The sequence below is a fragment of the Hippichthys cyanospilos genome, chromosome 9 (assembly GCF_059441005.1).
Source record: "Hippichthys cyanospilos isolate Australia breed blue-spotted pipefish chromosome 9, RoL_Hcya_1.0, whole genome shotgun sequence".
Classification (NCBI taxonomy): Eukaryota; Metazoa; Chordata; class Actinopteri; order Syngnathiformes; family Syngnathidae; genus Hippichthys; species Hippichthys cyanospilos.
Genome location: NC_142377.1, coordinates 15,207,592 through 15,351,770, shown reverse-complemented (window position 1 = coordinate 15,351,770; position 144,179 = coordinate 15,207,592). Strand labels below are relative to the sequence as shown.

The window sequence follows — 144,179 nt, the reverse complement described above, 5'->3', positions numbered from 1 at the left end:
TATTTTGTCCTTACAACACTCCGCACTTGCCAGCGCCACAAAGACTTGACCCTAATGAGATGTCTCCTGTTGTTTACATTCTTGTGCCACAAATGTTAAAGGGCCCTATCACGAAAAGTCAACTTTTTGGAACTTTTGGCCATGTTTCAATGTTGATTTCTCGCCGTAATACACCTAAAGTGTTATTTTTGTGGTCGGCCGGCATTGAACAACATCACGGAGGGGGTGAGGCAGCCACATAGTAAGAGGTGCAACCTCTGCAAGCAAGGTTTACTTCCTTCTATGTATATATTTAACTGTGAAAAGTGGAAAAATATCATGATCTTGGCCCTTAAAAAAAAAGAAATCGGTCTGCAATGTTCTTTCTACCCCCTCGCTTCCTCCTATATCCCCTTGCGTTCACTCTGTGTGGCAGCAGAAAGCTCTTTAAAGACGCCCAGGGGCTTAACCACTTTAACATTATTACACGAGCATGTCTCACTCAAAGCAATCCCCAGCCAATTGAGAGGCTTACGTCTTTGCCACGGTCGCTTTACGAAGACTAGGGAAGGGCCTGGCCTACTGACTTGACCATTACTTAATTGGTCAAGTCATGAAGTTATGCTGTATTATGAAACCGGTATGTGATTTTCATTTTGAGCATATTTTATCTAACCGACAGGTATTGCTTAAGGGCAAAAATTATGCCTATGATTAAAAATTCTGTTTGTGTTTCACATAAGCTATGCTTTCACGTCTCACTGTGATGTGTGCAACTAACATGCACAGTTTGCATTTTCATGCATTTCTTATACTTCATGAGGCTTCAATTTAAAGTGGATTTTGTGTGAATTGTGTCATGGTAGCTGGTTTGACTTACTGTGGACATTTTGAAGCTTTGTAAAATAAAGAAAAAGCATACGTTTTAACGTAGCCCTTTGGAATGTGTGATATTATGTATCAGTGAGGAAGGTTATTGTCTTATTAAAGGACGTAAAACTACCTAAAAAGCAGACTGCTGCAGAAATATTTTCTTGAGTCGCAGACTAATCATTTGTGTCCACTGTAGAGGATATATATATATATATATATATATATATATATATATATATATATATATATATATATATATATATATATATATATATATATATATAAATAAATAAATAAATAAATGCAACACATGTGTGAGAACTACATAACTACTTTTTTCATGAATATTTTATACGAAGTATACATTATTTGTGCTAATCAGTGCCGCAAGAGATTTAACAAGTAATTCTCCAAACTCAATTAAAGAGTTGTTGCACATTTTGCAACTTCAGTGGAGCATGCAAGCACGCTGCGAAATCATTGCTTTGAATTAATTGGCAACAGGAGCGAGCCGATTAGAATGCATTTTGCATGAACGTATGCATTCCGATTTCCAAGTTCAGGTTTAAACAGGCAGTTCCTTTAACGATAGTGACACTGATGTTGCAGTTAGGGACAACAACAATTAAGGCATGAAGTCATAGGTGTAAATAGTATCAATATGGAGATAATCCAATTGCAAATCAAGAGACTGGTAGGGCACTGAACTAACACGATATGTTTTATTCATTGAATGCGTTCACAAAATGACCCTTCAATTTTTGGCGCGGCTTTTACAGAGGGAAACCAATTGACGGCTCCAGTTTTGTCTCATAGCGATTTGAGTCCATTCGGAACTGTTATCATTTTTATCCTGGGCTCTGAAAATAGACTTACAGCTAGGTTATTACCTGAGCTTTGTACAGTAACAAGTACAGATATGACTCTTTGGATTTCCAGAATCGTGAGTGGCAGTCTTCTGTTGCTTTTCACGGGGTCCGCTTTTCTTTTAAGGCCACAGAAACAAGCTACGGTTTAAACCACGCATTGTTGACACATACTTGACTTGTGTACGCTATGCACTGCATGCAGGTTGATGCTCTCAGTCCATTAGCTTTGATTTTCCTTCATCAACAAATTACTTGTGCAGAGCCTGACAATTTAAAAGAACTCTGCGGAAAATGCCTGGATTTAATGTGTCATGTAGATGTTTTCATTTTTGTAAGAAAGATTGCGTATCTGGCACATTTTGTCATTTTTATGTTTTCGTCACTATTGTCCTATAGGGTCCTGTATTTAGTATTGTGACTTGTGGAAAATGAGTCCTTGATGTATCAGTTGCCAGGCAGTCACTAGGATTCATTAGTTTGTTTTAGTATGTCACACAGATAGATTTCTAACATCATTTTTTTCTAAGCACTTCATTCTCAGAGAACAACACATCAGAATGTCAAGTCAATCTCTCAAACTGCCATGTCAAGCGGGAATCCTAGTGCACCTCCAGGTATAGTTTGAACTCTAGTTTCCAAGTCTAATTTTGCAAGTCTGTATTTTATGCTTGCTGTGGTTATGCTGAATGTTTGTAAAGGAGGACTTTTCAACGTCCATGTCTTGTCTGCTTCTGGGTCCAAATGTAGATCCTTATATGATAGGAAGGACCTCAATCAGGTTTCTTGAAAGCAAATGCAAGTTTCGCTTCATTAATATCCAAGCTAAAGTAGTTAAGATGTGGGAGAAAAAAAAGACTGACTATAGTCAAGATAAAAATATATAGAAGGTGACCTTTGCAATAGCTTACTTTGGACAGAGAAATGATTTGAAAAACAACATTCAGCTAATAGTAATCAACATTTAAAAGGACACTTTCTAAGTCTAGTTTCCGAGTCCGTTTTCCAAGGCTAGCTAACTCGTTTAATTTCTGATCCTCCCTGTGTTTATATAGACTTTTTAGTTCTCTACCTCTGCCATTTCTGCTTCTTGGTCCAAATTCTGCTCCTCATGTCAAATTTATTCAGACAGCCCATAATCACAAAAGAGTCTCAAAAGGCTTCACACATGAAAGCTTCACAAATGCACAACGGCTTCTCTTGAACTAAGCCACCAGAAACCAAGGGGGAAAAAAAACATTTTGAAAAGGGGCTGCAGATGACATGACAAAAACATTAGAAAAAGTAAAATGAGGCCTTTGGATTGAGCATTGGTGGAGTTTTTGAACTTCCTCTGAGTTGCTTTGATTCAGCGTTCCTTTAAAAATACCAGCATGCTGTCAAAGTATTTCCTTGAGAATGTTTTGAGCTACTTGTAATTTGGACTGCGTTCAATGGCACCCACTAATGATGTACATGAACCTTGTCGGCGTGGGTGCACGGATGAGACAGTTTCCTGCATCCTACTGTTATTCCAGCTCTCCACCTCCACCCCCTCATATACAAACACACTACCTGAGAAGCATAGAAAGAAACACAAACACAAATGCAGCTGTATTATTCGTGAGTGAAGCTCCATATGTGGATTGAAAACACAAGGGAGTTTTAGTTATTAAAATGCTGCCAAAAATATTACCTCAAGCTTCAACAAGAAGTTTACATAGTTGTGCCTTTCTGATTTATTGAGTCTTTTTTTTTTTAACATGCCAGTCAAAAATCTAATATTTATTTTTAAATGGGTCACTCAAAGCTATTCTAAAGTATGCTTTGAAAGAATAAACGTTCATCCAGAGATTTCAAAATCAGTTCCCCTCATCTATATTATAGCGTGAGGATAACACTTATCAAAAGTCAATTGCACAAAAACACAAAAATGCGTTACACTGCAATGTGATTTTCAGTAAAGAAGAATACATTTTAAAAAACTGACTCATCCTGGGGCCTTGGAAAAACTTAAGTAAAATAAGCCCTGTGGGTGGCATGATAATAGCCAAAGTAAGCACAAATACAGTACTGTTTATATCTTTCAGATCTATACTGGAGTTTGCAGCTTCCGTGCCCATGTACAATAATCTCCGAAGAGCCATCAGAATCAAGAGCCCTGTTTTATGTCACATACATTGGGTGACAAAAAAAAACAAAACACCCTATCAGATTACAAATTCATGACAAAATACAAAACATCCCTATGTCTGGAAAATCTAAAACTCAATCTAAATATCAAACTTTTTTTTTCATTTTTCCCATTTACTTTGTTTGTAAACTTTAAAGCAATTTAGGATCCCTTATTGTGGGCAACATTTTCAAACACTAAAGATTTTCCTATTTATTTGTGCTGAAATGACTCCTTGAGTAAATTCCATCCATTTTCTAAAGCTGCTCATCCTCATAAGGGTCGCAGGAACTCTTCAAAAAAATCGATTGAAATGTGTAAATGTTTCTGTTTATACATTTTCTTACGAATCTGAAGACGAACGAATCCACGTTTCCGAAATGTGCCCGCAGCTCTGGCTAATTTAATTTTTTATTTATTATTCGCAAGGCCAGATGGGATACTCAACTGACACACAATCACGGCAGGCAGACACAAACATCCAAACACCAGATGTGCTACTTGGTTCCCTCGCTACAGGCTACTGGAATACACGGCTGCATTTCTAAAGTGGCACAATCGCAGACACGCAACGACGCCGTTTCGTTCAGTACGTCATAACTATCACTATCCACTCAACGCACAGATACGGAGCAGACGGCAGGTGGTTCAAAATCCTGAGCCAGACGCGGTCACCCATTACATTTCCAGAAAAGCTGAAGAGCACCATGACTATGGGTCCTTAACAGCTATTGCACTTCACAGAAGCGATGAAACGCGAGGTGATAAAGAAAAAAGCACAATCACAGATGGATGAGATGTGTACAGTATGTCGGACTGGGCAAGAGAGAGAAAGTGGAACAAGGTCAACTTGATGAGATGGCAACAGCAGGAGGATAGAGAAGCATCGGGATAAAACTGGGATGTGACCCAGTGACCTTAGGTGGGCTAGCGCGGATGTTTTGCCAGGACACGGATGAGTAACTTTGTGACATAAAAGCAAGCATAGCCAAAATTGGAGTGCTTTGATAAAGCTTTGCACATGGCTCGACATGCTGCGCTGACGTGTTGATGATGCCAAAGCTCCACTTGTGGCCAGATGACGTGGCCTTAATCTGCCCCTGCGGGTTTATTTACCATTTAAACACATTAGCCTTTTGCAAATCACAACCGCCACGCTAGCCCTTTGGACATCACAAGCAGGAGGTAGAAAAATAAAAACTCTCGTAACAAAAATGTCTCCATCTGAATTTTTCACTTATTGTACAGTTTAAATGAGCGTTTTTCAACCTTTTTTGAGTAGGCGTACTTTTTTCCTTTGAAAAAATCTCGGGGCGCACCACCATCCAAAAATGTAAAAATTTGAAACTCAGTATCTTAAGTAACGATACAAAATCAATCTCACAATCTCAATCAAATAATAACATTTAAAAACACTAAGAACTTGTCTCAAAGTACTGGCGAAGAATATGTATTACACGATCAGGCTGACAAACTCGCAGCCATGGCACGAGGGGGAAATAGCATGAGGATTTTTTTTCCCATTTCCGAACCTTTTTTTTTTTTATACTTTCAGTTAAGCTCCCTATTGGTGCATGTCTGATAAAAGCACTCACTCTTGTGTTTGAATATACATTGGGATACTTGATGATAAGATTTGGAGAGAAGTCATATTTATTGTACTACACTATTACTTTAGCCTCATCGGGCAGCAGTTGGGACTATCTAAATGCTTTAGTCCTTAAGGAGAATTTAATAGAGCACAAAGGCTTGAAAATGTATCTAGGCATAGATAGTCTTAATCTCAGAGGGATAAGTTATTTCTCGTCCTTAAAGTAATAACGGGAGAATAATATTGTCCGGGGCATCCATTGTCTATGCAGGTATGATAAGAAAATATACGGAAATTTAATTAGAACAGTTTCAGTAGCTGTGAATTACATGCGAAAGCTGTTGAAATGAGCAAATGAAACTAGATATGCAGACCAAATCTCACTTTGTCTTAAGGAGAGATAAATCCCATAAATACAGTATGCAGGTTTTCAGCAAGACGATACCCTGGCAGCAGTGTAAGCCTCTGCCACCGCGACAAGCATGCTGAGGTTATGTCGAAACGAGAGAGGATATTCATGGATTTATATTTGTCATTCATCTCTTTCTCATCTATTGTTACAAAGATATCTCAAATTCAGAGAAGCACTTTAATGTGCGATGCAGGTCATGAAACTGCAGAACATGGAATTTAGAAGGCTGGTGCACTATGAAAAGGCTTCAGCTTTCAGGACAAAGTACTGTACATTTTACAATGTTTTCTTCTTCTGAGATAGATACATGATGTGAAATGGGGAAAATGAGCCACAACATGACATGATTCTTAACTAAGAAATTCAGTTTGTTCAATTCCACTAAATATGTCTGTACTAAATATTTAAGTATTATAAGCCTTAGAAAGTAGCAGCAACCCCATAGCTTGTTCTTTACCGCCTCCCTTTTTTTTTTTAAGTAATAGGTCCTTATCGGAGGATGAAAAAGTGGTTGCAATTTGTCTCATTTTAGGTGTTCCACGCGGTCCAATTATGGCTATAATTGAGGCCAACCTTGTTAATTAGCACATATGATAAATTGGGTTCCTGGAAGAGCAGAACGCAAGATGAGGGTGAGAAGGTATATGTGTGAAGAAAAAAAAAGTGTCTGGAAGGGTCTAAAATTAAAAGAAGTCACATAAACCTCCCAAATGAGCAGTTCAGCGTTAAAAGTGCATTATGCAGGAAATTGAATTTGGAATCTCTACTGCTCTATGTGGCTGAAAAATGAAACTGCACACTGCCTTCTTCATGTGCACGCTCACATCTTTATTACAAAACACTCAAAGGCTGGAATCAGCCTAACCAAATAACTATGTTTACAAAGGTAAGATGTGTGTAGCTCTACAATACATTTGACATTAGGAAAAAGAAATATTCATGGCTCAGTGTGATATGTCCATGAATGGTGTCGTAGTCATATTCTGCTAGCGTTCTTTTACGTACGGTTAAGCCATAAAAAAACGCTATCTCCAAAGGAAAATAAGGCAACATTTGGCCAGAATGGAATGCCATGGAATAGAGCATCTTGTCATCATAACATCATACTTTTCATTTTTGAATTTGTATCTTTTATGAGGGGATTTATGTGAAAATGTAGAATTTCGGGTAAATGGATTTTTTTGTTATTATTGAGATAAACTGAACGGATGGTTGGAATGACTTAAATTGATCAAAATATGCAGAAATGAAGAAAATGAAAAAAAAATCATAATTTTCGTTTTTGTTTGTGTATTTTATTGTGTATTGTGTATTTTGTGTGAAAATTATTCACATTTGCTCAGTGTGATTTTTAATGTATCAGTAGTGGTACATCAAACAGCTAAAATTGGGAATGGATATTACTTCTCACTCATGTGCAGAAGGCACTTAGTTAGTCAACATCTTTGCAGTGTATTTCCGGCATTTTTCTAGCGTGACGTGCCAACAGTTGGTTCAGTGTACCTATGCCCTAAGACCTCAAACGACAAAACAAGGTTAACCAAGTTGGATTCTTACACACTGACATTCTAACCACAGCATATTCTATTAGCATAACGAACACAGGGAGAAATCAGTACGTCTTTTAACACAAGCAGTTCATAATTACAACTGACCCTTGGTGGCCCAATCATTGAGACTAACGTGAGTGCCTGTAAAACAATAAAAGAAAATTAAGATCTGTGCGACAACCATTTGGCATCAACCTTTAAGTCTACTCTTGTTAATTTGCAAAGGGCAGCGTGGTTCTTACATGCCGCAATCTAATATATTCGAGTAAAATGTTTCATTAATGGCTCATTATTGTTTGAACGGTTGCTTCATGCCACTACAAGTACATCTTACAAGCTTTTCCTCTCCACAAATGCTCAGTATGCGGTTTCCAAGAAAGGCTCCATAGAAAATTAACAGCAAGCAAATGCGTTTTACAACAAAATAGTCATCCAAGGACAACCACCCATGCTACGCAATTCGCCCTAAATAAAATAGCATTTACATCTTTGTAGTTCATTTATAAGTAAATATTCTGCCTCCGCACAAATGCTGAGTTTTGTCAACACAATTGCTTAATTATATACAAACACTATGGCTATTTGTAAATTGAGGCTGTAAAATGAGGTTGTTAACACAGTAAACAAAATTTGCTATATGCGTTAACACCTTCTCAGTGAATATATTGTAGATAATATAATTATCCAACAGATTACAATGGTATTGGGAAAAAATGCATATTATCAAAACAAAGGAATTGCAAGGACATTTTGTAGGTGTCCTCGTGAAAATTGTGACATCTAAGAGCATATCCTTTTTGGAGACCAAGTTTGACTCCTCACGAACCGTGACAAATGCAAAATTGGCTACGCTTGTTGACGTTTGCAACTCAGTGGGATGGGGGTTCAAGCTTCCATTGCTTTGTTCTTCCCAACAGGTGGGAAGAAAAAGATCAACATCAAACTCGGGGTATCATCGTAAGGACCAGATGCTTTTACAGACACAGACCTGGCTTCTGCCCTCGAGAAAAGAATGGATAGCAGATTCATTGATTTAAGCAGGACGAGAAAGTAAATGTGCAGAATTTGAAGGGAAAACTATTTGCGAGATTGGGACGTCATGCCGAGACATGATGAAAGCCAACGGCTCGTTGACGCATCCGCTTTGCACTTCCTCCCGCAACCCGCTGTCACTACATGCCGCACCCTGATGAATTATGTATTATGGTTATCAAAGTGATGGCAACAACAAATAGTAGACCTGAATGAAAAAAAGAACAGCATCGCCACTATGCATCAGTGTGATGCGATGCAGCAAATGCACTCATAAGATGCACTTCTCGGCTTTATCTTACTGACATATACACCTTGTCTCTCATCACTGAAACCTCAAGGGAGCTAAAAATATCAGGAAAAGATAATACAATGGGAATATCCATAAAGGTCTTGGGCAGTGGGAAATAGAAGACAGCTCATGAAAAAATTATTTGAGATACGAAAATTAGCTTCACACAAGATGTTCATCATTGGGATAATTAATTCGTGCAGAAAACCAGGTAGGAATATTCCTGGCCCTGCTCTGGTCATTTGGAATTAATTACAGCCACACATGGATGGCTGCTCAAAAATCTGAAGGTAACTGTGTGCAATATAAAAGTTCAGCTTGTAAATCCAAACAATCTCCATGTAAACATAATTAGTGCTTCTCTGTATGGAATGTGATCACACGCTAGTAATTTAATTTCAGCCCCTGTCACATTAATGAGACTCAATTATATGTTTGCCAAAAGCTGCACGAACACTGGTGCATTTCTTAAAACGGAAGTCATATTCGCCATCATTTTGTCCGAGAATTATGTCTGATTAGACTGAATGTCCAATCGGACATTTCTAATAATGACAACAAGTGAATGGGGAGGTCAAAATTAGATTTCTTCACAATTGCTTTCTCCGTTCAAATAATCGTGCATTGTAGGCGGCTTGTGTGAAGTGGGTCTTATTGCTAAACAGTTGCAGACACAATGTGCCTGGGAAAACGGACAGTTTGTCTATGAATAACCATCTCTGATGAGTACAATGTATTTTAAAAGTTTATATTTGTTTGATGACTTCTTAGCATTGTATACAGTATATATAAATACAGTAGCTGATTTGTAAATAAAGGAGACAAAATCTTGTGGTCACATTTAATAAAGATTTGCTTTAAGTTGGAATGCAAAGGTAACGACAGAAATGAAACAGCAGGAGCTTTAAAAGCTTTTGGTTGGGGCAGGATTTGTGTCCAATAAGCCATGCAGAGGATTAAAAGAAAGTTAATGCAATGCCAACACAAAGTGGACAGTGCACACACACAAGAGCACAAACTAAGAAGGGTCATTGCATGTGAACAAAACCGAGTCAAAGAAATAAGCCTTGAGAAAAATGACCCATTATTGAGTCTCACAGATTTTTTCTTCTGACCAGTCCCAAATGTAAACTAAATCACCCATCTTTCATTTATTTTATCTAATGACTCTTGAGGTCATTATAAAATGATTCACATTTCAGTGAGTCACTGAATATAATCGCTCACGTAATATCTTAATGAATCCTTATTTTAAAAAAATTCAATTAACACACTTTAGCCCCAGTGTACACAATAGCTCTTTTGTTCTTCAGGCAGCATTCAAGCCTATCATGGTAGGAGAAATGTGACTGGGAGCCCTGTAATAAAAAGCCAATTAAGGTAACACAATGTTCAGCCGGGGTGAAACTCCCTGATAACACTGCAGACTGCATAATATTTCTTCAGCCAGGCCTCACATTCACTTAAAGATTGGAAGAAAAATGCAGCTGAGTAAGTATGTCAGGATCAGTTTTTTTCCGGATTTTTTTTTGCATTATACTGAGGCAGTGCAGCCCACCTCAATCAGCTGACAATGGGGGCGGCTGGAGGACTTTGGAACTGGAAGATCATAATTTAGAATTGCTTTTGTAAGATTTATGGTGGGGTATGGGGGGAATCGCAGAAAAATACAAAAAAATTGAAAAAAAAAAAAACCTCAACAATTGGAATTATACTACAAAAATGGGTGGCAAACCATAAATATGCATACACCGTCTGTAGTTTTAATTTGTAATATCACAAGTTATCACTAGATGGCAGACATGATTTAGGCTAGGTTCACACTGCAGGTTTTTTTTTTTGTTTTGGAAATCCAATCTTCCAATCCAATTTTTCCTGTGGTTGTTCACATTTCCAAACAAATGGGACCTGTATGTGAACTGTGTTTGGACGCCAAACAGCCCAAAAGTGTCCCATACACCGTGACATCACACAGCAAGCACGCTTAATGTTTGTGTATATGGAAGTACGACAATGGATGGCCGAACGATTGTCATACCAGAGCCACCATATTTTCAATGTTATATTTAAGATGGAAAGGAGGGGGAAAGCTCCGCTGTTTGGCCATGGCATTTTGTGCTGTGACTGCAACGTCTCCCTCAGAGGAGACAGACAGTCAAATAAAAACCAACACAGAAAATCCAGTTTGGTCTCCCTCCCTCAGTGTATTTTTAAACTTTTTTTTCAAACACCATAAAAAATGAATTTAGTTATTATATTAATCAAAGAAAAAAAATAACTTTTTACTAGCTAATTAAATGGATAAATAAGTGGACTGTCCCTTTAAAGTTGGTTTGAGGTACAGCATTTTTGTAACATCTTTGAATGCTAATTTTTGGGCTACCTTGTCTTTTGCACTGGGGGGGGGGCGGGGGAAATCACACTTATGTGTTTACTTTTTGTTATTGTTTCGAACACTTTGTTGTTAGGTTACTATATGGATAATGAAAATGGATAAAGGAGAATGTCTCAGTACAGTGCCACAAGAAGAGGAGATCATGCAAATGCTAAACAGGAAGACGTGAGCCAAATAATTTTTCACTGGGAGGCTCACTTGAATTTTACTGATTCGAATATCATTATATTAAATGTCATTGAGAATTATTAATGGCATTCATACTGGCTCAGGCTGCAGACTAGTGCAAGAGTGAAATTAATCTGGTGTGAAATGATGACCACTGATGTTCCTCAGGACAGAACACAGAGGACACTCGTGACGCCGAGCACTGTAACTATGTTTCATCGGCACTCGCTCCTCTGCAGGCTACATCGTGCACACCATGCCGCATAACCAAAAGTGCCCTTTCAGTCATGCCACACCACGCGCTGTGCTCGTCTTGCATTCAAAATGTTTAACATCAGATACAGTGACATTTTCTTTCTGATCATTTTTTCTTTCGCCTCGTCAAACAAAAGTCCCGAGATATTCATTAGCCTGAACAAAGGACAAGTTATGCCAGCCATAGATTTGTACGCGCACAGAAGTCTGTTCGGTGATGAGACTAAAACCCGCCAGCGTCCAAGCTAGTTCAATCCGCTCATGACAAGGTCAAGATACACCATGTCCCTGTTGCCAATGAGCTCGTCCCTCTAGCCGGTTCTTATATCCTATTCCCCGCCATTGAGCCGCCCACTCTCTCATTTGCATGGTCCCATTCACAGTGGGGAGAAAAAAAAAAAAAGACAATAGCAGTGTAGAAAGAACATCAACACACTCTACCTTATTACTTTGCTGCCCAGGTTAGAGAAGAGCCAACTCACAGAGGAATATATCCTGCAACACAAAGAATCATTTTTAATCATCGAACCAAACACCATAAACAAACTTAGTGGTGTGCCGAAACAAAACAAATCAAAAAACAACTCACAAAATATTCAAGAGCCTATTGTGAAGGCCAAATTACAAATAAGCACACCAGATTAATTCTGAATCGCATCATAGACCCAAACATCTGAATCAAATCGAATTGTAACAGTCAAGGTCTCCAACACCTAAAAAGGACATTTGCGAGCCAAAAAAATGAAAGATAAGCACACCGCCTATTTTAATGATGACTTTTATAACTAATTGACTGACAATTAGCTTTTAATCAGAATCGGATACATTTATAAAAAGCCTTATTTAACTAAAGCACCAATAACGCATTTTAATTACGGAACACTGATAAGATTCAGGTTTCTTCCGGAGGCAGGAATAAATAAAAAATGCAATTGCCAAAAGCATTTTATTCTCAAATTTGGCCTGTGGATACAATTAAAAAAAAAAAAAGAAGTCAATTCACGTTTCTACCTAGTACATTTACATGGACTATTTGTTTCTATTGCTGAGTAAAGATAGCACAGCTCACTTTTAGAAATTGGAAAAGCTGCTGAAATAGAAGTTGATATTTTATTAACTAACAGTACTTTTGTCAAACGTTGCTAAACCTAATCAATACAAAACACTGGCACATCTCAGTTCATGATAAGAATTCAGCAGGCATTCATTTGCAATAGCAAGCCTTTTGCCAAGAAGCTGTCCCTCCAGACAATCAATAAAATAGCTGCAGAAACTCACCTCGGAATCACCGATTAAAATTTACTTTGTTTATTGAGGCAGCAATCAAAAAGAATAGTGGATTTTTTTCCCCGTGATGATACCTGATTGTGTGCCACTGAGTTGAGCTGACCGTTATCTGACCTCCACTTCATTAGAGAAACCTGACCTCACTTTGCCAGAAAATGGCCCGGCTCTTGTCCTCCCAGCCCCATTTTGGACTCCGCCGCCGAGGTTTACCTTTCATTAGTGTGAGGTCAATTCAAGTGGGCCACAGGAAGTTCGCTGTGTCCACAAGTGAACGTCTTAATATTCTTCTGCACGCATTGTGGAACTACTGTAGATGCTTAATGCACTGTAGCGAGCCATAGAAAGTCTGTTTTATTTCAATGTTATTTTCAAATTAATTGGCGATTGACAAAGAAACAACAGCACCGTTTCTGCTCATGGTTGTAAACAAAAGGTTGCCACCAGCGCTTGGAGCTAGTCCAAGCGTGGGTAAACTACGGCCCGGGGGCCATATTCGGCCCGTTAAGTCTTTTAATCCGGCCCGCCGAACACCAAGGAATTATCTGTTACGAGTAGAGTGACAATGGCAATATCCTGAAATTATATCATGAAAGTTTGCCCCCCGCTGAGCTAAACTAAAGTACATCACAAGTTAATAGTTACAACTGCAGCTGATAAAGTCAGTTAAAGATGACTTTAATGACTGAAGCCACTTTTTTGTTGCTTCATATCAATCTTTTGATCTTCCACAAAAACACAATACATCTAAATGAACATTACAAACTCTTGACGAGGGTTTTTCTCTCAGAATTTGAGATGATTAAATGAAATTTATCATATCAAATCATCCATTAATATCTCAATTTCCGAATATATTGACAGCACTACCAAAATAATACCTGTAAAATATGTATTACTGTATTTCATTTTCCCCTCAATGGTTTAATAGTTGGACTACATCAAAATCAGTTTTCTCTGAAATCATGTCACCACCATTTCTTGCATGGACCGAGTGCTGTCTTATGTTGAATTCAGGTGTGTTTAAGGCAGCGGCAGCCGAGCAACTCATTCGCCGCCAGCCTCTGCGGCACCATGCTGTGCCATGGCAGCGCATAAACAAAAAATTGTCGATGTTGTGTGAAAAGCTTTTAAGACTTCCTTGAGTATTTTAAGATCTAAATCAACAGTTAAACAAAAAAACACCTATGGTTCATCATTGTTGCGTGAAAGCCAAAGTTCAATAATGCCAATTGTTTATTGATCGTCGAAAGGGCACAGATGTTTATGTGTTCTGAAATTCACTTAATTGGAATCTCTTTGGAACCGCGTGAAAGTGAACCCCGGGGAGCCACTCCAGCAACAAATGACATTCAAAGTAAGATTTATTTTGTTTCCACCCTTATTGCTCTCAAACACCGGCCATTTACTTACGCTTCAACCAAGACAAATAGCAACTAGATAAATGGGGGGGGGGGGGGGGGGGGGGGGGGGGGGGGGCAACCACCACATTGGAATCAAATATAGTCATCTATGTTCAAGATTTGCTTAAATAACAATAACCACCATGCGTTTTGCTGCATTCTCCAGTTTGTCTCGGAATGACAACAACGATAATTGCATCCCACCCAAACACATGAAACAGCATTGGAAAGGCCAGGATGTCCTCTACTGTGCACACTAGTGTAGCTTGAATGAGTCAAGGGTAATGCAAATGAGTCAGAAGATATAGACTAAAAATAAATGTCCACTACAATGGACACAAATAAATGCTGGGTTTGAAAAAATAGGAATGGGCTTTGACTAAAGTTCCTTAACAACTACAATAGGTGACCGAAAACCTAATTTAGCATGTCAATCACACAGTATAAGGGGGACTGACAACCATTCACGCTCTTTCCGAGTGTGGGAAGCGAGGCGAATAAACCGGCATAGCATAAGTGACTCATGCTTTACTTGTGAGTCCTTATAGCAGCTGTTTGATCTTCATCAAAATCTGTGATCATATGCATTTGTACATGATTTACTGTTGCAACCCAACCTGAGGCACTTTAGATAAACAACATTTTAAAGTTCTCATAAAAATCAACAAGAAATGTTTCAACCGTACGAATTCTGCCCAGTTAGTTGGTTTATGCCAAATGAACAGGACGCTGACGAACAACATAAAACAAAAATCCTTCAAAAAAGATGAACCTAGAATTGTAGGAGGATTGACAGACTGGTCCATTGGCCTGTCAATGATGGACCTCCGACCAGCAAAAATGTGTAAAATGCCCTTCAAATGGTTAAGTGATGACGGAAGCACGGATCAAATAAAACAATGGAGGAATGGATTGATAATTACAGTTCATACAATGTATAATTTGTAATGTCAAACTGATCAAGCATTGGTCACTCAACAAATTATGACAGTACAGCAATCTTGCGTGAAGTAGCAAATATCAGCTCATCACGACAAAGCCAATCAGACTGGTATAAATAAAGGTATTACTTTTTTCTCATCTTAAACATCAATAATAGTACGTTACATTGAAAGTAAATCAGTAGTATAAAATAAACACAGTGTGAATTTAAGACAAACTGTTGAGCATTTAAAAGAAAACCCATTATTAATGTCATACTTATATTGTTTCTTAACACCCTTGCTTCAGGTCCCCTGATTAACCGAGAAAAACATTAGAAAGTTGCTCCTAAAATTAAGTCAATGTTTCAAACATTCACTGCGAAATAAATAAATAAATACATTTGAGCTTCGACTACAAATAAACAACTGGTCACATAAATGTTATCGATGCCATATATTATAACATTTCACGTAGTATAATTATTCACATTGCTGACTGTTATGGGTGCACATCTAAGCACGTGTAGTTCCTTGTGCGGTATTTTGTCGAAATCCTTTGACCTTTAGATCAAAGGCATTTCTCATCAAAGGGAAAGATTTGAAAGAAGACACTAGGGAGTTGAAATTTCACTCAGATGGCAACACCATGTTGAATTTCAACATTATTCACACTACGAGGAGTGTGCTTTCTCTTGGCTGAAATACTTCGAGAAGAAGATGTGGAAGAAAATGATCCAAAAATGATCAAAATACTGCACAAGGCATAAAAAGATGGTGCGTATACATTTTCAAAAACTTCAAGTATTTTTGCACACTACAGTTTCCTGTTCATTTGCAATCATGGTCAAACGCAAGGTGCAGAGAAACAACAGTTGAGAACCTCTGTCCTGGACGTGGAGGACATAATCTAAAGGTCAGTCAGTATTCGGAGGGCATTGCACAACCCTATCATGATGAAATATCATTCTGGTCATCTTTCCGGGCAGATGACTCCAGAAGAATACTGCAAAGGGACTGTGCCACTTTGTCGCTCTACTTCATGCTCCACTTCTTGCCTCCCTAAAAGTTTTAGCCATGCCACGCTCAACTTCTTTAACCTTCTTTAAAGTGCGCCACTGCGCCACATTTACACATACTCGCTCCTGAATTCATGTGTCAAATGTCATGGCAAAAGAAATGGTGATTAAAACACTTACAGTTAAAGTTAAACGCATCCCACTTTGGACGCTCCCACTGAGGTTTTTGTTTTTTTTATTATTATTTTTTGTTTTCAAATAATCTATTGATAATTCAAACTGAGTTTTTGGCTAAAATAGATTCATTTCTTTCCTTGGTGATGAACAAGACAAAAACACATTTCCACTGAATTATGAATGGTCAACTCTTAATTAAATTTAGCTGTACACTACTTTCCTCTCTAGAAAAATTAGGTTTTAGACAAGTCAAACACCAAAATTTGGTATATGAGATGGAATTTCAGGATGAAATAACACATATGGGTCAGCATTGTTTGTCAAAATGTGATCGGTAGGAACGGCAACTGCGTCAGGTAGTGAGCGTCAAAGTGTGCAGTCATTTATGTCTATCACGCCAGCCAACATGGGGCACTTGAGAGCTGCTAGCTAGCAGCTGATTTATGCTATATGCCGATTAAACAGAGCCCGAGCCACCGGTAAACACTGGCAACAGATTCCATTATGTCAACGTCAGCATAAATAAGTTGCTTGGCACTGTCCTTAAATTGTGTTCCTATTTTAATAGCTAAACCAAGACATATTTTGAAGTTGACTTTCTTATTGTGGTTTTGCCAAGTTTTACTGTCATGCAAAGCATCACCAGTTGTAGCTGTGATTAACATGATATGTTTGTTTTTTCGACATGTACATTAATAAGCGGGTATCTGGAGCAAGAAAAAAAAAATGCCTTGAGCGTTGCTTTGAACAGAGGTGCATGAATTACTCAAGGACTCGTTCAGCCTCACATCCCAACCAAACATGTGAGACATGAGTCAGAAAGGCCAGGATGTCCTCAATCAAGAACATAGGACTAAGTAGCCTAGCTCCAATGAGAGAGTGCATATAAAACATTAAAAAAAAAACAACAACAACAACATATCACGGTGAACACAAATAAACAGGCTGGGTCTAACAGACTATTAAGAACCTTGAATACTGTTTGGGAATGGGAATTTTCTTGCCTTTAAATTCATTAGCTGCCACAGTGTCAGGGCAATTTGTTTTTGATTTTTCAGAGAATATCGTTACTGCCAGGGGTATGCCTGAAAAAAACAAAACAAAAAACAGAACTGTTATGACAAAACATAGCTTCTTTCAGGATGGTGTCTAACCGTAACCTTTTTGTTTTTGCTACGGTAATAAAAAAGTGGCTTGACCAATATAGTCATGAATTATATCAACACATTTATTAGAGAGGACACGTGCCTTCTGTGATCTCCTCCTGTCCTCATCATACTGACAGGCCTTAATAATCGGTAATTGTGTCAACGGCCGTAGTCGTAGCAACACTCAGTTACTGCAACTCCTCCAAAATGAGAACAGGGATGAGCGAGGACCCAAAGGGACAAAATGTCTCTGCTACTAATGCAAACCTAACATGGGGACATTTATTCTCTAAACACAACAGCAGCAAATTGTCTCCTCGCGCTCATTTTTCACTTACCCATTGTGATGCTTCCTATCGTCCCGTATGGATTATTTGTCCGTTTCCACATCACCATAACTATGCTTGGCTCCCTCCCTCGTAAGTATTTGTACACGGCTCTCCTTTCTCTCCGTCAGCACCTCCCCCTGGGCTCTGAGAGTCCCTTGTACCCCACCGGAGTAAGCGTGCTAAAATATTGATCGAAGGCCGATGAAGGCGAGCGCCGGCACGCTCGGCGGGGGGGCGGCGGCCATGCGGGACTGCTGCCAGGAGGAGCTTGAACTAAGTGAGATGGATGGATGGAGTTTGCTAGGCAGACGGAAGTGAATGGAGGCAGTGTGTAAGCTTGTCGTGTACTGCCCGATGAGCTCGTCTTCATCCGAACGGCAGCCAACGCTGTTTATTATCCGGCCCTCCCTCGTGCCTCGCTGACCTTCTTCTGCTTTCTATGCTCCTCTTTCATCTCTTTTGGCAGCGTTTCTCTACCCCTCCCTCCACCCCCAACTCCCACCATCAAGTCCCTCTCTCTTAAAATGTAACAGTTTTACTAGTGTGCAGCTATTTTTTAATTTTCCTGGGTGACTTTGCTTTTTTTTTTTTTTTCTTTAAAGATGACCTTTTGCTCTCTTTTTTGAAGGTGACCTTGCCAAAGAGAACTATGAGAATTGCCATGGATACGGCAACCTTGCTCCGTGAGGCTCATGAAGAGAGAGTATGGGGGAGGGAAACACGCAGACAAAATAATAAAATATCTGACATCATCACTTTGTCCTCATTTCTGAACACACTGGTTGACTATGCACTAATATTGTCTCCTTTTCTTCTATGAATCACTGGTCTTTGAAGTGTATTTTGCATAATGTCATCTTTAAAATGATCAATTCAATTTACTCTGCGAATGATTAATCTCACGCCAATTGAGCAATTCAATGAAAGTGCGACATTCAAATCAAGAAATAAACAAATATACTGGCAAATAATCCACAGTTGTTTCTAAAAGGGAAGTCAGCCCCCCAATTTTCTTCACAATAAAAGGTTCACTGCAGCCCCACTACCTGAAAGACATCATTTTGACCAATCAAAGCCATCCGGATTCTGAACAAATCCCTCACGCACTGATCTGCCTCATCACCAGTCACTTTACCACATACCTGCACTTTACAAATCCTGCGCAGTGCAAGAAAGCTGCTAAATACATAATATTTTGCACTACATGATATTTTGCGCTATCATTCTTATACGTATGTTTCCTCCACTCCATCTACTCCATAATATGCTCAGAATGGGTGTCTATTCATTTATTGGTGCTTCATTATTACTGCCCTTATTGCTCTATTGCTGTGTTTTTGTTTTTCCTTTTGCCTACTTTATTATTTGCTCTATTGTGGAATGTAGTCTGCTCAGGGACGTGAACAGAATAGTTTCATTGTGTAGTATTATTGTGCAGATGAAGATAAAACTCTTGAATCAATCAAAGTTCGGCTTATGATCACATGACCAGCAGGTGAGCTATGATTGGTTGTTAACCCTGAGCACAGGTGATGTCATTTTCAGTGGACAGCAAGTAGAAAAATGTGTTTTTGAAAGTATCAATTCCATGTGAAAAATAATTTAGTTATCGGGTGAACTGTAAACATCAAACTATCAACTTTTTCCTGCTAAAAATGGCTAAACAAATTAACTATTACTTTAAAGTGACACTGTAAGACTTTGACCGTTTCTCATTAAAAATGAAGAAATTCAATTCTTAAAAATTAAAAAAAAATTGCAAATAAATGACCAGCAGTTTGTTTTAAATATAGTTGTCGACTTCACGCGAGTAGGCATAAGCTAAGAATGTCAACTACATGTATTAATACCGATTTTAAATCAGTCGCTATTTTTGTATGGATACAAAGTTGACAAGTTATTCATCGGTCAACACTATTTTCAAATGTTTCAATACATAAACATACGTGGGTTTTTGAACCTAAATGATTGAATGACAGGTCCCCCAAGCCTCTCCTATTGTCTTTGTATTTTCTACTTGTGGTCGACTCCACTCTATATTTAGACTTGCAAAACCCTGAGGGAGGAAACTTCAAAAAAGGCCATTGCTAATGCAAATTTCTTGGCATTTTACATGATGCGTACATACCCCAGGCACACCATGGCTTTGGTGCACCAAGCGTGCGATTTATCTTCATTTTCCATTTTATCTATGTATATGATCTGTAAAGACTTTGATTAGAAACAATTTAGTTTTTATTCACTGCATGTAATAGGTGTCATGCAGACAAACCAAAGCAGAAAGAAATCATTGTTGTTGCACTTATTATGCATGCACAATGAGACAATAGAATGTTGTAGTTACAGTATAGAGATAACTTTTCAGAATCGCAGACAAAGAAACGTTTCTTCCCGAGCAAATGTTTCTGGCTTTGAGCCGTTGAGGAGGGAAGATGCAATCAGGCCTGCAATGCGTCACTCACACAGCCGTAGGCGGAGATAATCACAGCTGCCTGTCAAAATTAGGGCCATGCAACTTTCTCCAGGCGTTGATTCAAAATGTATGTAGATGTGTAATATTTCAGCATAAATAAGAATCTTTGTCAGTGATTCTCTCTGCTTGTGTCCGCTAAATGCCACCATGAAGAGAGTGCATCTGGATGTTAACTGCTGCAGTACAGTATATCATTTACACTCAATTAGCCCTCACTTCTCTATTCAGAACCAGACAGACAGGAAGGCCAAACAACTATTCCTTTATGCTTATCATGCAAAAACTGTCATTAATGCCTTCCAAGTACAGAATACATGACTTTTTCATCTGTTCCAAAACCAGACTTCACATTGAACGTACAGGCTTATAAATAGCAAATAAATACAGTGATTTCGTACCAACATTTTCTAGTGGTCATATACAATCTTAAAATGTTGTCATTTTGTGCAATCCCGTAGTTACACTGATAGCTATGCTGACATTAGTTAAGCTCTTAGGAGAGTAAAAGGCGGAAAATGCTAAGTGGCTTTGTCTCGGCAGGAAGCTCCTCAGATGACACGGCTGGCAAACAGCTGCATGCGACAAACAGACAAAGCTGGTGTTCGCAGCAAATTCTGCATAGTCTTTCCTATTTTTATGCTGTGTACATACTCGATGTACTTCAGAAAATGGCCATTTGCGCTTTACATACAGTACACACAATCATTTTGAATAGAAAGGCATCAAGAGTCACGCGCATGGTTCTGGTTTACGTTTTTGCGCTAACCGTGCTAAATTTCCACTATATTACGCATGAAAATGTAACAATGGCATGGTATCACCGAATTAAAATTATAGCTCTTTTTTTTCCTTTGCGGCTTGTTAACACAACTCTGCCAGCACCAGTGATACCTTATTATTAGTCCTATTATTGTCAAATTGTACCCCGTTTCAAGGAATGTCCCCTGTAAAGGACACTACACTTTGACATCCTCAGAAAAATATTACATTTTCTCAAAAGAACAGCCAATGCTATCACTTACACAGCTTATACACAAGCACATTTGTTTGACTAGCATGAGCATGAATTTGTTTTTGACTTTTTGAAGTCAAATGTTGAGCCAGCTTGTAAGTTCAAAAAAGGAGGGTTAAATCTTATGCCTTAATTTTGATTAGTAAAGTGTCATAAAACATTATTTGTGCAGTATTTTAGCCAATGTATGGCACATTCTGAACTTGTCACCATCTGGGTGAGATTTCAGCTCCCTAGTGTGTTCAATTAGCTCGGCGTTCCCTTTGATGTGAAATGTCACACAAGATCAAAGGATGTATGATATACTGCAAAAGGTTTAAAAAAAAAAGAAAAAAGAAATAAATTACCAGTGATAAACAGTTTTAGCGGTTATTGAAACCTTGAATTTTTAACACTGCAATAAACCATCAAAATAGTTAGCAAAAACAGTAAATAAACCCGAAATGGCAAAAATGACCTTTGCTTATTCCGCCTGATTGAAAACGTCATTATATCATCCGGTTGCAAGCAAGCTACATTTACCAATTAATACGGGCAATCGTCTTGTTCTGTATACTCACATGATGCAATCTGACGCTAACATGATATGGCGCAACATCATGACTGTACCTGATGAACTAAGTGAAGTTGACTCACAGGCTTACAGCACAAGTTTTGTAATGAAGACTTCTCCTGACCTCTCGCTGATCTCTCTGTTCTGGCTGTAAGAGCTCCAGCTGGTATGCAAGATTTCCACACATGAGTAATGCAGGCCAGAGAAAAAACATTTTGAGCACTACCTGTACTACTTTATGATCTTAAAACATAGCATACTTAATGTGTTACTTCCTGTCAGGTAATTATAATAAAGAGTGAACAAGTAATCGGTTGCTTTTCTCATGTCGCCACATGTGTTGCGTAAAGAACAGGGGGGTGGATTTGGGCTTTTGAACGATTATTTTAAATGAACTGATTCTAAAGATTCAGTATACTTCAAAGAACTTTCAGACCCATAACTAGTTGCCACTACTTATTTCTGCATTTGTATGAGCTTCAAATCATAGGTAAATTGACAATACAGGAAGAGAAATAAATTTGTATTTCATGTAGTACCACTTCGCGGTCTGCAAGAGGCGCCAGTGAGAAAAAAATAGACATTCAAAAGAAAAACTCACAGTTCTCCCTATGTGCAATGTAAAATTAGTCATGAATAATAAATACAGAAAATCCCCTGATTCCTAACACCTTAGCACTCGTTAAAGTCTCGACAGAAATATGTGCATTATTGAACACCTAAGAAGGGGAGCTCTGGTATTGAACATAGTGAAATGCATGATGGGAGTATTCAAGTTAACATTCACATTCACAGAGCATGTTCAAGATTTAAGTGAGTACGTCACAATTTTGAGTTGAAAATATTTAGGTTTGTTGCTCACACAATCGTATCCAAGCTTCAGTTACATTGTCAAACGTACATTATAAATGTTGCATTTTGCCATGACAACATTAATAATATGTCAAGTAAGACTGCACGTGGAAATGATTAAAAATGAATTTTTGTGAATCCTATAAAGTCAGTCTTTTTATTTCTTTATTAAAAACAAGTAGCAAATTTGTTAAATCTTTTTTTTTTAATTATTTTTATGTAAAATAAGGAGTCTGCTTTTATTTTGTTTGTATTAGAAACAAGCTTTGTTCGTTAATGTCAGTTCAAAAACACACTTCCAATTTAGTGGCAAAACTGTGTGTCATTTGTATGTTAGCATGGTGGTCGGTCTAACTTTCCAAGTCGAGTTTCCCAAGTCTAGTTTTTGATGTTCGCTGTGCTTACGATGGATTTTTCACTTTCTACTTTCCAACTTCTGCGAAATGTAACTTTAATATTACCTAGTAATGCCCCTCTTAGTTACTTTTTAAAGCAGGTCATCAGAAAAGAAATTAGGTTATTTTTTCTAGCATGTAACACAGAGTAAAAATTACTTAAGGTAACCATGGCAACGCTGATTGTAAATAAAACTTCATTGCAGTTATAGGAACCAAACTCCATTGTAAACCAGAGACCAACAACGTCACACTCTCCACTTTGCAGCAGCGGCCTATTTTCTTGCTCCCCTCAGTCTCCGCTTAAATAAAATCTGATCTCACAACCAAAGCAAACAGCTTCATGCTGAGACGTAATTACAGGAGACTTTCTTTCTTATCCATTGTTGTGCCTTGCAAACACGATGTATAAGATCTAAGTGTATGTGACTGTTGTGTACAGGATTGAGCCCCCCCCCCCCCCCCCATAGCCACAGTTTGCATTTTTATCAGCTTGCTATGACTATACTTCAAGGTCAGACTGATGACTTGATCATCAAAGTCTTAAGCTGGCAGCAAAGCAGTTTACATGTTTATTCTTTTTTTTTTTTTTTTTTTAAATAGTAACAACAGCCACTTGACTGTGATTGGCATTTTTGCCCCCAAAAAAGACACCTGAAAATTGGGGTGCTAAACTTAGATTAGCTTTTAGTGGAACAATTAACTATGTTGTCTTGCCGGGAAAAAAATGACACAACAGTAGACACAAATGAATAGAGTTTCAGGTGGATATTTTTTTTGAAACAACATATTCGATACTACTACATTCAGATTGGAACCTACTACCTCATCTTCCACAGGGGGATATTAAAACAAAAACCAGAATTTAATTTTGCATTGCCTTGTTTGCAATATTCATAGATAGCAATGTATAGTTGAGGGGATTATTTGTTTCATTTACAAAACACAACTACGTTATTGTTTTTTTTAACTCATTTTTTGCCCAAAACAATCTAAAATGTCCGCATCCTTACCAATTGACCCTAGCATAAAGCAATAAAAAGGCATTTTCTCTTTTGGCGCAGCAAAGATTGAACAGTGAACTGTGAACTTTGCGGATGCTACAACGCAGGTGTGTCAAATGAAGCTTGACCCTAATTTGACCCTTCATTATTTGGAAGATTTTGGTTCGCTTCAAAAGTTAGAGTCACTTTCAAATGCAGGTGAACTCACTGACTCCATTTTGCCTTTTAGAAGGCCAAGTGAGTGTCATTTTTTGCCAACAAGTGTAGGGCATCAGTGCTTTAACTGAAGTCAGCTGTTATCTCACAGCATGGGCAACCCCCTGAAGGATTAAGCGCCAATCCCTCTTAAATCTGCCCTCCTCATAAAAACCGTGACACAAGCTCTTGCAGGGATACTGTTGGTGCAGCACAAACATTCATAATAATACCAACAGACACTGTCAGTGTCCCATCACGATCAACTATCGGTGGCCTAACGCCACTAGCTAGCTCTAGCCTAGGGTTCAAATGTCAACCCGTCACAGCAATTTGCTAATCCTGTTGCTGATATCCCGCTGGGGAGTTAAGAACATCTTCTGTTGTTATGGAATCTGATTTACTCAATTTTGTTCCTCTAATTGTAGTCAGACGTTTCTCAATTAATGAAAGAGATTTATGGCATTTATTAAAGAACCGCAGAATGCATTAACCTATGAAATATTTTTGGACATAAATTGGCCAATAAAAGAGTGGTTGTAGTATAATGTAGCGGAAGTAGTTATCACCTGGTTTGTACCTTCAGTTGCCATGCAGTTTCTATGGTCTTTTAGTTTGCTTAGCGATTGATGTCAGACAGTATTTAGGCTCGGGTTCTTATTGATACATCGGATTGAGAAGACATGCTTGCAACCTCTCACGTCAAGCTGTCTCCCAGCTGCCTTAAAGGTCAAGTTTCCTCGTCTAATTTTCTGAGTCTCGTTTCGATGGTTGCTGTGGATGTTTGTAAAATAATGACTTTCTACTTTAGGAGTCTAATTATCCAAGTGTAGTTTTTTTGAGTCTGGTTCCCAATGCTCAATCTGGTTACATTGTGTTTTTCTGTCTAGTTCCCAAATCCAGTTTGAAAAGTTCTATGAGTCTAGTTTCCGAGGCTCGCTATGATTATTTTGCATTTTTGTGTATGATGACTTTCTTCTTTCCGAGTCAAGTTTGCCAAGTCTGGTTTCCGATGCTCATTCTGGTTAGGTTGCATTTTTGTTTAAAATGAATTTCTACTTTCTAAGTTTTATGAGTCTAGATGCCAATGCAATGTAAGCATGATTTTTTTTTTTTTTTTTTATGTAGAATGACTTACTGATTTTTCACATCTGTTTGCGGCTGGGTCCAAATTCTGCTCCTCACATGACAGGATGGATCTCAATCAACAAGCTTCTTTGAAAGCGAGTGCATTTTTCACTCCATTAATGTCAAACCTAAAGTAGTTAAGATGTCAAAAAAAAAAAAGAATTAAAAAAATCCAGATAAAAATAGAAGTTGACCTCAAAACGCTTTAACAATAGCTTATTTAGGACACAATGGATTTTTAAGTCAAAACATTCTGCTAAAATAAATCCGCGTTGAAAGACTCCGCTCCCTGACAAAATAGAAGAAAATCTCCAAAAGCATTTCAAACGGACATTTATACAACATCTTACCCTGTGAGTAACTATGACAGTGCTCGTTTAGCATCACACTAGTACCATCTACCTTCTACTTCAGCTTTTATTTAGAAAAAACAAAACAAAAAAACAGATCAAATACGAGAAAAGCATTTTTATCATCATTCTATGGTCTCCTCTCCCCCACCATTCCCATTCAGTCTGACAGCGGCACGGGCAATGAGGTCGGCATTTGGCCTATTTTTAAGGCATGAGGAACTCAGGACCTAGATTTGCTCTGTCGTTTTAGAACATCAAGGACTGCCCTAAATCACACATAGGTGACTTTCTAAAACCATCTAGCAGGAAAGCACACCAAGTACTTACTTGGCTGTAGGTGGTGGAGTTACAGAACGCATGCGCTCTGTTGTACATTTTAGAAGGTCAAGTGAGCTTTTGTATAAAATATGCATGATCTTGTGTGGCCAATGATGTGGCCAAGTGATTAACAAGGTTGAACATTTTTCACAGCGTTTTTGATGTGCACATTGGCTGTCCAGGGTCTACAAACTAAAAAGTATTTACATTATGTGTGCGCATGCTATACTGCTGATGGCATTGCTCCAACAACACAACCTGAAAGAAGTTAACTAAATTAGCGGGCTGAATTTAACACGATACATGCATATGAAATAGGTTTGTAGTTGTGTGGTTAATTTTGAATACACAACTAACAAATTGGGAATGACACACGTTCGTACTGTCAATTTCATGACAGACATTATTTTAGTGTCATAATGAGTAAAGTGCAGGTATTCGCTGAAAAGGCAACACTTTTCCGCTAAACCATTTGTCTTGTGCATAAACAAATATTAACTTTCATGAGTTCATTTTAATCCTCCCTGTAATGCCATTAATTTATGTGGGCCACATACAAGCCGTTGATATGCCTGTAAGCCAACATATACCATGAACAGAGGAAAATCAGGTCAATGCCATTAAATATGAACGTTACACAGCATAATGCAGCAACAAAGACTAAAGACACAACTGAGATTAGTAGTAATGGATATTGTAGAAATAATGACTACGTTTTCATCATTGTTATTTCGTTTAAATGGGTCTCTTGATCTCAATGATGATTGAAGCGAGTTGATTTCAGTGTCAAGTTCCAAAGATTGAGAGAAAATTAGAACATAGAATATGCAGTAGGCCTTGTGCAACCCGTGTTGCAGTGTTATTTTTGCAATAGAACGCCAATGTGCAAAAATAAATAAATAAATGACATTCCCACCTTGAGCCTAGTAAGCCATTTTCCATAGTTTCTTGACAGCCTCAGCAATACTGAATTAAGTCATGATTCCTAGTGAGAATGAGCAAGAAAGGCAAGTAGGAATTAGCGCTAAACTGCTTAGCTGTCGTATCGCTGCAAAGTTACAGTTTCTAAGGTCGAGCCATTAAAATCATTGTCAATCTGCTCGACTCTTCAGGGAAATAAATACTGGTACCTTCAAAGAAAAATGTGAGAGCTAGGTCAACATCAATCCTGTAATGCCACATATACACATACATATGCATTCTTATGTATTTTTTTTAACTCAAAACTAATCTGGTATAAATTCGGTTTCGTTGCATCTCACTCTCTAAAGATAAATATACATACAAGACACACAGACACATAAGTTTGAACTCTGAAAGGATTTCTCTTTCGTGTGTATGTATTTTTATCCTTGTGCTCTTTATCGACAAAGTCATCTCAATTATTGTATGTCAATAATGCCATTTTGTAGAGATAATAAAACCCACCCAAAAAGTCTGGTACATCATTTCACTCCCTTGAATGTGCTATAAAAGTAGCAATCCTTCTTTCTGGTGACACTCTTTTGTGAGAAACTCATTCTCCCATTGTGTTTTTCACGTATTGATTAACTACTCACTCGGAAATCATAATTCTCAGATGATGAAGTGCATGTGATTAAATTAGAACACTCTGTCATATTGAACATCATCCAAAATATATTTTGTATGAAAGCGGTCTGCAATTGAACCAACCTAACGTAACGTTAATAATAATAACCATCATTATTGTTTCTATGATGATTATTACTAGCACCGTGCAACATTGGTTCATAATCCGCCTTACGGTTGAGCGGTTGTTGATCTGAATCTCAGCCGAAACCATTCCAGCAGGAGTTCACGTTCTCCCTTAATAAGGACAGGTGCTCTAAAAAATGAATAGATGGCTAAATGGCTCTTACAGAGCTGTTATGGGCATCCAGCAAAGCTTACATGCCCACACTGAGACAATTAAGGCAAGGCTCTGGTTGAAATAATTGGGCTTTAATCCTCTAATATACCTCTGTGATCAATTAAATGTTTTTATGATTCCCATTCGGGTCTCTAATGGCGAAACAAAAAGTTAGTCCTGTCTGCTTTGTGGTAATGAATTCAGAAGAAAAACTGGGTCATTAGTGTGAATTGCTTCTATTCTTGCCATGTAGGACATATTGAACGTTATTGTAGACAAGACATTCTGACATTTGTTGTGAGGCTTATGACACCTTTACCACTGGATGGTTGTCTCGCTTCTTTTGTATATTGACTGATAAAATATTCTCTGCGGTGCAAATTAGGAACACTGAAATGGATGGATTCTGGCTCCACCTTACCTGTGTGGACTTTGCATGTTCTCCCCGTGCCTGTGCGGGCTTTCTCTGGGTACTCTGGTTTCTTCCCACAAATATCTTTTCATTCTCACCTAAAAATGTCTCAGAAAAACCACAGTTTTTTGTTGTTGTTGTTATTGTCCAGATGAAAAGATCCATGAAAACATCCAACAACTAAAAAGTTGCTTCAGCCATTTACTTTAATAGACCTTAACAGCTACAGTTGTAACTATTTACTTTTGCTGTAATTGTGACTAGCGTACTGCAACATTTAGTTTCAAACACGCAGAGGATTGGTGCCGTTTTCGTTTGTCAACCACCAAGTAATTTGAAAATAACAATAAAATAAAACATTGTTCATCCTGTTTATTACTGTGAGTGTTCTCAAGTTTAGTTTGGCTAAGGGCGACCTCGCTACATTAGCATCTCTCTTGTTGTCTTTACCTGTGGCTCCAGTCGTCACTGGGTGCTTTGCATTTAACTCTTGTGTGGTATTTCATCCAATCCATGATCTTTACAGCAAAGGGAAAGCACTGAAAAAAGGGAGCTGAAATTTCTCCCAGATGGTCTAGCATTTTGGCTAGAATTATGTGAGAATGAAAAAAAACGACCCAAAATGGTCATGCATATCACTCTACCTTTATCAAAGTTGCAATTGAGGCCTTTTTTGTTTTGTTTTTACTTAAAATTGACCATTTATCGGCCAGATAACTTCGCTCTTCCATGGTCTTCAATTTACACATCTCCCTTCTGCTTCTGAGCTTGCCCTCCCTCCTATAACAGGAGCCTATCAGGTTATGCCAAACACAATGACAGCCAATCAGCATCTACTTCAGGGCTTGACTTTTGTTTTCCAATCCTCAACAACTCAAGCACAACAAGCTCGATGCATATAATCAGCGTACAGGCATTTTTATTGGGCACACAGTGTCTCGCAAAAGTAACATCTAAACGAAATTAGCCTTATCTCAGCCTCCCCATGGGCCTTTGCCTGGAACATTATGATTGACGTCTTGATCTCTCCTCACTGAGAGACATCTTCTCATTGCAACCATGCTCTCATCATTATGTTAAGCAATGGTCCTCTTTGCCAGGGACAAGAGGTTTGCTCACTCTTGTGGCCATCATTCACTGTGGAGAGGCGCAGGATTAGGATCAATGAGGAAAAAGTCGGTGAGAGTGTTCTGCATCTTAATGCGGGCCGCCGTGTGGATCTGCCTTGTGTTTAGACTGCGATGGCTAAGGCAGCTGATGTTATGTGTGGCTCCGTGAGGATAAAGAGGGCACATTTTCACCACAACATAAAGTCAAACGACCTAATTTCTCTGTCTAAATTATTTCAATGTCAATAACTAAAACGATGGCTAGACTCAGTGCAAAGATTTTTGTTTTAACAATGAGCTATGTGAACACAGTTAGGGATGTACAATAAATCTAATTAATGTGATGAATTTGTCATTATCAAGATTAGAAATTTAGCTAAATCATGAAATCAATGTTTCGCAAAACGACTGGTTTACGAGACATGTTTTTTCAATAATAAGGCTCGCGGTTCCCCTACATTGATATTAGTCATAATATTACCGGACAGCCTGGACTGGACAAATGGTGTTTCATCAACTCTCGCTTCCATGATGAAGACGACTGTAAAGATATGTGGAACAATGCCATCTTTATTTTTATTCATCTTTGATCTTGATCCCACTGCAACATGCAAACAAAAGGCATCAGCTGGAGCCAGGAGAAACAAGCCTTCCTGATGAAGCCACCTTTTTATACATTCTGATGAATGAGCCAAATTTGCCCTTTTTGCCCACTTTAATTAAAAGACAGCAAAGGCCCGATTTTCTCATTTCACTAGATTATCCTGCGCAATGATCCTTCTTGAGAATGTTAAGAACAGCGTTCCCTCCCCGATCTCGAAAAACAGTCGAGGACCAAAAGTAACGAAAAGAACTCAAGAGGAAGAAAAGCAGCACTGACAAGGACTAGATCATTTTGAAAAATGACAAAATGAATTGTGACATTTCATTTTATAGTCATTGTTTTCAGTCAGTCCAATAGTTATAATGGCAATCACTGCAGTGTTACTGATAATGGTCCATTTTATTCTTGACTGAGCATAATCTAGTCGACTCGATTCGTGAGCCAAACGTGCTTATTTGTGACTGCAAATTACCCATTGGTAAACAGAACAAAGCAGGCATTGTCTAATATTCTCTCTGCCCAAAATCTTGTTTCATTTCATTGCTGCTGATTAGACAAATCCACTATTCTGGAAAGCTAGGAAAAGGAGTGTGATCGAATTGCAAATACTCTTAAAACTAATCCACCAGCACCTGTCATGTGGATACAAAGATGCTGTGATCTGATGCTATAAAAAGTTCAGGGGGAAAAAAAATGAATAAAAAGAGACGGTGCAAGTAGAAAAAGGCAGTATGAGAGATTTTGTCTCTCCGACAGACAGCTTGTTCCTACCCAAGGGAGGACAACATCTGTATCTCTCCGGTGAGGAAGTTTAAATATAGACATCTGCTACCTTATCTGTCACTTTTGTGATTCCTTTATTTCATTATATTCCTCGACTAACTTAGTGGCATATTCAAAGAAAATCCCTGCGAAACTAGAGAATGACAGTATGTGATTCAACTACTATTTGTCACTGGAAAAAAATGATGAGAGAAATTCAAATAATCTGATGCACTCTGTTGGAATCAGGTCCCCTCGAGACTGACTGTGCAAAACATCGCCACCACTTATGATAATTCATATAAGGCTACCCTGTACATTATTAAATGACCGTGTGGAATATACATAGCTTCCTTCTAAACTTGGTTAAGGCACACATAAAAAATGAAAATGGAACGTGGCGCCCTTGAATCTCCACTAATGTGCTGCGATTTGTCTTTCTGTCTCCACAATACGTGATGTGAAAAATGTGAAATGCAGACCTCCATGACAACCCATAAGAAATAAATTACAGTGCAGTTTCCCTGTACATTAGCAGATTTGGTTTTTGAACACTAACCATACACAGCAGTGATAGTGGTGCCATTATTTATTACACAGAAATCCATGTCATAACCTTTTAGACTTAAATATATATAATGAAATTTCTTGATAAACTAACTCTGCGGATCCGCCAGTTCAAAACAAAGCAAATGTTAATGTTTACAAGCAATAATTAAGTGAGCAATGCAAGGAAGTTAAGCAAAGACCTGACCTGGACGTCACTATTTTACGCAGAACTGAGAGTCACAGTTTGTTTATTTTTTTTTTAATCACAAAATACATAGTGCAGCATAAACTAATGTGACGACTCTCATTCAACTACTAGGGCTGGGGCAAGATGACTTAACTTCACTGCATAGCGTATCCCCCAAAGGCAAGTATGGCTGTGCACATGTTGTCTCACAAAATAAGTTTCCAGAGCTTTTGTAAGTAAAAAGCTTTTTGTTTTTGTTTTGTTTTTTTACAATAACATGTTCCATGTGGACCACAAATTTAATCTTTATGTGGAATACGAATTAAGAAGAAAAATCTACCTGTTTTCATTCATCTCAAGGGGAGCCATTTTGCCACTTCCTGTCAAAATAAATGACATCACAGTCTCTTGGGCTCAGGTGAAAACCAATAAACTTTTGAAGAAGATCGTTTTCTTTGTTTGTTTGGCTCGACACGAGGTAGGACAACAAGAGACAACCTAATTACTTCAAAAAGTCAAAACCTCAAAGTCAAGAATGCTCCAGCTCACCACATGAACCAAGAAATCAAACACAAGCAAACATTTCATGACAAAAGCATTCTTAAAGTGTGGAGAGGCACGGCTAGACATGGCCGCCGGCCTTTGTCCGTCTTTGTGTGCGTGCGACGAACATGAGCAGTGGAGGGCAGAGTGCTGCTTAGAGTGACGAGATGCGATGAGACATAGTCTGAGTGAGTGCATAGTGGCAGGACGAGAGAGAGAGAGAGAGAGAGAGAGAGAGCGAGAGAGAGAGAGAGCGAGAAGATGGGCCTAAATGGCTCTGAGTAAGCATAACCTACAATTTTTTTTTGTCTTCCTTTTTTGGGAAGGAGGGCGAGTGAAGAAAATTGAGGCCACTAACACAGTCTGCTTTTCAGGTCATTCCAAAAGCTGTGCTAATATGCAAGCAAGTCATCAATCCATTGTTAATTTGATGGCATGGCAGATTGTGCTCGATCCAGCTGTTAAGTGAAAAACCCCTGTCTTTTGTTATCTATATAGACAAGTCATAGTGATTGCAATAATTCTAAAGCTTTGGTACAATATTAATGGTCTGAAGGTATGGTCTTGACAATTTGTGAAATGAAAATATGTCATCTGTCGTCCAGTAATTCTAAAATCTGTATATCTCTTCATATAGAAATAACACATAGGGAAAATATGACAGTTGTTTTAATCTCAATTTCAACTCGACATGTTTAATAATATTTGTACCGATTCACCTACATTTGAATAAACAAATTCCTCCAAGCCCCATTTGAGAAAATATGGTAATTGATGTCATTTGTTCTTGTCATTATTATTGTGCCCATCTGGTTGAAGAGAGCTCAGCTGGTCCCGTGGCTATTTAGAGAAGTGTCAATCAATACAGCAATTCTTTTTTATGGGGGCCAAGATTCAGAAAGCCTATAATCTCTTACACCTCTATTTCAAGAATCATAATAGTATGATATTTAGTTCAAGTACATGAAAATATCCTGCCATTCACTATGATCTGTCAACTGTGGGTTCTGGAGCATGTAAGACATAATGGTACCAAAACTGCCTGCTGGTATTCAAGAAGTTGATTTAACTTTCTGTTGAATTGTTTACATGTCGGTGGCATTTTTTTTTTCAAAAATCTGTGCTATTGGTCAATCCATGCATGGGGGTCATATTTTTACAAATTACTGACTAAAGTGTTGAAAAAACATTTGCTAGCATTCATATTGCATTGCTACTGGTTGAACAAACTTGCCATTTTTAAATTCTTGAAAAGTGATCATTTTGGAGATTCAAGAATTCCGCCTGATGCCAGTGATATGTAATTGAGCCTTTATATGTTTGTTTAATTGTTTCTAAATGAACACAATATTGCCCAAAAATGTCATTATCGGTGCCAATAACAACCTTATTTCAAAGTATCGGTCGCAATAGTAGTCAATACCTGCATTTGCCATTCAACTGTAGCCATCTTAAGGAAAATTACTATACTGGGATATTTAGGTCTGTCTTGATAGTTGTCTTTTTTTTTTTCCAAGAGATGTTATGTATCAAAGTATTAATGGTATCGGTACTTGATATCGCTATCATTGACTAATCAATATTTGAGTCGCCATACTAGCATCGATATGAAAAACTCAAGCATCTGTAATTTTGTTGATTTGTTTTTTTTTTGTTTTTTTTTTTAACTAAAAACAATGTGTATGAAGTGATTGGAGTTTGCTTTGGTGCACAACTGCACTGCATCAAACTGACAGCAGTTTTCATATATTGGTTGTATAATGCAAGCATGAAAACATTCTCTCTGGCTGTGTCAATTAAACATTCACATAATTATCTTATCTAATAGATATGTTGCATTGCGCGTCAATAATTGTCAGCTTATGGACGTGCGTGTGCGTGTGTGTGTGTGTGTGGGGGGGGGGGGGGGGGGGGCGCAAATATTAACAAACCGTGGCACATCATTTTGCATTTAAACAACTGCCTTTAAACCACTCATACTTTGTGCAGGAAATGACCTCTTATGTCTTTAGCGCAGTTAGCAACGAACCCAGAATTGACTTAATTAATGAGCCACCTTTGCAGGCAACATTTCCTCCACTATTTATTTATGCATTGGAGTTACATGCAACAACAGTTTTACCTTAGCTTGAAGCCTATCCTAAGCTCCGCTGGAGCGACGACGACCACTTCAGCAGCTTCTATCCATGCACCGCTAATAACTTCCCAAGACGCGAAGATGAACGGCGGCAGTTTCTCTGCGAAAATCACCATTTGTCCTCTTCTACTCGGCCGGTGAGTTTTGGAGAAAGGGCGACAAGCAACAGAACCCCTCCACAGCCGACCGACTCCCCTTTTGGCGACCGCACATGGAGGGAGGGGAGGCGGAAGAGTGAGTGATAAATGCGTGCTTGGGTGGAGAAGAGTGAGGAGAGGATGTGAAGAGGAGAGGAGGACTGCCTGCCTGCCTGCCTGTGTGTGTGTGTGTGTGTGTGTCACCGAGGATGCTGCTGCAGACTAATAACTGAGTAGACACAGCTGAGAGAGCGAGAGAGGGATCTTTAAAAAAAAACATGGTTTGGTTCCATTTCCGGGAGCTTGTGGGGAAAAAAAAAAAATTATATATATATATATATATATATATATATATATATATATATATATATATATATATATATATATATATATATATATATATATATATATATATATATATTGTAACTAGATGGTCTTTATCAGGGGTCTCCAAACTAGGGTATTCTGTGTGTTTTCCGGGTTTCTTTCCCAACACACCTGATTTAAATGATCATGATCATTATCAGTCTCCTGCTGAGCTTGCTGATGCGGATCATTTGAATCAGGTGTGTCAGGGAAAGACATTTGGAAAACGCATGGATATCGGACGCCCCTGATCTTTAGGATGTCAGCTAGAATCTGATCTATTTTTTTCTTTGCATTCTGAGAAGGCTAACTTCAAAATGAACACAATAATGTATGGACGTCATTGCAGTGGCCATAGAACGATTTGATTTTGAAATTGGCGTAAGGTTTTATCGGTATTATCGCCACCATTAAAAAACGAATATTTTATTTTATCCAAGATAAAGTATGCAAAAAAAAAATCCAGTTATGCTCTCATTGTACAATATAGCACAGTTTTACAGCTTTAGTCCTAACTCTGGTGCATTCAAATGCTGTCGGACATTTCTCACTCATACAGAAGAAAGATCCACCTGTTGTATTTTTTTCTTAATACTGTACACTTTTTTTCCCAAAAATGCAAGGTAAACCTGATGGCAAAATTGTCTATCGATGTGAGTTTCACCTGGTATGGGTTCTCTTTTATTTAAGGCATTCTATAAAGTGCAACTTCAAAATAAACACACCAATACATGGACGTCAACACAATGGTCAAAGAATGCTTTTGATAATGCTTTTTTTTTTTCATTTGGCGGTTGCAGACGTGGCTGGTACCAGATAGCTTTACTCCTCCTCGTGACTCCGGTTTTATTGCCATCACATCACAGCAATCAGCAAGCAATTTCGCACATGTGTGACTACTGGTCAATTCCGCTTGGAAGTTGCAGCGCTCATCTGGGCATTGCTTGTAAAAGTTTTTTTTTTTTTTGTGTAATCATTATGCACAGCTCACTAATAGGTTTTGGTCCTATTCGTTTTCTTTTTTTTTAAATGCTTCGCAAAATCATCTTGCTGGCTGGAATGAATCTCGTTGTTGGCCATATCCAGCCCACAGGCCATACATTTGACACGCCTGCACCAGACAATTGAGCGAAATGTCAATTCCAATTCTTATCAATTTGTGCTTTGTTTTGAAAAGAAAAATGGGCATTTCCTGTCACGCACCTGTCCTGTAATTGACAATGAACGTCAAATTGTATATGGGGTTAATAATTTGCTGTCATATTCAATTCCACAATTCTCAGGTGCTGAATTGTCTGCATTCACATCCCTTATCACCTGCTGCTTTCAAATGTTTATGACACATTCACAACAAACTGTATCCAGAACCGTGGACAACTCTCTTTACAGCCTATCTAGGGCAACCACTGCCCCTGTTCTTACTGCCACCTTTTTTTCATCTTTCCAGTCAGTCTAAATTAATTTTGAGCAGGTTAATATTATATATATATATATATATATATATATATATATATATATATATATATATATATTTTTTTTTTTTTACAAGTTTACTCAATGCCATAAAAAGGTATACAGTAAAGACTTTATTGATTGGGGGAAAAAATGTGTATGAAGTGCACTGTGGCACCACAACAGGAATTTATGACATGAATGCAGCCAAAGTAAACATTTTTAGTCTCTTAAGTCTTTTCTCACCTGTCATATTTGAACCCTCTCTTGATTGTGAGTGGAGGCTCAGAGAGAAAATACACATGTACTGTGTTACTCTATAGGTCAAACACTACTCAAAATGTTAGTGATATTGTCATGTCCAAACTATTCGTTGAACTGCAAAAATCCATGCAAAAACAATACATTTTTTGGTTTAATTGGAACTGGCATTTAAGGAGTCTTCAATGTTAGGCTGTGCATATTCTGACATCCTGAGAAAATAACACCAAACAATTGACAGCCTGTAGGAATAAAATAGAATGCCTTTAGTTTTGGATCAGTTTATTTATGTAAAACATGGGCAAAAAAAATAAACATGATCACAAGTAAAAAGACAAAAAAATAAAGTTATATATGTAAGAGTAGCAAGGCAGACACCATCAAAATAAATACATAAATAAATCATCCTTGACCATTATGTACATAGCATCGCCCCTGCTTCTTATGCAACGTGGTCAAATGTGAGACGAAAGCAAGACAAGTCTGATGGAAATTTCTTGCAAGCACCTTGTATTCTGATCATGTCCGCTGCAACATGAACCCTGCAGATATTGCCCGGCCCATTCTTCATTTGGATCCAAGTGTCCGCCACTTTCCGTTTTGCTTTCTTTTGTCAGCATTTGTGCTACGTGCGAGAAGACCAGGGAGGTGGGAAGGTGAATACGACCGTTTCCTAGTTATCAAAAATGATTGAATAACTTAATACGCTTACTGGTTTGTCTATATAATTTGCTTTACAATATGTGATGACACAATATGCTAAACCAAATAATTAGGTCTACAATAGAAGGGTTATAGCAAATCCTCCTGAGGCTCACTTCATTTGTGTCCACTGTTGTGTCCATTCTGTCTCAGCAAGACAGCAAGTATGTCCTCTATTAGGCACACTAGGACTTAGTAGGGTAGCCTGAACAATCCAAAAGATACCAAAAACAGAGACCTAAAAAATGTCCACCAAAGTGGACACAAATGAATAAACTTGGGTGGATATTGTAGATATTAACATGCAGCACCAGTACAACACAAGGTATATTGTTAAATTAATTATAAATGTCATTTGCAAAGTAAGATAAATCACCAGGAGAGCAAACAAACAAGTCATAGCACATTACTAGGAACCATTTTTCAACAAGAAACGGGTTTTTACTTCCTTTCCATCTGGCTTCTGTGCAATGGTGATCCTGAGCAGGATAAGCAGTCTAGAGAATGGATGGATGGATGAAATAGTAACAGGAAACAATAGGACATTATTCATTTCCTCAATTTAGAGCCTGACCGAGATCTTGAGAGTATCTGTCACTGCCAGGCGGCAGACCTCAAATCACATCACATCCCTTGCTTGAATACTTAAAGAAGTCAATGCAAAGAGTTCACTGCCAATTTACAAGAGCAACACGGCTAACTGTTACAACGTGAACAGTCTGTCAGCCTGTGCCCATTGCAAAGTGTTTTCTTCACAGGTAATTGGATTTCAAGCACGCTACTTTCCTGGAAGTGTCCAGGACACGCTCACACTCCAGCCTGACAGACTGCAGCTCATGGAATAAACGCATGCTTGAATTGCTTTCGGGAAACCTTGCTGTGATATACAGAGGAAAGAGCTTGACCTCGACATGAGTGAATCAATAAGTCCTTGTCCGGCAGCTAAAGCTCACAAACTGGCATCTCTTCTCTTTGCATTCAGACAAAGCAATTACTATAAAAATAATAAGAAAACAATGTACAGTTGGGGAACATGATGAGCACCCGGTAAGTAAGTGTGGTCGAAGCCAGAAGGTTGAGGTGCAAAAAAAGGTCCAACAAGAACAAAACTGTATGCAAAATAACGAACAAAACTCGAAACTACTAAATCAAACTCACACAGCAACAGGGAGGTAGATGAACTCAGGAATTGACACGCGTAGGATAGGAGGACAACTACAATTAACCAACAAACAACTGAATGCAAACTGGGACTTAGATACATTCCACACTGAACAAGGTAACACAAAACAGCTGGACAGGAACAAAAGGCAGGTGAAGTTGATTGGACGACACACAGAGGCAGGTACACCCCGACAGGTAGAAACAATTACACTAATGAGAACACTGACAAGGGAGACAGACCCGAGGGCAACAGAAACATGAACTTAGAAACAAAAAAAAGGCCCCAAAAACAGAAACTGTAAAACCCCAATAACCCACTGCAACAACAAATCCCACTCAAACATGAAAATGTTAAAGGAAATTAAGTGTAGAATTATAGTATATTAATATCTCAATTTTTATTTTTGGGAGACATAACCCTGATTTTGTGAAGATGCATCACAAAAATAATATATATTACAGATACTGAAAAGCTATGTCAGGTGATGCATGCCATGCCATGGTTATATCTAAACAATTGCGCCAAATTCTCTCTTCATATAGACACAAACACATGTGGGCCAATTTGAACAGCAAATGGAAGCAGCTTTCAATATTTGAACAATTATAAACACACAACTACTACTCCAAGCTTCTGTTTGCTTCTCTGTGCTGCACCGTGCAGATCTGGATTCTGACACATTTCTTTACGCTCCCGAGAGACAATGTGAGCAAATGCGACTGGAAGCCAATGATGGGATCACAAAGGAGCTTGCGGGCCCTCGAGGAAAGCCGTCGGCTGAAAGGGGGTTAGTGCCTCACACGAAACCAGGGCAACAATCAACCCGCATTGTCGACCTGACGTCTTTCTTTAATCTAATACAGCATGAAATCAGATATGCACAATATATTTTACATTTAAATTTGAGCTGAGTGTCACACCATATAATTGTAATGGATTATGAATTGCCCTGATTGTCCTGTGAGAAAACATTTCCAGGCTCTCTTGCTATTTCAAATTCCAGTCCACTCAAATGGGAACAAACAGGAGATCATTTATAAGAATAATTTTATTACAACAGTCGCTAAACCAATTTTCCTCCCACAGTGCTGTGAACAAAAATTCCCAAGCACGTTTAAGATAACCAATTATAATTGTGCTGAGGTGTCACTTGTATCCAGTTCTATTTTTTTTTCACAACAACATATTGCCCAATTCATCACCCAGCATCACATCACCACATCCACCATAAGCAACAATTCAATTTCACTGGAAGTGAAACTGCAACTTTCTTGTTATGACACATGCCAACAATAAACACGATTTTTACACCAAATCTAATAACCGATTCAGAACACTTTATTCCAACCGTCCTGCACATACAATATATGCCTCGCTGACATCAGTTGGGCGCTAACAAGATCATTTTCACACCTAAATAGATAATTGAAGGATGCTAGACTCAAGGAGGTCACGGTAATTGCCTGAAAGTCTGGCACAGCTACTGACATGCTGCCTGAGACACTTAACAATTTACTTTTACCTGACCTCATCTCATCAACATGCTAATCTAAAGGCAAACTCAAGCTTATGATCCATGTTCATATCTCAGCAGTAATTTGGGTAGCTACTTAATTAGAGTTATACTCTTCCTAGGGTGACCAGACGCCCCAGTTTAAATGGGGCAGAACCACTTTTGACCCTTGTGTCCGGAGATATGAAATTTTACAAGCCACGTGGTTTTGCCCAGATTTAATGTAGGTTGAATCCCAGCCTCTGTTTTTTTTTTTTCCCCAGTGAGAAAGCCAATCGTATGTCAATCACACAGTTATCACTGCGATTCATATGATTAATCAATTAAAATGACATTTTAACAGTTTAATTCCCACCTAAAAACTAAAAAAAAAACAGTTGGCACAACACACCTCGTTGACCTACATTGGGAGCACGCTAGCTCAATACGGTCTGACGCCACTTCCCATGATTCTTCGACATGGAAGCAGGAAGTAGTCCAAGTTCTGGTATGGTGTCAGTCTGAACATAAATAGTTAGGATTCATTTTTATTATTTATTTTCTGACTCGCTATGATGACTGTGGGATTGATATACTGTACAAGTGACCTAAACTGGCTTGCTGAGCATAGAAACAAAAAAACAAAAAAAACACCACTTTGGGACATAACCTACTTAAAAGCTGGACAAAACAAGGGGCCTGGCGAAATCTGTCAGAATTCAAGACACGTGGCTAAAAATCGGGCTTGTCCTGGTTAAAAGTGTGGCCACATCACTCTTCCGTTGCATTTATTTAAAATGCCTGGAGCCTTTGTAACACAGCCACAGATGGTTCCTTAATGCTAGCGTGGACATTTAGATATGATGGGGGGAAATGAATGAAATCAGCCAAATGGGAGCAGAAGCAGCTTTGGAGTCGAGGTAGTGAGGAAGGATTAGCATGTTTGCTAACCAAGCCGTTATTGTTGTTTTGATCCTGTTCAACAAAGTGATAAATTCAGTGTGCCTGCATATAAATTGAATGTGACAGCTTTATTCTAGGCTGTAGTAATAAATATGCAGAGCATTGCCCTCTCTAAGGTGTGATATGGCATGCTGGTCACCATGACATGCATACACAACATGACCTTGTATGGTATGTGGCCATATTGGATGTATGCCCTGTTCACTCATGCTCAAACATACTCACTCTCTCATGCACACGCAAAGACACACACGCACACACACTCACACACTGTACTCAACTAGTGCAGTTCAGGAATCATTGCAAGTCAGAAAGCAAGAACATCACACCCAGTCCTTGGATCCAAGTCAAACCATTCCATTAACTTCTAAATCCGAGAGGAGGTTTTTGTAGACCCCCGCTCTTTAGATGCTCGCAATGATGAAAAGACTTGTTTTTTCTTTGATACTATACCTGACACAAAACTCTCTCGCTCTCTAATTCTATCAGTAAACTGTATGATCTAACATGGGTGCTCAAATACTTTTGTAACCTCATTTAATGGTGATGGCCCACCATAGATGCTAAAATATTGTGTGCTCATTTAATAGGACTGGAGCCACTTTTGTGAAATGACCAAATCAGTAAGCATTCCCTTGGGCATGCGGTATTGCCAAAGACAATGATTTTGTGTCATGCTGTGGGGACAAGGCCAAAATGGGAGCTCTTAACACTGCTGGAATGAAACTCACAAGAGGAGCACCGGCTTGATCAACAAAATTGCCTGAAATCACGTTTTTCAAAGGGTTGTGCTCTTGGACGTTTTGGCAAAGTTTACCGCCACACCAAATTGGTTTGGCAGGAAACCAGAGAAAAAGGATGAAATTGACTTCTGGTAAGGTGTGATCCAGAAATTGATTTCTATGGCTGCATGTATTCTTGCTCGTTTCAGTATTGTCGGCCATTTCATAAATTACACCCCACAGCCAACTGCCAACAATTTATTTGGCATTGCCACTTTCAGTACAACTGATTTTGTGGTATTTAAAAAAACGTGTGCCTTCAATTCATGGGTCATTTTTATGCATTCATTACAAATAAAATGGAGAATGCTACCGTACAAAATGCGAAAGTGAGAAATATACTCATATTTAATCCAGCGTGTGTGTCCTTCATACAGTTTCATGATGCAGCTTCAGTGTTTTCCTTTGAAGCCTACAATGTGATTGTGTTGTTTCCCCTGAGGTTTTGAAAGTTCTGTCGGGCGCCATGAGATTGTCAGAACAAAACGAGTGCTAGTATCACGTTGCCGCTGGCTCTGTTTGTAGTCAAGAAACTCATGTTGTGTTTTAAATACATAGGGGAATTTAAACTATTTGAAACACCTCTCAGTGGTACAGTGTTGCTGGGTTCACCATTTTTTTCGCCTTTTAAAAACCCAAAACATAAAACTGTTCGCTATTTAAAATCAGAAACGTATCTTTACGAGGAGAAGATTATTATTATTATTATTATTATTATTATTATTATTATTATTATTATTATTATTTTAACAAGAGATGAGAATGTTGACTTCGGCTACTACCACAGTAGTACAAATGCAAGACCTATCCAGTCAGCTCAAAAATGCATGGGTACATTTATGGATTAATCCAACATGATTAAAAATAACAGCAACTGAATTAGAAATATCTTTAATAACGTAATTAAAAAGCTGTTGAGACCAAACGCTTCTGATTTCACACAGTCAATCATATCCAAAGTCATATTTCACCTTGAAATAATTTATGGTCTCTGATTCACTTGGCTGTACACATGTTTTCGTTTTGGTTCTGTTCACATGTTCTCTCACATCCTTAAAAATGAATCGAGCGTGTTCAGTTAAATTGCTTGAGAAACAGCACAATCAGCAACACCTCCTTAGATGGCACATATGTGTGATCATTTCTCACTGGAAGGCAGAAATAATGAAAATAGTTCTGCTGAGGCTGGGTCAATTTATTCTGCTATGTAAATAAGACACGAACTGTTTATTATGCCCCTTGTCATCCTTTCTGTCCATTTAAGGAGGTACATTCCCTCCTCAGTGCTTCACAAAACAAGCAAGTCAGAAAGTAGATGAAATACGACATCTAGTGGTCAGACATGTTGTAGCATGCAAACGTTGAAATTGAGGGGGCCTCAGTGAGTGAGAGACAAATGTTTTAAATGTGTCATTGTATTCAAAGATCTGTTGCAATACTTTGCAAAACTGTAGCGATACAATAATTGCAACACAGTATGATATTTTGCACAGTTTTTTTTTTATACAAAAATGTATTCGAAGTGGTGTGATGACTAAAGTTTTAATGATATGTACGGTATTTAGAAGTACGTTCAAACGTGTTTTTAAATACATTTGAATGTTTTCAAATATATTCACATATTCCCATGACACCACCAAGTGTTGACAAGCATATACCCTGTAGCAGTCTGAGAAGAAGAAAAAAGCTTAGAACTGCATTTGAACGCGTGTACAGGTACTTTTGAACTTTCTTAAAGGATTAGAACGTATTTACAGTTATGATTGAACACAATTTCAAGTGCATTCGAGTATGTTTCTAAGTCTGTTCAAACATACTTGCAAATACGTTTGAATGTACGTTTAACCTAAACACATTGGCATTGCTCCAATAATGGTATGGGGTAATCTACTCATCACCCTGTAGCATTATGGAAATAAATGGAATGTTTGTAGTGTTTAGTCTATACATACCATCCAACGTATTTGCAAATATGTCTGAATGTAATTGCAAATACATTTGAAGAAACGTTCAAACATGTTTGTCAGTCACTGTTTTCAATGGCAATGCCACACTTCCGTAAAATCCAGCAAAAGTACTACATCAACTTCCATTTCAATTACACGGAAAGCCACCATAGCAATAACCACTACAATAGCAACCACAAAAAACTACTAAAAACACTGACATTCTGTCATAATTTTCCTTACGGTACTTCAGGTGAACCTCTGGTAATTTATCTCTTTCGATGTGCTAGTTAGAATGTTGTTGTGACTCAGCTTACATCCATTTCTGTCTGTCTTGTCAACTGCAGTGACTTGAACACCTGCTCCTTATATTAGCTGGCCTTTGACCAGCTGAGGTTCTAACCTCCAAGCGCCGTGGTTTTCAGGAAAACACATCAGGACAAAAGGGGACCGACCGAAAACATGTGGAAATGTTCAGTGCGTTAACCATGAAGCGTTTTTACATCTGAATGTAATTGGGGATCCAAATTAGTCTTGACCAAAAGCTAGCTTTCTTCCACAGACATGAAACCAGGCTTTTTGTATCCAAATGTATCTCTGCAAGAACAATTGCGTCTCAGATGAGCATTGTGTAGTCATCAGCTATTTTGAAGATTGATGAAATCGCTAAACCACATGGAAAACAAAGTTCTCTCTCTGGAAGTACTTCCCACTTTGGCAAGTTGTCATTATATCGCTGCTCAACAGTGTGCAGGACTATTTTTTTCTTCTTCCTCCAATCCATTCCAAGCTCTCACACTCAGACAATAACCCCAAGCAGACAGTGTATAGACTACTTTGCTTCTGGCTGAGATTTACGGTGCAAGCGCATTGTGCTCTAAAAGGGATTGAAAATTGTGTGAATTTATGATAAAAAAAGATTTTGTAAAATAACATGAGAAGGGGATAACCTAGATAATGATCGGGCTGCTTCACTGAGTATCAACAGAGGACATTATCGCATGCTTTATCACTACAAATCCTGTATCAACATTTTCTACCAAAAAATGAAGCGTAGGAGGTTTTACTTTCACTGTGCGATATGAAAAAAAATATGTTTTTACACTTCCAAGAAAGTCAAACATTTGGGAACATTTAAAGTCATGATGCATCACTCATATTTGGCACACTGATTTTACAGCTTTGGAATAAACACTAAAAGCAAAGCACAATCACAATCCCAAAACACTGACACGCAATCTCATTCATGTGCTGTAACCATAACTACAACTTGTCTAAACACAAAGCTAATATGAAACTGACCCCCAAAAATGTGTGTCAGAAATTCGGTACCCCACATACACACACACATGCAATCTCACTAACCCTTTTGGAATGTCCCTACAATGCGTGGCTCTTTCTTCAGCTCTCAGTCATTTTTCTTGAGTGACATGTGGCTCAAAACAGGCTTAAAACGCTCCCATTTAAGAGTCTGTGTCTATGCTCAAGCAAGGGAACATCTGTGGTGGAGACAGATGCCTCTGTTTGCTTAAGGTGGTTTACACAAGCAAATATCCAGATCACAAGCTGATTTCAACAGACCGGGTCGCTCAGGAAATGATGTCAGAGCAGCAGCAGTAGATCTGTAGACTTGATAAGGCCTCATGCCTTTTGGTCACTTCCTTTAACTTGTCACATAAGAAAATGAGTGATTGACCATCTATGTACAAATTCACAACTAAGAGAGCCCACTTTATAACTAGATGTGCAATTTCTGGAGAAATCGCCATGAAAATGCTGAAAGCTAAATATGCAAAGTTGAACAGAAGCATGTGGAATGTTCTGGTATAATAAATAGAATACATATACAGTATTTGATTTTTATGAAGTGGGTTAAAAATGTTCAGGCTGTGATTCAGTCCCATGAATTTCTACACATGCATGTGGAAAATGTTGTAATGTTGTGATGAAATGGAATCCATGCAATGATGGCGCAGATTTGTACTGAAATATCTAACATGCTGAAGAAAAAACAAGTTGAATGTCCACCCTATTGAAAATGAATGGAAGACAATGTAAATGATTAAAACTGTGGAAAAATTCCAATTATATCGAGTGACAAAAACAGCAGCCGGGTTGGGAAGAATTTTCAGAGTATATTCAATAGTAAAAATCCAGTGTATTATGTGTGAGTCCAAATTGTGAGGACGATTACAAAAAAATCACAATAAAGAACTAGAATAACATTGTACGGGTGAATACTTTCAGAATTCACACAATAATGCCATTCAGATGTTCTAAATGAAAGGAAAGCAGCATTAGTCACAGATGAGCGCGTTCACCCCCTGCCCGTGTGTTAATAAAAACAACTTCCAGTATGTGTAATATCACCTCGTGATTCCAGGACGTTTGGTGCCACACGCAGACAAAAGTTGCTATTTTCCCATACTTTCATAATGAGATTAGTGTGCACGTTTTCTGTGACTCATGGTTTACAAACTCAGCAGTGTGCACGAGAAGTTATGTGCTCCACTGGTGGTTTAAAGTAAATCACCAAAGGGGTCCTGTTTGCTCCCACTTGGATGGAGATGAGGGCCTGTTTGCCTTTGTGCGTTATGGTACAGTATGTGTTTATGTCTGAACATTATTTAAGAAACTGCAAAAGCGTGTTTATACGGCTGCCTAATGAACCCACTTGGGTGTGTTCTTCAAACTTCCTGGCTTTGGCTCTCCGTCTGCAAGTCTCACTCTCTATCTGTGTGTACATTCCCCCCTGTCTGGTTTACTCTGCTTCTCTACAAGTGTGTGTGTACATATGTGTGTTTATGTCTGCATTTTTTTGTGCGCGCCGTATCAAATCTCCACAATCAATGAGTCACAGGACACGGAGCAGCTCCCCTGCCACCTCCTCCACCAACTCTTTGTTGGTTTAGATGGACAGCCCATCTGGTTTCCATGAATATGAGATCAAAACAGGGAGACAGCCCGCTGTGGACCACTTTCATCCTTCCCATCAGATACTTTGCTGTCACAATTTTGGTGGACAAGCCGACGGGTTGGCTATGGACCTTGACAATGAGTGAAACTAAACTAAACAAACAGCAACGTTACTTTTCTTGTTAAATCAATATTGAAGCTTTGTTTACCTTGCCTTATTTCAAGTTGATGGGAATAATCAATCTCACACACACAGAAAGCTTATATATATATATATATATATATATATATATATATATATATATATATATATATATATATATATATATATATATATATATAATTAAACAGCAACAATGACCTATTAAGAACAGAAAGAAGCCAGTGACTTTAAATATGAGCAAATGAAGAGACAACAAGGAACACTTGGACAAGACTCAAGGAAAAAAATAACTAAAATCTAGTCAAATTTCAAGAAACACATCACATGACAGTCTTCGGAATTCTGCATGATGCCAGTAATATGCACAACTAGAACAAGCAAGCGACTGGTCTTTTCATTAAGATCCATCCACAGTTTTAATCAATACTTCTCTGGCTAACAGTCCAAAACCTTTGTTGAAATTATATCTCTTTACCAACAGAGATAAACAACATGCCAACAAACTGAAAACATTCTCGGCAGAAGGCAATACTGTCTATACGAGCAGTGAGCTAAAAAGGAGACAAAAAGAGTTACAAAAAGAAAGGCTGAAGTCGGCACCACTGTGTAAACAACAGAAGGAAACACTAAGTCCAATACAAAAGAAATGTTTGTCAGCACAGAATCTTGAACAAAACCACAATTGTGATGATTGAAACAATAGTAAGAAATGCAAAGGGGTCGAATTTGAAGGAAAGTGCCTACTGTGCCGCTGCCACGTTTGAACTGAATTCACAAAAATACTCTTAATGTTCCTAATATCACAAACAGAATATAATCATATGATCAAATGTGTAGTCATATTACATAATTTTTGATATTTTAATACATGAAAAGAAAAAAATGAGGCGGCACAGTGTGCAACTTGTCAGCACAATTGGGTCATATTCTGTGGGATTATAGCTGGACTGGCTGTCCTGTGTGAGGTCTGCATGGTCTCATTCATGCTTTGCATTTTCCCGACTTTCCCAAAACAACTGAAGACTTTAAATAGTCCCAAAGCGTGAACGTGAATTTGAGTGCTTGACTACAGGGGTGGGACTGCACGTTGGTCCGTCACTGATAAATGTCAGTTTTGTCAACTAATAACAAGACACCTTAAAAAAAAGAAAGACATACGAAGCATTGAAAGTGGGTTTTCATCCATTGTGGTTATCGCCTCTAACCAGCAGAAGTGGGCATTCTGTCAAGGACCTTTGGTGCGTCATTGTCAGGCGGAAAGAGGAGGGATAGAAAGATTACCCAGGATGGTTTTATACATGTTGTTTAATTAATTGAATTTTATTGTTTTACCTTTACCTGATACTGCTTGAAGCAGCAAGTCCACATCAGTGACCTTATGGTGGATTTTGCACGAGCTGACTCATCTGGAACGTTCCCACAAAAGCAGTGACATCATATTCGTACTTTCATATAATACGGGTAGACACTTGTAATCCAGCCGTCTGTCTACACTATGTCAAGATTAAAGAAACTGAAGACGTGGGCTCTTTTCCCTGCAGATCTTGTGGTACGGGGAAGAAAGAATATTGGCATAGCTTTACATCTGTAAGAAATTCCGAAGACCTCGTGAGAGCCAGAAGCTTGGGAGAGACTTGATCTCCAGCTTCACCCACTGAGTACCTGCTGGATTAAAAGAAACACAACACACCCATCCCTTCATAACAAAAATATTCATGGAACGTCCAAGAACGGGAAAGAACCAACAGTTCAAGGCTAGTATAAACGACCCCACTTGGGCTCATTTTCTGGCAGCCAGCCGAGAGAATCAAGCGCGAGGCCTGTCAATCTCCCCTTTGGAGAATGTGATGCAGGCTGACGTCGCTTTCAAACACTTCTCCCGAGTCCAGATGTCTGGAGGGTACACATCTACATTCCGCGGGTCAAATGTGAAGGTGGTTAGCCTGCCGCCTGAGGCAAGGAAGCCCCTCTTGTGTCTCCTCTTTGATTGGAAGCAAAGGCTGGACTATGCGCCTGAGGACAATCACCCAAGGAAGGAAATGAGAGAGCCTGAAGCAGACCAAGAAAACACGAAGAGCTCTGACCGATTAAAATAGAATGAAAGGGGCCACATAGGAGGGGGGCTTTCTCTCTCATATGTTGACATCTGCGCGGACGTGCGGTTCAATGAATGGCAAATCCATTCTTTGTATTTAGCCACACATGTTTTTACAGATTTGGTTAGTTTCTCTTGAGTGATATTATGTCTGAGGGTGTGTTTGGGTGTGTGATAAAGCCAGCGTGGACTGTGTGAATGTTTTGTATGTGAGAGAGAAGAAACTGAAAAGCCTCCAGGGGGATTTCCTCCAAAAGGGAAAGCTTTTCTCCTCCCCCTCTCTAACAATCTTTCTATCCCTCCTCTTTCTCTCTCTCTCTCACTCCACAGTTTACCCCCAGCTTGCTGCAAACACTCAGAGAAGCTACGGAGCCACAAACAAGGGAAGGAGACTTGCTTGACAACTTTGTTTTATTATTTTTTTTCCCCGTGCAGATAACTCTATGAAGAAACAACGTGGCGTTTGTCAGTTTTCCATCGGGACTGACATGTGGGACATACCTTAACAGATGACAGCCTCTCTTGCTGTTGCGCTAAACATGGCAAGTCTCTCGGCGCAGATCCCGAGGAGCTTCTCTGCAGAGGATTATGATCAAAGTTGCTGCCTGGTAGCCCAAAAACTTTTGTGAAGATGGTAAGCGTTTGTCTTTGTGTGTCATTGTTACAGTTTGCTTTGAGATCTCCAGTGCTCCACTGACCTAATGCCAGGAAGCATGAGTATCTAGCTTGGGCATGTTTGCCTCTTTGTCTTTGTCAAGTGTGTTTGGAACTGAAGTCAGGTTCTTTTTTTTGTGACTAATTTCAACACAAAAACATAAATGAAGCCCACCCAAGGGCGGTACCGGCATAGAGTGCTACACAAAAGTGGATGTCACATGAAAGACTATAAAAGTTTTTGTTGTCCAGAGCACAGTTGGTGGGACTGGTTCCCATCAGCAGCCCGCAGCATCTCAAGCCGCTGGAGTGTGAGAACACTGACAAAGAGTGGCGCACAAGCTCTGTTGTTAAGCTTCCTCAAGTCCTTCACAATTTAAAAGACTTCAATTCATGCAGATGGGCCAAATTCTTCAGTGAGCGGAGGGAGTTTTGGGTGTATAAATGCCTTTGCAGCTTTGCAGTTCAACAGTTCATACCACAGAGGACCAGAGCTCCCTTGTAAAAACATGCTGCAAAGTATATTAAAAGTTTATTTCTGTTGCTTGAACAGAGTTTTATAATCTTAGGGGAGATAACTTGCAGGGTACATTGCAATTGCAAATCTTGAACATAATTAAACGACGGATTTCAAGTTGTTCTTCTAAAGTAAACAAGATGTGCAGCATTTTCTTAGTCAGTGACTAATCCATGATCAAAGTAATTGCTAGTTATTTATGACAGTGGATTACTTGTTTAGATAGCTTTTTTAAAAAATATAACATTGTCCAAATCCTCAGAATCTCAGTGTCTCAACAATAGTAGTTTATGAAAGCAGATTGATCATCCTTGTTTTGAATCAAACTAATAAAAATGTTCGTAGAATGATCAGAGTTTTCTTATTTTTGGGCCTAAACCCATTTCTACCCAGTCAATTTGAAATATTGTCCTATTTTTGAATAACAGATTACAAATGTAAAGTTTTTTTTTTAATCCGACGATCAATTAAACAACATGATAATCGTCAGATTAGCTGATTATTAAAATAAGCTTTAGTTGCATATCCAAAGTATACAGACTAAAAATAAATGCTTTCAAATAATTATGTTTGCCCCACATAATGAGACACTGAACCCCCCAATTTTGTGTGACAAATTGCAGCATCTTTTTCCACATAGTTTTGGTTGGACATTTAGAAGTTGCACAAAATTCACAAATATGCAAGTAAAATAAAAACACTCCAGACCATTAAGACATTTCAAAATTGGAAGACACTCTGTACGAATTAGTGCTGCCAAAAATGTAAAAAAAAAAAAAAAAAAGAGATGAATTAATCGAGATTTGTCATTAATTTTTAGTCAGATCTGAAAATTTATGAGAAAATCCTCCAACCAGACTTTTTTTTCTCTTGATATTCATTGCATTATCGTGGCTAATCAAAAGATTAACGTACAACAAAAAAAAAAAGTCATTCAATCATTTATTTTCTTTATCGGATATAGTTGTAAACGTTTATCCTCTGTTGTATTTCTGGTTTTTGTTTTCACCATCAGGAGGGTTGATGATGTTTTCATTTGTCAAGTAACATTAAAATAAAACATTGTCCACCCTATTGGTCACAGATATGTTCAAAGGTAGGCTGTTCTCCTGTGTAGTTTGGCAAAGAGCGTTGTTAGGGCTCACTACATTTGCATCTTTGTTGCTATCGTTAGCTGCGGCTACAGCTGCAACAGGGTGCTTTGCATTTATGTGGTAGACTAAACTTGAGATACTTCTTTGGTAAACAAATCCCTTCTCATAAACAATGCGTGTCACTCTACCTTTCAGCAAAGTTATGATCAGGGCTTTTTTTGGTCATTAAGCACACCATTGGACAAGTAACACTTCCATGTTCTTCCATTTTCATGTCTTCCTTCTGCTCCTGAAATTGCTGTCCCACACACAACAGGAGCATATTAGCTTATTCCAAACTTAATGGCAGTCAATTAGTGTCAACTTCAACAACTCAAACATAAGGAACCCGATGAATAATAATGGATCTAATCAACATACAGAGAGCATAAAATTAGATTACTAATTAAATTGTCACGAGTCAATCACATGAAATCTTTAACTGTGAATGTCATTAATTGATCACAAATAATCTGGTAACCTGTTCCGGCTAATCGTACAACAAATACACAACGGTTTGTACAAGTGAATAACAGAATAGCCATTCCATGCCCTCCGTTCCTATAGCTAAACTATATTTAGCTTTCCTAATATGGTAAGGGTGTCAACCCATAACATCTGTCCAAGGATGCTGCTAAAATTATAGCTTTAGAAAGGTTGTTTAATGAAGTGATAGTTTGGTTGTGAATTACTGCTAGCACTGCACTTTGTTCTTCTCTTGCATATACTGTACTGTTGTACCGGTTTTACCAGCCAGGACTGCTCATAGGAACTGAATTTTATGCTGACCAACAGTTTTTTAACATGTATACACAGAAAACCCAAAGTAAGTTACAAAAAAATTTAAGAATGTTGTGTTAAGAGATAAAAAATCTCTATATTTAGTGTATCATTTCAAAGTCTGCCAAAGAGCGCATTTCCTTCAAATCGTCTAACAACATCAGATAAAATGAGTATGCTACAGTATCTTTAATTCAACTTCCTGTTCTTCTTGTTATCATTTCTAGTAAGAACGCTAAAAAAAGACAATATGTCAGACTTTGGCCTAAGTACAAACACATTTGATCTTAACCAGAAATCAATGAATGACATTTTTACTACTTTTTACTCGCCTTTTTTTCTAGTCTTCTTTGTCAATGTTCATTGAATGGCTGAATGAAGGCCATCAGTAGCTCGCTACCTTGCCAAGAACTCGTCAGCACTTCTTCACTTTAAATTACCTCAGCTCCCTCTGGAAGCAAAATCATACTTCCTGGCCATTTTGATTTTTGCCAAATTCCTACTGACAAATCCACGAAAACCATCTGCTTGAATTTACTGACAAATATGCACCTTATACAAGTGAATGAGGCAATTCTTTTTTGTCCTTCTTCATTTGTTTCAATCAGAAAAGCAAACACATTTCGAAGCTGTGGGCAATCGTTTGACTATGTTTATTGTCTCAGTTTCACAAAAGTGGGTCAAGTGCCTTGCAGTGTTTTGAAAACACAATCATCGCTGAAGATATGTGTTGCGGCTGGAGTTGTAGGAGTGGGCCCTTCCCACAGTGTTTAAAGATTGCTTAAAACAAACAGTATTACAGTCTTTGCCCCAGGTAAACCATTTTGTAATCCGTTGAAACCGCTAAATTTGATCCTCTCATATTAACCAGGCTGCCAGCTCAGCTTTTAGTCAATCACTGAAACTAGCATGGGTGTGTTGTTTTTCCACATTTGCAAAATACATGCAAACATGTTAACTTTTCAAATGGCGTGATGAAATACAGTCAATAAAGTAAGATTGTGTAGAGCGCAAACATCTGTTTGAGAATTCAGTCATTTGCTCATCTATGCGGATGCATGTGTTTACATCCATGCAAAATTTTGTGTCACAAACTGTACCCCTCAAATAGACCAAAATAATCCCACCCAGACCAAAGAAAGGAATTTGTTTCATTTTGGGCATCTGACGGAACAGAAGCAATATAGGTGCTTAGTCTTGGATGGGCTTTTTATCGGCTAAAAGGGCTTAAGTTGTCATCTCTGAATGGAGCGTCTGTCTGCTGATGTTAACAAGAATGGATCGCACACAAAGACAACTGTGACTCCCCTCCACTTGCGGGAGGAAAGAGTGGAGGAGGCCGGGTAACATGGAGGCCCCAGTTACATGTTTATGATTATATGGGGTGGGCCAGGATGACATGATTTATGATGCAGGATTATTACTGTGCTATTTTTACCCCAAATCACCAACAAATCATTTTAACAATAGTTTTTCACAAGTTTTCCCAAATTGTTCACTGAGCTCCCAAGAAGACAAAAAGCAGTGAATTATTTTTAGTGCTGTCAAAAGAATAAACAATTAGATTTAAGATTTTTAACTATTGATTTGAAAACAGTCCAGAGTTTTAAAAAAAATATTTTTATTTTTTATTTTTTTACAATACATCATAATCATTTTCTTTCTCTTGTATTTGAGACGAGTCCCAAGTGTTGGCTTCAACACTTATTCTCTCAAATCGCTTTCTTTTGTCAATTCCCAAATAAATAAATGAAAAATCATATTATTCTCAAGGTCAGTTCAGCAAACAGCTTTGCTACGACTTTAGCTACTGTGCTGGGTGCTTTGCATTTATGTAGTAAGCTTAACATGTGCTGCTTTTGTGGTAAGCAAGCTCCTTTCTTACAAAGAATCATTTTACCATCATTGAAGGTGCTATTGGAGCATTTTTACAGTTAAATTTACTATCCATAGGCCCAGTCACCCGTGTATGCTCTTGCATGTTCATGTCTTCCTTCTGCCCCTGAACTTGCCCTCTCATCCACAACAGGAGCCTATCAGGTTATTCCAAACACAATTACAGTCAATCCGTGTCCACTTGATGGTATGATTGTTCTTTGTTTTTGAACCTCCAACAGCATAATGTATAAAAAAATATATATATATCTAATCAGCATACAGAAAGCAAAACAATGACTTTGACAATGATCGTAATTAATTGATCCCAATCTGTTAACATGACATCCATAATTATTTTTATAAAGACTGAAACGACTTTTCTTGAAAGCATTTCCCTCTCCTTTTTGACATTCGTGCATTGTGTTTAGCAAACATGTCAAGGCGTCATATCGCTTCAGCAGTTTGTTGTCACACTGTCACTTTCTGTCGTTATGGTTGACTTGCTTGTGTTTTCATATAAGGCCATAGGGTGTTATTGGCTTGTCCATACATGCAAGATATATGTAAAGTCAGTGTTTGTGTTGCTCACTAACATTAGCCTGGGGGTCACTTTCTTTACAGATTTTTTTTTTTGGGGTGGGGGGGATGATGTCATTGCAAATGTGTTCTTAGCCACAAGAGCTTGTGTCCATTTAGTTAATCTCTATAATCACAACAGGGCCGGTTTACCGTCTCCAACCTTTTGCCTTCTTTATGGGTAATGGCCAAGAGCGACTGCCATACTGATCTTGACTACTTGTTTATAGTAGGGCTCAAATCTGCTTGTGTGACCCAAAGCCAGAGGCAATATGGAGAAACAAAGGTTGCAATAGCCCCAGGAAGGGCCTTAAATGGCTGACAAGACAAAGAGAGTGGGGACCTTTTTTTGTAAATAATTGTCCACACCAGCATGTTAAATCAGGATACACAATGATCTTTGCTGGAGAGTGAGGTCCCTTTTTCAAGCTAAATCACATTCAACTTGGGCAATAGTGGGCAGAAAAGAGGCAGCTGTGGAATGTGACCATCAGCTCGCCAATCCTTGTAGTCCATGCAAACAAGATAAAGGCTGGGATAGAAGTCAAATGGAACGCTGTCTGTTTGTGGGAGTAGAACTGTGAGAAGTGGCCGCCACACATTGTTTCTCGACAAAAAGAAAGTAGCGAATTTTTCGATTTATGGATGTCAAACTGAAGTTTTGATCATTTGCTGTACCGGCTTGTTTTAAGAGAATATGACAAATCACAAAAAGTGCATAAACTGCACAATATCGGCCAATCCAATATAGCGCATCGGAATGGTACAATATGTACAATCAATAATAAAATTAAAGTTAGGGCCCTCTAGAGCTCCCTTACAAATTATAACTGTCATTACAAAGGGATTATGTTGGAGATTTACAGTAGCTTAATCACTAAATACAATTTTGAGTTTGTCTCCTACAGTTTGAATCACTCGCACTTCCGTCTTCCTGTATTTCTGTAGCTGTGAAATCTCTGTTTCACAGTGTGTTGGCACCCTCTGACGGTATTGTTTGAAGCTTCCGTTGGCTCCTATGAATCAAAATCGCCTTCTCTTCTAATTCAAAAACATTGGTCGTCATTGAGTCGTCTTTATCGTGCATGTGAAATGGTGCCTGTATCTCCATGGTGTAGCCTGTTTTGGAGCTATAAAAACATCACTTCCGGTGGCCTTAGCGGTGGATAGAGTAATTTCATGCCTCAAGCTTTTGTAGCTTCGGAAACATCTAAAACGTATAATCAAAACCAAGTGTTTAATCGAACTGTGGTTGTTAACTTCTTAGAAGTGATGCATATGTTATAAAACACATTAACATTGAAAACAAGAATTTTAACAGACCCTAAAAATATTTGCTCCACGCCCTTTAATTATGTAATCCTGAATTTGTCTGTTATATGTGATCAATTGCCCTTGACAAAAAAATAAAAAAGGCGATTAATTGTACACCAGAACACCATACTTTTTTTTTAGTTAGTTAGTTGAGTAAAAAGCAGGCAGTCTCATGTTTTGTCACTGCTATGATATAATTCTGACATTTCAGATGCCATTATTGAATCACGTACTTTATCTGTCAGAAGGGAAATGTTAAGTTCTGGTCTTTCTCTTTATTGAGAATTTCAAACAAAACAGGGCAACTCCCTCTGCTGCCTGGACTGTGTGACCTGGTCCTAGAAAAGTAAATCTCTCTAGTGAGGCTCTCTTAATCATGTGAAAATCACTCGCCAAACCACCCACAGAGGCCCACTCATGCTGCAACCTATCAGGTTGAAACGCCTTTGTTTGAAGAAGAACCCGAGCCACATTTTTGCATTTCTCTGCTGAACATATTTGAGCTCAACTAAACAGAAGCATTTTGGAGAAACGGCAACACTTGAAAGTATAGTGCAGCAGAGATTCGATTATACTTTGAAGTATGTTTGAATCATTATTGACTTTATATATTTATTTACTCTGGTAAGACAAGACGTGCCAAACCAAACTTTGAAGGAATTGAACACTGAACAATGGGAAATTAAATATCTTAAGCCACTTCCCAGCAAAATGTTTTAATAGCTGTGACATCAGGCCCGCATACATACAGTAGAGTGTCAAACAGCTGCGATGCATTACTGCCGAAGAGACAGACTCTGAGGTATTTTGTTCTTCTTTAGATAATCTATTGTTACAGATGTGCACACAAAAAAGGAAACATTCTTTTCTACTTAGCACACACTGTCTACAAGAGATTTTAAATCCGGACAGATCAAATGTTGTTAATTTGACAAATACATAGCATATTAAAGCAAAACCAAATGACTTTACAGAACCGTGTAATGAAAAACAACTATGACATCAGTTCCCAGTGTGCCCTGAATGTCCAACATGGTCACACCAGCATCAGTCCCAGCCCAACCAGTGTGAGGTCTTTGAAGCTGCTGCAGTGTGTTTACTCTGGGTCAGGCCCTGGTCCTGGTGTGGCTGTCGGACTAAATGAGGAAGGGGCTGAAAACAGGCTCCTTTGTGGGCCTTGAGAGATTAACACAGCAGGCCACTGTGAAGTGATCGGATGAATAGCGGATATGCTGCAGCGAGCCGTTTAGACCTGTCCAGATCCCCAAGAAGTGCCAGTCATGAATTTTCCCCTTGTCGTCCATTGTTCTTTCAATGTTTATGTCAATTTCTATTAGAGGTGATGACTGCACCTGCTGTCGATTTGTGTGCCAAGAAAAGAAGCTCAGATTTTCTGCTTTTACTTTGTGTCACTGCAAGGTGTTCGAGACATGTTGTAATTCAAATGGAAAATTGGGAAAAGTGAGATAAATACTTGAATACTGGATCAGCAGGATAGAGCATTTGACTAGGCAGTCTTTCTGGCTGTGAAAATGTTCTGGCTTCAAATATTATCCTCTCATATTATTCTTGACTATAAGACCCAACAAATTTAGTCTAAGCCCAACAATTTTTCTACAATGCCCAACAATCCTCTGTGTCAATTTCAACTCAATTTGGGCCATTGATCTAGATACATCTAACAAAAAACATTTAAAAAAAAAAACACACCAGTAGGCTAAAAATGACACATTAAATTTATTAACTTTAACATTTGGAAATTACTGCAGATACTTATATTAATGACTGCTGTGTATTCTGCAGGACTTGCACAGATGTCCAGCTGGTTCTGATACTTTATTTTAAAAGACCGTGAAATGAAACAGAAACAAGCTGCAAACATGCTCAGATTTAATCTTGTCCAGATACGGTTACAAAATGTTACTGATTAGTGACATATTGGTCTTACATGCTCAGTATTTATTTGGAATAAGGATAGTTTTATGTGATTGCTTCTAGTTTTTCATACTGCAACACACAGTGAATTTACTTCCGGGTTTCTTTTGGTGATTATTCATAAATTCTCTACACGTTGCACGCTTCAAGTGAACTAGTGCACATATAGAGGCACAATGCCTTAGAAGTCAAGCAAATAAACAACAGCTCTACTTTGACTTGTTTCCTGTTTCCTATTTCTTAAAATAGAGACAGTAATTGAGCTCAATCTATTGTTGTTGTGCAGAATCCAGAATCTCTGGACTCATCCATCCAAAGTGCCCTATCGGCCCTCTACCCACCTTTTGAAGTCACGGCGCCCATCGTCCTCAGCCAGCTCTTTCGCACAATCGAGGAACGTTACCATGGCGATGCCTTGCAGTGCCTATTGGATTTCCTTATCCCTTCCAAACATCTGCTGGAAAGTGTACAGCAGGCTGCATGTGTAAGTAATATAACTACATAGCATATCTACAACATGAGATAAATGTTGATCAATAATCAATATGTTCAACAAAAACATTAAGCCAAGCTTCCATGTTCATGGAGCAAGAGATGGAGATCCGCTTGAGGAATATTGTTCTGGAAGCAGCAAAATATAAAATAATATCTTGTACTCTTCTTTTATATTTACAGGCTGGATATTCAGATGTGGTTTTCCGCTGCGAGGGCTGGCCTCTCTGCCTCCATGACAAAACGGTTGTCCAGTTAGCACCTGTGAACCCCTTGCTGCTGCGTCCTGGGGACTTTTATCTCCAGGTGGAACCTTTTGGCGAGCAGGCAGCTCGCATTGTTCTCAAAAGCCTTCTGGAAGCCGGATGCCGGGAAGTGGAAGAGACCCCAATCCCTGAGACGTCTTACCCGTGCATCTTCACCGAAGACTGGCTGCGAGACATCAATGACGGTCGCCAAGGGACTCGTCTGTCTCGCTGCTTGCTTTGTACTGACCAAGGTGTAATCAAGTTGCCATGGGCAGAGGTGGCCGTCCCGGAGTTTTTGGATAAGCCAAAGGTTACGACCACATATCAGGAAGTTCCCCCTGAGCCAAAGCGAACGCCAGTCCCTTGCTTTTACGGCGCATCCACTCTGCCGCTGGGGGCACGGGTTGTTCCATTAAACGACAGGATGTCAGCATCTCTAAGATCTATGGATTGTTCTTCCAAACTTGTCAGATTAGAACATTATAAAAGAATCCCCAGATCCTATTCAAAACCTCTCATCAAACCTGTGGGCTTTGTGTCCCCTAACACCTGGGACAGCCGTAACTATTTAGAAATTGAAGGTGATTATGTTGACTTGGTGGATGTTGCGAAAGGGAAGGAGTTTGTATCCAAACATGGCGGTCATTCAAATCCACCAATCTTGATCAAACCTGTCAGACCACCGCCAAGCAATGTTTTCTGCGGACGCACACTTCAGTATGCAGAGGAGCCATGCAGCCAGGGAAAACTGGGGGAGGACCCCTCAGAGCAAGACATCAAGTGCAGGTACAGGGAGTCTTACCTAGCAGCCCTGAAAAACCCCGTCCCTTTCGAAAAAGGTAGCGTTGACCTTCTCACAGCGCTGGAGGAGGTCGGCCTTTGTGAAGACCAGGAACAAAACAATCAAACTGGACACTTTTGTAACCACTGTAATACTCCCGTGTCAGGCCATGAGTTCCGCCAATACAAACATTGCTGTGAGCCAGCCACACAAATCTTTAGCTCCAGTCACCCAAAAATCCCCACAAGCTCTGAATCAGAGGACATTCTGAGGGAATCTCCCGTTATTTTGACATCAACTCCTGGCATGAGTTACGGTCATAAAATTCAAACCAAACGCCTCTCTCAGTCTGAGCACAAGGAACGACCTGGGTTTCTTTTAGATACATGTGATGAGCCGGAAAAGAAGCCAGAACTGAAAGTGGATGTCGTAAAATCATCGGGCAAACACAAATCAAAGGTTAGGTCTCTGTCAACTTTATCGGACACTCCTAAAGGGAGTCCGCTTTACTACAAACACAATAACAGGAGCCACAGTGATGTTTGCCCTGAGACTGTTAGCAGCATGATACAATGCAAGAAAGAAGAAATGCCCGATGAGTTTACCACAAAGCTGGAAAGACTCAAATTCTACAAAAAAGGTGAGACGTCACAATGAAAATCCCCCTTTTTTTAGGTGTTGTCATGGTCTCACAGGATGCATTTCTGAAGACTGGAAATGCTCTAGAACATTTGGAAGTAGCTCTCTCTCTCTCTCTCTCTCTCTCTCTCTATATATATATATATATATATATATATATATATATATATATATATATATCTTTGTTTTTTTTTTTTAATAAAGCGGTATTTACATCACTATGATTACGGGAAATAGTCCTCTGCGCCCCATTTAATTGGTGTAGTTCTTATAAATTAACGCTCTGCAATTTGCTGTCCTGTCGGACATCATAGCATGCCAAAAGAAGTATTCCGTGTCCTTTATCCCCGCTGGCATACCCGATCCATTGCGCCTGGAGAGGATGCGGGCCCAGATCTTGACCGGAGATAGGCATGTCACGGGCTATTAAAGTGGCAAAGGCAAAAAGTACAGGCGAGCCTTTGTTGGCTTAGAGGAGAGCCCAATTAAGATTTTTCAAATCAAAGGCATGTTTAGAAGCTGAGCCACTGCAGTGTTTAGTTTCAGCAAGTATGTGCACATTTGTAAAGCTTTACACACAGCTGTGCAGGTGTTTGTCGTTGTTTAAAGGAGGTTGTCAAGGGTCATCACTTACAATGTGGTGAGCATAAAAGTGTAAAAGTCAAGTACAAGTGTAGTGGTTCTCCCACTAAGAAGTTGATCCATACCCAGAAATTCTTTCATTATTCGCAGTGGTATTCGCCTTCCTGTGTAGAGTTTGCATTTTCTCCCTTGGGCTTTTATGGATTTGCTCCGGATACTAGAGATTTCCCCCCACATTCCAAAAACATGCATGCTAGGTTAAAGGAAGACTGTAAACAGCCCATAGGTGTGGAAGTGAGTGTTTGTCTGATTGTGCCCTATACTTTCTGTGTCAATTGGGACCGGCTACGGCTTGCCCTCATGAGGACAAGGGCTATAGAAAGTGAAAAGATGGACAAAGGGATGAACAGAAGTAGTAGCAACAGTAGTAGCAGCAGTAGTAGAAATAGTGGTAGTGATAGCGAAGGTGGTTGTGGGAAAAGTAGTTGTAGTGGTAGGCAGTAGGAGTGGTAGCAAGTGTAGTAGTTGTTTTAATAGTGGTGGTGGTGGTAGTGGTAGCGGTGGTACTACAGTAGAAGAGTTAATCATAATACTAGTGGTATTAGTACAAGTAGCAGCAGTATCAGAAGTCGTAATGATCGTGGGAGTGGAAAAAGTAGTATTAGTAGTGCCCAAGAAGTACTTGTTGTAGTAGTATTAGTAGTAAGTGTAATAGTTGTAGTACTTGTAGTTGTAGAAGTAGAATTTGTTGTAGTACTAGTAGTACTAGTAGCAGTACTAGTAGTAATAGTAATAGTAATAGGAGCAATGTAGTAGTATTTGTAGTAATCGTAGCACTTCTTGTAGTAGTAGTAGAAATTACAGTAGTAGTAGTAGTAGTAGTAGTAGTAGAAAAATAGTAGTAATCGATGTAATAATAGAGGTAATATTGTACTAAAAGTAGTACTTGTAGCAATATTAGTACTTTTACTACTAATAGTACTAGTTCTAGTTAGTAGTAAGGGTAGTAGTGGTACTTATTGCAGGAGTAGTACTACATGTAGTATTAGTAGTAATAGTACAAGTAGAAGTACTTGTTGTAATTGTAGTTCAGTAGTAGTAACAGTAATAGTAGTAGTAGTATAGTAGTGGCAGTGCTTATGCTAGTATTACTGGTAGTAGTGGTCATGGTTATAGCTGGGGCAGCAACAGTAGTAGTGGTAGTAAGTAGCACTAATAGTAGTACTAATAGTAGTACTAATAGTAGTAGTAGTAGATGCAGTAGTAGACTGTGGCCAGTTTCCTCATACAAAATTGTCCTGTTATTTACCATCAGTCCTTCCAGGGCATAGCCATCAGCTTGTTTAGGCCCTTGACCCTTCCATGATCCAAAATAAAAAGACTATGCATGGATTGATGGATGGATTTAAAATTCTCGGTTTTGCAGTTGTACTGTTTTGGCTTCAAAATACGCTTTGTGTTTACTGACAGATTCCGAGCCAGTAGGGAGTGAAACTCCCTGCACTTCAGAAGGACCACACCTGAGACTCCAGAACTCCAAGACTGAATACAAATCCGCCTCTCAGCTCCTATGTGCCAGCTCTTTGCCGCCTCAGTCTCTTCAAAGTCTCAAGTCCACTTTCCAGAGCATCAGTGGCTTGCTTGAACTGGCTATCATTTGTTTACCAGGTACTTTGAGCAACTAGGGATGGCGATGTTGTGAAAGCACACTTTTTATGAAGGCCATTATTAACCTTGTCACATAGGCTAATGGGGAATTTATGTTGGTTACCTTCCTCTAGATCAATCATATTTGTATTTACTCACCTTTAGGCAGCCGGGACAAGACCGGTCGTGCAGTGGTGGAGGTTCACTGTGGCATGGAGTGGACCTTACCCCTTCTATCAGCACAGAATCTTTGCGAGTTACTGCTGTATCTCCACTCCATACCCAGGTGCTGAACAGAAACAGTTTTAAATTCTGATGGCCAGATTTATCAAAGTTGGTCTTATTCGACCACCATTTTGATAAATAAATCTAAAAATAAAACAATTCCTAATGATACTCATGGTGATATTCCTGATATTTATTGCAGTTTTCCTTTACAGAGCTATGGAAACGTACAATTTTTATTCGTTTTCGAAATTATGTCAGTATAAACATGCTTAGCTAAAGTACTGCTTCTCCTGTAGTTAACATCAACGTAGAAATAGTTTAAACTCTCTATACCTTTGCAGTTAAGTGCTTCTGCAAATAATTTCCGACCCCTGGTGTACAGCATGTGGAAGCACTAATGTAACAATTATTACAGCCACGAGAGGGCAGTAAAACACAATTATTTAATTTACCACCAGCGCGCCTTGATAGATTATCCCAGTTATCTGTAATAGTACAATCCCTTCAGAGATGCACGTCCTGTTCATACATCTTGTCCAATGGCTCATTACGGTCAACTGGTAATGACAGCGACCTGTGTCTCTCACTTGCTCTCAACAAACCCTTGAACAGCGTTTTATGTTTACACCAACACTCACATGGTCTTTGAAATTCAAGAACCAATTGAACTAACGTGATACCATAGCTCAAAAGAATGTACCGTAGCTAGGTCCGCTGCCAACTGTCTGGTATGCAATCCCTTGCTAGAATTAGCACACAGCCCTGACGTAGGCTCACTCAAGACTGTCTAAGCCATTATGATGGTCTTGTGAAAGCAAGAATAGATGCGGGTGTCTGTGACAGATGAAGTGATAAAAGATAATTTAACAATTTGGTGAGAAGCTGCTCTCTAACAAAGACGCCTTGTGATGAACAGGACCTGTTTGAATGTGCCCTAAAGTGACTCATTGTTTTCTTAGGAAAGATGTACGAGAACTGGGAATGACTTTGGTCATCGATGCCAGGAAGAAGCCACCTCCATCTCATTTCTACAAAGCTCTGCTAATGGCACAGGTTGAAATATACAGTAGACTAGTGACAAGTAGACTAGCTACACAATGTTCAGGTTATTGTGTGCATGAGAAACATGCATCTTTTGTGTTCAGGAGCAAGCACTACACGCTGTCCACAGTATAGTAATGCTTGTGGATAAAGACACATGTCCACGCCCTGAAAAGCAGCCTGGTCTGCAGGTAGGAAACGTCAAAGTCAGTCATAGGGTAGAAATGCAGCTTATTTGCACAACGTTGTTTCTGCCTGTTAGATGGACTTGGTGATGTCTATGAAGGCCCTCAACAAGACAGTGGACACTTCCCAGTTGACCTCTGAGCTGGGAGGAACATTCACCTACAGCCATACAGATTGGCTGCAGTTCCATCAGGTAACACAATTTAGTAGTTTTTTATATGTGGAGTGGAAAACAATTCAAGGACGGTCCATAAGTGAAATTATTTAATTCGATTCGACTCAACGGTGTTATAGAGCCATATGATACAGCTCTGTAGAAAAGAGCTGCAATTACTTTTTTTGTTGCTATTTTACATACTGTCATGTGGTTATGTCAGTACTGTAAACATGTGGTTTCCTTCCAATATGTATGTCTATAATAATACATTGCTTAAAATGTATCTCGATGTATATCAAGGTGGAACTATTGGATTTGATGCACTTGCATATTAAGAAAAAAAAGAACATTTGTATATATTTACAGTTCACACCCCTAATATTTACCTATATATAATATGATGTGTTTTCACAAAACCAGGCTTATGTCACACGGATTATTATGAGTGATTGACCGAAATACAAATTTGACAGAAATGTCCATCTTGGGATTTGTACAAAATCAACGTCCTTAAAACTCGACTTTTATTTCCCACCAGCCAAAAGGTTCAAATTGTAATCAAAATGTATGAAAATAATAGATTAGTAGATGATATGCACCATTGAATGATGAATCTGCCAAAACTTTAACTGTCTTTTTCTTTCAACTCGAATTACTGTAACTGTAATTTTTTGAGCTACCTGTATGTATTATTTATCATTTTAAATGAAAATAGAAGTAGAAAATATCAATATCGCAATATCTCAGTTTTCACGTTCACAGGCATAAGCCTGATTTTGTGAAAACACATCACAAACACACGCACACATGCTTAAACACGCTTATACTCTCTTTATATATATATATACATATATATATATATATATATATATATATATATATATATATATATATATATATATATATATATATATATATATATATATATATATATATATATATATATATATATATAAAGAGAGAGAGAGAGAGAGAGAGAGAGAGAGAGAGAGAGAGAGAGAGAGAGAGTTCTTGGAGACTGGTGGCCCAATTTTTAAGGACATTACAGGAAGAATTACAAATCATTTTGGGTTATGTTGAGTGTGTTTGCTTCAGCCAGTGTTGCCATGTTATGTTCCACTAAAGCTTAAATATATTCCATTTCAGAGACTGGTTTCTTTCATAACTGACCTGCAGGAGGCTGACGGTTTGTTACAGAGGGCTATTACAAAAGTGAATGAAGGCAATGTCATGGACACTGCCCAGGTAAAAATAACAAATATTGTCATACTTAATGTGTGTGGCGCTACTTTGGATTTTGTCCTTAATGAGTGTTTTTACTATAACAGGAAGTGAGTCGACGCATTCAGGAACAGAAGGATTTAATGAAAGAGGTGCTGGAGGATACTGGATTGGTGATGCTGCAAAGGGAAGGCGGGGCGGTGCTGGCCAGGATGAGGAGGGAGGAGTTCCGGTTCCCGCAGTCTGAAGACTACAGGTATCAATTACTCTGATTCTTTCAAGTTTAATAAAAGGTCCGTGACTTTTAGATAAAATAGTTCCACGATATTGATTATGCCTGTGTGTTTTTGCAGAGATGCTTTGGAGTCAGTCACACGCCTGTACAACCAGGTGGAGGAGAAGCTCCACATGCTTGTGATGAGATCAAATGAGTCGCTTCAGCAATTGGAACTCCTTTTCGTGCTCAGGGACATGGAGGCAAAAATCAAAGAGGTACTGCAAGTTCTGTACAATATTCTTTTTTTAAATACCATAATTTCATGCTTCTCTTTGCAGTTTGCTGTGTGGTTCAATGAAGAAGGTGAATATAGACTGAAGGACTTTGGCAAAAAAGATAACTTGTACACTGAAAACATCTTGCAGCAGTATGATACATTCCTCCTTCTAGCAAAGGTACTGATAGCCCTAAGAATGCTCATATTGATCCAATCAGTCATTCTGTTTCTGTTTAGTTGTCAAAAACAAACTTTCTACCTCATTTACTCCAGGAAAAACAACAGCATGCCTTGGCTCTAGTGACCGAAGCAGAAAAAAATGTGGGCACAAGTGTGTGCAGTCCAGTGACAGATGTTTTTCAGACTCTCCTCAAAACCTTCAAGTGCAATGTGGATGACTTTATGTCACGTGCCGAGCAGATGCACAAAGAACTGAACGATCTTGTGAGGGTGCATCGCTTCTGTGATCAGGTTCGAATCACTGTATTTGGATTTTACCTCCCAGATTGACTGACTTGAGTTAGCGTAAAAGCTACATGTCTTTTTTCTCTCTCTGCAGGCTTCCGCTTTGTCCAAGGAATGCAGTTGTTTTTTGGAGCAGGTAGAGCACGGGTGTTACTTGGCTCAGTCCACTCTCAGCACACTGCAGATGTATGAAGAGAGATTAGGTGGTGAATTCTCTAGCCGGCATTTCCAGGCCTTGAAATCTAAGGCCTGTGCTTTAAGATCCGGGTCCTCAGGGGCGATGAGCGCGTGGAATGCGGCTTGGGTGCAGTGCCAAGAGGTTAGGCGGCGTCTTGAGAAGATGCAGAAGAAGAAGGTATGCAAAGATAAGCAGAATCAACAGACCGCGGAGAACAAGGATGAAATAAGGGAGGCCGAACGGTCCCCGAACCAAAACTCTCAAAATGAAGTCGATGGAAAAGGAGAACCTCAAGCTCTGAATCTTTCTTTACCAACTCCTACTGGCCCACAAAATGTATGCATTCATCCAGACACAAAATGGAAACCAAGAGGACATCGCAGTGAGGTTGACCTGAGGAGAACGGCCTCAGTTCATGCGGACACTGATGTTCCACGGCACCGTGTCTTGAGTCGGTCCCTGAGCGAAGGATCATGTATAACCATGATTTCACCTTTGAATGTAAAACAGCCACTCTTTCAGAGGAATAACGAACCGCTAGAACAAAATTCGAAAGCTCCCCAAAATCAAAGTTCTTCCCCCGCTCAGTGTCCGAGTTCCAAATCAAGAGACAGCAACGGGGAATGTCCCGCCAAGGAACAGACGGCTTCGACTCAAAGCTCCAAATCCATGAAGGAGGCATTTCTCATCATGATAGAAACCAATGGAAACAATGTTTTGTAAGTTTTTGCCCCCTCCTTCAATTTTGGAGCAAAGAATTGTTGCAGAATCCAAAACTTCATCAGGTTAAAATCAAATGTTTTCAGGAAACTACGAAAGATCATGGAGGAGCTTCTTTCTACGGAGAGGGAATACGTCAAGGCTCTGGGCTACGTTCGAGAAAATTACTTTCCCGAGTTGGAAAGGAGCGACGTCCCACAGGACCTCAGGGGCCAGAAGGGGAGCGTCTTTGGTAACCTGGAAAAACTGCATGACTTCCACCGCCATCACTTTTTGAACGAGCTGGAGAACTGTGTGGAGGAACCCTTTCGGGTGGGACGCTGCTTCCTACGACATGTAGGTGACAAGTGAAAGAACAGTTCATTTTCATTCGCACGATTTTAATAATTTGCCATTTGGAATAGCAAGAAAAGCCGTGTTATTTGATGAAGTACTTCGATAAAGTAAACAAAAGTGACGTGAATTTTTACCTTTTCTAATTTGATAAAATACCAAAGTAATTTTTCTGTCTGAGTTTGAAATCTCTGACTGCATATGTTGTTAGCGGCTAGCGCTAATGCTGGAGACGTATTGTATAATGACAGTGTCATTGATTAGCGGTTTCTTTTTGTCCTTAATCAACAGTTTAATGTGATATTTTTAATGCCAGTGTTTAATTTTTGGCAGTGACATGATGTGATGACAATAAAAATGGAAAAACGAAGATGATTAAATTTGGCATCAACCACTGCTGCGATGACCAACTTCAAAATAAAAGCCTACTACAACCATTGCATTGACCATTTACAATTTGGAGTGTTTATTTTGAAGTTGGCCTTCGGTTTTGATGCCTTTTCTTGGCAGTGGCGTTGTTACACGGGAGCGTTTTTTTTAAATATAAAATCGATTTGGGGAATCATAGTAAATAAAAAAACTGATTCTTTTATGAATCGTTTTTTGGCACAACTCTACAAGTTGCCATTTATATTTGAGCTAACCGCAACAACAAAAGCTAACATCAAAGAAAAGTGAATGTGCTTTTCTATGGAATGCCATAAACTACACCAAGTTATGTGCCAGTGTGACACATAGTGGGAGTGTGATAATGCTTTTATCTAATCGGATTCCTTTCTCCTCCTTTCAGAGAGAAAACTTTGCTTTGTATGCCCTGTACAGCAAAAATAAACCGCAGTCTGATAGTCTTCTCATCAATCATGGGAAGGCTTTCTTCAAGGTGAATAGCATTTAACTTTGAATTATTTCTTTCCACCATGCAAGTTTTAACATAAGGGGAGGGATATAATCATTGTTTATTTCAAAAATGTTATTTCAAGGGGTCATCATGCACCTGTTTCATCTTACATGCTCCTGGTTAGCATGCAAGCACACAACATCATTCAAGTACTGATAAGAATAGTGATCAGCAATTCTAAAAATATTGTTGTTGTTATTCAGCCAAAACACTCTTAGCCTAAGATTATTCCAGTGTGTCAAGGTATTTTTTTTTTTTTTGTAAAAGCAGAAGTACATTCTAACATAATATTCACTTATATGGAACTTTTCTTTTTTTTTTTTTTCAGGATAAGTACCCGCTGACCAGCACAAAGCGTTTTTATATGGCAAAAAAAGGCTTAATAGATAGTGGTGTGCCATCAGTGTTATTAAACACAGAACTTATTTATTTTGGATCTCTGCAGTTTTTATTCAACAAATAGTGTGTCACTATTGACAATTGATATTCCTAGAATCAAAAAAAAAGGAGTCACTATAACACAATTTAGAAATAATTTGTGTCATGTTCCACTTAATTCACTCTGAGTTTGAAAAGAAAGATGTACTGTCACCCAAGCATTAAAAATAATTAAATTAAATGTACTCTTACTTGCAGAAACCCTGTTAAAATGTTACCTACCCCCATTTAAGAACCAATGCTTGAAAAGTATAGCCTATGGCATTATTTATAAAAGCACTGATATTGTAGATGTGATATTAGGTACACATTCATTCGTTTTGTTTTTTTTATTTATTATTATTATACGACAGCTTTTGTCACCCATGTTTCTAAAATACCGTTTATTCAACTTCAATAAATGTTGCACAATAGTACAGTACATTTCCACACACCACGACAAATTCCAGACAGAATCAGAAACTTTATATTGGGACAGTGTCAATATAAATTCGAACATTATTTTAACTGCCTTGGTTCTCACTTTGCCTGTACATTGTCAGCAACATGTTCTGACAACCTGTGTCCTTGCCCACCAGCAAAAGCAGCTGAATCTCGAAGACAAAATGGACCTGTGGTCTTACTTACTGAAACCAGTGCAGCGGATCAGTAAGTACAGCCTGCTGCTTCAAGACATGATGAGGGAGTGTGCGCCAGGACAAGTTAGAGAGCTGTCTGAACTCAAAGATGCCTTGGAGGTTGTTCACTTCCAGCTCAGACATGGCAACAATCTGCTGGCCATGGATGCCATCCGCCAATGTGATGTAAGAATGTCTCTTGCACATTTAGTGTTTGTTTGTATGTCAGAACTAGAGGTAAACGTAATATTCAGTCTTTAGAAATAATCTGTGGAAATTCACTGATGACCAATATGAATGGAAATTTTACTAACAAGGGAGGAAAACAGGCTGAGGAAATACTATAGAATGTTTAATTTATAATGATCAATCATCAGGCCAAATTGGATGAAAGGGTTTCAAATATAAATACTTTTCCATCTGCTGTGCTGTGTGCAAGGCAGTCAATAACACTCCATCAGAAGTCACTTTTCAAAGGGAATACTCCATCTGTTTTATGAATAAATGGTCTCTGTGACAAACTATGCAAAAATAAGGAATTCAAGCCTGATTGAGGTTTGGTATTTTTCTTTTTATGCCCTGCAGGTTAATCTCAAAGAGCAAGGGCAGCTCATTCGCCAGGATGAGTTCTTGGTAACGTTCAGGAAAAAAAAATGTTCCCGTCATATTTTCCTCTTTCAAGAGCTCATCCTCTTTAGCAAGACCAGGAAGACAGATGTGGGAAATGATACATACGTCTACAAACAGTCATTCAAGGTACACACACCTCAGATTATTTTTTATGAAGTCATGGAATTTTACTGGCAGGTGCTAGAGTGCTACAAAACTGCACAATATACTTTGAGTGTTGCCTTCACTTCCCCTTATGCAACAAGAACTGAGGAGTTTTTTGTGTGTGTATGTTTGCATGCTCTTGCTGCAATAACAATTTTTTTTTTTACTGAACTTGAGCATTTTGCTCTATTTGTAACAGACATGACTAATGTCCTAGAACACCATGGCCACTTCATGTTACATGCACGGTCAGCTCCATTTTTAATATCTGCTAAAGACTGCACCATCTATGAATGCATAATGACAGTAGTTAAGACATACTACCGAAAAAAGGAAAACTTCACAGTCCAGAAACAACATCCAACCGCCAAAATGAATCAAAATTGTGTTTGTATTCAGACGTCAGACGTTGGCATGACCCAGAACACCGGCGACACCGGCCTTTGCTTTGAGATTTGGTTCAGAAAGCGGAAAACCCAAGACACGTACACACTGCAAGCATTTAGCCGAGAAGTTAAAGAAGCTTGGACCAAGGATCTGGAGCGTATCCTTTGGGATCAGGCGCTACACAACAGAGGTACAAAATTGACAGTCACAAACACACAGACGGCTCTGAAAACAAGAGTTAATAGTTCTTCGATTTTGTCCATCAGAGGTGCGTCTGCAAGAGAGAGTTTTTATGGGGATTGGAAATAAACCCTTTATGGACATCCAACCCAGTGATGCAGCTATCAGTGACAGGGCTGTTGACTGTGGACTGATGGGAAGAGGTAAGCTCTAATTGTATAGATTCAACTTTATTATTATTTTATTCCTCACAGTTATTGGACATGCTAATTTTTCCATATTTTTCAACTGTTTCTCACCATTCAAGATATTCCAAAGATTCGCGCCAAGTGTGCTTCAATTTTTCTCATTCTAAAACTTCGCAGTTTCCCCAAAATTCAAAATTATCCACCACCAAAATTCTCCATTCATTCTCAATGAGGCTTAACTCCCATTTTCATTATTTACCATTACTTTCACATGAATGCACATTAACATAATTCCAATTTGAAATGAAAAATATTCAGCTCATTCAAAAAAACCTTGGGAACAGTCTTTAATATGTCCCATTATCCCATTATTAAATTTTCGTATTTGGACATATGCTACATTAATCACTCCTCCCTCAACATTATTTGACCAATTAGATGTTCAGATCATTCAATATGTCTCAATAATTATTCAATTTCACAGAATTTTCTGTAGCTCAAAATTGAAAAAAATACACCTTCACCTAATTTTTCACTTATACTATTCGTTTCAAACAATTTCAACAAATTCAGCTTATTAAAATTTATTCCACCATTCAATATAATTTGCAATAATTCCACATTATTCCACATGCTTCAATGTTTTTTTCATTCAGCCTTTTAGCCTTCAAACTTAACTCTCCTGAAATGTAATTCTCATTATTTTCTTGCTATTGTACAATATAAGCAACATAATTACCACACAATTTCTAAGTTCTGGAAGCCATATAAAAAAATGGGTGGACACTGTGTATCTTTTAATGGGAAAATGCGTTTGATATTTTGCTGTTTTTCATAGAAAACAAGATGCTGGCCTATATTGGACCATATGGAGCACCCAACGGTCTTCCCGGGGCACGGCCAAAATCTGCCGGTTCCCGGAGTACTTCATCCTCCTCCTCTTCCTCTTCCTCCTTGTCCCCGACAGCATATTTCTGCGGCCCGAAGCGGAAGATGTTAAGTGGTTTCGAAGGATACATGTCACCGGCTGGGGTTCTGGAGGAGGACGACGTGGATCCTGAGAGTGGGAGTCACAACTTATTGTGTAATTGTCAGTTTCATCTGTTAACTGAGGAATTAATGTGTACATTTTCATCTAAGTCGTGGAATGGATGTGATGACTTTCAGCTAATATAATAGCCAACGTGTCATTTGTCATTTAAAAGTTTTTAATGGACCATTTTTTTAATGATCTAAATGTCTTTGTGCAGTGGACAGTTCGGAATCTTCAGGAGAAAGTGTTAGCGGCCTCAGCAGCTCTGCTCACAGTTTTCGCTCTGCTCTGGAAAGAGACGCTGAGGACGCATCTTCAATCTGCACCTCCACCATTGTTGTCAGGGAGGCGGCGGGGTCCAGTCCAACTGGAGCTTGCGGATCGTCGGAACAAAGCCAGGCAGGAGGTGCAATTCAGGCCAAAAACATGCTCTGCGCTAAGGTACAGCATTGAAGCATTGTTGTTTTATTTATTCTATTTTCAAGCAATCTTCATTTCATGTCATCATAAATGCAAACAAGCTTTTACATTATTTATTCTTTGTTCCAGAATTTAAATGTTGGCAAGTCCACTGAGGTTTGAACAATCACGAGGTAGAGTGACAAAAGTAAAGACAATGTATTTTGTTCCATATTCTGATAAACAAGTTGTTTTTTTTTGTTTTTGTTTTTTTTCAGATTGAGAGTGTCAAAGTGAAGATTATTTGGTAGCAAGAGATGATGCAATCAACCCCACTCTGCATAATATTGTCTAGATCTTTATTTCCTAATCTCTAATCTCACTTTAGACAAAACGTCCTTCCAAAATTGACTAGTTATAAAATACACACTTGACACAAAGCTTTGTATAGATTGAAGTTACGTAAACAGGATCATAGTGCTATTTAAGTTACTGTTTATTCTCAGAACTAAACATTTCAAGAATGCAGTTGAATAATAATGCAGACATGAATCACTGTCAGTGTCTCTAAAAACAGTTTAAGGGTACTATTACTCATGGTTACAAAGACCTATCATTGTTTTATTTGAAAAAATGTAGCGTGTTGTACATATGTATGTTATCTAAGCACAATGTGTCCTTACAACACTAATGTTACTGATATAAGGAGATGTATGCCTTTCTGTTTGACACAATGATTTGTTTGCTTTTTACTGTATTTTTATTTGCACCTCATATTTTTCTAATAATAAATCAAATTTACAAAGCATAATGAGAATAGCCTTTTAATGTCTGGGAACACTTTTTTTCTTATGCATTGGGACCATGCAAATCTGTCTTGGTTATTGATTAATCTATTGCATCCCCATTTTTTTAATTTTTTAATAACCTACCAAGTTGAAGGTTGAACATGAGTTATATTCTCAGGAAATACAGGCCTATTGCGTTTCCTTATTTATGGAAGCTCGGTGTGCTCATAATGGCCTTAATGAAAGCCTGCCAACTAAATAAATAGCTATTTTAAATCACACAAATGCACATGTGCATCAAGAAAAGCAATAGAGCTGTATGTCAAGACAGTCTTTGCATATGTGCCTCCTGCAAGTACTACTGTGGTATGTTTTTTACATTTCAAAATAACTGAACATTATTTTTCACTGTCACTCTTTTGTCTTAAATGGAAATGATCACAAATGTGTCATATGTCATGGTGTCTCACTTGCCACCATTGCTTACTTCTGCAAGAAAGGTCCGTATAGAATACGGTGACGCAAAATTTGGTTCCGGGGCAGATATTTCTAATCAACCAATTTTTAAAGTTGACAAACCTGACTTGGTCAACTTTTTTACCAGCCCTGATGTGTTTTGTTGTTGTTATAATTGTTTCTTTTATTCATAACATCCACTGCAGCCTTAATCTTTTCAAAAACATTTAGTGTAACCGCAATCAAAACAAATCATGCTGACATGATCCCACTCGCTTACTTTTTGACACTACACTATAAAAGATAATACTGTAGTTCCCGCTTATTAATCCCCCCTCATGGCTATTTTATAAATATTTCATTGATGTGGGGGGAAGAAGTACAAATCACTTGCCAAGCCTTCCTTGGCGAATGCCTCCAGTCATTTCCACTGTGCGGGTTTGGACAGAAGCCTGGCTTTGGTTTTACTGCTCATGTGATGTAATGCTGAGTGTGGAGCCAATGCTCGTGTCTTACTACGAGTCTGCCTAGATTGCTTCAAAGCGTACGGCTGCCCGACCTCATTGTCTAGGAAAATGCATTATGAATTTGTGATCATTACAACACATCTGTTAATGTAATACAAAATAATTCCAGATGAAAAACATTCCTTGGATCTTTTATGAGTTCTGGTGTGTGTGATCAGATCAAGGATACCTGTAAAGGGGGTAGCTGACTAACGTTCACGTTTTGCATTTAAAAGGTGCAATGAAGGCCGTCATTGATGATGAACTGAACTCACTTGTGTCATATATGAATGCCTGTAGTTTACCATCCTGTTAGTGCTTCCTAAAAGCTATCGTGACGTCATTGTTGAATCATCCAAACAAGTCTGCCTTGTGCTGCCACTGTGCACTGAACATTTCTCCAGTGCAGGGAAGTTCCACTCTAGCTCAAATGTGAATTGACTCAGTGGGAACGGCGTTCCCACCCCCCTCTCATGTCTTTTTGAGGGGAGGGTCGCGTTACGCCCACACAGCACACTGGCATGGGGAGGAGGAAGAGTACAAATAACATGCAGATAACACCAAATACACACTTTATTTCCATTAAGGTGGTTTACGTGTGACATTCTCACTGAAAGGCGCACTCATGGCTCAAGGTAAGGCATACATCAATTTGTTTCGTAGCACTTCATTTATGCAGGATAAAATATAATTTATCCTTAATGTCTGTTCTTTTGTGTGTATGCTATGGCACTTTTTTGTTTCATTTTAACTCAAATTTGTCTGCATGCACCATCAAACCTCTGAGCATGTACTGTATGCATGTTAAAAATAATAATAATAAATCACCTTGATGTTTGAACCTTTTGGAATTGAACTACTTAGAATAGCACAGAGCAGCTGGGAATTAAGGCCCCTCATCATCGGCCCATTTACCCCCGAGAGGAATTCCAAGACTCCCCAAGAGAAATCAGCAAATGACCTTTATTGTCAGTGTGGACAATTAGTAGCATGTCATAAGCTATCTTTAGCGTATTGTTTAAAATGGAAGCATATTTTCAATGATGTTGCCCAGTGTAGTCAAAATGTTAAAAAATTAAAAATTAAGCATTTTTGGTAGGTAAGAATTTAGGCATGTTGAAAACCATCCAAAAGATGAAATGAACATGTAATTGTTTCGATATTCTAATAGAAACGAAATCTGTTAAAGTGAGTCCCTGGGAAATCACATAGAATTTTTTTGGGAGGAGAAATTAAGAATCTTTGAAATAAGCACAAAAGTAGCATAATGAATTTGAGATCTTGTGCATAAGTGAAGAAATTAAGAAATATTGATGGATATATGATTTTGTCAAATGTTTGAGCAAAACAATTCGGACAATTCTAATAAAAACTGATTTTTCTTCTGTGTGATTTTTAAATGCACTCGCAAGGTGAATACTGAGCTGAATGTTTTTAATTTCTAATGGGTATGAAAAGAATCTGGTTTGATGACTTTCATTGGAAATAATAATATAATAATTGAAAAACTTTCACACATGTAGGAAAAAGATACCATAAATCAAATATTACAAAAAGTGAACAAACACTTTTTTCTACACACTTTCCAGTACAAAAAAAAAAAGTTCTGTTGTGACTGCTATAGGCACATGCTTGTTGTGTTTTTGCCTTATAAGGTAAACTCAGGCCTTTGCTGCTCCTATTGAAGCTCCACTTAAAGTGTAGCAGCTCCATGATAGCCAGTGTGTGGGTGGCTGTCTACTGTAAAATTAAAACTAAACATATTCATACTGGCTTTGATAATGCATCCAGACTCCTTGATAGACTCCCAGTGGGGGAATAAGAAATCTTCCCCATTTAAAAACAATAATGTCGGTGTTGATATATTCAGGTCAGACATGCTCATATGATAGTCCTCATTATAATTGTTTCCATATTCTATCATTCCAGGATTGGATTGAATGTATAAAAATAAATGTATTATATGAGGCACTTATTTCATTTCATTTGTCGATTGTTTCTCACTTTACAAACACATGTGCAACAGGTTGTTTCTCACTTTACAAACACATGTGCAACAATCATGATTTGTTTTATAATTATTATTTTTATGGCAATATTTTCACAGATCAAATAAAACTGAATGAGATAAAGTTGTGCAAAGTCCAAAAAGCTAAGCCACTCACACAAGCTAACCCATGTTGGCATCTTTAAGGAATTTGCTCCTTTTTGTGGAACTGACATCTGTTCAATTAAAGTACAAACAAAAGTCGATAAAGCTTGGAACTGGATCGCCATCCGCTTCATACGAAGCAGCGGGAAGCCTTCGAGGCTTAGTCTATGTTTACTTTGTTCTCGCATGACCACGAGATCGCAACCTGGCACTTGCGTGCAGCCGCGAAGACAGACATTGGGCTGGTTGACCTTTGGACCTTTGTGCTATGTTTTGGCAGGATACCAACAACCATTTAGGTATTCGGTCCAAATTGCCGCAACAGGAAATCGGAGGGTGGGATTGTTTTAGTCACGGCTCACCCTGGAGAAAAGGAGCGGCTGTACATTGTATGTAGTGGAAGTACATGTTCTCCACCCTCATTTGTGAAAGAGTCCTGCAGTGCACCGTTATCATCGTAAAAGAAGTGCAATGATGATGAAATAAACCTAACATACACCTTTTATCGAACATTCTTATCTCTAAAATGCGAAAGATCACACTGAAGAGAAAAAAAGTGTATCAACGATAAATGAGGTGAGACAAAGGAACAAGTCGCTCAAGCCAAGGTGTTGTGCGTTATCTTGACACTTATTTTTTTTTCCCTACGCATTTTTACACTAAACTGTCAACAGACCTTTATCATTAATTGGAAATCTAAGGAAAGGTGAAAGCGAGGGTCTCAAACGCTGGTCCTGTCTCGATCGCCGACAAGGTTGAACATGAATATTCATACACACATTTATAAATAAATACATACATACATATTCATGTTTATATATTTTGTGCAGTCGGTATGAGCGGAGGCAATTTCAGGGCAGTGAGACAGGGGTGTACTCACATGTCATTGTCAGGAGGACAAAGAGGCAAACAAAGTTCTTGAATGGTTTAAAAATTAAAAATCAAACAAGTCCAAAAACAAGATTGAACATTTTAATTTGACTCAACAAATCCCTGAAAAGATCAACAGCAAAAAGACATGAAAACGACAAAAACCGACGACTTTGAGGACACAGGGAAATAAATACAAGCCAACTGATGAGACAATTAGGAACACTTGGACAAGACATGAGTGGCTGAGGGAGCTGATTGGAAGACAAAAGGGATCTAGTTGACAAAGCAGAGCTGCTATTTCTGGAAAACAAGTTATCCTGATTGGACAAAGTGAAAAAAAAAAGGCACATATATTCGATAAGCTAATCTAATATATATATTTATATATACCCAAAAACACAGACAGAAACATTTTGGTTTCAAGTATATTTTACTTGTCAACTGCTGTCTTAAATTTAGTGGAATGCAGCGCAACTCAATTCTTCTTTTCCAATGTTTCCTTTCAAGCTCTGGACATTGATCGCTGGAACTTGGATTGTGACATCAACAACACGGAGCATTACACCGACCTCAACGGCGTGGACCGTCTGATCGTCAGGAGGGGCCAACCGTTCACCATCAGCTTGTATCTTCGCTCAGGAAGTTACCGGCCGGGGGTCAGCTCTCTGGAGTGCGTTGCCGAGACAGGTGAGATTCTTTGCTTGACGGCTCTCAATTAAGATCAGTGGCTCAAAACCCGATTTGGTTTGAATCTTCAGGCACCAGTCTGTGGAGTGTGCTGTTTGGTTGCGTTTTCCTCCTACATTCCATTAATTGAAGACTCCAAATTACCTAGGGGAAAGTGTGACTGATTGTTGGATGATACATTCCTGGCTTTTGGATCAAGTCCATGATAATACCCTACTTATTGCCAAAAATACACTTCTGCCCTCCTGTGACCCTTGTTACCGCATTTTTTGGACTGTAACATGCAGAGTATTATAAGGCATCGTTTCACTGAATAGGTCTATTTTGGGAAATTTCTATATATTTATTGCACTAAGTTATAAGGCACACTGGTTATAAGACACATTATGGAAATAAACAAACCAGTGGAGTAAATGAGGTAAACTCCTATTTTTTGAGAAAATTAAAGAATTTATAGTTTGAGAAATAGGGTAGCAGAAGCTGCGCGCAAATTGGATGGATTGGGTGCACACATTTGGAAAGACATTTCCATTCATTATTTATTTAAATACAAAAATGAATACTCGGCAGCATTGTGGGAGAGTTTGCACGTGTGCTTCGCAGTTCACAGGTCACAGATTCGTTTCCAACACCGGCCTGTCCGGGTGGAGTTTATGGAGTGATATCTAGTTTTATTTTTTGTTTCACGCTTCAAAATGATGCATTTTGTAGAATATAGCGTGAAAAATGAACCGGTGCTACTTCACTGTCTTCGACATTGTTATTTGGTTCTTCATCCATTTCTTACTTTCACCACCAAGTGGACCCCTCCTATTGGATCTGACTGGAACATGCTCCAAGTTTCAAAGGTGGAAACTGACCTACATTGTGTTTGTGTCCTGTTAGGGTGATCGTGGAAGTTTGGACATGTCCAGTGCAATATTTAGCTAGCCCTTTCATGCTGACCAATGATGTTTTGCAGCCTATTATCATTTGCGACATAGAAAAAAGGAAATGAGATGTGATACAGATATATAGCAAAAGAAAACATCCTTTGCACAGTGTAATCTTTTCTGCTACTGGGGCAACATATTTCATTCATCAACTTCTACTTGTCATCTAACATTTAGTCTGCTCATGCCTGGAAGGATAAGACGCCTTGTCATCAGACAGTTTCATCAGGAAGTGCTACTTGCCAACAGGAGATGTGTGTATTTAGTGATAACAGTGTCAACCATTTCAGGTTATGCATACTGTGTTTTCGTGGGTTCAAGGAGGATTCTTGATTGCGCCATCCATTTGGGTTAGTGGGCAGTGAAAGACGGAAAGGAATTGGGAGCAAGAATGACCACACGGAGGCTTATGTAACTTACTAGAACAACCATCTTAATATTGGCCATTTAGGGTCAAAATTTTGGATTTTTGGGGTTGTAAGTTTGTGCTATTTCACTCTTCTTTCACATGAGGTGATTTAGGGCAGTCTGAAAATGTTCCCATGAGACGTACTGGTCGGACTGAAATGTTTCACTTCTCTTTCTTTCATTAACCACTATGACCGCTCCAGGTCCGCAACCTTCTGAAGAATATGGCACCCGGGTCTGCTTTGGCCTGTCTGCCATTATTGACACGTCCCGCTGGAGCGCGGCAGTCGTAAGCCCCCCTGGCGACACTGTGGCACTGTCCCTATGCGCCGCCCCCGACGCCCCCATTGGACGTTACAGACTGACCGTGGGACACTCCGGACAGATTGACTTCATCCTGCTGTTTAACCCCTGGTGCTCAGGTGGGTCGAGAAAACCGGGATCATCATGCCCGTATACAGACACTTTTTGTTTGACGGTATCTCTTGGCAACAGGAGATTCTGTCTATCTGGACAATAAGGAGAGTTTGGAAGAATATATATTGGCGCAGGATGGGATCATCTTTCGAGGCGATGCCAAACATCCAATAGCAACTCCATGGAACTTTGGCCAGGTACCAACACCAACACTGTAGTCGCCAGACTTACTTCACACACGCATGCTCGTGTTTATTCTCTAAAGCCAAAATTCGGCATGCTCACACACGTTTGTAAGATTTTTGAATAATGCCTGCAATTTCCAGAGTAATACGCTATTATACAACCGCAAAGCTGACCATAGCAAAATATTTAATCAATGCAAATGATTCTGACAGAAGGCAGAAGAAGATTGTTACTGTTTCCAGTCTGATCCAACTCTTGGCATCGCTTGCACAGGGCTTAGGCGATTATTGAAGCTTTATGTGCTTTAAACGGCACCTGTTTGGTGGTTTTCAAAACACGTTTCCCACATATGTTCTTCAAATGAAGCTCAATCATTTTTTTGTTTTGTTTTGTTTTTAATGCGCAGTTTGAAAGTGGAGTGCTGGATGTGTGTTTGAGGATTTTAGACATGAATCCCAAATGTCTGCGTAATCCAGGAAAAGACTGCTCAGGCAGGAGAAATCCCATCTATGTATCCAGAGTTCTCAGTGCCATGGTGAGTCTACACCTCATCATACTATCATTTAAATAGTATCATATTTTTCTTATATATTATTATTGTGTTGACAAGAGATTAAACATGTTGAGGGATTAATTCATTAAAATCTGTAATAATTGATCTAATTCCTCTCATTATGATTAAACAATTCTGAGAAAAACCTTTAACCAGAGTTTTTACTTTTTATATATATATCTAGATATAATATTTAGATATATTGTATATATTGTATTGTATATATATGTATGTATTATATATTGTATATATTGTATATATATATATATATATATATATATATATATATATATATATATATATATATATATATATATATATATACTGTATATATGGTGAAGCTCTTTTTGCCTTACAGGTGAACTGTAATGATGACAAAGGGGTTTTGCTGGGAAACTGGACGAATGACTTTGACGGGGGAGTGAGTCCCATGTTCTGGAAGGGCAGTGTGGAGATTCTGCGAAACTGGGACACGCAAGCTTGTCAGCCCGTTCGTTTCGGACAGTGCTGGGTTTTCGCTGCTGTCGCCTGCTCAAGTAAGATAGGATGTTGCACAGTGTGCTCACCTATCATAAGGAAACACACTTGGCTTTACATTGGCACAAAGCAGAAGTGTATATGCCAGATGTTATCATACACAGTACATTTTTATTTTGGTACAGCATTGCAACAGTCATGCATGTATCCATTGCAGTTTCCAGAGCTCTTGGCATCCCCTGCAGAGTTGTCACCAACTACTACTCAGCCCATGATGTTAACGGTAACCTGGTGATTGAACGCTTCATCAATGAAAATGGGGAACTGATTCGATCCAGAGAAATGATCTGGTGTCTATTTTTGACCTCATAAGACATATAATTTAAAATAGTTGTGTATTGCGTATTGAGCTGTGCTTATTATATCTTAAATCTTAATATATCTGCAGGAATTATCACTGCTGGGTGGAGAGCTGGATGACCCGACCTGACCTCACAGCTTCTGCTTATAACGGCTGGCAAGCCAGTGATCCCACTCCTCAAGAAAAAAGTGACGGTAACCAAACCTTTTGATGACTTCATCCTTCAGAAATTTGTATCTCAAGAATAATGATGGGTAACAAGTCCCAACACACACTTTTTCCAGGAGTGTTCTGTTGCGGGCCCATCCCTGTCCGGGCCATCAAGGAGGGTGAGCTCATTTACAAGTATGACGCCCCATTTGTCTTTGCTGAAGTCAACGCTGACGTCATCACCACCATGAAGAAAAATGATGGAAGCACATCTAAAGTTACCTCTACCCAACTGGTGGGAAAGATGATCAGCACCAAGGGCATTGGGAGCGACAAAAGAGAAGATATCACCCATCTCTACAAGCATCCGGAAGGTAATCGGCATCATTGCTATTCATTATTTACCGTAAAAGGTGAAGTTAATTCATCGTGAAATTATTCATTTGTCTGTATGGCCAGGCTCTGATGAGGAGCGCGAGGCCTTTAAAAAGGCCAACCACCAAAACAAGCTTCTGCAATTGAAGGAGATTGAAGGCCTGGACGTGACCATCAAAGTGTCGGCAGAGATGAAAAAGGGTTGCGACTTTGACGTGTTTGCCGTGGTTACCAACAACACACAAAGCGACAAAAAATGCCGCCTCCTCTTCGGATCCTGCGCCGTGTCCTATAACGGCTTTCAGGGAGGAAACTGTGGCTTCAAAGATTTGCTCAATGTTGAGCTGTCGCCTGGTGGAGGTGAGCTCGCCTTTTATTGTTCAACCGATTGTATTATAAGGCACAATCTTTATAATGTTCCTTATTGTGGACTGCAATATTTTCCTTCAGCCAGGAAGATTCCACTGAGGCTCAACTATTCGAAATACGGCGGGCAGCTCACTGAGGACAACATGATCCGTCTGGCATCTCTTCTGTTCGACTACGGTACCCGGGAAGCAACGTTGGCCGTGAGAAACATTGTGCTGGACAATCCGGAAATTCAAGTCCGAGTGGGTGTTATCGTCTGCGGCGATGGTTTTTGACTTGACTCGGGATGAGGCCTCTATCAATGGTGTCTTGCGCAGATCCTGGGTGAACCCAAGGAGAACCGCAAACTGGCGGCTGAGATCACGCTCAAAAATCCACTGCCGGAGCCTTTGGAGAATTGTTGCTTCAGCATGGAGGGGGCCAACCTGACTGGAGGAAGGGTCATCTCAGAGAGGTTGTATAATGCTCCATCATGTCTGATGTCTATTTGCCATTGACCGGCTTTAAATTAGAATTTGTTGCTATTATTGTGTTAATGCTGAATGGTCATCTTTTTTAGTCTGAAATATTTGCCACTCCATTTCTTCTACATGTTTTGACCAATTCAAACCATTCCAACTTCAACATATTCCAAAAATTCGCAGGCTATTACTTTTCTCATTTCGAACTTTCACGATTCCCCAGATTCTATATTTTTTACCCTCAAAATCCCCATTCAAAAAAATGGAGATTTGAAAAAAAAACCTCCCTATTTGAATATCTAAATATTCAGCTCATTAAATTCACCTTGGCAATACTTTTTAATATTTTTTTCAACATTTCAAGAGAAAAGAGAAACATTTGAATGTTTTTGTTTTTCTCATCTAATTTCAACATTTTTTCCTGTTCCAACCTTGAACTGTTCATCTTAGCTATCTAGATTCTTCATAATTCCATATCATTCAATATCCTTCCACAATTCCAAGTTCATTCCATTATTTGCAATATACACACCATGATTCCAAATAATTTCATTATGTAGTTTTTCATTCAACTTCTAGTATTCATTCATAAAAAAATCATAATTATGAATAATTTATAGTAAAATTTCATAATTTATCCAGAAAAAGCTTCATGTAGATAAATTCAAAACCCCCCTTTCAGAACAGTAACAAAGCATTTTTACTTCATTGCTTCCCATCACTGAGAAAAAGGATGGAAGAATGTTATCTCTGATCTTAATCAATACTTGAGGTAAACACAGGTTTGCTTCTTCTCCGGTTGAGGTTAAAAGCTAAATCGTCCGTGTTTCTCTTATCAGTACTTCAAGCTTGAGCAGTTAAAACACCATTGCTCTTTTGTCTGTTTATAGAGCTATACCCGCCACGATTATAGTATAAATGGTGATTTACCATGTAAATATTTAATTTACTGTAGTCTTGTGAGATTGCATGGCACTAATATTTACCTTGGCCCCCAGGCTGAGCTCCACAGTGGGACCCGGGGAGGACGCCAAGGTGAAAATGTACTTCACTCCCACTCACAGTGGACTGAGAAAGCTGGTGGTCGATTTTGACAGCAGCAAGTTGTGTCACGTCAAAGGCTACAAAAATGTCATCATTGGAAAATAATCACATTGCGCTGACCAGGAAAATATGAAGCCTACGCCATACAGCTTGTTTTTGCATTACAGAATATGCAAAATATATCCCTACATGTATTCTTTTTTTATTCCGACAAAATGTGCAATAGTTTAACTTGTGATGTTTTTGTATATAAAATTGCACACAACTCATTTTAAAAATGCATTTTATGTAAATTTGAAGACTCAAAAGATGCTTGGGGTATTGTTTATAAAGTGCCACAACTACCGTGATAAGTGTACACAAAATATACATTTCAAAACATCAAGATGCAGAGGGTATTCTTTTTTTCATTTGCACAAATATTTAAATGCGCAACTAAGCATGAATGACAGTGTAATGCAATTTTCAAAGAATACAAGTCATTCTGTGACTCCAACTGTCTTCTGCTGTTTTAATTTCCAAAACAAACATTGAATCACTTGCTCGTACTTGTGTTTTCAAAGCACCGTGGGAATTCAAGGGTGTTGTGGAATAAGTGAACTTGTGTATACTATGCAATTGATTGTGCATTCAGATCTCATATCCCTAATTTTCGATTCCATAGTTCTCATCACGTTTTAACATCTCTGGAGAAATTACTAAAACATACAAAGAGCACAAGACTGAAATCATAGAAGAAGACTTCATTTACCTCGACAGGATGGTTGTTTCTTGGCAACAGCCTAATTATATATATATATATATATATATATATATATATATATATATATATATATATATATATATATATATATATATATATATATAGTGAATATAGTATATACGTATATGAATGTGACAGCACTGCCCTCTACTGTCTAAGAATAATAATTATTATTAAAATGTATTAAGTGGTGAAAATAAAACTACAGCAGCTGTGGTAGCAATGCAATAAAGGGTTTTGTAGTGTTTCACTGAGCATAAGCATATGCATACGCAAGATGACTCGGTGTGGATTGTGAAGGAGCAAAGTAGGCATAAAGGTTGAGGCTGTATCGGGGTGGATGAAATTATATGAAAATGAAAAAAAGAAGAGCAATTACAACACCGACAATTTCTTGAACGAATACATATAACAAACAAAAACATCCCTTCAAAAGGCTTACTTATGTGTCATTTTATTATTATTTTTTTAGACACAGGAAAAACAGTTGAATGTTTCTTTTTAAATGGAAATGAGTAACTGGTTCAGCTGGTCTGTTTCAGTGATAGTAATTTCACGTTTAAAACAAATGTAAGGAATACTCAGTAAAATGGGTCTTTGATGGAATTGTACAACACTAATCTTTCAAAGAATAGCAGCATACAAAAAGATCATTCGCAAACACCGCATCCCCCTGCAGTGATGATGATGATGATGATGAGGATGACCTTCTCCTGCTCAGTGATTAACATGCACACAGAGAAAGAGACTTCCTCATTGACAGAGCAATGAAGTCAATGTTGTTGTGACCTCATTTCCTTTTCAACTTCCTCTCTCCTGCGCTGACTGCCCGGTTGCTCCGACCGATGCCGTGATCCGTGGACCCGGGGGTCGGAGCCTTGACTTGGCTCCACGTGGAGGTAGGCCCGAACGTGATGGCGCTGCGCCACAGAGCCGCCGAAGTCAATGACGCGGCACTCGTAGGTGCCCTGGTCTGACGGCTTGACGCTGGACAGGCGCAGCTTGTGTGAAATGTTGCTGCCGGCCACTTTCACCACCTTGGAGGCACACAAAATTTGCCATTTATTGGTTAAATCCCAAACTTGTTCTGCCCATAAATGTCACGGCACATAAATCGGCTCATTGGCATTGAACACCAGCACATTATGTCCACTGTCCATCGAGGTAATTCTCAACTCATTTATTTACATAAATCCATCTTCATCTATTTTGCAACTGGGGGGAGAACTTGCAAAACAAGAAGGTCAAAGCCGAGATTCAAACCGTCGCTGTGAAAAGTCCTTCGCTCGAGCGAGATCAATCTTATCCAAATTCAATACTGGGCCGGCATCTGAGATACTCTTATGATATTAGCTGCCATTGTCATGTATTTACCTAATATTTTTGGAATAGTCATCTTTTTCCCAGTAGGCCCAGTATTATGGTTGTGACTGGTGGGGACTGTTTTTTTCCTTTCTGCATTAGTTGCTATGGAGTTGTTATAGCCTTTTACTTTGCTATGTTGAGTCAAATATATTGATGTCTAAAACTTTGGTCTAGATCCTTAATCTAGAGAGGAACTGGGGAATCTAGAAAGTCTTGATTTTCTCAGACACTTCAGAAAGTCAAGCTTTCAAGTTGTTGTATCAAGCTGTCTTCCTTACTCTTTTAATTTTTAGTTTAGTTTCGGCTAATATTCCGAGTCTAGTTTCCAAGTCTTGGTTTCCAAGTCTAGTTTCTGAGTCTAGTTTCTGACGTTCACTATGGTTACATTGCATATTTGTGTATAAAGATTTTCTCCTTTTCTAATTTATTCTTTTTGCTTTTGGGTTCAGATTCTGTTTCTCATGTGACAACTTATTAACAATAAAGACTGACGCATCATGAAATTGCTTATCAAAATGACTTTGATTACAATGACTTTAATTTGTTTTTGTTTGTTTTTTTCTGTAAATTTGGAACAGTATCTCAGTTTATACAAAAGCATATTACATCAGTAAGTTTGATTAAACTGACTATTCATACAAATATTTTTTAACAAACACACAAAGATATATAAAACGTTTTGTTAAGTCCTCTTTGAAGTCGTTAGTAAAGTCAGTAAATTTACTTTTTTAATGAAAATGCAGGAGTGCATACTGAAGAGAAACAATGATGCAAAAAAGAATCTCTTGATACTGATCAATCAATACCATTATTTGGATCGATCCTATTGATAGAAAAACAAGACACCTAAAGATTTAATATTCCAAACAATGTGTGGAGATGAACTGAACTATGTACTTACACTAATTTTAGTGGCATCCTTCAACAATTCCTCCAGGGGGACAACCTGCTCAGAAAATATGTTATAGTCAGTTCTGAAGCGAGACATGACGGAGACACTTTTAGAAAGTGAGCAACAGCAGGAAAAGCAATAAAATGTAGACGTTTAAACTTTTTCCTTTTTTAAATATGAAAGTGAAGAGAAAAACAATAAGAGCCAACAGAGTGAGTTCGCTTCAAACAGCAAGATTTCCCTTCTCTCTTCTTCAGATTGTTATTCTCCTTAAATGACGATTTTTATGCTATCTGATCAGTATGTATGATTTTTCCGAGTCTCGCATGCGTTTCTATATTGCACGAGGCCCTTCTTGATAGCCACCCATCTCTGAGCCCTGCAAAATATGTATGCGCAATTGCATAGATCCATTTCTTTTGGGCATTGGGATGAATTATGCATAGCAGAAATATTTTCAAAATCTATTTATTTTTCACTGCCAATTACAGTGTCTGGAGGCGCTGTAGGAAAGTGTAAATTGCCCCCTCCTGGGAGGGAGTCAACCTGCTCCTCCAGCGCTGGCAACTGCCAATTAGTAATTATCCACTCATTTTTGTGCCTCGCGTAAATCCTTTATGCGAGATAAAATACATAGCACTGTCTTATAGTAAGCTTTAGGCTTAGTTCAAGACTCCAGGCCCAAACAAAGACGAAAGACAAAGATGAAAACAATATATACCGTACCCTACACGCAAATCCTCGTCTTAAAATGAAAAGATTCTCCATTCACTCTTAAGTGACCATTTTTACGCCATCATAAAATAAAAAAAACTTTTCAAAGAGGATCTGTTATCTCCAAAAGCCCTGACTGAGCAAACATAATTATGCTGGGTGAAGTCAACCCACGAGGTCCTCTTTCGATTATTGATATCTTTTTTGGGCCCTCTGTTCTTCTACCTCATTTATACAGCCCTGCAAAATGTAACAACTGCAGAACCTTCATTATTGTTCAAATTGAAAACATCTATCACTATTTGGCCTTCACAGAAAAATGAACACACTAAATGCTAAATAATGGATGATGTATAAATCTTGCGCTGCACTCAGGTTATCCTTGAAAGCATCCATAAACAAATGCATTATTACAGTGGAAACTTTCATAAAAGAAATATGCCCAAAAACATTAAGATTGATTTGAAATTAGATGTGTGATGTGCCAACACCAATCTTTCTTGCCTGCTCAATACAATATTGCTAAACATAAAAGTGAGCCATTGCATTAGCATCCGACCAGCTGACCTGCTCTCTGTACTGAGAATTGTAATCTTGATTTTATGAGCATAATCATTACTGTGCTCAGTCAATTTATTTTCTTTTAACGATGCTTTATAACACATGTTACGGATGCTCTCAAAATACCAAAGAAGTTCACATTCCACTCATGCTTTTCAATACTGCACGTTACTGTGGTACCTATTTACATCTGCATCTTCAGTTTCGTTGCGGCTGTAAAGATAACATGTATTCTTTTTCTTGACCTTGCGGTTCTCACGGTTACATCAAATTTCGATAGTTGCCTTGTGTTCCAGTCTCGCCATCCCCAAGGCCAGATATCCAGATGTCTGGTTGTTAGGCAACACAGATCCACATTCAGAAGGACTGTTATGACTCACATTAACTAAATATGCTTCACATTGCTTTGATATGGAGCTTTTATAAATCAGACATTTGCTCAAACGGGATGTCAAATTGTATAAACTACATTACATTGAAGTCTCTTTAGCCCAAACAGCCTAATCCACTGAAGGGTTAACATTTTCAACAGTTAGTGACACACACGTTCATGAAATGTTTACCAAATATTCACTGTGATTTTTCTTGTCGTAAAAAGATTTTATTCAAACAATCGCAAACTTGAACGTGTTCAAAAGAGCCGTGACCTACGACAACCCTCGCCAAAAATCCCCCTTCAGTGGGATAGAGGCTTTATTTGTTTTTCTCGTAGCAATCTGACAGGATCAATAGAGCCACTACACCCCCTATCTTACTTGGGGGTAAACGTTGGCAAATGTTAGCATAGGTGGCAGATCTTTTGGTTTTGTTCACGATCACAAGTTTCTTGTAGACATTCTCGAGGCATTTTGAAACCATTTAATTGCTCTGAAACAGTCTTATTTGTGTCGCAAGGAACATGCTCAAAATGTACAATTCAAACAATTAAGGGCCCTATCCTACAGAGTGGTGAACATTGGCGAGTATTAGCCAAGGCAGCAGCTCTTTTGATCTCATCGGGTTTCGTTCAAGGTTGAAATTGGTATATTTTGATATGAAAAACAATTGAAACTGTTTCAGAATGGATTAAGAACGTCTTGACAAAAATTACATCCATGAATGAACACTAACGAAATCATGACGTGGATGCGCATGTGCTGCCTTTGTTCAAACTCGCAAATGTTTGCATCTCAGTGGGTTAGTGACTTAAGACATGCAACAGTGATCATAAAAAAAGATTAGAATGAAATAAGCGGTGGCGAACTTGTATTTATACTAAAAACATTGATGGAGCATTTACAGTACTGTATTCGTTTGATTCCAAAAACAATAAAAAAGTGCCTCGATCCTTACATCATTTGTTATATGTGCAGGCTTCTTGAGCTTATTTTTAGGGTCCTTGGTGTACCACCACTGGATCTCCAATGAAGAAGGAGAACCTGCCCCACGGAAGGAACACGCCATCTCTACATCCTCTCCACTCTGTGTCGTGATGTCATGGGGCACCTCTGTGAACAGAGCTGGAAGACCAACTGAAAGATTAACGATCAAAAAGTGATGATACAATAGAAAAAAAAAAAAGGAACCTTTGACAAATGGGGATGCGCTGTAATTCAAAGTGAAGGGATCATTCATCCAGTTTGAGAGCATCAGTATTTACGGATGAGCTGATGCCTCCCCAAGAGCTTTTTCACCCTTGGAATCTCTGTACCTGACATTTAGCATATAGTGAAAAGCTTAACCTGGAAAGCACACAAAGAGAGAGAAAGCCCGGGCGAAGGATTTGGTAGAGCAACACAAGGCCTACCAGTGCTCTCATTTGTCACAAGGGGAGAGGTGGTAGAGGTGAACTGACATGAGTGTGGTTTTAAATCCCATACAAATGCAGCCCAACAACAACAACAACTTTAAAGGGATGCTCAACTTATTATTCCACATTCAGTAGTAAAAAAATATGTTTGTCAAGAATGCAATTAACTAAATTGTTTTTATGTACAATAAATACCTTTTAAAACACGTTTACAATTATTGTCAATTACAAAATACCTCACGTGCATTCAAGATACAGGTAACGCCCAATCATGACACACCTTTGATGGGTTTCCTCTTGTGATGGTCGCAACTTGAGCCGTGATTGGTCAAGTGACCCCTGAGCATTGTGATGTGATTTTTAGCCAAATCCAAGTGGCAAAAAGTGTTTAAAATGCATTTATTGTGACTGAAATATCATTAAGTTATCAAAAGAATTATTGACAAATCACAATCAAATTTTCCATATTTTCCCCCTGAATTAATCATGGTAAATTATAAAACAGTATACATTTTACTTTATATGCTACCTGTGCAATTTTTCTTATGTAAAATTGTTTTGTGTTTTCATTGAGGACTAAATAATCTGATATTAACTGAGAGGACAATATGTTATCCGAAATAATTATAGATTAATTTCACTAGCAATTAGTTTCCGTTTAATCATTGCACTCCTAGGTTTATTGAAGGCTCTTAGAGTTCACAGAAATGTGAGTTTGAATGCAAGTTCGTCCCTGAACTGTTTCCTCCCTCATGGCAGATACATTTGGTGAACACCTTCCGTCCCACAGAATCAATCAATCCATCTACCGAAAACAGCACCGCGATTGCAGTGTGATTAGGGTTCAATCGGGTCGGTGCTTGCTGCAATCTAATCAACAAATCTTATCTGTGCCCGTCTTCCCTCAGTTACCACCATCATGAAATCTTGCGCTGAGCTTCCTGAACTGGAGCTGAGGCCAGAGTATGATGAACACCGCTTCTGCTGCAAACCTCTCGAGCATTGGGACTTTTGTTTCTTGCAATCTCAGATCCTGCTCGGTGACATTTGTGACAAATTTCACAGCGCAAACTGTTTCAGGACTTGAGAAGCATCAGTTTAATGATGCATCCCCTGAGAAACATGTTTTCAGCCAAGTATCCCTTAACTAGTGCAAAATATTTTTGGGTTAAAAAAAAAAAAAAAAACTTCTCATCAGTGTTTGATTTTTTTAAACTTTAGACCTTTTCAAACTTCTTTTGTATTGGTCTACAAAAAAAAAAAGAAAAAGTGTCCAAACTAAAAGTTTCCTCTTTTGGATCATAGAAGAAATCGGTAATCAAAAAGAAATAACTTAATTATTGATAAATATTTTTTCACAAAAAAAAAGCAATACAAAGTGTCAGAACTGTTCAGCTTGCATATATATATATATATATATATATATATATATATATATATATATATATATATATATATATATATATATATATATATATATATATATATATATATATGCAAGCTTTTATATAAAATAAAAAAATTCCACAGAAAAATATTGCACATAAAGCATCCTGTTTTGGGTTTACAGTAGAAAAAATAAAAATCATTAACTTAATTGAGAAATATTTGTCTGGCTTTTTACAATAATGAAATGTAGTAACCTACTGCATTTTAAAATGTGTTTTTATTAACGGATATGTTCCTGAAACAATGAACTAATTCAATGATTATTTTGAAAATATTTTTTTCTTTTTTTTGTTTGTCTGTTTTATTTCAAATCTCAAGTCCCCCCTTAAGTTCCTTCAAGTAACCCCAGGGGTACTAGTACCCCCATTTGAGAACCACTGCATGAGACGATCACAGAAAGGCATACAAAAGTGAACAAAACAACACAGAATAATTCAAATTGAATACTGCTGGTAAATCCTAATAATAGACTGCCACAATAAATCTGCCACACAGTCTTGCTGAACTGACCTTTTTAAGCGTATATTTTACTTGCCAGAAGACTCTTCCAGCCAAGGCGGGAAATGATTGTTTCATGATGCACACGACATGCATTTTTAAAGTGAGCCTCTGTGGCATTTTTCAGTCTACTGCATATTGAACTCTGAGAGAGCGAGGAGACCACAAGGACCTGAGAACAGGCTGCTTGCTGGCCACCCAAGACTCATTAAAAATGAAAGAGGGAGAGCAAAGCACTAGAACATATAAATGTGTACACAGATGAACACACACGACTAAAGCCCATGAGCTATAGCTCACAATCAAATATATTTCTCTTCAGGTCAGAGGCAAAATGAGTTGGATAAATCAAGCCTGGGTAAGGGGGTCAAACCACCGATTCTTCTTCTGGCCCTTTTTCAAAATAGGGGGGAGCATGGGGGAGAAGTGTGTATTTTGTATGTTACGCATGAAAGATTGCATGCTATTTGGCACCAGACAAACACTAAACACACAAGGTACAAATACAACAGACCTAATATACACGAGTCAAACTCAGGTTGAAATCGCTTTTGGGAAGTTGTGTCATGCTAATGCTGAATTGAGCTTTTGTTACCATGACGACCAAGGACAGGGCAACCATTCATAGGCAGGGGTTACTCTTGTGTTTCCAACTACTGACTGTATTGTACCCCTAAAAAAAAATAATTTTGATTAATCACAATCAAGTAGTTCATTACAAGACTTATTGTAAACATTTTTTGCCCCTCAAATTTACAGAGCACCGGTTATGTGTTCATTTTTACTACATTTGTTGTCGTTTCACTCTTAGCATTCTGACGAGGGTGTTGCCTTAAAAACACGCTTTGCTTTGGGATGGTATGTTAGTCTAGTAGTGTTTAAATGAAGAAATAGTTGTAATAAACGCAAATGACGTTAGTTTTATGTAATATCCCGTAGAGGTAATTTCTGTTGCAAACTTTAGCACCGAGCACACCTATTGGAGTCACCTCACTCATCTTTGAACGGGTGTAGGCTACGTCAACCATTTCGCCGATCATCGAACGATTAACAACCTGCAACGCCTTTAACGTAACCATCTGTGGTTAAACCATAAGATTATGTGCAGTCAAATTAAATTGTGTGATTAATATGAGTAATAAAAAGATTCTTACAACAATTGAGGTAACCCTTTACTTTGACAGCACTAATATATACATATATAATATTGTTATACTATCATCTGAAAAAAAGACACCTTTTTCTAGAATAATTGTACAAATGCATCTTGAAGTTAAATGGCAACATTTGTCTCGTGCAAAGGTCCACCTCACAGAGCCAGCTGGTAAAATAAGGATCATTAACTTAATGGCTCAATTTCCGTCATGCCTGTGGGGCAGAAGGGGAGAAGAATTGAAAAATATATAATAAATAAAAGGGGTAAAAAAAACAGACTGTTTTAATACCAGGACTTGAGCTGTCACTTTCACCAAGGGGACCGTGAATAACCCAAAGGCGTTTTTTTTCTAATAATCAATCTTGCAATTATTTAGTTCTGTACATGTGTAAATATAGGTTGGTTACTATAAAATCTGAAGCCCTTTGAATATGTTCACCTAACACTAAGAAAAATTAATTTGACTTTACTTACTGTCCCCCACCTCTGATTCAAATGCGACACCAGCTCTTATGAAAACGTTTTATCACTCCGGCTTACAGTGACAGGAGTTTCCCGTTCTAAGATTGCTCACAGCTCCTAATGGCACGAGGGGAAAACACAACATTACATAGTGATAAACAAAAATAAGTCATGTGGGGATTTGCCAGAAAGTCAATAACGTTGCATTAGGCTCAGGGTAAACAGACAGTGAGCTCCTTGGGGAAATAAGCGGATGCTGTGAGCCCTTCAGCCTCCATTCAAGGTGGAAGGTAAAAATCATGAAGAGGGGAGCAACAGTCAGCCTATTGCTGCAGATCTTCCACACCTGCGGGGTGAATTAGTTCTGGAGACGTAACACATGGGGGGCTATTTCCGCTTCCTGGTGGAGCATGTATTAACATGCCTTGTAGACACCTCTGAACTCGCAAGGGATGAATACTAAGGTCACGCTCCATGGGAGATTGGGCACAATCATCAAGTGATACTCACTATAGAGAACAATTGAGAGCAAGACTGAAAAAAACACTCACACATCTCAAATGATATGGTCGATATTATCCATATGTTCTTGTTTTATTGTTTTTGATCGTTAATAGCTCTGGATGAAAAGATGTCCCTGAGTCTGTTTGTCCAGCTTTCATGAGCACTATAAATACCCAGCAGAAGGAAACATATTTAACATAAGAAACATATTTCTATTTTGAAGTCCTAAACAGGCAAAAATTTTCAGGATGTTCGAGAAAATTAGGGGTAAGTTCGAATTTAAGCAATGGCTTTTCCAGATGCACACCATTCCAACTTTAAAAAGCTAATTCTAACCTCTTTTGCAAAATTCTAAATTAAAAGCCAACATTGTTTTTGTTTTATAATATGCTTTCTACATGCCAATTTCAACATAACCAATTCAACCCATTCCATCTTCAACATGCTCTCTCCTCATTTCATGTGATTGTACACCATGTCATTGACTATTTTTTCCCGTTATTCAATATCATTCCAAATCATTCCACATATTTCATTCAGCCTCTCAGCCTTCACATGCAATTCCTCCACAAATTGCATTCTCTAGTTGAAGAAATGTTCCTATTATTTCACAGAAATCAGTATATTGTATGTTACGATAACACTACAATAGGGCAAATTTAATAATTACTAATCACTACTGTCATTGTTCTCATAACGGAATGGCAGGAAGAAATCATTGCATTCATAGAGCCTGAGAGTGAGTGAGTCTGGCAATAACATGATAGTGTTATCACGGTCTGAGGAGGGACAAGTGTTTGTGTCCTCTAATCTGTAAACCTGCAGCGCTTCCCGCATCCACCAGTCTAAATCTGAGGCTTTTTTTGCCCCAAAGGGCCACCATAGTTGTTGCATCTATCTAATGCTTGAGCAGTTAAAATTTTGGCTTGCCATGGGAACCAAATCACATTTTTAAACAGGTTTCCTCTGAATCCTCAGACGGCCGCAGTAATTATTGACTGATGTACTCTGAAATACTAATTTGCTTTACTGTCGTAGTAGGTATCAGGCTGATAACCATTTTTTCCGGATAAAGAAGAGGTCTAGGACATGCTGGACAATGTGATATGAATCTGTATCTAAACCAGTGCTTCTTAGGCCTTGTCATTTACAAACGGGCAGTAAATGTGTCAGTGTTGCCCTATTTGCGATTTGTGGCCAGGCTTTTTTTTTCCCCATCAAAACTGAATGTTTCAAAACCTCCGGCCAAAGTGGAGATTTACCCACCCCGCCGTTTTCGTGGTTTCGTGTAACCAGCTTAAATGGAGATTTACGGCATTGCGCTACTCTTTTTACCGCCAAAGTCACAGATACGGGTGACGTCAGAGGTGGAAGTTCTTTCTGATTGGACAGAATTTGGCCACATTTCTGCCGCCAATTGGCATGCTTGTATACGAATTTGAAACTGCACAATGCGGTTTCATATAGACGTGACTATTTTGAATAAACAAAGAACAACAACGAGGGGGACACTATGCGGATTTAAATAAGCCGGTTAGATGCAGACAAGGCCTTGAATAGTGTGTGGGGAGGTGCGAGGAGATTTTTGTTATTTTTAGGCACTTGGTTATTTTTTTTCTGTTTTAGACTAAACTGTAACCCACATACACGCTGTAAAAAATAATAAACAGTTGTTGAAAGTTGATTGTGTTCCCTTTTTCTTTTGTTAATGTTAAAAAGGATACAGTTTTAGGTATAATTATACAAGTTTTATAAATAATCATCTCATTTATGATCAACGCGTCGAATGGGGGGGCGTGCAAAGTTTTCTCTTACCTGGGGGGACCCCAGGCAAAATATAATTGAGAAGCACCGTCTAGGCCAAAAAAACTATGCTGACTTTTGAAGATGTTTTCATTTGTGGGAGCTGGTTGATGAAAAAAAAAGATTGAATGAATGAACGTAACATCATAGAAACACATCAGCTTTTACATTTACTCACCGACAAGCAAAACCCCCCAAATTTCCACATGATCTTTCGGCACGGTTACATGATGTGGTGAGAGTATCGCCTATGGGCATAATGCATTGCAGATAAATGATTAAAATGTGAATGCTTCATTGTTTTTTCTTCTATTTGCAAAACCAAGGCGAGCACTCCCCACCGATGGCAAGACTGCAATACAATTTCCGAGGCCCCTCAACAGTCTCAACATCATTAAATGGGACAGCGATGCAAAGTATCATCCTAATTAAGATGACACCATGGTGAGACCTGACAGATGATCCCGAGCACTAATGAAGCGGTACACTCCGTCACTCAGTGTTAGTGATAGGCTCTCATGAGACAACAGGGTGAATGCTGCCAAAGACTACAAACTCTGCACTTTCCAACGCTGAGCTCAAAGACAACAAACTGAGTCTGAATCCAAAACAGTACAGTAGGACAATGTTTTGAAGCAAATACCTTCAGAGGTTTCTTTGTGCGCCCTACTGCCAATACCAACGACCACATCCTGCTGATTAATCATCACACGGCACCGCTAAGTTTCGTACTGGGAGGCAATTTGATTTCCTCTTGAGCTCATGTGGAAACTGGGCTGCAGGAGCTGAACGGTCCTCAGCCCGATACATTTATCTGAAACAAATGGGTCTGGCCTGGATCTAACAAGCGCTCTAGAGAGCAGCGCTTTCAGCCCGAAAGCTCCACTGCCTTGGTGATTTGTCAAAAAAACCTATAAACATGACTTTTGGAGGTTTATTTTTATTTTAATCCAGGTGAGCAGCTTGTGGTTATAACCCCCACAACCCCTGCCACTCTCATTTCACGGCCAGTTTAAAAGCCCACATGAGTGAGAGCACAACGATTAGAGCCAATTATAATTACCTCCCGATGGAAGAAATGTGCCTAATTGATTTTCTAACCTGCCCGCAACGGTTAATCTATTTGGAGCCGCTCATTAGTAGTGACTGGGCTAACATTAGGAGGAAAGTGAGAGAGGTTATCCTTACACAACATACGGGATAGGTACATGGTACAGCATGAGTACATATAAAATGCAAAGTTAAAATTATTCAAGCTGCTGATCAAATGCCTATTTTTTTAATCTCATTTTTCACAAGTATGTTTCTATCACTCTAAAATTATACTGTCTATAAAAACCTTAATAAGTCCTCAATCTCATACCACCTAACCATTCATATTCATATATATATATATATATATATATATATATATATATATATATATATATATATATATATATATATATATATATATATATATATATATATATATATATATATATATAAAACAACAACAACAAAGCAAAAATTTTTTAATGCTGACACGCTATAACGTTTTAATAGAAAATATTCTTCTGCAACTCGATATCAAATTGCATGCAGCTGATGCTGCCTCATCAGTATGAGTGGAATGAATGATATTTTAATCATCCGGTTCACTCCATGACATTATCATCACTGTGTGTGGGTGATTACAGCGACATTGAAGAAGTGCTATCATACCTTAAGTCGGAAGGTAAAGTCACAGAAATTTTCGGATAGCTTAAAGCTTTCAGACTAGGCTTAAAAATGTAGTTTTCTTGGTTTTTAGTGGTGAATAAATGAATACAATCATTGTACAGTTTTTATTTAACCTCCATTGCATATGCAGCTTACTGTCATTTTGCCTTTTTTTTTAATTCAAGTCAATTGATATATGTTCCTGATGGTTTGTTGGCCACCAGATTCAATTGTAGCTAAGAGAACTTTTTTACGTTATTTCAGTTTTTATAAGGACCAAGCAAAATAAAATTACAGTACATTATTTTTAATTGTAACCTTTTGCACTGTTTCCATGTTTGCAGAATTACATGGCGGGCCAGTTGAACTCCATTTGGGGCTTGGCCTGACCCACAGACCACAGATTCCCTTCCACTTTTATTCACTTTAGAATAATACAATCCTACAAATGAAAATCCAAACGAAATCAAAATCCACATGACCATACAATCCCCCAATGGACCGAGTGTATTTCACATGCAAACCTTAAAAATAATTCAAACTTACCATTTCCAGATAAATGATTATCCAGTTGATCGTGTTCTCCAGAGAGCACCGCGTTAAGTTGAACATAAAGTCCCACATAGTGCAATAGCCCCACGATGCCCCTCATTGCTTCCAAATATGTCGATGAGTGCGGTGAAAATGTCACATCAGGTGGTGAGCATCTGTAGAGTAGCGCTGCAGCTGTCACTGACATGAAACTGAACAGTTGTGCTGGTGGAGCGAGAGACCCGCTGCGGCACTAGCTGCTGCTGCTGCTGCTGCTCTGCCGGTGTGAACGTGATGAGGCAATGAGCGGAAGGAGACACACAAAGGAGGACCTGTGAAGCGGCCACAATTGACGGTCCATTTACGCGGAGGGATTTTACATCAGTCCTTGGAAATAAATGGTTGATTTCATGGAATTATCAAACTAGTCACTGACTTAAAACTTTAAAGTTTTTCATTGAATGATATAATTATTAACCAAATCGTATCAGAAACATTTTTTCAAGAAGGTACATGGTGAAAAAGAGTGTCTTTTTCCTATGAAAGCCGCATCCAGAAATACAGAAAAATAAAAAGATATAAGTTCCGGTTTTTTATTTTATTTTATATAACTTATTAAACAGGAAAAATAGATCAAGCAAACAACTAAACATTGTAGGGACTTTATTTAACACCTGTTATGTTGTGGGTCTAACAGACCCCTTTGAAAGAACTGTACATGTTGAATGATAGTGATTAAAAATGGCATTTGTATACATTTTTGTTTTTTGGAGATTTACATTTTTGGATTATTGGATTTGGGTGACTAAATACGCCGTGGGTCAAAGTGATCCAGTGACATTATCGCTGTTCCTTGCAAACAAACAGTTTTTGTTTCTAAATAATAGAAATTAACGAGGTGCCGGAAGGTGTTTCAGAACCTTACATTGTGACGTAATGGAGTGCACATTCAAACAGATGAGGCTTTATCAAAAATCCTGTTTGGTGATAAACTGTGCACGCTTCATAACATTTACATTTTATATTTGGTGAGCAAATAGAGAAGAAATAAAATGGAAGCTAGCCCACAATAGATTCCATGTTAGCTGTTACTGTGTTGGCTGACAGTGTAATTAAAAATAGAAGGCGAATTTTGCTACCTTCATAATTGACCAAACAAATGAATAAAGAAAAACGAATGTATTCTCTCACTTGTTAAAGTGATTAAACTAGCGCAATCACCACTGCAATCAGTAACAAGTATTCACAAGTACATGGAGGAAATAACCTGAGGCATATGAACATGTGGACATTAATGAGTTTTCTCAAACGATGGGAGTAATTAGATGCAAGCACCTGCTGTATTTCTATAATGCCACCAACAGAAAATGATTTGTTTGAGGTTCATGTGAGACATTCAAACTCCCAGGATTGCACTTTCCGTGTGCTGTAGCTTCACATTAAGATATAAAATTAGAGATAAAATGGAAAACTCTTTAATCCTAGAGGTCTGTTGGGGGAATAAAAACAAAATGTTCTGTGTCGGGTCCATTAAGCATTTTCTCTCTCTGCTCTGTTACTGGCAGTAGGTGAACTCAAGGAGAAAATGAATGCTTGAAAAGAAGCAAATTTGACTGTCGGCTGGACACGATAAGAGACATAGTCATGTTGGCAAACTCCGAATTGTTTCTATGTGTTGCTTTTTGTTTATTTGGAGATGAAGGCGTCGATTGTAAAGAATCGTAGACATGGACTACCGTCATCTTTAGTAGCCCTTGAGTATGTCTTGTGTAAAACAAGACATTGCACATGTTTAATGTTCCTTTAGGCACTTTGTTCGGGACTCCTGGTACAGGCCCTACTATATCTTATTTGCTGAATGCAGAAGTTAAAATAAACTCTTTCAATCCAAAAGATATATTTGTTCTTTTTTTTTTTCCGTAAAATACCTGATATTCAATCCCAGGTATTTATAGAAGGGATATATATTAATAAGTACCTGGGATTGAATATGCAGTCTCTTATTTAAAAAAATAAAAATAAAACATAAAAATATATCTTTGGGATTGAATGAGTCCAAACATTCAGTCCCAATTTGTACTTTACATACTTTCCCTTTTTTTTCCCACAGTGATGGCTAAAGGAGGGTCTGGCTGGTTCTAAATGAATTAGAAACTTATCAATTCATTTCGCTCATCAAGTACATATGTATCAATTACTTTAGGTGCAAATGTACGAAGGTAATCAGTTACTTAAATAATAAATTACTAGAGTAAATATTTACTCAATTTTTGAAATACTTTAGCGAGGAACTGTTCCAGTAAATAATTACTGAAGTATTTAGTTACCTGGGGTAACTGATTACTACTTTAATCAACTACTTTAGTGTCAAATGTGATTGGTACTAAATTGAAAAAATAAAATAATCCGACATTTTTAGACCTTCCTTTAACCAAACATTTGAAAAAAATGCAGAGCGTCATCTGGGATTGAATGTCTGGATTTATATTTAAAAAAAATTGGCTTTGGGGTAGGGAATGGTTAAAGTATTAACTCTGTAATAACGTGCAAAATCTTATTTGATCATTTCTTGAAAGAGCAATGGCCATGTGTCTCAATACTTTTGTAAATATGTTGTCCGTTAACTAAAATACTGCAGTGTTCAGTCTTGTAGAACAACACTAAAGTTGGAAGGTAAAATAAAGTGTCTTCCATTTATGCCACACAAAAAGCACCAGACTGGAAATTGTTAAAGGCATCAATTGTTTTCATTTGATAAAATGTCATTTACACACCCAAGCCCATTTATGGACCTCAACGCTTGTTCTCAAGTGGAGCAAAGTGTTTTCACAGTCCACAGAATTCATCAGTTTGCGGTGAGACAGATGGTTGGCCAGCCGCTCTCTTCTGTCACTGTCATCTCGCTGACCATTTAGGAAGAATTATATGATGGCAAAAAAAGGCGCCGTCATTTCCTGGTTCACCGGACATGTTTTTGCGCTTCAGTAAATCTTCACTGTTCATCCTGGCACTATTCTAACAGGCTGCTGCTGCTGGGAGGCGAGGATGTGGAGGAGCATGCCGGCAGCGGCAGCTGCGCCACATTGAGCATCTCTCTGCAGGCTGCTTCCCTCCCGAGGCTAATGTAGCTTGACAGAAACATGCGATGAATAGAGATAGAGCAGCGTGCGTGCTGATGAATGTATTGTGCATCACGTTTGATGCAACCGTGCCGAATTCAAATGTCATGAGAAGAACCTGAGCCGTGCGCATCTTTCGTAGGGCAAAACTAAATGAGTGATTTAGAAACGAGGATTGATTCCACGTTTTTACTTGACATTTTCGCCTTCAACAAAATGCCCCCAGTAGCTTTGTCAACTCATCTACCATGCGGTGGTTGGTGAGCGGGGAGCCAGACAAGCAGTTTCTATTCTTGCTGTCTAGCAAAGTGTTAATATGCCAAGCTTATTACAGCGAGCTTTTTGCACAGGAGGAGATTTAATTATCTTCCTATGTTCTCACTCTCTTCAGCCTTTGGCATTTTTGCACAGTGGGCACAGATTGCAGTCCACTGATTTTTAATCTTCTCCTAATTTCCATCAGTGCTGCAGAATCAGGTGCTTGAAGTTCACTTGATTTCAGGGCCTTCCACTTGACAGGTATTGTGAGTGGCCAACCTTTTAATGTTTCTAAGAGCAGGGTTGAATATAAATTTTATAATAAAGTCTATTTTCTCCCAATTCCGATCAGCTGAGAATGTTGTGTTCAGGCCCGAATTATGATCATGTGATCTGGACATCCACAGTTAAATTACTGTTTTTTTAATTGCAATAATCTATTTTTAATTGATAACTGTAGGCTTTCTCTATGCTTATTGGATTTGGTTTTATCCATTACTGTGCTTGAGTTGCTGCGGGTTTAAAAACAAAGGTTATTCACACACACAGATTGGCTGTCACGTTTGGGACAATCTGATAGGCTCCCGTCCAGGGTGGGAGGGCAAGTACGGGACAACAAGGAAGACGTAATAAAATAAGAGCGAAAGTTGTTAGTCCAATGAATGTTGAATTTAACTTTACAATACACTCTGTGATAAAGGTAATAAAGGTTGAATGATAGGCATTCTTTGTCAGGAGATTGTTTTAACACAGAAGCAGCACAAGTTTAGCCTGCCACATAAATGTAAAGCATACAACTCTAACTGCAGCCACGGGTAACGACGGCAAGCATTAAGCGAGCTTGTCAACAGACTGGGTGATGTTTTTTCTTTTTGTGTGTGTTTTTTGTGTTGTGTTTGTGTGTGTTTTTTTTTCTAATAATTTGGTGATTGACTAAATTGATGCTTTTATTTTCTAGAAGATCATGAACACTTTTTGAAAACATCAGATTTCGTTCACCAAGACGAAATATGTTTTTCACAGGTGTCATATCCATGGGACTTTTGCAGTTAAGTCTTTACAGATGGAGTTTTATTACAGTTAAGCTAAGCAAATAAATGGACATGCTTCCCATTGGAAAATATGAACAAGAGCTCTGCTGCATTGTGGCCAGATGTTCAAATCGCAACTATCAGCTGAGGAATAGAGGTCATTAATTATGAAAAGCTACGGAGTTAAAATCCTTTCATAAGCCTGTATCAGCTTCAAAGATTGGATGCATCATTTTTCCCCAACTGAACACATTCATCAGACCAGAATGTAAACTTAGAATTTTATTTTTTTATTATTATTATTTTCAGTCATACTGTTGTCTACTTCTCAGATCACATGGCCATATCACCATTCCAAAAGAGATGTTTTTTTTTGTTTTGTTTTTAGCTAATCAAATAAAAGTTTAGTAATAATCATAGTTGCATCCATCAGTGTGATCTAACACATTCATCTTTATCGGATCTTTGAATAACGCCTTGTGGTCATTCTGTTGTGGTCTTCTCAGATCCCAGCTACAGTAACAGCAGTGGTCCTTGTCAAACAGACAGAAAGTCAGCCAACATGAGATGAGGCCTCAGGTCCAGACAGGCTCATGACAGTTGGCATTTATGTGCTTCCTTAATTGCTTCATTGCAGGTTCTATCATTCTGCTATTCAGGAAGAAAACAACTGACAGCTGAGTGTTACACAAAGAAGCTACCTGTAGCCTATACTGAAAAGGGAAATAGTAGATACAGTAGCGGTTCCTAAATGGTGCCTTCGGGGATACGTGAGATTTTAACAGGGTTTCTGCAGGTATCAGCGAATCAAATTTTATGTTTTTTAATGCCATAACAGGAACAGTATATGTGTCCTTTCAAATTAAGATCAAATGAATCGGAAAATAACACAACTTATTGTGCAAGTGTTATATCAGCCACTGTGCAAAATGTTGCCCATCTTTAATTTGTTAAATTATATACGGGTGCCTATTGCAAAGATTAGTGAGACAATTTTCTGTCAGATGAGTTAAAAGATGCTATGTGATCTTTATTCAGGAATTACTGTATACTGTAAATTACTACTGCTAAAGATACTGCTACAAATGTGCATTAGTTCCTGAGATTGCATTGCACTCTGTTGTTGGTCTTCTTGTATTGTTATTATTATTATTATTTAATTGTGAATAATATTTTACTGGGGCTACATCCCTGAAAAAAAGTGTAACTTTTAAATTACATGGGCAAGTGAAACTGTTTTCTTTTTCAATAAACACTTTTCTACTTCTCCTCCTAACATATACATTCCAAGTATATTTTCAAAGAAAAAAGTGTACACAAAAAAACAAAAAAACAAAACAAAAAAATCTTGGTCTTTATTTTTCAGCCCGGGCACCCAAAATATAAAGATCTCTTCATCTCTTGGGATTTATTTTCACTTAACCTGTCATCGGGGCAGACAGAAAGACAAACGAGGGCAGTTTAAAAACATAACCTCATTGGTGGAGGTAATGATGCTCCAAGTCTCAACACTATAACTCTTACATGCTAAAGTAAACACATTTCGGCTTTAAAGACTTGCCTTTCCTGTCATGGTGTGCTGAATTTATACCACCTCAAAATAGAAATCCTACAAGCCCTGAATTATGGACATACTGTATTGTCATAGTGTTTGCATTTGCAATGGGGCTGTAGGTGGCCATAAAAATGCCAGTGCAGTGACAATACTATTAGTACAGATGAGCTTTGAACGTTAAAACTGAGGTGATAATTTCCAGAGGCATGCGGCTCTGCTGACATTCTGATTAGCCTGTGCTTCCAGGTATTTAATGACCTGTCATGGCGGCTAATCCATTGCACGGACATGATGAGTCTTTCCTCATTGGGCTGCAAGATCCTCTCAAGCTTAGCAAGAATGATGTGGAGGTCTACAGTAGTTCAGTCAGTTAAAAAAAAAAATACTTGCTTTACAGTATATGAGGGAAGCACAGTGATTGGTTTCACTACTAAATAGCATGAAGGTTCAGAATCTTAATCTTTAAAAAAATGTGACCCTTCAAATTGATGGGGGATTAGACTTTCAGTCTCATGTCTACAGATAATTGACACATTTATAAACCTCTCTTCTGCAGTAAGGATTATGCATATGTATGGTAATCGACACCCTCAACCTTCTCCTTACATTGCCGTCACCTGCTGTTCACCCAGAAGAGTTGAAAGTGTATTCCATGCACTCAAAAAAACTGTTATCTAATCCGCATATGTGAGATTAAAAAAAAAGCCTCTCCAGGGCTTTGTGGAGCTCAAGAAAATATACAGTATATATATATATATATATATATATATATATATATATATATATATATATATATATATATATATATATATATATATATATAATACACACACACACACACACACACACACAGTATATACATGATACAATGTGATACATTCAATATTGATTTTGACATGTCCTTGGTAATAATAAGACCACTTACGGCTAGCTCTTCCTTCCCCCATCCTGTCTTGCACAATTGCCTGTTGAGCTTTATCAAGCAGCGAGAATGGCAGACAGTGTTTAACAGTGCCACTGATGGGTGTCATGACTGCCTTCAGATGAGATCATCACAATAGAAGAGGTCACTGACTTTAGAACTGTAGCCATTGTGAACAACCATGTTCTGGTGATCTTGTATAGATTCATGAGTGGCATTTATTTATCCTTTTATTTATTCTCTCTTCTAAGTAGTCGGAAGAAAAAAAATCCGTTATAATTGTTGATATGTCCAATCATAATACTAAAACTGTGCACCAATTAGAGATGTGAAAAAAATAACCTCTTGAAGCCAGACTTCTTGTATTCATTTGTGTCCCCTGCTGTGTCTATTTTCTCCCAGCAAGACAGCAAGACAAGTGAATTGCACCTGACCCAAACACATGAGACATCATTGGAAAGGTCAGTATGTCCTCCAATGAGTACGCTAGGAGGTTAGCTCAAATGAGTCAAAAGATATAACTTAAAACACATGTCCACTGCAGTGGACAAAAATAAATAGGCTGGGTCTGAGGAGGATATTCACATGGCAATTATGTATACCACATATTACATTAGACTTCCAAAAATATTTGCTATTAGCTTATATTTACCTCAATTGATAGAATCACTATACGTTTTGTTATAATAAACCAGAGACAATATGAACTGCAATGTCCATTTAAATTTTTTCAAATTCTAGGGGGACTTGTCAAAGAGATTTGCGCATCTCCAATTTCCATGCGTGCCATTTAAGAACAATAGGGGGTGCTACAATACAATGTATAAGAAAAACCAAAAAAACATTAATAGCTCAGGTTGGAAATGTACAAAGCGGGAAGCGAATGATTTGGGTGAAAATAAAATTAATACCAACAGCATGGGGTTATATTAGATTTGGCGCAGGGCCACAATAGTGCAGGGTAAAAGAGGTAAGACGTACTCAAAACACAATTTCATCTCAAGGCCACAAAAAGGAAAACGAGACTTAGAATGAACATAAAACACTAAAATAAACAGTAGTAAAAAAAAATCAATAGTAAGGAACTAAGTAGATAAACACCAAGGAGGAACACTTGAGCACAGAAAACTAGCAAACCAACAGGAAACAAGGCGTTTACTAGAATGAACCAAGAACTTAAATATCAGCAACTGACGAATTAACAAGGAACACCTGAATAAGACAGTTGATTAGTTGACACAAGGAACCCAGGTGGACACAATAACACTTAGAGACATTGACTGCAGGAACACAAGGATCCAACTAAAATAGAATTAAAACCAAGCCCATAAAACACTGAACATGACATGCAAAAGACCAAACTACATACATTTTCAGTTCCTTTAGTGGTCAGGCGTCCTAACATTTTTGTCCATGTAACATATAAGCAGTAAAGATTGCAGTAATAATATTATTTTTTGCCTCGAGTCCTGTGCATTCCAACCCGATCTCTAAAGGTTAAGCACCTTTTTTCCTGTCTAAGCTCGATCATCTTTCTCGCTGATGCATGCCCTTAACTCATCGACCTGTCAGCGGCTCTTTACTGCCCCGTACACAGCAAACGCCTCCTCCCTGTCACACACTATCATTTTACCCTCCAGCAGTTTTCAATATAGATTGATAAAACCAGCGTGGTCTTAACAGAAGGTGCCGTAGCAAATCTTTGAACTTGCTGTGACAGCACAGCAGCCGTTTTCTTGAAAGATTTTTCATTTTCACCCTCAATCAGCAACTTGGCTGAGCAGACATGAGTCAACATCCCACAAGTCCCATTTAATCTTAACAGTGCCACATGGTTTATTTTTTCATAAGTGTATTTTTCTGGATCTAAGGTAGGCTGAGTAAAATCCTTCAGTTTTCCCAAGAAAAAACAGTGCACCTTGTAATCAGGTGCATTTTATGTCCATTTTGTCTCAGGCAGACAAGAGTTAATTGCACTGAAATGAATGACTAAAACGACTCCTAGTCATAATTCAATTCAAGTGTCTCGGTTCCCCAAAATGTTCGAGGTATTCACGTCATAAAAATATGCCAAGTAAATCGCAGTAACAATTGTTAATGCTCTGCGTGATAGTAAAACGCGCTATCAACACGGCGAGAAGGCCAACTTCAAAACAATCCTTGCTTTCCCAAATAATATATGGACACAAATGCCTTGATACATTTTGAAATTGTTCCCAGCACTGTGTATCGGTATAATGACTTGACTTGTCTTTCTCCTGCAACTGTTACTCAGAACTCCAAATAAAAACAATACAATGTTGTTCTGAAATCACGCTCAAATCACCAATTCAGAGTGTTATCGAAAGACTAAATTATATAGATATTGAAATACGGCACATGTTGCCAGTGTTTACTAATGGCTTGGGCACCGTTATAGCTTCAGCATCAGTTGGCCAGTAGACACGATCGACTTAAATGACTGCACAATCTGATGCTGACAGCTTGACACAGTTGCCGTTCCTACTGATCACATTATAACACATCATACCACTCATATATGCTGTTTCAGACAGCAAATTGGTCTCTTGGACCAAAAAATATTGGGTGAGATTTGTTTCAATTTTAATGTCAATTATAATTAGATGGAATATTGTTCTTCTGTGTTTACAACTGGTTTTCACCAAGCAATATAGGATATCCGTATACCATCAATACTTGATAGCTGCAACCCTAATTGCGTTCCAGCCAAACACATCATTGGTAAGGCCAGGTTGTCCTTTGCTTGAGCACACGAAGGCTTTGTAGGATATCCAAATTGAGTCTGAATGTAAAGACCAAAAATAAAATGTCCGCTACAGCAGATGCGAATAAGTAGGCTAGGTCCCAGGAGGATATAGTTGTCTAGTTTCTCTTTATATTTCATGTATGATATGGCACAGTAGTAACATGCAGCACATGTGAAGATTTATACTCATGGACACAGGCCAAACATTTACAAACAAGAAAAACTGGTTTTCTTTTGTTACATGTCAGAACGCTGACAGAGACTCTGACAAAAGTGGTTATGTTAAGAATTATAGGGAGAGGCAAAGATAGACTCAAAATAACAAGTGAGCCTTCAGCAATTTGAAGTATTCCCTTCACTGCTGAGCAAGACAAAATAATTGATGCTTAGAAAGCTGCGTTGATTTATGTCTTAAGAGAGACTCTGCATGGCATGTGAAGCTAAAGTCAAGGTTTAAACAGATTTTTGTCTATGGAGGTTTGTGGTCCATAAACTCAAATTATGTCATCAGTACCACCTCAAATGTGATAGACATAGCTACGAAATCCCTATTTGGATTTGTGAGAGATTAAAGTGTCTATTTTTTTGAGGCTTGCACGCAATTTGACTGAGACTCGTCCGCCAAAGGCTCCAGACTTGACTCTGACCCTTCTTTTAGGACTCATTAAGATTATGAGTCTCTGTGTTGCGGCTTGTTCCCACTGAAGGATTAATAATGTTCTATAATGTTACTTAAAAAGTGGATAAATAAATAAATATTGACTACAGTACTGTCATAAATACCAGTATTGAAATCTTGAGACTTTATTCGTTATTGCAAGCAAAAGATTTTGATTTGGCTTGGACGAGGGTCAAAGACGAGAGACTTGACCTGAGAGACTCGTCCCCATCTCTGGTGTGAGACGATACAAAACCCCCAAATCTAAAAACATCCATGCAATATAAAAGCTGTGTTAATGTAAACTTGCTCAGCACCCGTAGCAGCATACTACAAACACCGGGAATTTGTCAACCACGCTGAATGCTGTCACACTTCCATGTTTGCCCTTTGTTCAGAGAAGCTAAACAAGTAATTTGTTACCGCAATAGAAAATTCAGCAGACCACAAAAGACACAAATCTTCCTCTGAAATAGAACGTCACACCTGGTAGATTTCTTGAATGTCGCAAACATGAGGAGTTAGCTCTACAATGACCCTGAACAATTACCCATTCTACAATTTGCTGATATTCACTACCTGATAGCATCACTGCTCATTCATCTCATTTAAACCAGGTTTGCTGATGTCAAATGAGAATGTGAGGAAGGCAGCAATATGTTGTGATAATAAACACCTAAACCACAAAACAGACATTCGCCATCGCAATGACCTACTCATTTTCAAAATTTCGAAAAGTCTGGAGGGCGCTTAGTAGTGAAGTCTGTGTTTATAAAGTGCGGTTTCAATGAGAAGGTCTAGTCTTAGAAATGGCCATATATAGGGTGCACTGCGTTATAAAGGTTATAAAGCACACTGTATTATGAAGCGCATTGGATTATAAAGTATAATGCACACTGTATTATAAGGCACAGTCTCAATGGATATGTCTATTTTGGGTAATGTCCATATATACTGTAAAACGCACTGGGTTATAAAGCGCACTGGATTATAACAAGAACTAGATTATAAAGTGCACCATATTGTGAGGCGGGGTCACGATGACAAGGTCTACAGTATTTTGGGAAATGTCATTATATATAAGGCATGATTTGTATATTGTGTAGCCAACGGTGACATCGGCAAGACATTTGTTTGGCTTTGTAACGAGTATGCTTAAAACAACACATTTTACATCAATATGCACTGATATAACTCTGACAGTAAATGTGTGTTTGTAAAACTAGTAAATTTAAAATTATCCTAATAATAGTAATAATAATAATAATAATATACCTTTATTTAATAATAAACCTTTCATATTCAAAGAATGTAATATTTGTAATCAAGTTTGTCTTACGTATGAATGCTCATTTAGATTGCTGTAATGCACCTAATAAAGCCATCCAAATAGATGGAATATGGTAAAAATACAGTCAACCTTAAGAGTGTTACTTTGTTTTACCAAGCAATTGACTCGATGATGGTATTTTATCCAAGGCAGGCATTTAGAGGTCAATGACCCAACAATTTATGAAATACCCTTTAAGTAGCCGCATTAACCATGTGTGACTGTTTAAAGAGCACAAAGGGCCTAGAGACAAAAGGTGGTTGCAGGTCTTATCAGGACTGCCCAGCTGTTCTCCAGTTATCCATAACCACCCCTGTTAACATGTATTTAGTTTACAAAGTTTATCATGAGCCCGACAACCTAAATTTTTCAATGTCAGACCTCAGGGCGGAGACACACCGTCTTTGTTTGCATTCACCATTCACCAACGACACTAGCAGTGTACAGATGTCACACACAGAACTTGTTGAAAAGAAGATTTTTTGTTTTTGTGGGGACTGCAGAAAATTTTACATTTCCAACAATGCAAAAAGAGAGTAAACCATGTGTCCAGATGTATTTATTGCTCTCGAACAGTCATCACTCAGAAGGTATTTCAATGAGGGCCTTTCAAAACACTTTTAGGAACTCTTCAGTCATGATGAATGACTGCACAAATACACCCAGAAACTCCAAGGCACAACTGGTGTCCAGTGTGAGATACCGGACAATATTGCCCATTCGTTGATGTTGAATAGCACACTGAAGGCGTGAGGTACTGCTCTCTTTCTTAAATATATCTTCTGGAGCTGGTCGTGGACACACTGGACTTTGTGACGGTACTGCCATAACCACCAGCCATGCTGCTGCCTCCAAAGCCACCAGCCATGCTGCTGCCACCGAAGCCACCAGCCATGCTGCTACCACCGAAACCAAATCCACCAGCAGAGCTGGAGCTGGAGAAACCTGAAACAGAAAAAATATTGTTTGTTTGTTTGGTTGTGAGTTTGATGCAGGAGCACTATTGGAAATTGAGAACTTACCACCACCTGAGGACTGCTGCACATGAATCGTTGCGCTGGAGGGTCCAGCGGCCAGTCTAATAATGGCACAGTGATTTCGTTAAATAATTGCATACTTCATGTTAAGATAAAGTACTATTACTCAATGTAGACCCCACCTGGTCTCCTCTCCTTCCAGCAGTTTCCTGTAAGTGGCGATTTCAATGTCCAGAGCCATCTTGACGTTCATCAGCTCCTGGTATTCACGAACCTGGCGAGCCATGTCTTGCTTGGCTCTCTGGAGGGCTTCCTCCAGATCTTTGATGCGGAGCTTGGCATCCTTCACTGCCAACTCACCACGCTCCTCAGCCTCTGCGATCTGAGCCTCAAGGTTGGCCCTCTGCAGATCATAAATGGAAAACGCTCTTTCACGGTGTCTACATCAGAAAGTTACCATAAGATATTGTGGAAAAATTCAGCACCTGTGCCTTGACAGCCTCGATTTCATTCTGAAGACGAGCAATCATGCGGTTCAGCTCAGCAATCTCAGCTTTGGTTGTGCGAAGGTCATCACCGTATTGTCCAGCAGAGCTCTGCATCTCCTCATACTGTAGCGGAGAATACAATATAATATAAAATGTGCAGTGCCGGGGGGGCAAATGATGGTCACAATTGTTCTTACCTTCTGTTTGTACCAGGCTTCTGCATCAGCCTTGCTGCGGTTGGCAATATCCTCATACTGAGCACGCACTTCAGCCACAATAGCATCCATATCCAGGTTGCGGCTGTTGTCCATCTCCACAATGACAGAGGTGTCCTTGATCTGGGACTGAAGCTCCCGAAGCTCCTACAGACCCATAGATTGATGCAATTGAGTCAAAACTTTAACCAGATTCACATTTTCGTAGTAAAACGATTAAAGAATTGCACGTACAGCCTCATAGACAGCTCTGAGGAAGTTAATTTCATCCTGAAGAGCATCGGCTTTGGCCTCCAGCTCCACCTTGTTCATGTAAGCACCGTCAACATCCTGGAAAGATAATGATTTGAAATAGTGTTAAGAAAATAGTTAGACTTTTTGTGCCATCTGTTTTTACCTTTTTCAAGAGCACAAACTCATTCTCTGCAGCTGTGCGCTTGTTGATTTCATTTTCATACCTATTGGAGTATAAAACAATCAATACCACATCGTCCCAATATTTTTATTAAATTAAGTTTGACAAGATAGGCAGGAATCCAGCACTTACTTTGTTTTGAAGTCCTCCACTTGGAGCTGCATGTTCTTCAGTTCTCCCTCCAGCTTCACTTTCTCGTTGCCCAGCCCATCGAGTTGTCTGCGTAAGTTTGCAATGTAGGCCTCAAACATGGCATCGATGTTGGAGCGGGTTGTGGTCTGCTCCTGCAGGAGGCTCCACTTGGTCTCCAGCATCTTGTTCTGTTGCTCCAGGAAACGGACCTGGACAGACAATCCACAGAAGTTAGTGTTTCCATAAAAACGATTTGTCAAGTTAAATTAGAATTTAACTTGCTCTTTCATTTCAATAATTAATAGTTCAAATCCTGTATTTGCGGTTGGTTTAACATGATCCTTCTAGCTTTATCACCGTGGCTGTGAATTCAGCCCCCCTGTGTGAATAGCCACACCCAACTGTTGCAACATTTTCACTCAGTGAGAGTTTCTGCTCAACACTTTGAGCTGTGAAGGAATTTATGCCACACGCTTCAACCAGCTGGAGACAGTAATGGTACAAGAATAACAGGAGATGTTTGTTGTTTTAAAGCTGTTTTAAAGCTTATCACAATAACTATAGCCTCACAAAAATAACTAAACCTAAACAAATACTGTGAGACATGCAGTAGAAACTATATTTTAGAAATACGTGAAGGAAAAATCAAACTTTCAAACCTTGTCAATAAAGGAAGCAAAGCGGTTGTTGAGGGTCTTGATCTGGTCCTTTTCCTGTGTGCGGACAGCCTGGATGCTGGGGTCAATATCCAGACTCAGGGGGGTCAGCAGACTCTTGTTGACTGTGACAGCGGTAATTTGTGGAGGCATAAAGCCACCTCCGCTTCCATAACCACCACCCATCATTGAGCTAGAGCTCATAGATGAGGAACTAAAACCACCAGCACCAAAACCGCTGGCACCAAAACCACTGGCCCCCAAACCGCCGGCACCAAAACCACCAGCAGAGGAACCAAGAGTGTAGCTGGTTCTGAAGCCGACTTGGGGTCCTGCCAAGGACCTCCTGGAGCTGCTGCTGCCACCCGAGACGGAGTAGGACTTCCTGGTCATCATCTTGTAGTTGCTGAGGTGGTCCAGGCGAAGCAGAGAACTGAAGAAGTGCAGGCTTCAAAGGAGAGTCTAGTCCCTCTGAGTGTCGGGCTGGAAGATCCGCTTGCTTATATGGCCTAGCTGAGCTGATGGGGGTGGAGTGAGGACCCTCCCCATTAAAACCTGTCCTCTCACTTTGACTGGCCAACCTGACTCCCTCCCACCCCACATGCCTCTAGCGCTGAACAACAGGACTTTCCAGTCCTGAAAACACGTAAAATGTGCTTCTTCAATAAACACAGACACTCCTTTCTTTGGAAAAAATTTCTTCAGATTGGATGCTTATCGTATTACAATTATCGTAGCATCAGTAATGGATGCAAAAACAAAAACCCCTCTGACAGGTCAGAGGTAGCATATTAGTCCAGCTGCATTCAAGAGGTGGTCAAGCACTTGTTGCAACTTGTTGCACATTTCATCTCATCAATCATCTGGTCCATTCACAAGCTGTCATTTACACATCATTTGCTGCATAGAATGCAACAAATGTCTGTTATCTATTGAGGTGTCACCCATTTTCACAGTTTTGATGTAATACGCCGTGCCTCATCCAGGAGGCAAAGAGGCTGGGTCGCTCCAGAGGAAAGCCAGGCAGACTAGCTTGGCCACTGTGAAGTAGCGGTCTGGTGAATGGGCGAGTTTAGGTACCAGAGAGCTTTGGATTTACTGTTTTAGGTGAAAAAACAACAACCTAGGAGCTCCGTTTTAACTCATTCAGAAAGCTATTTCCGGGCCCTCCTATGTACTTTATTTATTTATTTTTGGGAAGGGTCTAAAAATGGCAGCTAATCGATAACTTCATGTCATAAAGTGCTAGTGTAATTGAGTACTTTAGGTAATCAAGCACTTAAGTAATCCAATCTTTTATGGTACTGACTTGCTCAAATAATTTTTTTTACGTACAAAAGGAAAAATGTAAGTAAAAGTAAATCACTTTAGCTAATTAAGTACTAAAGTAACTGGATACTTTAATGACCAATGCCAATCATTTTATCACAATTCACACTGCAAAAACATTTTTTTTTTCCAGTGGTTATTCACTTTGCGTCCACTATTTGAGACCACGGAGGGACATTGTTCCTCCACTATTTGAGAAACACTGCCTTTAATTAATTTAATTTAATTAAGTAGTGAAGTACTGTAATTGGTTACTTTGGGTGCTCATGTATTAAATTACATTATGTTTTCATTTACTTTTGTCCTGAATTACCTCAAAATAAATGATTACTTTAGTAAGGTATAGATTATATACATTTATAAATGGGTAACTGGGATTGAATATCTGGACTCTTAAATAGCAAAACTATATCTTTGGGATTGAATGAATTAAGTACCACATCTCAGAGCACCCACTAGAACAAATACACAAAACTACAAAGTTTACATTTTGTAACATAATGGCATCATTTTAACTACTATACCATAGGTTTTGTATCGGATCATTAGAGAAATGTCTAATTAGTAGGAACATTTGACAAAGTCTCATCATGTAGACTTTGAGTAATGGCATACTTGGATTAATACAGCAAGAAACAATTCGTGTTTCAAGTAAGTGGCAGATGGCCGTGAAATTTCATAGCGCTTAAACATTCAGTGTTGTCATCACATGTTGCGATGATGGCTGCTTATGTGACGCATGTTTGAGCAAAGGACATCGTTTCTCAAAAAACATGCGTGCCTTTGATTAATGCTGTCAACCTGTCATCGCTATGTGAAATTCTTTATGGTATCTCAGTATGCCAAGTTAAATGTGTGACATGCATCCTCTACCACTCAGTTTCCAGCATTTTGGCGCATTGAAAACTTTGTACAGGTATATTTCACTTTGATAAACACAACAGACATTCCCTCTTTCTTTCAGAATATATCCCCAAAAGGTGGCTCTGTTCAATCATAATTCAATATGCATGAAAGACAATCAAAAAATCTCTCCACATGTAAAAAAGGATTTGAAAAAATGGCCAGTGATTTGCTGTAACCTGGAGGCAAACAAAATTTGGGGAGATAAGACACTCTTAACATCTTTCATTTTTCTCATAACCTGGTGTCCCCATAAAATTGATGTGTCTCTCAAAAATGAAAATTGAGATATTGGGTTAGGGTTAATATATTTAGAGTTGAGTGAAGGTCAGTACAATTAATTTAGAGTATATTCTAATTCTACACTTACTTCCCTTTAAAATGATATATCATGCATGAAAGTATCTTACAGCAATTTGAATGATGCCAAGTTGAAGTCCATAGTTTTAAGAGAAGTATGTTTCAAGATTCTTTTCCCTAATCTATTATCCAGTGCCTGTCTTCAGTAGGATCATAAAATGCAAAGAATCTCTGTGACAGTATTTTTATAGGGTATCACTTGGTCAACACATCATTCAATTACAATGATGAAGGTATTTCCAGTATTGTTAAAATGTACCACGCCTTAGCTAGCAGGCAGAGAGGCCATGCGACTCAGAAAGAATGCCAGGTAGACAGGCAAGGCCACTTTGGAGGAAGACCGTAAAAAATACACATGCACACATATCTATCTATCTATCTATCTATCTATATATATATATATATATATATATATATATATATATATATATATATATATATATATATATATATATATATATATATATATATATATATATATATATACTAGGGATGGGATGAGATCTCGCCAGACAAGATCTCGCGAGAATGAAAGCCAGGAGAGCCAAAAGATACATTTCCTTGTCACTTTTTGGGAGTACGGTTTATTGAGCCAGAGCCAGTGAGCAATAGAGGGCAACTAGGCTGATAGATAGGTTTGAGTGCTACACTCTCGTACAGTAGGTAACAGTAAGCACCTAACCGTTGCTTGCAATCCTCTACCAATTGAAAAGGAGAAAGACTCATGTTGATATTCGCAACAACCAATGTTCGGCCAGCTTGACTTTGGACAGGGGTTTTACGGTCGAGATAGTGAGGAGGAGAGAGCGAGTAAGAGAGCTGGCTTCATGCAGCTATGTGTCACTTAATTACGATTTACGACCCGCGACAAGTTTGTTTGAAGTCAAAGCTGTGTGTGGGTATTTTAGTTTGTTTCCAAATGTAAACATGCTTATGAAAGAACGTTAGCATTAGCTCGCGCTTCGGTAAGCTGGCGAGCTCGGTGGTACACGTTGTTATGTTTGGTTGGTATGAATGTCTCTGTTTAATTGATAATTGTGCCTTATTTCTCTGTTTTAGAGAAACCACACCAACACATAGCAGCCTGGATGGCATTTTGTGGTACTTGAAGTAAAGTCACTTTTGTATTTACTCAATATTGTGATTATGTGTATGGAGTTTTAATCTACTCCCGCCCCAACTGCCGCTTTTACGCCTACAGGGATGTGCCTGAAGCGCACCCACAGCAAAGGCACACACATTGTCGAGACAGAAGCAGAGTGATGAGCATCCGGTCTCACCAGACCGTTGGAAATCTCTGTGAAGGAAATCATATATTAGGTTGTTATCATTATGTGCTTATTTCTTGTCTAGAATAGTGTGCATAGCTATCCATGTGTGCAGTCCTAGTTCATCTCGCCCCAGTCCTTGGATAAAGTTGTTGACGCAGGAAAGTGTGAGCTGGGACCTTGGCCCAGCTGTTGGTGGCACCCGACTGGCTCTCTTTGTTATGTCTTGTCATGTGCAATGCTATGCTGAATGAATAAAAACCAGGCAGGGGCGCTTGGGCGTTGAATTAGCGTTGGGGAACGCACAAGTTCATTCGCCCAAGCTTTTTCCCTATTCCATGGTATAGAAAAGTCAATCTTGGCAGGTCTGAGTTACTCTTTTTGCTGCTTAGCAGCTAGGCTTTTCCTAGTGTTCTTTTAGAGATTTCTCTTACCTAGATTTAACTAATAGATACTTTAAAGAAAAGGGTTAACTGTTCACTTACTATTCAGTGTTTAAGATGTGAGTACATGTGTGTACTGCAGTAGTTCCACGTCCGAGGAGGGCCCGTGGCAAGAGCATTTATAGTTACCACAAGAGCATTTATAGTTACCACGTCTGTCTGGCATGCAAGAAACCGTCACAGCATTTCTCTCTGCAATACAGTACAGTAATGAAAAAAACAATCTGTGGTCGTGAATCCACGTAATGTAAAAAAAATCTGCAATGTCGTGAATCTGCAATGGTCGAAGCGCAAAGTAGCGAGGGTCCACTATATATACATATACAATATAGTGCCATGTAAACACTGTATCTCCGTTATTCATATACCTGCGTAACAGTAATTCAGCTGTTAGCCTGCCATAAACTGGTGACTCTGTGCAAGGTGTCCTGTATGTTGAATGCAATATTTATCCCCTCTGGGTCATTTTTCATATAATTTGGCCCACAGATTTTGATACAGCTAACAAATAGCATAAAAAACACTAATAGGCTAAAAAATCATATAGATAATAAAAACAGGTAGAGGTGCAAAACGCCACAATTTGTTCATTCCTAGATACTTGCAATTGTTTTTTGCTTTTGTTTTTTTTTGGTGTGCAAATTTTACACTAGGGCCCTGTGTTACCATCGACAGAGGTTAATCTGCATCATTCAGCCTATTTAAGGGGAGCTCCAGATGCCCTTTCTCTCACTGCTTAAGTCAAACCTAACACACTCAAAAACCTCATCTTCTGAATCTCCCAGTGACTCCAACCTTAGGTATGCCTCAGCATGTGGAACGTATTCAAATTTGAGAGTAGGAGTGTAAAATGAATGGCCTTGCCACACCCTGAACCTGCAATTTACCATTTGACACCGTAGCAATCAAGTAAACAACAAAAACAAGCCTGTGTGGGGAACATTTGCCACAAATTAGAAGCATAATGTGCATTGCAGGTTGGAGAACCCCTAAGGAGCCGGGTCCATCAACCACCAATCATCAGAATAGCCTTCTGTCACTTATGTAACCCAGCAAAAATGTTTTAATTCCTTGACACCCATCAAATGCAGAGAAACAAGTTCTCCAGCTTGTCTTGAATGCTGATGCACATTTACTCTGTCAAAAAAGAGAGATTCTCTGCTTGTGCTTCTCGTGTAGAATCGCTTTGACAGGGTGAAAGTGGTTAACAACACCTTTGAATGGCTTCAGCTAATTAAGTTCTTATTGGAGCCATATTTCATATTATGTCCACAAGGGCATACATGTTTTTGGGATAGTAGTTATCATTCCATACTATTGCACCAGTGCAATTACTACTGCATGAAAAGAAGAGTCTAGTATGGATGGTCCATTTTTTCACTCATAAACTCTCTTTATGTATTTTTTATTTAAATCAGGAAAATGACACTAGGTTTCATTTCAAATTCACCAATTTATAGGGAAGAACCCAGTGTAGAAGTTAATTTCAAAATTGCTGTTTCTGCTTAGCAATACAGCCATGCCTCCTCGGACCCTATTAGAACATATTTTTGGAATGTTTTTGTCTTTGGATAATAATACATTATTACGTTTGGCTTGTTTTTGGGTAGACTTTACGCCAATTGTTATTGGCCAATATTTGCCATTTTAAGATCAGTGATTATTGGTTGTAATGTCACAATTTGCAGAGCGATTATCAGTGGCTGTAGAAAATGGATGGATGGACATTACACCGTTTATTTGCACTAGTGTGATTGCTAATTTTATTGAATTTTTTTTATAGTCATTGAATGATAATATGGTAATTTAATTACAATAAGTTGTTGCATCAATTGGTTTTGTCTCAAATTATTTTGTTTTACCTGACTGAGCTTTCACTTCTTATCTGGCCAGTTGTTGAATGATTTGAGGTCATTTGATGTTTTTTGGCGTGCATCTCTATCAGTTTTGGGTTTGGCAAAGATTGCTAAACCATTGTTGTTGTTGGTTTTTTTTTTAATATCTTATGAATATTTTGGTTGATACTCTATGAACCAGTTATTCCAGTTGAAAGCACTAAATGAGTTATTTAAATAGACATATTACCGGATAATCACCGATAAGTTATTTTCAAGCACACTGATTTGCATCTTCTCCAAAAAACCTGATCGTGTATAGTCTACTTCCTGGCATGATTTATTGGTGAGTGGGTGAGATGATCATAAAGAAATAATGCAATGAGCATGTCAAACACCGTGTAGAACACCAAGCAAAAAGATGTTTTCATTTGTCATGAGTCATCATCTAGCAGAAGGAATTTAGGAATCATATTTGTAGTATTTGGCAAGATTCTCGACAGGAGTTATTTTAAGTCAACCTAATTTTACTTCCATAAACCACTGAATTATACCTGCCAACACGGAGCCTCAGGTAAAAAAGAAGAACCTGTGAGTAATACATGAAGAAAATAGCTCAACACTACTCAAGCATGTTTCCACATGCCACTTCCTAGTTGTGGGGGTTGATGTAACTTGCGTATGACAACTTATGATTACAAGCAGCATCTGAACGCAGTCCCAAAAATTTACCTGTTGTTTGATTGTCAAGTAACTTTATTATTAAAATCTCGTGTGTGGGTGATGAAAAAACCTGTTGGAGAGCTTTTCTAAACTTCATGGCGCTTGCGGGATGTAGCCTTTTGATCGTTTGCTGCGCTACCATAAATCAATCATAAATCAATGTGGAATCAATCAAAATTACTTGTTTATGAACAAAATTGGAGTAACAATGTCCCTCCGTGGTCTTGTGGTCCTCCTTAAAGTAATCTCTTGAAAAAACAAGACAGACGGGATAGGGTACTCAGATTTATTAGCGATGTTATTTGCTGCAACTGTCATCCATCATGTTGCTAAGAGGGTCTTTCCAAAATAAACCTGGTTTCAACATAAACGAAGCATCAAGGCAAGGAAATGTTAGACAAAGAAGGGAATTATTTGACAAAGGCCAAAAAAAAATCAAGGCACCAACCTTTTTTTATCTGATTTGTAAACATGTAAAGTTCCAACTTGTTGATTGTCTCCAGTTCTCTTTACTGGTGTTGGCACTCATATCTAAAGACTTTTAATGAGAACTGGAGCGTTCTCGCATTTCAGAGCACCTTTAGTTCAAGATTGTGTGCAGCGCATCAAATGTTTCCCTTGCATCGTGCCAACAGCCCATGCCCTTTTTGCTTGTCTTTTCCAATTTCTTGGATGTCAGTGCAGGCACATTTTGCGTTGCAACTGACCTGCCTCATGTTTGAGGCCACTTTTCCTTTCAGAAACTCTTAAATGATGATGAATGTTGCTTTTGAGTAAAACTTCACTGTTTTTAACTGACAATTTGGCAATTCGTAAATTTTTGGATTAGCATTGCTGCTCCATTTTGGTATGTGCGTAGCACGGTGAAAGGGTTTATAGATTTTGGTCAATTTAAGATTTTCAGAAAGGGATGAGGGACTGCTCTCCTTCTTAAAGGTATCTTCTGCCGGTGCTTGTGGTCACTGTGGAGGATTTGGTGATGGTACTACCACCATAACCGCCTGTCATGCTGCCACCAATGCCACTTGACATGCTTGCAGCAGAGCCACCATAGCCAAAACCAGAGCCGCCAGCAGAGCTGGAGTATCCTGGAGAAGAGCATGGAGGAGGAAAAAGTATTGGGTTTAATTGTTTTGTGAATCTCCAGTACATCGCAAGTACAGATGAGAACTATAAGATTGATAACTTACCAGACTGCTGCACGTGGATGGTGGCGGAAGTAGGTCCGGAGAGCATCCTAGGGGTTTAAATTTTAGGTAAAGAATTGATTGCTTGATTCAGACTGAAATATCATTTGAAATTACAGAATGTTGACCCTACCTGCTCTCCTCTCCTTCCAACAGTTTCCTGTAGGTGGCGATTTCAATGTCCAGGGCCATCTTGACGTTCATCAGCTCCTGGTACTCGCGCACCTGGCGGGCCATGTCCTGCTTGGCTCTCTGGAGGGCTTCCTCCAGCTCCTTGATGCGGAGCTTGGCATCCTTCACTGCCAACTCTCCACGCTCCTCAGCCTCTGCGATCTGAGCCTCAAGGTTGGCCCTCTGCAGAGAGGTTATCACAAATAGCTCTTTATGGTGTCTTCATCAAGAGGTTTTGGAAGTATTCTATACCTGTGCCTTGACAGCCTCGATCTCATTCTGAAGACGGGCAATCATACGGTTCAGCTCAGCGATCTCAGCTTTAGTTGAGCGAAGGTCATCACCGTACTGGCCAGCAGAGTTCTGCATCTCCTCGAACTGTTGAGGAAGAGCAAACCTAAGTTATAATGAGTTGTGTATTGAAAAACAAAAAACTGGAATAATGTTGAGATTGTTCCTACCTTCATTTTGTACCAGGCCTCTGCTTCAGCCTTGCTACGGTTAGCTATGTCCTCATATTGAGAACGCACTTCAGCCACAATAGCATCCATATCCAGGTTGCGGCTGTTGTCCATCTCCACAATGACAGAGGTGTCCTTGATCTGGGACTGCAGCTCCCGAAGCTCCTACAGACCCACAGGTTGATGCAACAGAGTCAATATTTAACCATATTCAGGTTTTGATAATAGTGGAAAAAAAAATTATTTGTAGCATTGTACGTACAGCCTCATAGACGGCCCTCAGGAAGTTGATTTCATCCTGAAGAGCATCGCATTTGGCCTCCAGCTCCACCTTGTTCATGTAGGCAGCATCAACATCCTGGAAATATTTTTTTCAAAGCATTAAGATGTATTCAATGTGGTTTACAAAGTCAAGCCGATAAAAAATATAATTGTATTGATCAATACGATGATCATGAATTCCTACCTTCTTCAAGACAACAAACTCATTCTCTGCAGCTGTGCGCTTGTTGATTTCCTCTTCATACCTTTGGGCATAATATCATTCAATCAGCATCATTTGCTCAATGAAATATCCTGAATGAACACATCTACTCAACACTCACTTTCTTTTGAAGTCCTCCACCTGGAGCTGCATGTTCTTCAGTTCTCCCTCCAGCTTGACTTTCTCGTTGCCCAGCCCATCGAGTTGTCTGCGCAAGTTTGCAATGTAGGCCTCAAACATGGCGTCGATGTTGGAGCGGGTTGTGGTTTGCTCCTGCAGGAGATTCCATTTGGTCTCCAGCATCTTGTTCTGCTGCTCCAGGAAGCAGACCTGGAAAGACGCAGCACCACAAAAAAATGTTCAAATGTATACATTTGTAGTTACTGTATTAGACAACGATCTCGGTAGATCAGTTGTCTTTTAATCTAATCAGTGAGCTAGATCAGCAAAAATATGTGGTGCCTCATATTTACAATATGACTGTTTTCCTAGCTTAATAGCCACGCCTTCCTATCCCGGTAGTTCTCTGTGCAATCAACTCCAATGGGCATGTGGTATCCCTTGTTTAGCTTTGGCTCTGTTAATTATGCTTTGTTTTGATGCTAAAAGCCACGGTCACTTCATATAGGTTTGGCAGCTAAAGCGATAATGACAAACAGCTACTACAGTACTTCAAAAGATACCTTCAACGCATTCCTCCAACTTAATGTACGACAAAGCAATTGGAAGTTTGCGGTGGGCAGAGAAAAACAAGTTTAGGGCAAGAAGAAATGAACAGACTTGGATTATTTTCTAATTAATAATCATACCTCACACTGTTTCTCATTGACCGACACAACACCAAACAGATAAGCTCTGCAGCTCTGCCTCTTAGTCACTTAAATACATTTAATAGCGTTGATTTTGTGTTCTGCTGATACAGATATGATACTAGAAACAAGTTGTAATTTTTCATGATTCAAGAGTTGTATTGTCATATGCATAGTAAGACTACATTTTTTTTTACCAACATCTATAAATGATACTTGATGTAAACATGGTCAAAGAAGTCAAGGGAACCAACCTTGTCAATGAAGGAAGCAAAGCGGTTGTTGAGGCTCTTGATCTGCTCCTTTTCCTGAACGCGCACAGCCTGGATGCTGGGGTCAATATCCAGAGTCATGGGGGTCAGCAGACTCTGGTTGACTGTGACCGCGGTGATTGGGGCAGTCATCATTCCGCCGGCACCATAAGCACCACCACCGCCGAGCATTGAGCCAGAGCTAAAGCTGCTGTAACTCGCGCTTCCAAGACCACCACCGTAGACGCCGACACCACCATAACCACCAGCGGTGGACCCAAGATTGTAGCCGGATCTCTTGATGCTGTAGCTGGTAGTTACGGGTCCTGCAAGGGACCTCCTAGAGGAGGTATTGGTGCCTGCAATTGAGTATGACTTCCTGGGAAACATATTGGAGTTGTTGGGTTGTTAAGGCTGGGCAGAGAGCTGGAGATTTGCAGGCTTCAAAGGAGAGTCAAGTCCCTCTGAGTGTTTGACTGAATGGCCGGCTTGCTTTTATGTCTAATCTGATGGGGGAGGAACTCATCATTACAACCTGTCCTCTCACTTTTACTGGCCAACCTCGGTCCCTCCCAACCTACATGCCTCTGGCTTTGAACAACAGGAGTGGCCAATCCTGTCAAACAGGTAAGAAGGGATTGTCAGAAGATAAACTGTGACACACCCAACCTGGGAAAGGCTGAGAGAGTAAGAGGTTAGCAGAGGGAAAAGGGTGTTATGTAAGGGAACAAAAACATATTGAATGCTTTACATTAATGCTGAGTGCGGATAAAACCGGAATGGCAATCAGAAGAGGGCAGTCAATAAAATTTAGATCAACACCTAGATGTACACATTCAGATATGGTTTCTCTCTTTACAATTTTTTTTCTTTTATGGGTGTGTATTTGTGTTTTTGTCATCTTCACAAAAGTGTCTACAAAAAAGTACCATGTATTTAATATATTATTATATGTATTAATATAAAAATATGGTCCTAATCAACAATGTGAAATTCAATCACTGATAAATTGGATCACAATTAAGATCGCAATTGTTTTGAAAATATATGTAATGCACTTTCACAAAAACAGGCTTATGCCTCCAAAAATGTACAGAAAAGCTTTGGTACATTCATTTTTTAATAGTGTGGATCTTTTACTAATCCTTTATTTTCACACATGTTAATTATGATTTGAACCTTTCGACTGCTGGGAAATAAAAGTCGAGACCTTCGGGAGGTTGTTTTTGTAAAAATCTTGTTGTGGACCTCTGTGGAAAATTCTCGTTAATATCTCAAACTAATCTTTACGAGATACTGTAAGCCTGGTTTTGTGAAAACGCATCATATACGTTTTCAGCATTTGGTGCTTTCCATATTAGGGTTACACTAAAAATCAGGATAGAATCATGCCAGGCATTTTTTGCATTCTAACATGGTCTTGTTTCCAGCTGATTAAATCAGACATACATTTTAAATGGTCCTTGTCTTCTCACTGTAAGCATCAATAAGTATTATGGTTAAGTCAATGATGACACAAGATGATCAATTCTGACTCAAAGCTCTGACCATAATCACTTGGGGCTCACTGATCATCTGTCCACAGTCCAATATGGCTTTTACCCTCAAAGAAGACAAATTTATCTAAATTCCACAAGCACCAAATAATATTAACAATCCAGCTGAAATATGTTTTTAATACCATCATGTCATTTGGCATGCATTCATCAGAACACCCAATTGATACAAAAATAAATATGAGATTATTAAATCATAATTCTTGCAGGCAATTTGGCAGTCCATATTGACAACTTCATTATCAGAGGCTGATGTTGCTATATAATACTAATCTGCACTAGTACTATAATCTTGTGCATTTGACAAAATATTGCAAAATACTTCTTTGCTCATTGATTTAACATGCTTATAATTCATTTTTTGTTTGCATTTGAACGGAATCGCATCCTAACATGAAAATACGTTTTCTAAATTTGACACACCAAAAAAAAAGAGTTTTTTAACAACCCTGCCAAAGATGTGTTTTATAACGTGTCGTATCATGTGGCATGCTTTCATCAAAATACCAATTTAAAAAAAAAATTCTTGTTGACAATTTGCAGCGCATATTAGCATGCTTATTGTCAGAAGCTAATGATGCTAACATTGTTATCTAATGCTAACCTGTACTAACACTATACCTCTGCCTGTTTTTTGACTATGAAATGATAGTGCTTTGCTCTGGATTTTTTTTTCATTTTTATATATTAAACGTTATTGCAGTTAATATTATTTCAACTTTCAAAGTCACTGTAACATGAAAAGAAACGTCTTCTCAATCTGACATGCTACATAAAAGAGTGCTGCTATAACTGGGTCAATTATTTGACCATGTCAATCATTTGTCATGGTATGGCACGCTTTCATCAAAATACCCAAATGATTGAAAAAAGATATGTTTAATTTTTCAATTGCGCAGCTATTTTAATGGTATGACTGTCAAAAATGTATGCAGGTAACATTGTTAGCTGTCGCTCATCTGTGCTAACACTACAGCTCTGCTTGTCTCTGACTTTGACATGATCGTGCTTTGCCCTGGAACTTTAACCTAGCATTGTCTGAGAAACTCTCCAAGAGTTAGTAATTACTGTCATTATCCACTGTTTCGTAACAGTGGAGTAGAGTGCAGAACTGCTCGCTTGCAGACATATGATCAAAAATTGCTGTTATCTAGACTTACTTGATGTGGCAGTTATATTTAACACTTGATGGGTGTGCAGGCACTCCAGAGACCCATCATAGATGAAAAAGTCAAATTTTTGTGATATGTCTATGAGGTGAGATCTTTTAGTTTGCTGGGTTGGGTCCCAGTTATTGTGCTGCATGGGAAAGCCCTGCAGGAATTCACTCTTGACCCCAATTACTAGAGCCAGTTGACCCTGTAAACTTCAGTCAGTCACAGGACTGACACGGACACAGACAACCAGTCAAAACCCAAACATCCAACAGAACTTGACTTCCTACAAAAAGGCTAATAATATTTGATTAAATAAACCACCCAAGCATACTGGTTGTGTTTGAATTGATATGCATACTGTGTCCTGCTCATTGTGTCATCATAGGGCAGGAAGAGCGGAGGGTAAACATACAGTTGTAATGGCTGTTCAGCCAGAAGTTTTGTGGCAAGTTATTGTCAAAGAAGGTGTGTTGCTGCAAGTAGCAAACAAATTGTGCCAGGGAGTTTCCCCATACATTTCAGGTTTATGATATATTTTCCCTCGTCTAATTGGAACTTTCATCTTCCGTGCAAAAGAATCAAACGATCTTGCTAAAGAGTACACGTCAGTTGCACTGGCTGCTTGACTTGGCACCTGATGTTACCACACCCAATAGTTCAGTCTGAAACCTTGCCTTTTAATCCTTCCTTCTGCACATTTAGTGGCATTTAGTCCCGCATTCTTTTTCATTCTTGCCAAACTTTTCACATGCACATGCCTTTAATTTCTACTATGGTGTGGAACTTTACTCCAAAGCGCAAATGTCAGCTGTCCACCAACTATTTGGTGAAAATTTATGCACAGAATTACTCTAGCTGGCCGTTTTAACGCTTACACTGATGACAACCTCCAAACATCTGTGAATACAGTTGTTGCTACACCGTCACACCAAAGCAGATCAATGAGGACAACCCTTTTAGCACATGCCATAATTCTTAACTGACATTTTTGGGGCATCAAATGAGCTGCAGATTATTGTTGAATATGCTGCATCAAAACATTAGTAAATCCATCATATTTTATAGGCTGTGCTCCCTTTCCATTCTTGAAAAAAAACGAAAAAGATAAGCTGATTGAGTAAACAATATCTTAAGTAGTGCCATTATTGAGAATTCCATGCAGTATCTGCTAATGTGTTTGTTCCTGAATGTGAATGGACTAAAATTGTGTGCTGAAAACAATAGTGCAATTTAATTAACTTAGCAGTAACTGAATACTGGCAGATTAAATATATCAATGCCAGCCCATGTTAAAACATAAACTTTGTGTTTTTTTTAACATAAAATATGTGTCATCAGCCCTGTTGCTTCTTTTACTCATGAGCAAATGCTGTACAGTATTGTGTAATAGTCTCCTAAGACTGTGTGAATGCTTTTCTTAAGTGGGTAAACTCCATGCATGCGTTTATAAAGAACAACTGTGAATGCAATCTCTGACAAATGCATTTACTGTATTTGCATGCATCAAAACCAAACGCATGTCACTAAGGCAAAACAAAAATACTGGCACAAACGAAAATTCTACTAAAAACACCGTATGAGCTTTTGATCTGATTTTATCCAAATAAAACTAAGGCAAGCAAGATTACAATGTACAGTTTGTTCCATCACAGTACTGTATGTGTAAAGTGGGTGTGGACATTCCTTTGAGGTGCAGTTTAGCAGGCTTGACTTCCTCTTACTTATCCTGAAAAAAAGATCATTCTCATGATGTGGATTAGCATTTATGAAGGCAATCATCTTCATAAATACCTCTTAATAGATCTATGTCTGCAATAAAAATTGTATGTGTCCCATTTCAAATCAAACGGCATTTACTACATCTACTGTATGAGTTTTTTTTATTTTTTAAATGTAGCAAAAATACATTCTTAGAATGCATGTTGTCTAGACATTTGTTGGAACAGATTTAGTTCAAACAGGTCCCTCTACCAAAATGTTCTTCATTTGCACATTTTGTCTTATTCATGGTCATCTAATGAAATGCTTTTCACTGGCACTGCTGCGTGCTACAGTATTCTTAGGTAAGCACATTACTGAAAGTTTTGTCATCCTTGCAACACGAGACACTACTACAATACAAGTACACCCACGCATATCTATCATCGCACGCTTACAATCTCGTTATCCAAGTGCTACATAATACAGTACTATTGCTCATGCCTGTTAAAGCCCTTAAATTACTGGTTTGTGGCATGAGTTATTGGGTCAAACTTGAGAATTGTCTGCGATACAGTAGTGGGCCTACTCTCACTTATGGAATCATACACGTGCACAACAATATTGGTATCCTTCCATCAAAGGTAAAAAGAAAATAAAAACACCCACAATGAAAAAATAACTCAATAATAAGTTTTATTTTTGCAGTTTCATATTGACAATACTTTGATTGGAGTGTCTGTCTCGAATGTTGTGCAGCAAATTGTAGGATCCCTTAAGGGGTCTTCTCACACACTGTACTGCAAATTTTGTGGTGCGCATCAACATTAAAGGATCCCATTTCACACGTGTAAGGAGATATTCGAGATGACTCTTTTTATAGGTCTTGGGATGTTATCAATCTAGGCGAAACATACAACCGGGGCTGCTCTCTTTATGATTTGTTGTGGGCAATACTGCGCAGTTTTAAAAATCAATGGATAAACAATTAATGATCATTTTCCTTGCCTGATGTCGGTGCAAAGGTTGACCAGTTTTTGCGCATGTTTAAACCTGAAAATCAGCATTGCTCTTTTGATGAGCTGTGCGTTGCCACGGCATCAGTTTCATGAAAAATCACAGACTTCATGTTTTAATATCAAGGGGGTCTAAAACCCTTTTCTGAGCAAATATGTAGAGTTAGTTAATGACAATTGAGGCTTTTTATCTACTCCACTGGAAGGTTATCAACAATTAATTATATAATAGAGATTGTAATGTTTCATTCAGACTTTTCTGATCTATTACTGCCAATACTCTCACTTGTTCATACTAGAATGTCACCCGACTGAAAAGTGAAATGCAGTCCTTCAATGTTCTTTATCAGAAGCTTGTAAAAAAAAAACACACACACAATTGTGTGAATCCATTCAAAGCCAAAGGCCTGATAATTCATCAAATTGTACTGCTCTCAATGGTAATATCGCATCTGTGGCTCAAGGCCTAACCCTTACCCTTACCCTAACCCTAGTCGTCTCTTCGCTGCTTGCATCTGATGAAAAAAAAAAAAAAAAACTGACTGAGCAGCTCCAGCCCAGCACACCCTGTGGCAGTTAACATTTGTTTTTTTGTTCATGTGAATTCAAATGTTGGGTGAGCACACTTGACAAGAAACCTCTTCTGTAGTCAAAATAAAGTCACTTATCACTGCAGCACCACAAGAATGCTTGCACTCATAAACAGCTAGCATATATGGTTTCCAGAATACATGTTCATATTGACAATGTATCCTCTTTTGAGGGAGTATATTCGTGATAACGCTACAACATTTCTTTTAGTTCTTAGTATTACACTGGATTTAACCCTTGTGCAGTATTTTGTCCAGTCCTTTGATCATAACCTCAAAGGTATTTCACATCAAAGGGAGCACATTGACAGAAGACACCAGGGAGCTGAAATTTCAGCCAGGTGGTGACAACATGTTAAAATTTAACCTGGCACAACCACTTTGTTATCACACTAGAGAAGTGTGCCTTACATTGGCTAAAATGCTTTGAGAATGTTGTCGAAGAAAATCAAAAATGGGAAAAATATTGCACAGGGGTTAAACATGACTATGCAATCGTTGATTATTTTCATGAATGCCAAAAATATTTATGTGTAATAGCACACTATGTACATTTTGTTGTAGCAAATACATTTGGGAATATATATATATATATATATATATATATATATATATATATATATATATATATATATATATATATATATATATATATATATATATATATATATATATATATATATATACTTTTTTTTGCACAAAAAGTGTTGATAGACGTCTGCGGGAGAGGTATGTTTCTGCTTTTCTGCTTTTCCGCCTTAATGTGTTTGTCAGTGTTGTCATGTTGATTCACAACGCTAAATGAAGTTTGAATGCAACTCCAGCGAAACCTAGCAAGATCAAACAGAATCGACTGTGCCATTTTATTAAGCTGTAATCACTTCATTGACCATATGACTCATAACGTGAAGCAAGTGGACTCACAAACACACCCCTTTCATACCTGTGTCGGCGTCCTGATGTGGGTGTGTCCACGAGGGCGTGTTGCTGGTTTGGATAGTAATCTAAACTTCACCGTTTTGCCACCTGCAAGTAGGACACACCCTTACAACACAGAAGCCGCAAGTCATGTGTGGAACTAACTTGCGAGGGCCAAGTGCAGAGAATGCGGTTGATTGGATTGTTAACATTAATGAGTGCAGAATAAAAGGCTTTCGCGAAAGCTCCACTAGCTGAGCTGCATTGCTGACTTGCCACTTCGAACAGATTTTCACACATCTTGCAGAGTTGACAAGTCGACGGAATTCGCATGCCAACACAATTCCATCTCCTCTGCTTGCAGGACTGGACTTTAACACCTTGTCAATGCATCTACTCCTCCCCTGACACACATACACACAGAAACATATTCACACAGCGCCCTACCCTGCACACATATACAGTATGCGCTGTCATTGTGAAAGAAATCAGGCATGGGAACTTTGGCACAAACTGTAGTGAAACCGGATTACTCACTTTTCTGCAGACATTTTGTGAGACGTCTAACCAATTTAAAAAAAGTTGTAACGAATTGTGTGGTTTGCTTGTGGAACTGGTAAACAACGATTTGCATCATGCAATGTAGCCACTTTATTTACTGAATTTACGATGACCAACTTTCTAATAACTAAAAATTTGTTTACTATCTGCTTCACAAACAGTACTAAAAATACTTAAGTAGAGTATAATTGAATTATTCATTAAATCTGAACTAAATGTGTGTGAGTGTGTGTGGGTCCGTGCGTGTGAGTGTCTTAATTTGAACCTTTCGATCACTGATAAATTAAAGTGGAGACCTTAAGCCGGTTGTTTTAGCAGAAATCGCAAAATGTACGTCTCAGTCAAAAGTTCGTATTTTTCGTATATATTTTGTGAAAACGCTTCACATATATAGACAGAAAGCAAGATGGGCATTCTGTCATTTCAATGTACTGTGGTTCTTGTAATGCAATGTACAGTATTATAAACTTCCATAACATTGTTTGCTGGGTTTGATTGATTATGGTCACAGGTTAATTCCGCTACTGCCAGATTGCAAAACAAAAAAGGTGAAGAAGCCCCCATCTGGTGGAAGTTGCAACTGTTTATGCTCTTGGGTCAGGTCCTATAGAAGCATAAGGCTGTCGGTGAAGAGTAACTATGTTTGAATGCAAAACCTGTCCATATTGATAAGTTCATTCAAACGAAATGTCAAATTTGTTCAAACATACTTGCAAATACATCCAAATGTACTTGCAGGCTAAATTCTAAAAACATACAGTGTGTTCCCATTATGCCAATGGTTGTTGACATGCATACCCATTGCATGAGCAGTATGGGGGAAAAAAAAATCTTTTTAGCATTCAGCTTACAAGTATGATCAGATGTATTTGCAAACATATTCGGCCGAATTTGAAAATACTTTTGAATGTAATTGAAAAAATATATATATGTTGGAAAGTGCTTGAAAACCTATTCCAGTGAATTTGCCATTTATTCTGGACTTCTGCAAGTACACATGCAACAACAACAAATTTTGATGGCAGCATTTTATTTGAAATCCAGCAAATTCCTGTCATCAACTGGCAGCATTGGACCAGTCTTCGGACCGCGCGCTGGCCACTCATAATAACATGCCCAGCGCTTGTTAAAGCAGGTCCATCTGCTCAACCATCCGTGTACGCATTCCGTCCGGACGCCGCCCTAGCCTATCAGTCAGGCCTTTGGCACCATCTCCTGCCTCTCAGTGACTCAAACGCACTCTCCATGGAAGTCATGCACTTGTCTCAATGTGCCCGTCTTTCACCAGTTGGTGGGGGGAGGCCATAGCTGTGTTTCAGTCTATTGAAAACCGTGGAACTTTTCAAAGCTTGCAGTAGAAGGTGTGTCTGCTTAAAGCTGCTCAGTCAACACTGGAACCTGTTTGGTATCCCAACTAGGATTATTTATGTGCATGTGTGATGATTTGTGGATGAATAAGATAAAACTCTTGGTATAAACAGGTGTATTTCTAAAATTAGCCTGTTATCAAGAATTATTTGTTGCTTGATAGGAGTCAGCAGAAATATTACTAATAATTGTGTGTGAGGCTTGGGCGAGACGACACCAATATGCAACAATGAGTAATGAGCCTGACTGCATTCTCTTCCCATCATTTGTCTGGCCAATATTCTGTGTTGTTGAAGAGGTGCCTAGCAACCGCTGTTTTGTCACTAAACAACCACCTGCACTAAAATTCCAACTTTGATGCGCAAGCATATTTTTAATTTGTATTAATATATTGAGGAAACCATGCAATGAAATGTCAACAATAAAAACAACAACAATAAGATTAATGATAATGAAAAGAACTGTCATAAAATACTAGAACCGGAACGGAAGGCTGCTTTATGCACACCAGCAGACATGTTTGAACAAGTGAAATCGAGTACTTGAGTACATCCGCTCACCCCACCCAGTCACAGCCTCAACTTTCTCAAGCATTTTGATAGTAGTGAATCATTAACCTCGTGCGTTTATAGTCAGTCAACAAGATGAGAGAGCGTAGGGAAGAGGAAATGGCTGCAAACATGGATGGCTTTGGCCTTGCACAGTCAACTGAGGCCATCTTTTCAATTAGTTGTAAGAACTAAGCAGCATTGATGGCAACAGTTGTACAGTTACACACTAGCGCACTCTGCTGTTCTTTCTTCAACATTGACGAAAAGGGGGCCTGGGTAAAGTTTTTCTTATTTGGATAATAATTAGAGAGGCATTGGCTGCAAGCAATACAGTACTTTTTGGAGAGCTTTTTAGGATATGTTGAGCAAAGAAGTCTAGATTTTTCTCTCAACTTTCATAGGTTGTAGGTTTCCCTGTATGCAGATGATGCTAAGGTTTTACTCATGCTAGGCTGTGTTGGAAATGCTAAGTTTCCATCATTTTTTACAATTCAGTGATGGTTTGGCCACAATCTGTTTGATGATGCATCTGTTCGATGATGATCAAAAAGTGCAGATTATTGTCTTCCAAAAAAAAAAAAAAAACTCATTAACTGTAACAAGCAATGGTTTAATGGTTCAATTATATGTTCTATGTGCCCCCACTAGTCTGAACACAGCATTGTGGTTAATATTGCGTTTGTGAAATACACCTTATTTTTTTAAGCCATCTCAGTGGGCGGCCATTTTGCTATTTGCTCTGACCCGAAAATGAGATCACAATTGCTCAGGGATCAGACGATGATCAGTCACCACTCATCTGTTTTCTGATTATGGTCATGTAACATTCACAAGCTGCGACTGGTCACTACCTGAGGCTTAAGCAACTGCAGATGACAGAAAGTGGCAAAATGGCTGACCCCTGAGATGGATAAATACGGATAGGCTATGTTTTGCTGCTTAATTCATATTTAACAAAAACAATTTAATCAGAACACTATGTTTGCTGCTTAATTCATATTTAACAAAAAAAAAAAAAATTAAATCAGAACACTTGTGGGGCTGCACAGAACAACTTATAGTGTTGGAATATCCTATCCCAAATTCCATTTTTTTTCCTGATTCGGAATGTGCTATAAGACAAGCCTATTTCCCATTGTCCATCAGTGGCAGTATTATGATCCTCACCAGTTCGTTTAAATTACTGTGAAGACTTCTATTAGTTTATAAATCAATGAATGTCTCAGTTCCAGAAAACATCAAAGAAATGCTAGTTGAATGTAAACTCAGTGGAGCTCTGAGGAGTCAAATCTCTAGTGAAAGCCAGGTTTCAAAGCAAACATGGTGAATCCGCATTTAGCTGTTTTGCCTCAAACAGAACTAAAGTTAGCCCCAAGTTTACGCGACTGAACTATTTTACTCTTCACTACAGTATGATGACACGGTAGACTTTAGTTGGGTGATGCCTTTACAGGATCCACCCATCTCCAGGTGATAGTTAAAAGAAAGTGCAATACCTTATAAGGTCTTGTCTGAGAGGTTTACACACAGATCAAGTTTTGTAGCATGCTTTGCATCGCTGCGTGTCAAATGACTTAGCTTAAGCTGCTTTGGACTATGCTAACACACATTTTGTTGACACTGCGTTTTTCAAAAAAACTAGTCCCAAACATAGTTTACTGTACACCAAAGCTATCAGGCTGCAAACCAAACAAATTCTTAAAAATGTTAATAGTAAGAATCAAACACATTTGTAGTGATGGAAAAGTGATGCAATGTATTAATGGAAGCCAACAAAAAAATTCATTATGCAACCTTGCTGCTTTGCAGTTCACATCTTTTGGTCTAATGATTTGATTGCCTTCATTATGTCAGGGCCTGCAGCACAACAACTTTTGGACAGCAGCAGGCATTTAAATGCTTCACACCCAACTTAGACAATGCGTTGCATTTAGGTGCGGCAAGCTCGACTTTCAGATCATAGTTTAGATGCCTTACTGGAACCAAACAGGTCCAGTTCACAGGTTGTAACCTTGGGTGCCTGGAGCAGTTCTGCTGAGATGCCCTGCAGGGACTTGTCAGTCAGTGTCAATGAGAAATAATGATGAGCCTTGAACCTGCATGACTTAAAAAAAAAAAAAAAAAAGGCTCGACGGGTGGCTTTGGATGCTTTAAATGGTTGCGGGAGGTGCAGCTGGGAAGGTTTGATTCAAACAAAGCCAGGTGATCAAATGTGTTTCTGGGGTCCAGTTTCCAAGACTTCCTTATATTCTGTCAGGGCTCACCTGAAGGAACCTTTTCAACAGTTGCTCGTTGGATAACAAACAGACCCAACATTGGAGCACTTCATTGCAAAATATTTAAGAACAGACTGAAGTACATTACACCCACCACAATTGAGCGCAAATTTGAATCCACTCTACTATTTTAGACGTTCTCAAACGGGGGTATGACTACCCTAATAGTACATCAAGGCACTTCAGCGGATGTGGAATTTTATCGTGCTCTCTACAGATATCAGCAAATCGAATTCACACTTGTCTTTTCAAATTAGGAGAAAATTAATTGGAACATTAAGTACATTCTGGAAGGTTCTTGATTCTGTTAGAGTGACGCCTTTGCAAAATTTGTATTTATTTTGTTAAGTTTTATGCAGATGTGTACCGTCAGTATTGACGCAATTTTCAATAATGATGCTCAATAATAAAACAGATGATCTATCCTTGGGAGTTAAGTAGAAAACAACATTCAAATAAAACATTGTCCAGCCTGTCTGTTGCAGACTTGCTCAAATGGAGGGTGTTCTCTAGTTAAGTTTGCCAAAGAGCTTTGGTATGGCTCGCTACTTTAGCACCTTTGTTGCTATCATTAGCTGTGGTAAGCAGGCTCTTTATTACCAAGAATCTTTTATCAAAAGCGAGGCTTTTTAAAAAAGCTGAATTTATCTGTATCAGACCAACAACACACACACTACAACAAACTGAAACTGATGATCGAGCTGGTTCAAGGACCACTAAACCTTACTGAAGTAATTAAAGAAACAATTTCACATTAGAAAATAAATTATGTTGACTCCTTAGATATTTCACATTGACAAAGTTTACTCATTGGATCTCTAGCATATACAATCTACTAAAATTACAAAAGTTAAATAATTGTCACCTTTTATCATGTTAATATTGATTTGGAAATGACTGGCAACTTCACATGCAAAACTAGTGCTCTAGAAAATTTTGACAACTTCTAACCCACAGAAAAAGAAAACCCAAGTAAGCAACCAAAAACCAATGTTGGCACATTCTTCTTCAGCCATGTTACCTTGAAAATCCATTTTGCTGCCAACACTGACAAGTTTAACTTGCGTAGTTCACTGTTACAACTTTTAGCTGCAGGCACTTGGATGATGCAAAGATGACTGAATGTTCCCACTGAGGCTTGGATGTGTGTATATAATGGCAATGTGGGTAGTTACACTGAACTGTAGTATTACATGAAAGCATATTTTTGCACATTATACACTAAAGCATATTTTTTGCACATTACTCAACACAATGCAAAGCTCGTGGCACCACTGATTCCATAAATGCCATCTTAACTGGTACTACAATGATGCGATAATGAAAAGGTGTACATTATTAATGCAAAATCTTATTTTATGTTTTCCTGGGTGACTACAAAATTTAAGGATAGTTGCGTGCCCCTATACCGTACCCATGAAAAAACATTTAGGCATGCGGCAGTAATTTACTAAAAGTATGAGAGTGTGTCAGCAAGTGCCAAGGAACATTTCTCTGCATCAGTGCTGCTGCCAGAAGGCAAAACCTCAATTATTCTGAACTTTAATCATGCACAAATAATTAAATGTACTTCCCACACGCAAAGATTCCAGCCCAATACATACAGTACTCGTATATATATATATATATATATATATATATATATATATATATATATATATATATATATATATATATATATATATATATATATATATATATATATATATATATATATACCATGGCAAAATAACTACGTAGGGTAAGGCAGATGCTTAATAGTCAGTTGAATGACAAGAATAAGATCCAGACAAACACCGATGCCTAGCCAGTTTTCAAATTTCCTGCTGGAATAATTCCCTGGCCCTTGGAGGAGATGCCAGTCACTAATATCAAGACAAGAAAGCTTCTTACAATGCACGAAGGGCTCCACCCCAATTCAAGCACGTTGAGGCTGTACACAAAGCGGAAAGGGGGGTGCCATGGTCTAAGGAGAAAATAACCAGCCTCCAAGAATACATTCAAGATGATGGCCCCCCACGGACCAACTGCTGAGTGAATGTGGCAACCAACAGAAACCCAGTAAGAAGAAGGAGCCAGATGGACTGTCATGGAAGGACAACCCTCTCCATGGCATGTACCACCATCAAAATTGAGGGAGTAGCTGACATCGAGAAAACATACCCGTGGAGCACCCTTTTACAATTGTCAGTGTGAAAATAGCACATGAAACTATATAATAATGTGTTGATAATTTCATATTTAAGTGACAAACTATAAGTGTATAACCAGAACGGGAATTCATTTTAATTTATTATATTATTGCTGAGAAACACATTTAGCTGTGTCTAAATTCCAGGTCCGAGTCTTTGGTTATCGTCACTACGACCTTTGCCTACAATATGTGTGCGTGCATTGTAAACTATGCTTTTCATGAATCAAGCCTGAATTTGCACTAAGCTCATAGTATATTCATGCAGTCACAGTTTTGCTGAAGAACAATAAAGGACTTGTGTGTGTGTGACTTTCTGCTTCATGAGAGGTTTCATAGCTTTGGGTGTGACCCTACCACCCAGAATGCATGTTCCAACCTGTTTTTCTTTTTTCAGTTATCAACTTGAGTTCATGCATTTCTTGTTTGACTAATTGACATTAGACTAGAGTATTCTACCCTGACAATGTGTCAGTATACATGAATTTAGTGCTTTGAGTGGGAAAAATAAATGCCTGTACTCCCCTTCATCGGCTGTTACCAGATAAATTGGGCAGCGGGTAACAAAAGGTTTTTAAATGAATACGTTAATAAGTAATTGTAACTTAGATGATGGGAAATAATGAATGGGTGAAAAAATTAAATAAATTCTGCCTTATTTTGAAATGTCTGAATGGAATTGATTGCACGTCATGTCTCGTGCACATCGCGATACGTCAACACCCCAATTAGCAGATAGTTTGCTTCATTTTGGGTTACTTGAAATACTGAAGGAATCGTATGAGCATCACAATATGAAGGAGAGGATTATAACAAGATGGTACAGTAGTATGTGGGCTCATTAGAAATCTCGGTACTTCGTAAAAGACCCTGGTACGCGAGCAGGAGAAGGAGCGCTTCTACTGTATGTCATACCACGACCTACCAGCCCACTTAAAGCACTGTATTAGTTTTTTGTTTGTTTATTTATTTTGGAGGTGGGGTATACATTATTTTGTCTATACAATAATTGTCTATATGTACAGTATGTGGGCCGATATATAATGCAATTTCTCAACTGACCACAAATAATAATTACTAATAATAATTTATTTTAAATGGTCCATGAATTAAAAATAGATATTAACAAAATAATCAATTAGCATGGATCGTGCTATATTTTTCTCTTTTTTTCCAACCACATGTACTTATGACCATGTGTAACGTTTATTTATTTATGTATTTATTTATTTATCCATCTATTTATTTATTTATTTATTTTCTGTCAAAAATGAAGCAGGAGTTGCAAAGTGTTCCCACCTTTGGTCTCAGTAGTATGTAATCCCTAAAGACGAAACAAGAGACAATGTATCTGGACAATAAAGTAGCTAAAGAAAAATGTTCAGATTACATGCACTCGTTGTGTTTAGTGTCAATAAAGCTTGAGAGTTCCTCTTAACACGTCCAACACACGTCGGCGTTTTAAACGAACACAAATTCCACATTCACTGACAAAAGAGAACAACCTTATAGATGGCTTAAGCATTTATTGGCTTGAGGAAAACCTATGCCACAGGGCCATCTAGTGGCCAGATACATGAATTGCCATGATGACACTGGCAAATGATGTGTGTTTCCCGCTTGCTGATCACAGATTCTTGACAGCGAGCGCAAAGGTAGACTTCTAATGATCTTTAAAGTAATCGTGTGTTTTTTTTCCAGCGAAGAAAATCACTCTGCCACAGCTTCAGCCTCCACCTGCTCCTCAATAGTTGCAGCCTCTGTGACAGCCTGTGCCTCCTCCTCCTTCTTCTCTTCGCTAGTGCTCACCACAGTTTCTGTCGTGGTGACTGCGGAGGTGCTCTTCACCGCCAGAGTCTCGGTGCCAGACACAGAACCGCCGCTCGCCTTGACTGTGCCAGCTGAGCTACTGACGTAGGATGGAATACGGCAGCTCTCCAGCCCGTAAGCATTGTAGTTTACAGCTGTTCATAAACAAATGTGAATGTATATTAGAAGTGTAGCAAAAATCAGAACATCTGTTTTGAATCTTTGAATCAAATTGTGTAACTTAACTCTCAGTGAAAATAGGGGCTTTGTTTTTTTTTTTTTTTTGTTTTTTCAAATAAATGAAATACATACATGTCATCTTGGACACGTTGGTCTTGATTCCAGTTGCCAACCTAAAAAGACAAATAAACCTTAATAACAACACCCAACAACCTGTTTGAAGAGAAAAAAGGGCTGCATTCATCATCATCACACCTGTCCTCCTCTCCCTCAAGAAGTTTCCTGTAGGTGGCGATCTCAATGTCCAGTGCCAGCTTCACATTCATCAGTTCCTGGTACTGGCGGACCTGCAGGGCCATGTCCTGCTTGGCTCTCTGAAGAGCCTCCTCCAGCTCTTGAATACGGAGTTTGGCATCCTTCACAGCTAGCTCGCCTCGCTCCTCAACCTCAGCGATCTGGGCTTCCAAATGTTTGATCTGATAACGGACAAAAAAAGAGGAGACTTGATAATTAGTTGTTATCATTATCTCTGCTTCAATGTTCTCGTACGGCAAGATCTCGCAACATTAGCACGCCGCAAAATTTCTTTTTTTTTTTTTTTTAAATGGTGCTGTTCCATTCCTCACCTGTGATTTAACCATGTCAATTTCGGACTGCAGCCTCATAATTCTGCGGTTCATGTCAGCAATTTCCGCCTTGGTTAATTTCAGGTCCTCACCGCATTTACCCGCAGACTGTTGCATCTCGGCATACTGTTGACACAAGGAAATTAAGAAATTCATTTAGTCATCAATGGCACTGAATGAGGTGCAGATCTCTATTGAAAAAAAGATTACTTCCATGTATATGTGAATGAACATTTTCATGGGTCCTCAAAAAAATGCATTGTCCTATCATAATAATACACTACCTTGCCCTTGTACCATGCTTCAGCCTCAGCTCTGCTTCGATTGGCGATGTCTTCATACTGGGCACGCACTTCAGCAACGATGGCATCCATGTCAAGATTACGGCTGTTGTCCATCTCCACGACAACGGATATGTCCTTGATCTGGCATTGTAGCTCTTGGATTTCCTACACAGGGAAATGCAAAATGTGAAACTGATATGCAGATAATCAGTATACAGTAGACTGGTCAAAGTAGGTTTATTACAGCATCATATATTTGTCTTAGGAAGTCCAGCTCATCAGACAGCGCATCAAGTTTGGCCTCCAACTCCGCTTTGACCAAGAACGCTGCATCTGTGTCCTGCTTGGCAACAGGCAAAAATAAGAATGCATCGTTGCACTCTGCGGCAAATGTACAAACGGATCTTGTGCTGAAAGCCTAATTTCAGAGTGACTATTACAAAAATGGTCAGCTGGCCTGAACACACCTTCTTTATGAGGACAAAGTTGTTCTCACATTCATTGCGCTTGTTGATCTCATCCTCATACCTAAAGAAATAGAAAGAGTGATGTACAAACACGGTATTATGCCTCATTTTTATTCAGACAGGAGTAAACAAAAAAAAATTGGGCGGGGCAGGGGCAATTGAGCCAGATGGTTTGAAAATAATTACCTTTAAAAAAACGAAACTACAATAACTGCACTCAAAATGAGAGAATTAATCATCATCCACGTACACATTAAGTTTTTTTTATAAAATAGGGGTTGTCATAGGAACAGATTCAGTGAGATTAATTACAGTCATAGCTAAAGAGTTATATTTTGTAATTCAACTCATTTTTTCATGTCTGCTGTATGCTGATTAGATCCATTTTCATGCTTCTTGTGTTTGAGGGTTGTGGATTTGAAACCAAAGGCCAATCACTCCCTGCAGTGGACATTGATTAGCTGTCATTGTTAACCTAATAGGCTCATGTTGTGAGTGGCGGGAGGAAGACGTGACAATGGAAGAGCCTGTGAGGGTTTTCAGTCCAATGAATGGTAAATTTAACTTTATTAAACAATGGCGTCGACTCACTTGGTCTTGAAATCCTCAACCAGACTGGACATGTGATGCAGCTCAGATTCCAGTTTGATTTTTTCGTGGCCCAGGCTGTCCAATTGCCTGCGCAGGTTGGCGATGTAGGCCTCAAACATGGCATCAATGCTAGAGCATGTTGGGGTTTGCTCCTGAAGGAGTTTCCATTTGGTCTCCAGCATTTTGTTCTGCTGTTCTAGGAAGCGTACCTGAAGAGCAAAAATATTTTCATCAACAATAGTCTTCAGAAAAGGGCATTCTTGACCACATAAAATTCACACATTCCTGAAGAGATTCAAATAGAATGGACACAAAGGAACAAACCGCATGGAATGTGGTACAGTGGTCTTTCAGAATGTGTGACGAGAAGATAAGAGCGATTAAATGAATAGCTTCACTGTGGGGCAGCACAAAGAAAGCCATGAAAAAAATGCCTCTTCTGACACCACAGCATCCATGTCATGTCAATTATTACTCACTCAACTTGGAGTCACAATGCAGCTTTTACCACATATGGTGGTATTTCCCAATTGTTGCTCCTTTACAACGTCTCCATTCAATGTGCTCACCCTGGGTGGGGGCTTGGGCAAACAGAACAAGCGTGTGTACGATAGTTCCACAGTGTAGCATTTTTACTGTGCAAAGAACCTGCGTGATTGATTCACAGGTCAACTACTCGCCCACATTTCTCTGGGAGGCCTCTTTAAACACAACCAATGCATGATTTACAAGGCCCGACTTTTAGATGACACATGATCAATCACTGACTGAGGACATGTTTTTCCATTTTCCTACTGATTATGATTTTGCAAGAATTAGAACAGGTGTGTGCCATACATGTGTTATTTATTCAACTTCAGAACTACATTTTTAGTGTTTATCTCTCATCATGTTTTTATTTTGCAACTCCAGAAAATAGATTGCATAACATCAACTTTTTAATTTCTGGCATGTCTGCTGGGAAAATGTGTCACTAATGATGATGTGCATCTATGCAATAAAATAAAGGCACAATATTTTGCAAAGGGGTTAGTATATAACAATTTAGCAATAGGGTACTTCATGTTTCAATCAATTTGCTCTTAATTTGAAAAGAAAAATGTACTGTTCCTCTCACAGAATTAAAACACATTAATGAGATTTATTAATACCTGCAAAAACCCTGTTACAATTTGCCAAACCGCCTGAATCGTCTTCACAAAGCCTGAGGGGTACCTCGTGTCCCCTTTAGTCTTAAACAAATGGAGTGGACGTAATGCCCTGTTGTGTGTGGCCATAACTGTTTGGCCTGGAGTCTGAAAACGGCTTTGTGAGCCAACAAATAAAAACAATACGCACTCCGACACAACTAGATTCTTAGTACTGTTGACTGACCTTGTCAATGAAGGACGCAAAACGGTTGTTGAGGGTCTTGATCTGCTCCTTCTCCTGGATGCGGACCGACTGGATGGTAGGGTCAATGTCCAAGTTCAAGGGGGCCAGCAGGCTCTTGTTCACGGTGACTTCAGTGATGGGGGCCACCGCCTCTTGAGTCATACCGCCGACCATTCCTCCACCAAAGCCCACATAGCCAAACTCTAACCCACCTGCCCTTTGGCCTGACCCGCCAGCAACGTACCCGCCAACCACCTTGAAACCCCCAGCGCCAACGGCAGCACCGCTGCTGCCCACTCCACCATAGGAGCCGCGGACTACACAGCTCTGCCTGGCACCAACACCTCGACCACCATAGCCAGAGAAGGAGCGGCTGCTGAAGCCCTGACTGGGGCCCCTGGATGTGGACACGGTGGAGAACGTGGTGGTCTTCACAGCTCTGGCAGACATGGTCACAAAATGATTCTGCGGCGGCGAGGTGTGGCGAGAGGAGACTCGGCTGAAGATAGGAGAGTCTGGCAGATAGACCGTCCCAGGGGTTTGGTTCTATTTATCTGAACAGGGGAGGGTCTTTTCTCGTTCGCGATTGGTCATTGTCATGAACTCAGGAATATGGCATGAGGTGTGAGGATGGGTGTGTTGTCAAGGAAGAAAATCACATCTTGTTGCACATTTACAGCCAATTGTTTTAGTGAATTACAAGACTGTAACTCATAGTTGTCCGTAAAACCTCACTAGAAATCTCCTATTACAATATTCGTGCATAATATGAACTCACTTGAGCTTAATTTGCCTTTTTAACTTGCCTGTACATCGATTAAGATAATGTTGGCATTAAAATACCCTTTCAAATATCCAAAGTTGCAGCATCAAGTCAAGTTTGAAGCGCCACATCAATTTATGACCACCTCTATGTTACTTCACTTCTCATAGGCGTGACATATTAACAACTAAATTGTCTTCTCCGTGTGTGACGTGCTCCACGCATTTGTGGATAGCGAATGTATTTGTCAGAAATGTGACAAATATATTTTTACACTTGTATTAGTTTTACTCTCATCAGCACAATTTATTTTTTTAAAGCAAAAGTTAAGTAGACTTTTACTGTATGTATGGTATGAAAAACAAGATGGGGGAATGAACATTCCTTCTGTATCAGCTAGTGGAGAGCAAACAAAGTCTGTTTTTTCTTGTCCCACCTTAAGTCTTAAATAGCTTTCAAATCACCCATAAAATCCAACAAAAGATAAAATGCTGATCATCCACTGGGTAAAAAGTCTTCCTGACTTTGTGTCCTTTTGAGCAGTTTGTATCCTCAAAACATGATCACAGTGGAGCACAGAAAGAAAATCTGTGGAATTTTAGTGGTGATATTGCTTGATTCAAACATCAAAAATTTGTTTTTATTATGATTTCTTTATTAGGAAAGAAAGACAGTGTGCTGAGAGGTAAAAATGTCTTGTCGCAAGTCTATTAAGAGGAGAGTGACATTTAGGTGTGTATGGAGCTGAGAAGTGACACTCCAAGAGAGGAATGTGCTGAAGGACTCACATACATGTTACAAGTCACACAGGATAAGGGCCTCAATTAAAAGTTAAAATATCCCACGTATTTTGACATTATCAGCTGATTCTTAAATAAAAAAAATAAAAAAAAATAGGTTCTATAATTCCATTGCATCTCAGCAGTTTATATTATTATTTAATATGACATTTGGAGTGATGATAGATGTCACACCAACTAAGATAGGTCACAGACTGATTTTTGATATTCTTTATGCATAAAACTGTGGAAAAAAAGTATAATTCATTGACTTATTCGCTGGCCTGCACACATCTTCACAAAATTTAGGGGGAGTTGGTTGATTTATTAACGGTTTTTGTTGTTGTTGGTTTTTAGTATTAGTATTAGTATTTTTGCACAATCCCACCAGCACACAAAACCAAGAAAATTTACATACATTTGGGGTAATAAATGGGTTTGGAAAAGGATGAAAAACACAGAAACTGTACTGATAATATTAGGCGGAACCTGTGGACTATGTTCACAGTGCCAAGCCTTAAAAGTTATCTGTCAAGTCAGTCGTAAAACTTACAACCTACCTTGCGTCCACTTAATGTAGCTTTATAAGGGCCATTGTTGCTTGGGATACACAATACACGTCTAGTATGTTGATATTTCCAAATACGTTCTAAACTTTCACTTTTAATGTTAGATGTTGGGTTTCTCTTCTTTTTTTTTCTTTTTTTGCTGTAGTAGTAGTACTAGTAGTACAGTAATAATTCTATATTGTTGATTTCGGGCCGAAACCTCATCTCACATTTTGGTGAATTTCATTTTTTCAAAATGTCTGCTATTGGTCAGTCCACACTTGTGGGTGTGGGTGTTTTTTTTTTTTTTTTTTTTTTTAATTGTTGCTCTAAAATGCTTATTATTGCTGGTTCTCTTTGAGATAGCAATGTTAATGGTTCAGCAGACATGCCATTTTTGGGGGTCTTTTGAAAATTGAGGATTTGGGATATATGAGGATTACACCCAACGCCAGTGATATAGTTACCTAGTCATTGGTTCGCAATGTACTTTTGCAACACCCACCAGTCCAGCCGAGATAGCAAAACAGCACACTCCGCTCAAATCAGGATTCAAAGCCTTATTAGGGAAAAGGTTTGGGCCCCCATATGTTATTCTTCCTCGTTTAAATATAGTGTGCCAGTGGTGCAATATACACAAAAACACAGCACTGCTCAATATAGGCCTTTCACACATGGTGTGGACCAAGTCACAAAGGTCCATATTATGTGCTGTGTTTATTTGTAACTTCTGCCATTCAGGGACTACAGATTGAAATTTCGTTTGGTCATATGATGTACCGGTATGATTTTCGCAAACCTGCCAAACTGCAGTTTGCAAATCGGGGCGCGGCTCAATCTAAATGTTTGACTCCACCCACATGCAGTCTAAGTACCTTTTTTTTTCCTGGTG

The 144,179-nt window shown here is 38.7% G+C and overlaps 7 protein-coding genes and 1 long non-coding RNA gene across 14 annotated transcripts in view; 3 read left to right on the top strand and 5 right to left on the bottom strand.

Annotated features, from left to right (window-relative positions):
- dlgap4b (discs, large (Drosophila) homolog-associated protein 4b) overlaps positions 1-34,608 on the bottom strand; it is an 82,059-nt gene extending 47,451 nt beyond the window's left edge. For 5 of the 6 annotated variants that reach the window (XM_088423512.1, XM_088423506.1, XM_088423509.1 and 2 more), the window contains exons 1-2: positions 34,287-34,608; positions 12,007-12,060 (exon numbers count right to left, since the gene is read on the bottom strand). The gene's annotated coding sequence lies outside the window, so the exon portion shown is untranslated. The remainder of the gene's footprint in view (positions 1-12,006; positions 12,061-34,286) is intronic. The other variant, XM_088423507.1, reaches the window with a different exon arrangement.
- LOC148419097 (uncharacterized) lies at positions 15,825-18,528 on the top strand. The gene is made up of 3 exons (XR_015866520.1): positions 15,825-15,949; positions 16,031-16,088; positions 18,474-18,528. It is a non-coding gene; the product is annotated as an uncharacterized LOC148419097 (long non-coding RNA).
- A 14,504-nt stretch (positions 34,609-49,112) lies between the features above and the next one.
- quob (quattro b) lies at positions 49,113-72,665 on the top strand. Of its 2 annotated transcripts, none has more exons than XM_088424377.1 (24): positions 49,113-49,375; positions 57,815-58,012; positions 58,204-59,689; positions 61,741-61,938; positions 62,083-62,203; positions 63,105-63,198; positions 63,291-63,377; positions 63,449-63,565; positions 64,676-64,774; positions 64,858-65,006; positions 65,104-65,242; positions 65,306-65,422; positions 65,518-65,715; positions 65,804-66,606; positions 66,694-66,943; positions 67,731-67,820; positions 68,855-69,079; positions 69,479-69,649; positions 70,067-70,244; positions 70,321-70,437; positions 71,261-71,512; positions 71,673-71,896; positions 72,005-72,048; positions 72,133-72,665. In XM_088424377.1, exons 1-23 carry the CDS (start codon positions 49,373-49,375, stop codon positions 72,035-72,037), a joined length of 5,349 nt encoding a protein of 1,782 aa, XP_088280503.1. In that variant the 5' UTR covers positions 49,113-49,372; the 3' UTR covers positions 72,038-72,048; positions 72,133-72,665. The 2 variants fall into 2 exon arrangements, with proteins under 2 accessions (XP_088280503.1, XP_088280504.1); XM_088424378.1 differs by having other exon boundaries at positions 49,114-49,375; positions 71,261-71,506.
- A 1,413-nt stretch (positions 72,666-74,078) lies between these two features.
- On the top strand, positions 74,079-83,545 carry tgm2b (transglutaminase 2b). The gene is made up of 13 exons (XM_088424604.1): positions 74,079-74,239; positions 77,137-77,316; positions 78,860-79,078; positions 79,152-79,270; positions 79,666-79,794; positions 80,171-80,348; positions 80,507-80,639; positions 80,738-80,844; positions 80,935-81,174; positions 81,260-81,535; positions 81,626-81,786; positions 81,862-81,998; positions 83,004-83,545. The coding sequence occupies exons 1-13, from the start codon at positions 74,230-74,232 to the stop codon at positions 83,152-83,154; spliced, it is 2,040 nt and encodes a 679-aa protein (XP_088280730.1). The 5' UTR covers positions 74,079-74,229; the 3' UTR covers positions 83,155-83,545.
- Positions 83,546-83,909: 364 nt separating this feature from the next.
- vstm2lb (V-set and transmembrane domain containing 2 like b) lies at positions 83,910-97,513 on the bottom strand. Its single transcript, XM_088423700.1, has 4 exons — positions 97,253-97,513; positions 88,677-88,843; positions 86,079-86,123; positions 83,910-84,849 (listed from the first exon to the last, which is right to left on the bottom strand). Exons 1-4 carry the CDS (start codon positions 97,443-97,445, stop codon positions 84,586-84,588), a joined length of 669 nt encoding a protein of 222 aa, XP_088279826.1. The 5' UTR covers positions 97,446-97,513; the 3' UTR covers positions 83,910-84,585.
- Positions 97,514-109,418: 11,905 nt separating this feature from the next.
- Positions 109,419-112,248, bottom strand: LOC148419092 (keratin, type II cytoskeletal 8-like). Its single transcript, XM_088422353.1, has 9 exons — positions 111,764-112,248; positions 111,105-111,313; positions 110,955-111,015; positions 110,792-110,887; positions 110,540-110,704; positions 110,340-110,465; positions 110,037-110,257; positions 109,900-109,955; positions 109,419-109,822 (listed from the first exon to the last, which is right to left on the bottom strand). Exons 1-9 carry the CDS (start codon positions 112,154-112,156, stop codon positions 109,647-109,649), a joined length of 1,503 nt encoding a protein of 500 aa, XP_088278479.1. The 5' UTR covers positions 112,157-112,248; the 3' UTR covers positions 109,419-109,646.
- A 6,645-nt stretch (positions 112,249-118,893) lies between these two features.
- LOC148419091 (intermediate filament protein ON3-like) lies at positions 118,894-122,471 on the bottom strand. Its single transcript, XM_088422354.1, has 9 exons — positions 121,988-122,471; positions 121,046-121,254; positions 120,907-120,967; positions 120,703-120,798; positions 120,441-120,605; positions 120,232-120,357; positions 119,942-120,162; positions 119,812-119,858; positions 118,894-119,709 (listed from the first exon to the last, which is right to left on the bottom strand). Exons 1-9 carry the CDS (start codon positions 122,372-122,374, stop codon positions 119,552-119,554), a joined length of 1,470 nt encoding a protein of 489 aa, XP_088278480.1. The 5' UTR covers positions 122,375-122,471; the 3' UTR covers positions 118,894-119,551.
- A 15,008-nt stretch (positions 122,472-137,479) lies between these two features.
- LOC148419090 (keratin, type II cytoskeletal 8-like) lies at positions 137,480-141,701 on the bottom strand. The gene is made up of 9 exons (XM_088422381.1): positions 141,198-141,701; positions 139,824-140,032; positions 139,233-139,293; positions 139,010-139,105; positions 138,766-138,930; positions 138,482-138,607; positions 138,111-138,331; positions 137,988-138,028; positions 137,480-137,830 (listed from the first exon to the last, which is right to left on the bottom strand). Exons 1-9 carry the CDS (start codon positions 141,645-141,647, stop codon positions 137,577-137,579), a joined length of 1,623 nt encoding a protein of 540 aa, XP_088278507.1. The 5' UTR covers positions 141,648-141,701; the 3' UTR covers positions 137,480-137,576.
- Positions 141,702-144,179: the final 2,478 nt, after the last annotated feature.

What these genes read in the sequence shown, in the direction of transcription:
- quob (XM_088424377.1), top strand. An exon ending in GACGCTGCTTCCTACGACAT is followed by an intron (nt 66,944 to 67,730) that starts GTAGGTGACAAG and finishes TCCTCCTTTCAG; the next exon opens with AGAGAAAACTTTGCTTTGTA. An exon ending in TCAGGCGCTACACAACAGAG is followed by an intron (nt 70,245 to 70,320) that starts GTACAAAATTGA and finishes TTTGTCCATCAG; the next exon opens with AGGTGCGTCTGCAAGAGAGA.
- tgm2b (XM_088424604.1), top strand. An exon ending in GTTTAACCCCTGGTGCTCAG is followed by an intron (nt 79,079 to 79,151) that starts GTGGGTCGAGAA and finishes TCTTGGCAACAG; the next exon opens with GAGATTCTGTCTATCTGGAC. An exon ending in TCCTCAAGAAAAAAGTGACG is followed by an intron (nt 80,845 to 80,934) that starts GTAACCAAACCT and finishes CACTTTTTCCAG; the next exon opens with GAGTGTTCTGTTGCGGGCCC.
- vstm2lb (XM_088423700.1), bottom strand. Translation starts at nt 97,445, where the DNA reads ATGTCAGTGACAGCTGCAGCGCTACTCTACAGATGCTCACCACCTGAT. An exon ending in CTGCACATATAACAAATGAT is followed by an intron (nt 86,124 to 88,676) that starts GTAAGGATCGAG and finishes TTTTCTGAGCAG; the next exon opens with GTTGTCCCCCTGGAGGAATT. An exon ending in AGGATGCCACTAAAATTAGT is followed by an intron (nt 84,850 to 86,078) that starts GTAAGTACATAG and finishes TGTGCCTCCAAG; the next exon opens with GTGGTGAAAGTGGCCGGCAG.
- LOC148419092 (XM_088422353.1), bottom strand. Translation starts at nt 112,156, where the DNA reads ATGATGACCAGGAAGTCCTACTCCGTCTCGGGTGGCAGCAGCAGCTCC. An exon ending in TCGAGGCTGTCAAGGCACAG is followed by an intron (nt 110,258 to 110,339) that starts GTGCTGAATTTT and finishes TATGATCTGCAG; the next exon opens with AGGGCCAACCTTGAGGCTCA. An exon ending in GCAGCAGTCCTCAGGTGGTG is followed by an intron (nt 109,823 to 109,899) that starts GTAAGTTCTCAA and finishes TTTCTGTTTCAG; the next exon opens with GTTTCTCCAGCTCCAGCTCT.
- LOC148419091 (XM_088422354.1), bottom strand. Translation starts at nt 122,374, where the DNA reads ATGTTTCCCAGGAAGTCATACTCAATTGCAGGCACCAATACCTCCTCT. An exon ending in AGTTTGTTGTCTTGAAGAAG is followed by an intron (nt 120,799 to 120,906) that starts GTAGGAATTCAT and finishes AAATATTTCCAG; the next exon opens with GATGTTGATGCTGCCTACAT. An exon ending in TTGGAAGGAGAGGAGAGCAG is followed by an intron (nt 119,859 to 119,941) that starts GTAGGGTCAACA and finishes TTAAACCCCTAG; the next exon opens with GATGCTCTCCGGACCTACTT.
- LOC148419090 (XM_088422381.1), bottom strand. Translation starts at nt 141,647, where the DNA reads ATGTCTGCCAGAGCTGTGAAGACCACCACGTTCTCCACCGTGTCCACA. An exon ending in TTGACATGGTTAAATCACAG is followed by an intron (nt 138,332 to 138,481) that starts GTGAGGAATGGA and finishes GTCCGTTATCAG; the next exon opens with ATCAAACATTTGGAAGCCCA. An exon ending in CTTGAGGGAGAGGAGGACAG is followed by an intron (nt 138,029 to 138,110) that starts GTGTGATGATGA and finishes TTGTCTTTTTAG; the next exon opens with GTTGGCAACTGGAATCAAGA.